This window comes from Anomaloglossus baeobatrachus, chromosome 1 (genome assembly GCF_048569485.1).
Source record: "Anomaloglossus baeobatrachus isolate aAnoBae1 chromosome 1, aAnoBae1.hap1, whole genome shotgun sequence".
Taxonomy (NCBI): domain Eukaryota; kingdom Metazoa; phylum Chordata; class Amphibia; order Anura; family Aromobatidae; genus Anomaloglossus; species Anomaloglossus baeobatrachus.
In genome coordinates this window covers 968,863,842-969,008,020 of record NC_134353.1, presented here as the reverse complement: position 1 = coordinate 969,008,020, position 144,179 = coordinate 968,863,842, and the positions used below count along the sequence as shown (strand labels likewise).

Here is a 144,179-nt window from a genome sequence, read left to right as displayed (position 1 = left end):
GTGAGCACAATGTCCGTCACCCACCGGTCTGTGACCTGTGGCAGCTAAATGTCGCCAAAGGCGGGGGAGTCTGCCATCAACCGCGGATGCGGAGAGAGAGAGCGAGAGCTGAGAGTCCTGAGGAGACCGCCTTGGTAGCGGTTCCTCCGACTGCCTTCCTTGGGCGAGATTGAGCCCGGCCGGAATCTGCGCCCGTCTGAGGCTTTGTAGCCCTTTTGCACGAGGACAATTGGGACCTGCCGGAGCTTGGGAAGGACCGAAACCTCGACTGTACTTTTAGGACAGTATTAACAGGGTAAGCCGCAGTGCAGACATTGCGGGGTTACGGACGCCTCTGCGGTACAGATGTCCCTGCTCAAGGTCAGCTGCGCAAGAACAGCTGAAAAGGTTAGGTTGCCAATACGGCTGTGGATGCCGGAGCAACCGACACGCCGATAGCCTCCTAGACAGATTTCAACCAGAGTCCATCTGTCTGTGAATGGCATCTTTAAGTGATGCCCCATCTCCAGTGCAACTATGTCTCTAGATGCAAGCCTGGCGATTGGAGAATCCACCTTTGGACCCTGGGTCCAGCGCTTGACCACGTCAGGGGGAAAGGGATAACGTGTATCCTAAAAACGTTTGGAGAAGACGCTTATCTGGTAAGCGTGGTATTCCTGGACTGCTTCTCTGAAGTCAGCGTGGCCAGAAAAATACTCAATATCTGCGTGAGATACTGAAAAGGAACTTCTCCTGTTCGTCTCCTATCTCCACTGGGGGAGCTGAGGGAGAAAGATCCAACCTTCCAGTGATGGACGGTATAGGATCCTGCCGTATGGCGTTACCACCCGGTGTATCCGGATTGAGAGCGATGTCAGTATCAAAATCCTGAAGAGCTGCCTTTTGGTCAAGTAGATTGCCCATGGGTGCAAGTCTCTATATTATGACTACTCCGTCCCTGTCCATGGACAGGGTTGACAGGAGGTTTCTTTGGCCACAACTAGTAGAGCCCCGGCAGACGAAGTGCTAGAGACCCCTGCAGACGACGTGCTACAGGGGAGCATACACACAATGGGACGGTGTCATGAACAGCATCCCATGTAGGAAAAACAGCACTGAAATCTGTGTTGCTTTTTTGCCGCTGCCGACTAGCTATCTAGAAGTATATAGCCAAGATTGGTGCCCGTACATTGCAATGTATAGCATACAGGCATAAAGTACAAAAGACCACTGCAGCACAAGCAATGCAAGCAGCATAAAAGCCTGTGCCCTGGCACCCCTGCTCTTCTGCTGCTGTATACTAGTCATCTAGGGGAATATAGCCCAGAAGAGTGACCCTACAGTGCAATGTATAGCATACAAGCACAAGTACACATGAACCCAGCAGCACATGCAATACAAGCAGCATAGAAGCCTGTGCCCTGGCACCTCTGCTCTTCTGCTGCTGTAGACTAGTCATCTAGGGGAATATAGCCCAGAAGAGTGACCATACAGTGCGATGTATAGCATACAAGCACAAATCCAAATGCACACTGCAGCCCATGCAATCCAAGCAGCATAGAAAAAAACCTGTGCCCCAGCACCCTTGGTTTTCTGCTGCTGTAGTCTAGCCATTCCAGGAGAATATAGCTAAGACTAGCGACTGTACAGTGCAATGTATAGCATATCAGCATAAACACAAATGAACACCTCAGTCGTGCAAAACAAGCAGCCTAGAAAGCCTGTGCCTTAGCACACCTGCTTTCCTGCTGCTGATGTGTCGCTTGCAGTTAAAAACAACACATGTACACACTGCAGTTATATTGTGTTCAGCACTATGTGTGCCTCTTACCGCCCGCCTATAAGCGGGTGTATGATCGCCACCGTCCTGCCTTGGTGCTGAAAGTCCGATCTCGGTGCAGTAATGGCTGCCGGCTTCTTCCCCAGCTCGTGTGAGGAGGGGCGGGCCGTGGGCGTGCCCCCAAGGCAGAGCGGGAATCCGGCGTCCGACAGTGTGCAGTGAGAGGGCTGGAGCATGTAAATAAGGCTCCAGCCCTCGGCGCTGCTGATTGCTCAGCGCCTGTCCCCTTCCCTGAGTGACAGGGAGGGGGCGGGAACGAAGCGGCACTAGGCCGCAGAAGCCGGGGACTGGAGTTATAAGCGCCGCCGCCGTAAAAGCGCGGTCGGCGCCCAGTCCCCGGCGAACTACAAGTCCCAGCCGCGCCGCCGCTCCCGGAGCGTCCGGCGCGGTAGTTCCCCAAAACACAAAGTCACTCAGCAAAGCTGCAGAGACTGTAACCCTTTACTGTCCCCGGCGCACTAGCACACCCAGCAAGTCTGGAGTGTGCTGTGCCTGTGTGTACGGGGACACAGAGTACCTGTATGATGCAGGGCCATGTCCCTGAACGGTACTCCAGCTCCGTATCCAGCAGGTTCAAATGGGTCTGTGGATGGAGCCCGGCGTCAGAGCTTTGAGGCCGGCAGGATCCCACTTCCTCAGAGCCCCTCAGGGGGATGTGGAAGGAAAGCAGCATGTGGGCTCCAGCCTCCGTACCAGCAATAGGTACCTCAACCTTACAACACCATCCAGGGGTGAGAAGGGAGCATGCTGGGGACACTATATGTGTCCTCTTTTCTTCCATCCGAAATAGTCAGCAGCTACTGCTGACTAAAATCTGTGGAGCTATGCGTGGATGTCTGACCTCCTTTGCACACAAAGCTAAAACTGGAGAACCCGTGATACCACGGGGGGTATAGCCAGAGGGGGAGGGGCCTTGCACTTTTAATGTAGTGCTTTGTGTGGCCTCCAGAGGGCAGTAGCTATACCCCAATCGTCTGGGTCTCCCAATAGAGCGCTGAAGAAATGTATTATTGAAACAAATAGACAAAGCAGCAAATCACAATGAGGTGATTATTATGGGGGACTTCAATTACCCCGATATAGACTGGGAAACTGAAACCTGTGTATCTCAGAAAGGAAACCGGCTTCTGTCAGTAACTAAGGATAATTATCTGTCCCAACTTGTGCCAGGCCCAACTAGAGGGGCAGCCCTTCTGGACTTAATTTTAAGCAGCAGGCCAGATAGAATAACAGACGTACGGATGGGCACCTAGGGAATAGTGACCACAATATAATACAATTCCACTTGTCCTTCAGTAAGGTGCCTTGGAGGGGGGTTACAAAAACGCTGAATTTCAGGAAAGCAAAGTTTGATCAGCTTAGAGAAGACCTTCGCCAAATTGATTGGGACAATGTCCTCAAAAATGGGAGCACAGAAAATAAGTGGGAAATTTTTAAATCGATATTAAACACCCACTGCGGGCTAGCCATACCATACAGAAATAAGAGGGCTAGGAACAGGAGAAAACCAATGTGGCTAAATAAGGATGTAAAAGGGGCAATGAATAATAAGAAAAAGGCATTTAAAAAGCTAAAACAAGAAGGCAGCGAGGAAGCATTAAAAATATATAGAGAAAAAAATAAAATGTGTAAAAAACAAATATATTTAGCAAAAGTAGAAACTGAGAGACTCATTGCTAAGGAAAGCAAAGCAAATCCCAAACTATTCTTTAATTATATAAACAGAAAAAAGATTAAAATTGATGGTGTTGGCCCTTTAAAGAATAATGAGGGTAAAATCATAGAAAGCGATGTGGGAAAAGCAAATGTTTTAAATACTTTTTTCTCAACTGTGTTCACACAGGAAAAGCATATGCCAGGGGAAATGCAGAGTGATCATGTAAATGCCCCATTAAGTATGACCTGCCTAACCCAGGAAGAAGTGCAGAACCGACTTAGTAACATTAAAATTGACAAATCACCAGGCCCTAATGGCATTCACCCTCGGGTATTAAGGGAGTTAAGTAATGTGATAGACAGGCCTCTATTCCTTTTATTTAAAGACTCTATAGAAACTGGGTCTGTTCCACTGGATTGGCGGCTAGCAAATGTGGTACCAATATTCAAAAAAGGGTACAAAAGGGAACCTGGAAACTATAGGCCGGTAAGCTTAACATCTGTTGTGGGTAAAATGTTTGAAGGATTTTTAAGGGATACTATTATGGAATGTCTCAATGTTAATAACTGTTTAACTCCATATCAACATGGATTTATGAAGGATCGCTCCGGTCAAACTAACCTGATCAGCTTCTATGAGGATGTAAGCTCTCACATGGACCGAGGAGAATCATTGGATGTCATTTATCTCGACTTCGGTAAAGCATTTGACACTGTCCCACATAAAAGACTGCTAAGTAAAATGAGAAAGCTTGGGCTCGGGGAAATGTGTGTAGATGGGTAGGTAGCTGGCTTAGTAATAGAAAACAAAGAGTGGTTTTTAATGGCGCATACTCAGATTGGGCCAGGGTTACTAGTGGGGTGCCACAGGGGTCTGTATTGGGCCCCCTACTATTTAATATATTTATTAATGATCTGGTGGATGGTTTACAGAGTAAAATATCAGTATTTGCAGATGATACAAAACTATGTAAGGTAGTTAACACAAAGGAGGACAGTTTGCAACTACAGATGGATTTGAGTAAATTGGAGAATTGGGCTGAAAAATGGCAAATGAGGTTTAACACAGATAAGTGTAAGGTTATGCACATGGGAAGGAGAAACAGATGCTACGATTACTTACTAAATGGGAAACCGCTGGGGAAATCAGACATGGAAAAAGACTTAGGCATCTTAGTGAATAAGAATCTAAATTGGAGTGCCCAGTGTCAGGCAGCAGCCACCAAAGCAAATAGGGTGATGGGATGCATTAGAAGAGGTCTGGGGGCACGAGATGAAAACATCATTCTCCCTCTGTACAAATCACTAGTCAGACCACACTTGGAGTATTGTGTGCAATTTTGGGCGCCGGTGCTGAAGAAAGACATTACTGAACTTGAAAGGGTTCAGAGGCGGGCTACTAAAATAATAAATGGAGTGGGTGCATTACAATACACGGAAAGGTTATCAAAATTAGGTCTATTTACTCTAGAAAAGAGAAGACTTAGGGGAGACCTAATAAATATGTACAAATATATCAGAGGGCCATATAGAGATCTCTCCCATGATCTGTTTGTACCAAGGACTATGACAAGAACAAGGGGGCATTCTTTTCGATTGGAGGAAAGAAAATTCCTACATCAGCATAGAAGAGGGTTCTTCACGGTAAGAGCAGTGAGGCTCTGGAACTCTCTTCCTGAGGAAGTGGTGATGGCCACTCACTAAATGAATGTAAGAGAGGAATGGATGCATTTCTTGTTAGCAAAAGTATAGAAGGTTATAAATAGCATAATCTTACAGGTAGATAGAAGAGCGACCAAGATTATTAGAGGAATGGGGGGGCTGCAATACCAAGACAGGTTATTAAACTTGGGGTTAGTTAGTTAGGAAAAACAAAGGCTTAGGGGGATCTAATCACAATGTATAAACATATGAGGGGACAGTACAGAGACCTTTCCAAAGATCTCTTTACACCTAGGCCTGCGACTGGAACACGGGGGCATCCGCTACGTCTTGAGGAAAGAATGTTTAATCATAATCACAGATGAGGATTCTTTACTGTACGAGCAGTGAGACTATGGAACTCTCTGCCGCATGATGTTGTAATGAGGGATTCACTAGTAAAATTTAAGCAGAGCCTGGACGCATTTCTTGAAAAATATAATATTACCAGTTATGTATATTAGATTTTATGACAGGGTGTTGATCCAGGGAACTAGTCTGATTGCCGGATGTGGACGAAGGAAGGAAATTTTTTCCTCATTGGAGCTTATTTGACACATTGGGGTTTTTTTGCCTTCCTCTGGATCAACATGTTAGGCTACGGGTTGAACTAGATGGACTTAGAGTCTCCCTTCAACCTTAAAAACTATGAAACTATGAAACTATGGATGATTTATGGAATTCTGTGTTTTATATATAATGTATTGAATAATCTGCTTTCTTTTTATAGAAAGAATGATTGCAGTGCAGATTTCTGTGGTTCAAGCAAAGGTTATAAAAGCCATTGAAAGGGTTTTCCATTATTAAGTTACAGATAAAAACAATATTTCTGGTGTTCCCGATTAGGTACAATCTATACAATGTGACTTTCATGCCTAAATGTAGAGCTCCGGGGCCACACACTTTTTGAATCTAATTATGTTTTGGATAATAGATTCATAAAGGGGGGAAAGATGATGTGGAAAATCACACGTATTATTTAAGGTTTTAATTTGTTCATCGATTGGGTTTTTCTATTAAGTGTTCTTTATATTTTTATCTGTAAGGAGGATACAGCAGACAGACATATATCTCATGATTGCTCTGATGTAACAAGAATTGTCAGGTTTTGAACATGTCTCAGATGAGGCCATTGCTAATGCAGATTTTGAGTTTTTCCGTAGATGGATCCAGATACCAAGATGCTGGTTGATTCTGCACTGGATGTGCTGAGGTTACACAACATGAGGTAATAAAAATCAAACCACTCCTCTCTCATCGGAATAGGAGAACGAGATGAAGATTTGCGATCACTGTGGTTCGTAGAGCGGAAAGGGGTAAGATAGTCAAATGTGCATATAGGCAGCAGATCTTTTCTAGTGTGACGTGATAAATCTGTAAAGACCGTAGAGTGTGTATGAGCCCAGGTGGAGGCGCTCTCCTGTTATCAAAGGAGCTGGTGACTGATGGAGCAGGCAACAAAGAAGCAGTGAATGGGCCTAGAGTTGAGAGTCCTTATACAAAGCAGACCAGTACCTCGGTGGCTCCTGTCACGTCGTCCGTGACATTGGTCACTCCTTGTGTTCTTAAATCCTTACAGGAACAAGCGATTCAGCAAGGAACGGCGTGTGAGACGCAGGGAGCCAGTGACTGAGGAAGGTCTGTGGATAAAGGGCGGTAAGCTTTCTCTGCCGTGAGCGTTCTACTCAATAATGGCCCAGGTAACCCATGTGACAAAGGTGTTGGGATGGACAAGATATGGGCGGCACCACTGCTCAGTACCCAGGTGGCCAGACACATCCAGTTTTGTAAGACGTGTGCCTATTAAGGTAGAAAAAACTGTAAAGACCTCGTAGCAACACCCCCCTCATCCGCTCTACTGCTCCGGTGATTGCAGATTAGTCATATACATCTACCATGAGTAGGTTTATATGAGTTTTGTGCATGTTGAGTGAATTTATTTTCAGGTCTGCTCTGAAACATATCCAGTATGGAAAACGTTACTGCTAAAAAACTCATGATGCTGGTGGTATGTAAAGATGGAGTTCCTAAAAAAGTGGTAAAAGAACATATTCTATAGCAGAGGTCATTATAGAGATCTTACAGTAACCTGGGGATGCCCTTGATGAACCCATCTGCCATTGTGAAGAGGGGAGAAATGCGTTGCGCTTCTTTCATGCTAAATGTCTGACAAATATGCGTTTATTTTATTAGCCTGAGTGTGAATTGGACAGTGGAGGGTCTGTGATTGGACGAGATCTCCTCATGACTTTACCTGGCCTTATTATTATTATATTTATACAGTGGGTACATGTTACACATGTGAGATATTTAATTTATTTTAGAGTTTGGTCCTTGAATTTGCTGTATCATATTGATTTAAGCTACAAACAGCTATGTAAAATACAGAGTGTGAATATTTAATCTTTGGGAATGAATTGGATATATATAATTGCATATTGACGCCTCTTTATCCCCGGTATCTCACGGTTTCTATATTCCCTCACTGACATTAGCAGCACGTATTAGCTTAGCAGTGTAGGGATAGAGAGGGTGAGCCGTCGGGGAGCGGGGGCGCCAATTCGCCTTATAGGGTGCCGACCTCCGCTGCGAGGTAGGGAGAGTTTAGGGCTATTGCCCCAATCCCTGCCCCCTCCTTTATTGGAATATTTAATTGTGTCTTTAGTCAAATGGGTGTATGTTGTTTGGAATTTTAATGATTATAACATAAACATGTAACGATCCCCAAGATAATGGTGAACGCTGCAAATCATGTAACAAATGTTCGTTTTCCTTAATAATTAGATCTTTATATAAGGTATTTTTGGTTTAGTACCTACAATGTGATTATATTTCTCACAGATACTGCAGATACAGTGTGATATCCTGACCAGTGATGTACGAGCCGTATACAACTGCCTATATAGTGTGTTAAATATGTGTATCCTCCAATTCCAGATCCTAAATCAGTGTTAGGAGCACATGGTCTCCAGCCAGGAGACTGGGTGATCCTAAAAAGACAAGTCAGAATGAGCCATGAGTCAGAATCAGGTGGACCGATCCAGCTTATCCCAACCACAGCGACTTCCATGAAGCTTGAGGGAAAACCCATCTGGAGACAGCAGCCGTTGTAAAGAGTCATCATACCAGCAGAATGGGGGTCACAACACACATAGTGCTGGAGTATCTCACATAGAACCTTATGGAGAATTTCTAGATTGGGGATGATACATGGGAAATAACCATAAGGGAACAATGGGTACAGGAACATTACGCAAATAAGGGCTCATGGTGGGAAAAACATTATCTGACCTGAACCAATCAATTATTTTAAGGGTTTAAGTGACTTAAGGATAACATACACTAAAGGTACTGTCACACATAACGAGATCGCTAGCGAGATCGCAGCTGAGTCACCGTTTTGGTGACGCAGTAGCGATCCCGTTAGCGATCTCGTTATGTGTGACACTTACCAGCGATCAGGCCCCTGCTGTGAGATCTCTAGTCGTTGCTGAATGGTCCAGGTCATTTTCTTCAAAGGCGACGTCCTGCTGGGCAGGACACATCGCTGTGTTTGACACTGTGTGACAGGTCACAGTGACTGCTGAGATCGTTATACAGGTCGCTACTGCCACCTGTATTGTTCCTGCATCGCTGGTAAGATCTGACTGTGTGACATCTCACCTGCGACCTCCCAGCGACTTACCTGCGATCCCTATCAGGTCGCATCGTTTTCGGGATCGCTAGTAAGTCGTTGTGTGTGACTGGGCCTTTATAGGTAACTGGTATTGTTTTATTTGTTGGTATTTGAAGCCGTAAAAGTGCTACTCTGTGTTACTGAAGGTAATCGGATCCATGTGTAAGGAAAATCTTGTTAAAGGCCTCCTGGTGGTAGATTATAGACCCGAGACAAGAAGAGATCCATTAGAGTTGTGATACAATCAGGTGTATTCGGGTAGAAAAGTCTCGAAAACGCAGACAGCACTCGGATATTGACTGAGAATCAGCCTTTCAGAAATAGTAATGCTAAAAGCTGCAGCATAACAGTAAGAAGCTTATTCTTACAATTGCCTTACTCTTTCTAATCGATTAATCTCAAATTCTGAGTAAGCTCTTCAGCATTAAATAAATCTGTTCTAGTTACCTGTGCCTCTGTGAACTGTGTGTGCTGGATGTGATCAACTCTCTGATCAGCAGTCTGTACCAGCGGGGGCAAAGGCTTAGTATTGCTTGTATAGCGGATAGAAAAATGAAAAAAGGTTGCAGTTAAAGCATTAGAGCTGATGTTTTAGAGGATTATGGTAGGGTCAGAAGGTTAATAAAGTATTTAGGGGGCACTGTTGAGGAGAGCCATAAAATGAAATACTTAATTAACTTCTTGACAAGGGATTGTGGGAAATATATCGATTTGCCTTACATAATTCAGGTTTCAGATCATATACATGACACAGATATAAAGATGGCCACCATTTCCTGTTATCCACACCTTGCTTGGAATGCAAGGTATGTCCAGATGAAAGAAGACCACCATATAAGGGAAGATCCCTGGTCAAGCTGGAAGACATCCCAGACCAAACCATCAGCATGGATGCACCAGATGACGTCCCTCCCATCGTCATGGTTTCATCCACTGGAGTCAGACCTGCCCATCAACAGCAACACGGATCTCCCCATTCGCTAGCCCATGAACTGTCCCACTAAATGGGCATATCTGAACTTGTGTACGCCCCTAGCCTATATCAAGAGGATGCATGAGTCTCCTCTGTCTGTTTTGTGCCATTTTCTACTGTGACCAAGAAGAGACTTCATATCCGACTGTGTCTGGTGTGAATTCTTTTATGCATGCACTTGGCCCATATCAATTCGACCAGGCAGTAGGCAACTAGTGATCTCTGGTTAAGAGTTCACCTTAACAATACAACAGGCAAGGGTGACATATCATCCATCGGGACCTCTGACCCATGTGTTAATGGCATTAGGGCTGACTTGTCCCAGTTAATATAGAGGCTGGAGAATTCTCCAAATCTATTTATAGCTTCAATGACGACTGGCAAAGTGGCACGTGCCCTATCCATGAAGACGACCATATCATCTGCGTATAGGCCAATAGTGTCTGTGCGATCTGCTATGGTAATTCCCGTGATAGATGGATGAGTACGGATCCGAATTGCCAAGGCCTCGATAACTAAGGCAAATAGGGCAGGAGACAAAGGGCACCCCTGACGTGTACCTCGTCCCAAAGAAAAAGGTGCAGATGATACGTTATTGACTATGAGTCTAGCTGTAGGGGATCTATATAACATGTGAATCCAGTTACTGAACTTTGGGCCAAAAGCAAACCTCTGGAGACAAGCCGATAAAAAAGGCCATTCCACCGAGTCAAATGCCTTGGCCGCATCCAGCGAAGCCAAGGCCCACTCGTTATCTGGAACCAATGTACTGTACTGCACTATAGACTGGACCCGTCTAATATTTATAGAGGTATTTTTCCCTGGCATAAAGCCGGTCTGATCCGGATGTACTATGTCCAGTATGACAGAGTTGAGCCGGGATGGCAATATTTTGGTTAAGATCTTATAATCAACATTAACTAATGATATAGGTCGATAGGATCCACACTCCAAAGGGTCCTTTCCCTCTTTCTTCAAAACAATAATATCTGCCTCATAGAAGGAAGCAGGCAACAAGCCACCATCAGAGAAATGCGAGAAAACTTCCAGAAGAACCGGGGCCAGGGTCTCAGAATACTTGACATAGAATTCTATAGGAAAGCCATCCGGGCCCGGGGCCTTCCCCCTTGCCATCTCAGATATGGCCGTAGTTATCTCTTCTATTGTAATATCTGCATCTAGGAGCTCGCACTGTGCCTGACTCAAAGTGGGGAACTCTAAATCTGCAAGATAGTCTAAGCAGTCCTGGGTTCCATGAACGCTTCTGGAGCTATAAAGTGTTTTATAAAAGGTGCAGAAACGTTGTAAAATGTCTGCTGGGGATGTGACAATCGTACCATCAGCTTCTCGTATACCCAGGACTGTATTAGAAGCGTTTTGCTGTCTAACCATATATGCCAACAATTTACTTGACTGGTTCCCCAACTCAAAATATGACTACCGAGTAAAAGACAGTTTATGCTTAGACTTGGTCTCTGAGTGTTGCACATACGATCTATATGAATGTAACCATTCCGTCCTATTCCCCTCTGTCGGGTTTGATATATACCTTGCCTCTAGGGTCCTAAGTCGCCCCTCAATTTCTTCATCTTCTTGTTTAGTCAACCGTTTTATATATGTAATAGTCGAGGACAGACACCCACGAAGATAAGCTTTGAGGGTATCCCACACCAAGTTATTTCGGGGTTTAGGGTGGGCTGCCAAGAATTCCTCTAGTTGAAGCAGGGTTCTGTCACTTTGATCAATTAATTTGAGCCAAAAGGGATTTAGCCGCCAGGAAGGTCTATTAATAGTCTGGTCAAATTTAAGAGTCAGGGTCACCGGACAATGGTCTGAAATACCCCTTACCCCATGGACCACATTATCCACCCAGGTTGCTACGTTGCTCGACCCAAAAATATAGTCCAGACGGGACAACGTGCGTCTCGTGGAAGAATGGCAGGTGAACTCCCGTGTATTAGGATGTCGCAGCCTCCAGAGGTCCACCCACCCTCCTCCCTCTATGCACTGTCTTAGGTCAGTCAAAGTCGAGGTCGCGGGCCGCGCTACCCCATCTAGCCTAAACCTATCCAAGTCCTCGTCGACCACTAAGTTAAAGTCCCCCATTCATAGGATATACGCATCCGGATAATTAAGGGCGAAGCTCAGCGCTTGTTTGAGAACTGAAGTACGGGCAGGTGGGGGATTATAAATACATAATAGAACATAGTCCCTGGAATCTATAGATGCAAATACAAATACAAATCTCCCTTCTGGGTCTCTTCTAACCACCTTGGCGTCCCACCGAACAGATCTATGTACCAAAAGGGAAACTCCCCTAGAATAGCTGGTGTGAAATGTATGTGCCACCCATTGTACCCATGGTTTCTTCACCACCTTAGCCGTGTCCCTTGTGAGGTGGGTTTCGACCGTCACCAGCTGAGCCCCACAACGCCTGATTTGGGAAAAAGATCTTAACCCGCTTTTTGGGTGACCCAAGGCCACGGACGTTCCATGTTGTAAAAACTAATTCTGGCCCCATGTTATACGTCTTGCCTCTATATGACCAGGATCACAGATACAAGTATGTAGATCTTGTATGCCGCAGAAAGGACTCCTCCCCCAGCATTCAGCCTCTTTTTCAGATTTCTCTCGGCCACATCTTATCCTATAATAAAATATATTTAGCACACCAGCAGCATTATGGATATCCCTGTAAAAAAGCGGGGTTAATAACCATATAACTGTTAACCAAAAAAACCAGCAACAAGCTCCGGAACCTCTTCTCGGAGTCCTATTAAGCATCCCAATTACCAATGGGGATACCGTCACTGAACACAGTGTCCTAGTATAGGTGGTGTGGGAGCGCAAGATTCAGGGCTCCCATTCTGCCAGCATCCAGACCCCAACGCATTTCTCCAGCCTCGAGACACAAAAAAGTCCAGAATAGCTTAAGAGAAACGACAGTAGAGAGAGGGAGTCACAGTAAGGAGGGAGTCCCAAAGGAAAAAACCTCCGCCATTTGAGCACAATCTCAACGCCCTTTGTTCCCCGACCCCGGGTGGAGCCGGAGCCAGTCCTCTGCTTCCGAGGCAGTGGAGAAAAATAATGAGGATCCTTCATGTACTATGCGGAGCCGTGCAGGGTATAGCATGGAATATGCAATGTGTCTGTCCCTGAGCTTCTTTTTCACCTCCAGGAAATGAGCTCTTTGTTTCTGGAGGTCCACAGAGAAGTCCGGGAAGATTGAAAGAATGGTGTTGTTGTATTTGAGTGGGCCCTTCAGTCTAGCCAAACGGAGAGTTGTATCCCTGTCCTTACAATTGAGAAGTCGTGCTAAGAATGGCCTCGGTGGCGCACCCGGAGGTAAGGGCCTGGTCGGGACCCTATGTGCTCTCAACCGCGAAGGTGGATGAAAACTCGTCCCCAAGAGTAGATTTGAGCCACTCCTCCAGGAAGTGTTCCGGTTGTTGACCCTCAGATTTCTCAGGCAGCCCAATTATTCTGATGTTATTGCGGCGCATACGATTTTCCAAGTCATCCGCTTTCTGGCGCCACGAATTCATGGACCCAGCCACCTTTGTCAGTTTAGTGGCCAGTGGTGTAATTTTATCCTCTAGCTCAGATACCCTTGTCTCGACTTCAGTAGTACGTGTTTTCAGGGTCTGCAGATCCTGACGTAAGAGGCCCATCTCCGTGCGTACCTCCTCAATCTTCCCCGAAAGAGAGGTTTTACACGTGGATATCGCCTGCAACAATTGTTCATATACATGTCTTAGGGTCAGATCATCTTGGCCTCCTTTATCCTCTGCTGTTGGTTTCTGATCCCCATGGTTCTCTGAACCCTTGTGAGAAGTAGCCCTCATAGCTCTGGGAGTGTCTGAGGGGTTCCCTCTAGCAAATTCCTTGAGTTTGTCAGCGGCTCCTGAGTTCTTGGGGGGGGGTTCATGATGCCTCTCCAGGTATATATGTAATCAGGGAGAGGGTGTTTGTGGCCTCCTGCCCACCTCCCAGTAGCTGGATGACAACTATGGAGTTGGGTATCAGCGATGAGGGTACCCAATCCAAGCCCCTGTATTATATGTGGTTAGCAGTTTGTAGCTGGGTTATACTGTGGGGGATGGGAGGGGGGAGAGGAATTCTTAGAGGTGTACTGTGTGTCTGGGGAAGAACCGTGGGTCCCTTTTTTCAGGGCACACACCACAGATCCTCCAGCACATATGGGGTTAAAGTCCCTTCACCGCTGCTAGGCTGTGTAAAGCTGCCTCATGCTGACTGCCAGCCTGCAGCCTGTAATGCAAATATTCTCCAGCACTCACCCACCCACTGCTCTCCTGAGCACAGCTGATTGCTCCAGTCGGATCCTTTTTATCTCTGCGGGGAGTAGGTCTCCAATTGTCAGATCTGCAGGACGCTGCACACACTCTGCAGAGCCAGCAGCATGCAGGCAAAATGGCCACTGTGTCTCCCTCTCCAGACTCACAGATCTTCACCACCACTGCCAGAAGCCTGGGGAAAGTTCCAGTGGAGTTGCTGGGCTGTAGGTGAGGTTCTCCTTGCAGGAGAAAGAGCTGGCTGTCGTTTGGGGACTGATTGCCAGGTATATTGCAGGATTTTAAGTCCAGATCACGGGAGCCCCTCTAGCCTGCGACCGTTCTGCTTGGCTACATAGCCACACCCCTTGAACCTGCTTTTTGTTCAGTAATGGAGTCTTTCGTAGTGAGCGTGCATGCAGGAGCGTGCATACAGGCCAAGGAGGGGGAGTGCATCACTTATTGTTTTCGGTCAAACAATTGTACTTGCTGATTTCAGGTCTTTCTGTAAATCTCCACAGTTGTCCTTGGCTCTTGGACAACTCTTCTGATAATTAATTGCACTCCTCAGTAATCTTGCACGGAGCACCTGGTCATGGCCGGTTTACGATGAAAGGCTGATCTTTCCACTTCAGACAGAACTCACTGGAACCTTCAGTAGTTTACAAAATATTCTGAAACCAATGCACTCAGTATGGTTTGCAACAGTAAGGTTGTGAAGGTTTTGAGACAGCTCACTGGTTTTACCCATCATGAGATGTTTCTTGTGCGGCTCTTGGTAAGGAGACACCTTTTTATCAGCGATCAATTGAAATAGGTGATATTATTTTTCACTAAGTGGCAGGATGGCTTCTAATTACTGATACAGTTCAGCTGTCAGGACTTTCCAAGGCTTTGTGCACCTCTTTTTTTTCACGTGTTCAATACTTTTTCCCTATCTAATTTCTCATTATTACACATAACTATGGACATCTATGGTTTAATTTCTTGCCTGTGTGGATTGGATAAGTTGTTACCGACATCTTGTGAGAAATTCAGTCAGTTAGTGAACTGTTCAATACTTATTTCAACCACTGTTTATGTAATTGCACATGATGGGATTCAGTGTTCTATACATCAGCCCGTAACTACAGAAACAGGAAACAAGATAGTAAAAACGATCCATCATATTTTTCACCTCGTGCTGTCACCGGCCGCTGCTCCTCCATCATCACCTCCTCGTACCGCTCCTTGTGTCCTTCCAGATACTCCCACTCCTCCATGGAGAGAAAGACAGCGACGTCCTGACACCTTATAGGAACCTGACAACAACGACACCGACATCACCCAGAATCCTTCAGTGCCTCCTGTATAATGTCCCAGCAGTCACCTCTCCCCTCATCACCCAGAATCCTCCAGTGCATCCTGTATAATGTCCCAGCAGTCACCTCTCCCCTCATCACCCAGAATCCTCCAGTGCTTCCTGTATAATGTCCCAGCAGTCACCTCTCCCCTCATCACCCAGAATCCTCCAGTGCCTCCTGTATAATGTCCCAGCAGTCACCTCTCCCCTCATCACCCAGAATCCTCCAGTGCTTCCTGTATAATGTCCCAGCAGTCACCTCTCCCCTCATCACCCAGAATCCTCCAGTGCCTCCTGTAAAATGTCCCAGCAGTCACCTCTCCCCTCATCACCCAGAATCCTCCAGTGCTTCCTGTATAATGTCCCAGCAGTCACCTCTCCCCTCATCACCCAGAATCCTCCAGTGCTTCCTGTATAATGTCCCAGCAGTCACCTCTCCCCTCATCACCCAGAATCCTCCAGTGCTTCCTGTATAATGTCCCAGCAGTCACCTCTCTCCTCATCACCCAGAATTCTCCAGTGCTTCCTGTATAATGTCCCAGCAGTCACCTCTCCCCTCATCACCCAGAATCCTCCAGTGCTCCCTGTATAATGTCCCAGCAGTCACCTCTCCTCTCATCACCCAGAATCCTCCAGTGCCTCCTGTATAATGTCCCAGCAGTCACCTCTCCCCTCATCACCCAGAATCCTCCAGTGCTCCCTGTATAATGTCCCAGCAGTCACCTCTCCCCTCATCACCCAGAATCCTCCAGTGCTTCCTGTATAATGTCCCAGCAGTCACCTCTCCCCTCATCACCCAGAATCCTCCAGTGCTTCCTGTATAATGTCCCAGCAGTCACCTCTCCCCTCATCACCCAGAATCCTCCAGTGCTTTCTGTATAATATCCCAGCAGTCACCTCTCCCCTCATCACCCAGAATCCTCCAGTGCTCCCTGTATAATGTCCCAGCAGTCACCTCTCCCCTCATCACCCAGAATCCTCCAGTGCTCCCTGTATAATGTCCCAGCAGTCACCTCTCCCCTCATCACCCAGAATCCTCCAGTGCTTCCTGTATAATGTCCCAGCAGTCACCTCTCCCCTCATCACCCAGAATCCTCCAGTGCTTCCTGTATAATGTCCCAGCAGTCACCTCTCCCCTCATCACCCAGAATCCTCCAGTGCCTCCTGTATAATATCCCAGCAGTCACCTCTCCTCTCATTACCTAGAATCCTCCAGTGCTTCCTGTATAATGTCCCAGCAGTCACCTCTCCTCTCATCACCCAGAATCCTCCAGTGCCTCCTGTATAATGTCCCAGCAGTCACCTCTCCTCTCATCACCCAGAATCCTCCAGTACCTCCTGTATAATGTCCCAGCAGTCACCTCTCCCCTCATCACCCAGAATCCTCCAGTGCGTCCTGTATAATGTCCCAGAAGTCACCTCTCCCCTCATCACCCAGAATCCTCCAGTGCTTCCTGTATAATGTCCCAGCAGTCACCTCTCCCCTCATCACCCAGAATCCTCCAGTGCTTCCTGTATAATGTCCCAGCAGTCACCTCTCCTCTCATCACCCAGAATCCTCCAGTGCCTCCTGTATAATGTCCCAGCAGTCATCTCTCCCCTCATCACCCAGAATCCTCCAGTGCTTCCTGTATAATGTCCCAGCAGTCACCTCTCCCCTCATCACCCAGAATCCTCCAGTGCTTCCTGTATAATGTCCCAGCAGTCACCTCTCCGGACATCACCCAGAATCCTCCAGTGCTTCCTGTATAATGTCCCAGCAGTCACCTCTCCCCTCATCACCCAGAATCCTCCAGTGCTTCCTGTATAATGTCCCAGCAGTCACCTCTCCCCTCATCACCCAGAATCCTCCAGTGCCTCCTGTATAATATCCCAGCAGTCACCTCTCCTCTCATCACCCAGAATCCTCCAGTGCTTCCTGTATAATGTCCCAGCAGTCACCTCTCCTCTCATCACCCAGAATCCTCCAGTGCCTCCTGTATAATGTCCCAGCAGTCACCTCTCCTCTCATCACCCAGAATCCTCCAGTGCCTCCTGTATAATGTCCCAGCAGTCACCTCTCCTCTCATCACCCAGAATCCTCCAGTACCTCCTGTATAATGTTCCAGCAGTCACCTCTCCTCTCATCACCCAGAATCCTCCAGTACCTCCTGTGTAATGTCCCAGCAGTCACCTCTCCCCTCATCACCCAGAATCCTCCAGTGCGTCCTGTATAATGTCCCAGAAGTCACCTCTCCTCTCATCACCCAGAATCCTCCAGTGCGTCCTGTATAATGTCCCAGAAGTCACCTCTCCCCTCATCACCCAGAATCCTCCAGTGCTTCCTGTATAATGTCCCAGCAGTCACCTCTCCCCTCATCACCCAGAATCCTCCAGTGCTTCCTGTATAATGTCCCAGCAGTCACCTCTCCCCTCATCACCCAGAATCCTCCAGTGCTTCCTGTATAATGTCCCAGCAGTCACCTCTCCCCTCATCACCCAGAATCCTCCAGTGCTCCCTGTATAATGTCCCAGCAGTCACCTCTCCTCTCATCACCCAGAATCCTCCAGTGCTTCCTGTATAATGTCCCAGCAGTCATCTCTCCCCTCATCACCCAGAATCCTCCAGTGCTTCCTGTATAATGTCCCAGCAGTCACCTCTCCGGTCAGCAGCTCAATCATCTTGTTGCTGAGCTCTAGGATCCTCTTCTTGCTCCTCTCATGTATCGGGGGAGGGGCTGTGATGGGGTCCAGGCTCCGGCTCCGCACTCCTGACTCCTGGAGATGGATGATGGGAGTAACATTGTCCCCCAGTGTCTTCCTCACTATTGTGTAATCCTGTGTATGGAGACAAGTGGCAAAATACTGAATCCCAGGTATACACTGTGTGCAGAATTATTAGGAAAGTTGTATTTTAGAGAATTTTTTTTATTATTGATGGACAACTATGTTCTCAATCAGCCCAAAAAACTCATAAATATCAAAGCTTAATATATTTGGCAGTTGGAGGGGTTTTTAGATTTGGTATCTTAGGAGGATCTGTTTGTGCAGGTGACTATTACTGTGCAGAATTATTAGGCAACTTAATAAAAACCAAATCTATTCCCATCTCACTTGTTTATTTTCACCAGGTAAACCAATATAACTGCACAAAATTTAGAAATAAACATATCTGACATGCAAAAACAAAACCCCAAAAAATGAGTGCCCAATATGAGTGCCCTTTCTTTATGATGACACTCAGCAGCCGACCATCCATAGATTGTTTACGCTCCACATTGCGTGCAGCAGCCACCACAGCCTCCAGACACTGCTCCCAGAGGTGGACTGTTTTCCCTCCCTGTAGATCTCACATTTTATGAGGGACCACAGGTTCTCTATGGGGTTCAGATCAGGTGAACAAGGGGGCCATGTCATTATTTTCTCATCTTTTAGACCTTTACTGGCCAGCCACGCTGTGGAGTAGTTGGATGCATGTGATGGAGCATTGTCCTGCATGAAAATCATGTTTTTCGTGAACGATAGCGACTTCTTCCTGTACCACTGCTTGAAGAAGTTGTCTTCCAGAAACTGGCAGTAGGTCTGGGAGTTGAGCTTCCTCCATCCTCAACCCGAAAAGGTCCCACAAGTTGATCTTTGATGATCCCAGCCCATACCAGTGCCCACCTCCACCTTGCTGGTGTCTGAGTCGGAGTGGAGCTCTCTGCCCTTTACTGATCCAGCCTCGGGCCCATCCATCTGCCCATCAAGAGTCACTCTCATTTCATCAGTCCATAAAACCTGTGAAAAATCAGTCTTCAGATATTTCTTGGCCCAGTCTTGACGTTTTATCTTATGTTTCTTGGTCAGAGGGGGTGGTTTTTCAGCCTTCCTTACCTTGGCCTGTCCCTGAGTATGGCACACCTTTTGCTTTTTGATACTCCAGTAACGTTGCAGCTCTGAAATATGGCCAAACTGGTGGCAAATGGCATCTTGGCAGCTTCACGCTTGATTTTCCTCAATTCATGGGCGGTTATTTTGCACCTTTTTTGCCCAACACGTTTCTTGCGACCCTGTTGGCTATTTGCCATGAAACGCTTGATTGTTCGGTGATCATGCTTCAAAAGTTTGGCAATTTCAAGACTGCTGCATCCCTCTGCAAGACAGCTCACAATTTCGGACTTTTCAGAGCCCGTCAAATCTCTCTTCTGACCCATTTTGCCAAAGGAAAGGAAGTTGCCTAATAATGAAGCACCCCTTATATAGGGTGTTGATGTCATTACACCGCACCCCTCCTCATTACAGAGATGCACATCACCTGGTTTACTTCATTGGTAGTTGGCTCTCAAGCCTATACAGCTTGGAGTAGGACGATATGTATAAAAAGCATCATGTGACCAAAAAAGAGAATTTTGTTACTTACCGTAAATTCGTTTTCTTATAGTTCCGTATTGGGAGACCCAGACCATGGGTGTTTAGCTTCTGCCTCCGGAGGACACACAAAGTACTACACTTAAAAGTGCAGCTCCTCCCTCTGAGCTTATACACCCCCTGGTAGCCAGTCCTAGCCAGTTTAGTGCAAAAGCTGAAGGAGAATAGCCACCCACAAGTAGAACCGAGTAAGAACCGGAACAACCGGAGACTCTGTCCACGACAACAGCCGGTGATAACACACGGAACAAGAACATTGCCAACAGGCAACAGGGAGGGAGCTGGGTCTCCCAATACGGAACTATAAGAAAAAGAATTTACGGTAAGTAACAAAATTCTCTTTTTCTTTATCGTTCCTTTGGGAGACCCAGACCATGGGACGTTCCAAAGCTGTCCCTGGGTGGGAATAAACAGAAAAAACTAAGAAGTAGGCGGAGCCTAACTTCACAAGTGGGCGACAGCCGCCTGAAGGATGCATCTTCCGAAGCATGAGCATGCACTTGGTAGTGCTTCGAAAAGGTATGCAGGCTAGTCCAAGTGGCAGCCTGACAGACTTGTTGAGCCGTAGCCTGGTGCCTAAAAGCCCAAGAGGCACCGACAGCTCTGGTCGAGTGTGCTTTGATCCCCGGCGGGGGAGGCACCTGAGTACTCTGGTAGGCGTCCGAAATGGTCAATCTAATCCAACGGGCCAAGGTCGGCTTAGAAGCAGAGAGACCCTTGCGCCGCCCTGTGGTTAGCACAAAAAGAGAGGTGCACCGCCTAAGCGCAGCGGTGCGAGCCACATAAATCCGGAGAGCACGCACCAGATCTAGAGTATGCAGCGCTTTCTCAAAGCGATGAACAGGGGCCGGACAAAAGGAAGGCAAGGAAATATCCTGGTTAAGGTGGAAGGGAGAGACCACCTTAGGAAGAAAGTCCGGGGTCGGACGGAGAACTACCTTGTCTTGGTGAAAAACCAAAAAAGGTGACTCTGAGGAGAGCGCAGCCAAATCAGAGACTCTCCTGAGAGAAATTATGGCAACTAGAAAGGCCACCTTTTGAGAAACACGATACAAAGAAACCTCCCTAAGGGGCTCAAAGGGGGGTTTCTGCAATACCGTGAGGACCAAGTTAAGGTCCCAGGGATCCAAGGGCCGCCGATAAGGCGGAATGATGTGAGACGCACCTTGCATGAAGGTGCGGATTTGAGCCAGCCGGGCGATACGCCGCTGGAACAGCACTGATAGAGCTGAGACTTGTCCCTTGAGAGAGTTAAGGGACAGTCCTAGCTGCAGACCGGACTGTAAAAAAAGACAGAAGGGTCGGCAACGAGAATGGCCAAGGAGAATGGCCGGAAGAGCGACACCAGGACAGAAAAATTTTCCAAGTCCTGTGATAGATCTTGGCGGAGGAAGACTTACGGGCCCGGGTCATAGTGGAGATGACTTCAGGAGGAATACCAGAAGCCGTCAAAATCCAGGACTCAAGAGCCATGCCGTCAATTTGAGTGCCGCAGAATTCGGGCGGAAAAAACGGACCTTGCGAGAGCAGGTCTGGACGGTCCGGAAGATGCCACGGCATCTCCACGGACAGTTGGAGCAGGTCCGGATACCAAGCTCGCCTGGGCCAGTCCGGTGCAATGAGGATGAGTCGACGGCCCTCCATTCTGATCTTGAGCAGGACTCTGGGCAAGAGAGCTAGAGGGGGAAACACGTAGGACAGACGAAACTGGGACCAGTCTTGAACCAGAGCGTCCGCGGCGAAGGCCTGAGGATCGTGGTAGCGAGCCACGTAAACCGGAACCTTGTTGTTGTGACTGGATGCCATTAGGTCCACGTCCGGAGTGCCCCATTTGCGGCAGATTGACTGAAACACTGCCGGGTGCAGGGACCACTCGCCACCGTCCACGGATTGACGGCTGAGATAATCTGCCTCCCAGTTTTCTACGCCAGGGATGTGGACTGCGGATATGGTGGACTTGGAGTCCTCCGCCCATTGAAGGATGCGTTGGACCTCCAACATTGCCAGGCGGCTGCGAGTCCCGCCCTGGTGATTGATGTAGGCAACCGCTGTCGCGTTGTCTGACTGGACTCGGATGTGCCTGCCCGCCAGCAGATGGTGAAAAGCTAGGAGAGCCAGAAGCACGGCTCTGGTTTCCAGCACATTGATCGAGAGGGCTGACTCGGATGGAGTCCAAGTGCCCTGTGCTCTGTGGTGGAGACATACCGCTCCCCAGCCGGATAGGCTGGCATCCGTGGTGAGAATCACCCAGGATGGAGCCAGGAAGGAGCGCCCTTGGGACAGGGAGAGGGGTCAAAGCCACCATTGAAGAGAGCTCCTGGTCTGTAGCGACAGAGCCACTAACCTCTGTAAGGAGGAAGGCCGCTTGTCCCAACAGCGGAGGATGTCCAGCTGCAGAGGACGCAGATGGAACTGGGCAAAGGGACCCGTCTCCATGGAAGCCACCATTTGACCCAGCACCTGCATCAGGCGCCTGAGGGAATAACGGCGGGGCCTCAGGAGAGAGCGCACCGCTAGCCGGAGAGACTGCTGTTTGATTAAGGGCAACTTCACAAGTGCCGGCAAAGTCTCGAACTGCATCCCTAGGTACGCGAGACTCTGAGTCGGAGTCAGAGTGGATTTGTGAAGATTGACAATCCACCCGAATTGGGCTAGGGTGGCGAGAGTGAGCGAAACACTCCGCTGACAGTCTGCGCTGGATGTACCCTTGACCAGAAGGTCGTCCAGGTAAGGGAGCACTGCCAACCCCTGGAGGTGCAGGACCGCAATCACTGCCGCCATGACCTTGGTGAATACCCGAGGGGCCGTGGCTAACCCGAAGGGGAGAGACACGAATTGGAAATGATCCTCTCCTATCGCAAAACATAACCAACGCTGATGTGACACTGCGATTGGCACATGTAGATAGACATCTCTGATGTCGATGGACGCCAGGAACTCCCCTTGGGTCATAGAGGAAATGACTGATCGCAGAGACTCCATGCGAAAATGCCGCACCCGGACATGCTTGTTGAGAAGCTTGAGATCCAGGATGGGACGGAAGGAACCGTCCTTCTTGGGGACTAGGAAGAGATTTGAGTAAAAACCTCTGAACCGTTCCTGAGCAGGAACTGGGACAATCACTCCGTTTGCCTGCAAGGACGCCACGGCCTGCGAGAAGGCGGCGGCCTTGGAGCAGGGGGGAGTTGAGAGAAAAAATCTGTTTGGAGGGCTGGAAGAGAATTCTATCCTGTAGCCGTGAGATAAGATGTCTCTCACCCACTGATCGGAGACTTGCTTTAACCAAGCGTCGCCAAAGTGGGAGAGCCTGCCACCGACTAAGGACATGGCTGGAGCGGGCCGAGAGTCATGAGGAAGCTGCCTTAGTGGCAGAACCTCCTGCGGTCTTCTGCGGACGCACTTTTGGGCGCCAGTTGGATTTCTGATCCTTGGCTGAGTTAGCGGACGAGGCGGAAGGCTTAGAGGATGACCAGTTGGAGGAACGAAACGAACGAAACCTCGATTGATTCCTACCCTGGGCGGGTTTCCTGGTCTTGGTTTGTGGCATGGAAGTACTCTTCCCGCCAGTAGCTTCTTTAATGATTTCATCCAGCTGTTCACCAAACAGCCGTGAACCAGCAAAAGGGAGCCCAGCAAGAAACTTCTTGGAAGAAGCATCTGCCTTCCACTCTCGAAGCCACAAAATCCTGCGGATAACAAGAGAATTAGCTGAAGCCACCGCAGTGCGGTGAGCAGCCTCTAGCATGGCAGACATGGCATAGGATGAAAAGGCTGAAGCCTGAGCAGTTAAGGTAACCATCTCAGGCATAGATTCCTTGGTGAGGGAATGCATCTCCTCTAGAGAAGCAGAGATGGCTTTGAGAGCCCACACTGCTGCAAATGTCGGGGAAAACGCGGCCCCCGCCGCTTCATATACAGATTTGGCCAGAAGGTCAACCTGGCGGTCAGTGGCATCCTTAAGGGAAGTGCCATCAGCCACCGACACAACGGTCCGGGCTGAGAGCCTAGACACCGGGGGGTCTACCTTTGGGGAGTGAGACCACTCCTTGACCACCTCAGGTGGAAATGGAAACCGGTCATCAGAACCACGCTTTGGAAAGCGTTTGTCAGGGCAGGCCCTGGGTTTGGTCACAGCGGTCTGAAAACTGGAGTGGTTAAAGAACACACTCTTCACTCTCTTAGGCGAGGTAAACTGGTGCTTTTCTGCCAGAGAGGGTTGCTCCTCTGACACTGGCGGATTGAGATCCAGCACAGAATTAATAGAAGCAATCAAATCACTAAGGTCTGAGTCACCCTCAGAGAAATCGAAGGGATACATAGCCTCCGAGCCCCCAGTGAGGGCATCCTCCTCATCTTGAGAGTCAGCTCTTGAGACAGAGCCGTGGGATGGGGAGGGGGAGGAAACCCTGCGCCTTCTCTTCGAAGGACGGGGTCTGGGATCAGATGATGAATCCTCCGTGAGCTCCGATGGACGGAGGTCAGAGGATAGGAGTCCTCTGTCAAGAGTATTAGAGGCACCCTGTGAGGGGGGCTGATGCATATTCATCAAAGTCCTGGACAAAAGCCCCATGGACTCAGCAAATGACTGGGATATGGACCTAGAAAAGGACTCTACCCAGGCCGGGGGTTCAGTCACAGGTGCAGCAGCAGCAGCCTGAGAGACCACTGGGGGTGAGACTGCAGGCTGTGGCACCGCCAAGTTAGAGCAGACATCACAATGTGGATAGGTGCTCGGCTCAGGCAGCAGGAGCTTACATGCAGTGCATGCAGAATAAAGCTTTGGAGTCTTGCTCCTTGTGTGAGACATGCTGCTGGAGTGGGGGCTTTGCAGAGCATGAACCCCAGGGAGAATATACAGAGGTCCACAACCGGAGACCGGCTGTGGCTTACCAGACCGCTGAGTGCGGTGTTGTGTGCTCTCCAGATCCCGAAGCCCGGTCCCCCAGTGCGCAGCACCTCAGCAGAGATGCAGAATGCAGGATGTCCCAGAGCAGAGTGAACTCTGCCTGAGAAGAGGGCGTTCCTATAAAATAGCGGGAACTGGAGGGCTATAGAGACCTGCAGGGAAGGAGGGACGCCCCAGCAGTGGGGAGTATCCCTCCCCTGTGTAGAACGGCCGCCGGGAGGAGCCGAACCTGTCCCTCTGCATGAGTGACATGCGAGGGCAGGAAAACAAAACTAGGCATCCGGAGAAGCCGGGGCCTAAATTTAATCGGCGAAGCCGACAAGCAGGCACCATCGGCGCGGTTCTCTGGCAAAAGCTGGAGAACCTGCCGGAAAAGTTAAAACAATCACATACAGCATACTCTCCCCTTACAATAAAGAACCGGGACCCCCAACATAAACGTCTCAGGTACTTAGCTGCTGAGACGCAGGGCCATGTCCCTGGGGATGAGTGCTCCGGTCCAACAGAATCCTCAAGGGGCTGTGGATGGAGACCGGACTCCTGCCAGGCATGGAGACCGTGCTGGCTCCCACTTCAAGCCAGAGCCCAGAAGGGATGGTGAAGGAGCGCGGCATGTAAGGCTTCAGCCTTGTAAATCAACCTTAACAACACCGCCGACACAGTGGGGTGAGAAGGGACATGCCGGGAGTCCAGATTGGACCCGCTTTTCTTCAAACTCTTTCCAAAAGTCAACCAAATCAGATGAGAATGCATGTGTGGATGTATGCCTCCTGACACAAAGCAATAAACTGGCTAGGACTGGCTACCAGGGGGTGTATAAGCTCAGAGGGAGGAGCTACACTTTTAAGTGTAGTACTTTGTGTGTCCTCCGGAGGCAGAAGCTAAACACCCATGGTCTGGGTCTCCCAAAGCAACGATAAAGAAATACTCATTTGCCTAATAATTCTGCACGCAGTGTATAATGAAATCCTGACAGGAATGTGGAGGAGTTACCTCTCCGCTCAGCAGGGAGATGACCTCCAGGAAGAGGGTTAATAATCTTCTGCTGATCTCATTCTCATCCATCCTCGGGGGTCATTCAGGAGAAGGAGGAAAACTGGATCCGCTGGAGGGATCTCGTGCTGCCGGGGTCTCTGTGATAAAGGAGAAGGTGGAAATTACAGGGGAGGATATAATGTGTGAGATACAGAACTGCAATTACTGAGCATCGGGAGGATTAGGGTCTGCGAGCCGTCACCACATGGAGGATTCAAAACACGGACAATTATATCAGAGACACAACATAGCAATAGCAGACAAATAACAGGATAAGCTATAACTATCTGATAGAGTTGAAAAAATGTCCTAAGACAAAGGTAAGCGCTTGACTCAGACTTACTTTAAATCCTGCAGCTGGTTTATAGGCAAAAAAAAAACCACAAATTGCCTGGATACAAACAATAAAAATAAATTGAGATTTTTCTATATATAGAAAATCTCAAAAAACCAGCGCTGAATAGTAAGATTAATTGATATTTTAATACTAACAGTAAAATAAAGGTAATCTCTACAAAGGACAAACAAAAGACAAGGTGAATATACAAACACTAAGAAGCAAAATCAAGATTGTTAATTACAAATTATAAAATAAATACTCGTGGGGCCCCGGCCGGTGGCGATCACAATTATTAAAAATTGATAAAAGTTATTGATGAAGGTAGTTGTCCAAATAAGAAAAAAGGGTTCCTCAGGAAAAAATATTTTTACAAAGATTTTTCCTAGGGGGTGCCACATCCGTGCCAGTCCATATATAATGACAATATTCCTTCTAGCAAATATTTGTACCAGGATGGATACTTTAATGCTAGTTAGATGAATACTAAGAGCCACACTGCACACTTCCACAGTCCCTGAATAGGGTTTAAATAAGCCGCGCTCCTACCGAGGAGTCTAGCGGACAGAGGGATCAGTGCACCGGGGGCTTATTACAGGTCCCCGGTGTATGTTACCTGACACCACCGCTGATGTTAAGGGCTCCGTGGTATGTGGTCCTTGCGTGGATTGAATCTCTCTCCTGCTGGAGAGGAAGGATTAGTGCTAGATCACAGTTTACAAGTATCCTTAGATCCGAATTGTAGGGTGCCGATGCGACGCGCGTTTAGGGGGCGTCACCGGTCCCCCTTCCTTGAGGAAGGGGGACCGGTGACGCCCCCGAAACGCGCGTCGGATTTTGCTCAGTCTATTAGTCTATCATTGTGGAGTGGACGTAATTGTCTGCTCGTTCCTACCGACTACGGAATTTGCCGGTTCACTGACAGGTGGACGTTCAAGCAGGTGCACGGAGGACTTTACATTTCAGGACAGTGCAATCCTGCCGTAGTAACTTTTAATCGACACCCTACAATTCGGATCTAAGGATACTTGTAAACTGTGATCTAGCACTAATCCTTCCTCTCCAGCAGCAGAGAGATTCAATCCACGCAAGGACCACATACCACGGAGCCCTTAACATCAGCGGTGGTGTCAGGTAACATACACCGGGGACCTGTAATAAGCCCCCGGTGCACTGACCCCTCTGTCCGCTAGACTCCTCGGTAGGAGCGCGGCTTATTTAAACCCTATTCAGGGACTGTGGAAGTGTGCAGTGTGGCTCTTAGTATTCATCTAACTAGCATTAAAGTATCCATCCTGGTACAAATATTTGCTAGAAGGAATATTGTCATTATATATGGACTGGCACGGACGTGGCACCCCCTAGGAAAAATCTTTGTAAAAATATTTTTTCCTGAGGAACCCTTTTTTCTTATTTGGACAACTACCTCCATCAATAACTTTTATCAATTTTTAATAATTGTGATCGCCACCGGCCGGGGCCCCACGAGTATTTATTTTATAATTTGTAATTAACAATCTTGATTTTGCTTCTTAGTGTTTGTATATTCACCTTGTCTTTTGTTTGTCCTTTGTAGAAATTACCTTTATTTTACTGTTAGTATTAAAATATCAATTAATCTTACTATTCAGCGCTGGTTTTTTGAGATTTTCTATATATAGAAAAATCTCAATTTATTTTTATTACTATCTGATAGATGTGGGTGCGAGCGCAGGCCGGTGAAGCTCGGCGGCTGTTTTCATTACCGCTATATAAGGGAATGGACGGCGCTGCGCACACGAGCAGGAATGTCTCTGTTCATGCTCCTCCTGGATGCTACGATCTGCTCATTATGAATGTTGGAGTCTCCTCTCTCATAAAAGGTAAAAAAAAAAGAAAGACTATATCTATCTAATATATATATACCGTATATACGGCATTGACAATGTAAAGGCTTTTTAGTTATTAGATCGAACTCTGTTAAAAACAAACACAGAAACCCTTGTAGACTTGTTCCTTCCTCCGCGCGCCACTAGTTTTAGAGCAATCATAGAAATGAATGGAGAATGGAAATCACGTTGTTACCTCGTTTTATATCAGTGTCAAAATAGTCTAACCATTGTCACGCCCTTGGGTCGGTCTCCCCGGGGCAGGGAAAGTGACATTCTCCCCGCACCGCCATTCCTGCCTCTGCAGCGCAGCGTGTCACTCACCCTGTCCGCTGTGCTGAGCATTCCCCCGTCTCCTTCTCATCCCGGAACCGTCGTTCCTTCGGCAGGTCCTCTGGGAGCGCACTTATGCGACGCATGACGCACTCTGCTGTAATTTAAAGGAACAGTACATCTGTTCCTTGTTGTGCTATTTCTGATTGCAGGATTGCTTCCGGCGTATAAGGCACCTGCACCCTATGGCTGGTGCCTGGGCAATGTGCTCATTCCTATAGAACGTTGCTAGGGTTCAGGCCCTGTCTGCTGTGCTCTGCGCTCACTGACTGTGCTGCGTTCTGCTCTGCAAAGATACTAACTTCTTTCTCTCCACAGAACCTCCAGCAGCCGGTCCATTATACCTGGTCTCACCTTATGGTCTGGATCCCTACACTGATGTCTGAACCTTCAGATCCTTCTGGAACTCTCCTGATTCCAATAACGGTCGGATCCGCTTCTCCAGGACAAGTGCAGAGTGTACAGGATCCGCTTGTCTTGCATAGTACAGTACAGAGCATTACAGATTCTGCTCTCCTATTTGAGCTGTCAATCTCCTGACTAAGCCGGGACTCCTACGGACTGTCTGACTCTTTGAGCTGTGACCGCGATAATCCCTGTATAGGGGTTCCCTCACTAGTTGCTCCTCTGGGGGTGCTCTGTGCCGGGACCCTTTGGTAAGCGGCTGTCGGATCCTCCGGGGCTGTGTCGGAATAATCTCTGTATAGGGGGTCCCTCGCTGGTTGCTCCTCTGGTGGTGCTCAGTGCCGTGACTCTTTGGGCCGTCTCCCCACCTGCTCTATAAACCAATCCCTTAATAAACCTTCTATTTTCTCCAAGTTCTCTCTGGTCTCTCACTATATCGGGTGTTCTGTTACCCCCGGTGGTCCAGCGAGTCCACTGTACATCTCCATGCCTCAGCGGCGTAACAAGGTGGTCCAGCGAGTCCACTGTACACATCTCCATGCTCTCAGCGGCGTAACAACCATATATATTTCCTATTACATGAATAGAGACCAGACCAGATATTTGCTAATACAGACTGACCACCCCTCATAATTTGGGGGAGTCAACATCAGAAAAAAAGAACGGCTATATCGAATGCTACAGATTTACTGGACACCTGTACTGGGACTTTACAGGTCACACAAACTGCTCTCTGAGGAGGATCACCGGTAACCTGCGGACCCTGGAACAACTATGAATGGATGGAAGTATAAGGACCTGGACATTTCTAAATATATAGAAAAATCTACATTCAATAAAAAAGGTGTATTCAGACTGGTTGTGACCCCTCAATAAGAGGGTGAAGGCTACATTCAGGGACCCCCAGAGTCTGAAGATGGAAAATATAGATTGAAAACACCATATACTAGTCAAAGAGGCTTACGTCTGCAACACCCCCCATATACCTGTGCACTAGATGCGGGGACGGGCTGATGGAGCGGGAGCCTTAGGGGATTATATATGGTAGATTGCAGAGTTCACACAGCACAAGCAAATGCTGCAATGAAGCCCCGGAGGCAGCAAAGAAGATTGCCTGAAGAAATAGCACCTGCACCGGACACAGATCCCCTCCATCATACACCGTATATACCCCCCATATACCTGTGCACTAGATGCGGGGACGGGCTGATGGAGCGGGAGCCTTAGTGGATTATATATGGTAGATTGTAGAGTTCACACAGCACAAGCATAATGCTGCAATGAAGCCCCGGAGGCAGCAATCTGCAGACACTAAAGACAGGAGATTGCCCGAAGAAAGAGCGCCTGCACCTGGACACAGATCCCCTCCATCATACACCATATATACCCCCCATATACCTGTGCACTAGATGCGGGGACGGGCTGATGGAGCGGGAGCCTTAGTGGATTATATATGGTAGATTGTAGAGTTCACACAGCACAAGCATAATGCTGCAATGAAGCCCCGGAGGCAGCAATCTGCAGACATTAAAGACAGGAAGATTGCCTGAAGAAAGAGCGCCTGCACCGGACACAGATCCCCACCATCATACACCGTATACACCCCCCATATACCTGTGCACTAGATGCGGGGACGGGCTGATGGAGCGGGAGCCTTAGTGGATTATATATGGTAGATTGTAGAGTTCACACAGCACAAGCATAATGCTGCAATGAAGCCCCGGAGGCAGCAATCTGCAGACACTAAAGACAGGAAGATTGCCCGAAGAAAGAGCGCGCCTGCACCGGACACAGATCCCCTCCATCATACACCGTATACACACACCATATACCTGTGCACTAGATGCGGGGACGGCTGATGGAGCGGGAGCCTTAGGGGATTATATATGGTAGATTGTAGAGTTCACACAGCACAAGCATAATGCTGCAATGAAGCCCCGGAGGCAGCAATCTGCAGACACTAAAAGACAGGAAGATTGCCCGAAGAAAGAGCGCCCTGCACCGGACACAGATCCCCTCCATCATACACCATATATACCCCCCATATACCTGTGCACTAGATGCGGGGACGGGCTGATGGAGCGGGAGCCTTAGGGGATTATATATGGTAGATTGTAGAGTTCACACAGCACAAGCATAATGCTGCAATGAAGCCCCGGAGGCAGCAATCTGCAGACACTAAAGACAGGAAGCAGTGCCTGAAGAAAGAGCGCCTGGCACCGGACACAGATCCCCTCCATCATACACCGTATACATACGGGGGCACATTTATCAGTCCCCTCACCCCTCGTTCTCGCCCTTCGTCTTAATGTAAGAAAAACCCCTCAATGGTCACAGTAATTAACTAGAATCTGTCGATAGAGTGATAATAAATAATAGATCTATGAAAATGACAGATGACTCACAGCAGCGGGGGCTGGGTCTCTGATGGTCGGAGCATAGTTCTTATCAAATAAAGGATCTGCAGGAAATCGGTCTGTCTGGTGGAGGCAGAAGAGGAGGCGAGGCAGGCCGACCGACAGGCGCTCGCGGCGGCGCACGCCAGCGGCACCGGCCGTCCATCCCTCCGACGGCACGTCGAAGGACTGCACGAGACGGCAGGAAGTCCGACAGCCAGCCGGCCTCTGCCTTCTCTTCTCCTCCTCCTTCCTTCCCTCGCTCGTCCTTCTCGGCTGCCGCCTTCCTTCCCCTCTTCCTTCTCTCCTCTCTTCTCCGCACGACTAGGAACGGGTCGTGCTCATCGTTCTCGCTCGGACGGCTCGCTCCTCCTCCGCAGCTGCGGGGGCCGCGGCGGCCGCCGCGCAAGGCACGGAACAGAAGATGGGCGGCGCGTGCTGCCGCCAGCCGGCACGGACTCGCTCGAGCTGCGGGATGCGCTCGGTCCTTCCCTCGCTGCGACTCCTTCCCTCCTGCATCTTTCTTCTCCTCCTCCTCCTTCCTTCCCCTCCTCATCTTTCTTCTCTTCTTCGTCTCCTTTCTTCCCTTCCTCCTCTTCTCTCTTCTTCCTCTTCCTTCCTTCCCTCATCTTTCTTCTTCTTCCTCCTCCTTCTCTTCCTCCTCCTCTCCTTCCTCTCCTCTTCCTTCCTTCCCTTCCTCCTCTCCTTCTCTTCTTCCTCCTCCTTCCTTCCCTCCTCATCTTTCTTCTCTTCTTGCTCCTCCTTCTCTTCTTCCTTCCCTCCTCCTCTTCCTCTTCTTCCTTCCTTCCCTCCTCCTCTTCTTCTCTTCTTCCTCCTCCTTCTCTTCTTCCTCCTCTTCCTTCTCTTCTTTCCTCCTTCCTTCCCTCATCTTTCTTCCTCTTCTGCCTCCTCCTACTCTTCTTCCTCTCTTCCTTCCTTCCTCCTACTCTTCCTTCTCTTCTTCCTCCTCCTTCCTTCCTCATCTTTCTTCTCTTCCTCCTCCTCCTACTCTTCTTCCTCCTCTTCCTTCCTTCCCTCCTCATCTTCTTCTCTTCTTCTCTCTCGTCTCTTCCTTCCTTCCTCCACCTCTTCCTTCTCTTCTTCCTCCTCCTTCCTTCCCTCATCTTTCTTCTCTTCTTCCTCCTCCTACTCTTCTTCCTCTCCTTCCTTCCTCCACCTCTTCCTGTCTTCTCTACTCTTCTCTTCTTCCTCCTCCTTCCCTCTCCTCTTCCTTCTCTTCTTCCTCCTCATCTTTTCTCTTCCCTCCTCCTCTTCTTCCCTCCTCTTACTTCTCTCTTCCTCCTCCTTCCTTCCCTCCTCATCTTTCTTCTCTTCCTCCTCCTTCCCTCCTCATCTTTCTTCTCTCTTCCTCCTCCTTCTTCCTCCTCTCTTCCTTCTCTTCTTCCTCCTCCTTCCTCCTCCCTCCTCTTCTTCTCTTCTTCCTCCTACTTCCTTCCCTCCTCCCTCCTTTCTTCTCTTCTTCCTCCTCCTTCCTTCCCTCCTCCTCTTCCTTCTCTTCTTCCTCCTCCTTCCTTCCTCATCTTTCTTCTCTTCTTCCTCTTCCTTCCCTCCCTCCTCATCTTTCTTCTCTTCTTCCTCCTCCTTCCTTCCTCCTCTTCCTTCTCTTCTTCCTCTTCCTTCCCTCATCTTTCTTCTCTTCTTCCTCCTCCTTCTCTTCTTCTCCTCTTCCTTCCCTCCTCCTCTTCCTTCTCTTCTTCCTCTCCTTCCCTCCTCGTCTTTCTTCTCTTCTCCTCCTCCTTCTCTTCTTCCTCCTCTTCCTTCCTCCTCCTCTTCCTTCTCTTCTTCCTTCCTTCCCTCCTCCTCTTCCTTCTCTTCTTCCTCCTCCTTCTCTTCTCCTCCTCTTCCTTCCTTCCCTCCTCTTCCTTCTCTTCTTCCTCCTCCTTCTCTTTCTTCCTCCTCTTCCTTCTCTTCTTCCTCCTCCTTCCTTCCCTCATCTTTCTTCTCTTCTTCCTCCTCCTACTCTTCTTCCTCCTTCCTTCCCTCCTCCTCTTCCTTCTCTTCTTCCTCCTCCTTCCTTCCCTCCTCATCTTTTTTCTCTTCTCCTCCTACTCTTCTTCCTCCTCTTCCTTCCTTCCCTCCTCCTCCTCTTCCTTCTCTTCTTCCTCCTCCTTCCTTCCCTCCTCATCTTTCTTCTCTTTTTCCTCCTCCTTCCTTCCCTCCTCCTTTCTTCTCTTCTTCCTCCTCCTTCCTTCCCTCCTCCTCTTCCTTCTCTTCTTCCTCCTCCTTCCTTCCCTCCTCATCTTTTTTCTCTTCCTCCTCCTACTCTTCTTCCTCCTCTTCCTTCCTTCCCTCCTCCTCCTCTTCCTTCTCTTCTTCCTCCTTCCTTCCCTACTCCTTTCTTCTCTTCTTCCTCCTCCTTCCTTCCCTCCTCCTCTTCCTTCTCTTCTTCCTCTTCCTTCCTTCCTCATCTTTCTTCTCTTCTTCCTCCTCCTTCTCTTCTTCCTCCTCTTCCTTCCCTCCTACTCTTCCTTCTCTTCTTCCTTCCTTCCCTCCTCCTCTTCCTTCTCTTCTTCCTCCTCCTTCTCTTCTTCATCCTCTTCCTTCCTTCCCTCCTCTTCCTTCTCTTCTTCCTCCTCCTTCTCTTCTTCCTCCTCGTCCTTCTCTTCTTCCTCCTCCTTCCTTCCCTCATCTGTCTTCTCTTCTTCCTCCTCCTACTCTTCTTCCTCCTCTTCCTTCCTTCCCTCCTCCTCTTCCTTCTCTTCTTCCTCCTCCTTCCTTCCCTCCTCATCTTTCTTCTCTTCTTCCTCCTCCTTCTCTTCTTCATCCTCCTTCTCTTCTCCTCTTCCTTCTCTTCTTCCTCTTCCTTCTCATCTTCCTCCTCCTCCTTCCTTCCCTCCTCATCTTTCTTCTCTTCTTCCTCCTACTCTTCTTCCTCCTCCTTCCTTTCCTCCTCATCTTCCTTCTCTTCTTCCTCTTCCTTCTCATCTTCTTCCTCCTCCTTCCTTCCCTCCTCATCTTTCTTCTCTTCTTCCTCCTACTCTTCTTCCTCCTCTTCCTTCCTTCCCTCCTCATCTTCCTCCCTTCCCTCCTTCTCTTCTTCCTCCTCCTCTTCCTTCATTCCTTCCCTCCTCCTCCTCTTCTTCCTCCTCCTCTTCCTTCCACCTCCCCTTCCTTTCCTCCTCCTTCTCTTCTTCCTCCTCCTCTTTCCCTCCTCCTCTTCCTCCTACTCCCCCTCATCTTCCTTCCTTCTCTTCCTCCTCCTCCCCCTCCTCTTTTTCCTCCTCCTCCCCTCCTCCTCTTCATTTCTTCCCTCCTCCCCCTCCTCCTCTTCATTCCTTCCCTCCTCCCGCTCCCCTTCCTCCTCCTCTTCATTCCTTCCCTTCCTTCCCTCCCCCTCCTCTTCCTTCCCTCCTAATTCCTTCCCTCCCCCTGCTTTTCCTTCCCTCCTCTTCCTCCTCCTCTTCATTCCTTCCCTCCTCTTCCTCCTCCTCCTCGTCCTTTTTTCCTTCCCTTCGTCTCCTCTTAATATTTTGTTGCACACCCTTTTGAGGCAATCCCTGCAGTCGATTCCTGTAACTGTCCATGAGACTTCTGCACTCCTCCACAGGTATTTTGGCCGCTGCTCGAGAGCAAACGTCTCCTTGTGTCTGGTGTTCGTCACATTTTCCAGACGTTCCAGCTCTTTCCAAAGATGCTCAATAGGATTTAGGTCCGGGGTCATAGAAGCCACCTCAGAATAGTCCAGTGTTTTCGTCTTAGCCATTCTTGGGTGTTTTTAGCTGTGTGTTTTGGGCCATTATCCTGATGCAAGACCCATGACCTGCGACTGAGCCCAAGCTTTCTGACACTGGGCAGCACATTTCTCTCTAGAATCCCTTGATAGTCTTGAGATTTCATTGTACCCTGCACAGATTCAAGACCCCCTGTGCCAGATGCAGCAAAGCAGCCCCAGAACATAACAGAGCCTCCTCCATGCTTCACAGTAGGGACAGTGTTCTTTTCTTGATAGGCTTCATTTTTCTGACTGTGAACATTGAGCTGATGTGCCTTGCCAGTTCAATTTTTGTCTCATCTGTGAATAGGACATTCTCACAGAAGCTTTGTGGCTTGTCAACATGTAGTTTGGCAAATTCCAGTCTGGCTTTTTTATGATATTTTTTCCAACAATGGTGTCCTCCTTGGTCATCTCCCATGCAGTCCACTTTGGCTCAAACAACGCTGGATGGTGCGATCTGACATTGATGTTCCTTGAGCTTGAAGTTCACCTTTAATCTCTTTAGAAGTTTTTCTGGGCTCTTGTTACCATTCGTATTATCCATCTCTTTGATTTGTCATCAATTTTCCTCCTGCGACCACGTCCAGGGAGCTTGGCTGCAGTCCCGTGGATCTTAAATTTCTGAATCATATGTGCAACTGTAGTCACAGGAACATCAGGCTGCTGGAGATGGTCTTATAACCTTTACCATGCTTGTCTATAGTTTTCTTTCTAATCTCCTGAGACAACTCTTTCCTTTGCTTTCTCTGCTCCATGTTGAGTGTGGTACACACCATGTCTCCAAACAGCACAGTGAGTATCTGTAGCCCTATATACAGGCCACTGACTGATTACAAGATTGTAGACACCTGTGATGCTAATTAGTGGACACACCTTGATGTAACATGTCCCTTTTGTCACATTATTTTCAGGGGCGCCATCATTTCTGTCCAGGCCTGTTTCATGAGTGGAAGCAGAAAAGCAGCAATGTCTGACGCCATCTGTTCATTTTCATAGGCTTTTTATTTTTACTTTTGTCAGATTCAGGTTATTTCTGTGACATGGGCATGGGCGGGCTCTGGCAGGAGTGGTCTGGCCCGGGGGACAGGGGCAGGCTGGTCTGGGGGGACAGGGGCAGGCTGGCCTGGGGGGGCAGGGGTGGGCTCTGGCAGAGGTGGTCTGGACTGGGTGGGGCAGGGGGCGGGCTGGCAGGGGTGGCTCTCGCCCGGGGGGAAGGGCAGAAGTGGTCTGGTTGGGGGGGAGGCAGGGGCAGGCTGGCCTGGGGGGGGCAGGGGTGGTCTCTGGCCCGGGGGGGGGGGCAGGGACCTGTGGATCTATAGGTAGATCGTTTAGGTTTATGGCATTAATCTCTCAGATTGGAGGCAATCATTCACAGTAATGTTCTCCTGCCACACCGGCTACTAATGGTCAGCCAACATTTCCTCAATTACCCATCATGCCCCCGGCCCCTCCGCTGTAACCACCTCACCTGTATCTGCTGCTGGCTGATAACAGAGAATAGGAGCTGAGCACATAGAAGAAATCTGCTGCACTGTGAGAGGTGAAGGACCTGTGGTGACGTCATCGCCCCATGTGATCAGTGGGCGGATCTCAGGGTAGCAGTGAATGACTGTGATGACGTCATCGTCACGTGGTGTGTATAATCACTGAACTACTCCTGACCTGTCTCTTATGCTCCGCCCCTTGTGCAGTGATCACATGGCGCTGACGTCATCACAGGTCCTGAAGTGTCAACATAAGTAGGGCAATCTGTGTTTTGTACAGCAGAGCTGTGTTCTCTGTTATCAGCCGCTAAGTGGCGCTCACTGACTGTGAGGAGTGCGCTCTGCCCTGGGCTCACTGCGCAGCCGGCGGAGTTACTCAGCGGTCACGTGACTGAGGGTCCGGGGTAAGAGCAGACTGGCGGGCCCGGGCGGCTCCGCGCTCAGTGACTGGCTGCGGTGGTGACGTCACATTGTCAGTGCGATCATGTTACACACATCGTGCTGAGATCGGAAGGATCATTCTGGACGATTTCTGATGAATCTTCTGTGTTACCTCCGAGGGCAGAATATGCGGCTGCAGGCGGAGTCTGGGGGTGTCGGGGTCCCCTTATGTCTCTGTCTCTGGGTGACGTGCTGCCCCATCACTGAGGCCCCCGCGGACCCCACCAGTGCTGTGCAGGGGCCGGCCCCCGAGAATCCTAGCACCTCCCCACCAGTGCTGTGCAGGGGCCGGCCCCCGAGAATCCTAGCACCTCCCCACCAGTGCTGTTCAGGGGCCGGCCCCCGAGAATCCTAGCACCTCCCCACCAGTGCTGTGCAGGGGCCGGCCCCCGAGAATCCTAGCACCTCCCCACCAGTGCTGTGCAGGGGCCGGCCCCCGAGAATCCTAGCACCTCCCCACCAGTGCTGTGCAGGGGCCGGCCCCCGAGAATCCTAGCACCTCCCCACCAGTGCTGTGCAGGGGCCGGCCCCCGAGAATCCTAGCACCTCCCCACCAGTGCTGTGCAGGGGCCTGCCCCCGAGAATCCTAGCACCTCCCCACCAGTGCTGTGCAGGGGCCGGCCCCCGAGAATCCTAGCACCTCCCCACCAGTGCTGTGCAGGGGCCGGCCCCCGAGAATCCTAGCACCTCCCCACCAGTGCTGTGCAGGGGCCGGCCCCCGAGAATCCTAGCACCTCCCCACCAGTGCTGTGTAGGGGCCGGCCCCCGAGAATCCTAGCACCTCCCCACCAGTGCTGTGCAGGGGCCTGCCCCCGAGAATCCTAGCACCTCCCCACCAGTGCTGTGCAGGGGCCGGCCCCCGAGAATCCTAGCACCTCCCCACCAGTGCTGTGCAGGGGCCGGCCCCCGAGAATCCTAGCACCTCCCCACCAGTGCTGTGCAGGGGCCGGCCCCCGAGAATCCTAGCACCTCCCCACCAGTGCTGTGCAGGGGCCGGCCCCCGAGAATCCTAGCACCTCCCCACCAGTGCTGTGCAGGGGCCTGCCCCCGAGAATCCTAGCACCTCCCCACCAGTGCTGTGCAGGGGTCGGCCCCCGAGAATCCTAGCACCTCCCCACCAGTGCTGTGCAGGGGCCTGCCCCCGCGGACCCCGCCAGCTCCTCACCAGTGCTGTGCAGGGGCCGGCCCCCGAGAATCCTAGCACCTCCCCACCAGTGCTGTACAGGGGCCGGCCCCCGACAATCCTAGCACCTCCCCACCAGTGCTGTGCAGGGGCCGGCCCCCGAGAATCCTAGCACCTCCCCACCAGTGCTGTGCAGGGGCCTGCCCCCGAGAATCCTAGCACCTCCCCACCAGTGCTGTGCAGGGGCCGGCCCCCGAGAATCCTAGCACCTCCCCACCAGTGCTGTTCAGGGGCCGGCCCCCGAGAATCCTAGCACCTCCCCACCAGTGCTGTGCAGGGGCCGGCCCCCGAGAATCCTAGCACCTCCCCACCAGTGCTGTGCAGGGGCCGGCCCCCGAGAATCCTAGCACCTCCCCACCAGTGCTGTGCAGGGGCCGACCCCCGAGAATCCTAGCACCTCCCCACCAGTGCTGTACAGGGCCCGACCTGCGGATCCCACCAGCTCCCCCACCAATGCTTTACAGGGGCCGGCCCCTGAGAATCCCACCAGCTCCCCACCAGTGCTGTACACGGCCCAGCCCCCGAGAATCCCACCAGCTCCCCACCAGTGCTGTACAGGGCCCGACCCTCGCGGATCCCACCAGCTCCCCACCAGTGCTGTGCAGGGCCCGACCCCGCGGATCCCACCAGTGCTTTACAGGGCCCGACCCCGCGGATCCCACCAGCTCCCCACCAGTGCTTTACAGGGCCCGACCCCGCGGATCCCATCATCTCCCCACCAGTGCTGTACAGGGCCCGACCCCGCGGATCCCACCAGCTCCCCACCAGTGCTTTACAGGGCCCGACCCCGCAGATCCCACCAGCTCTCCACCAGTGCTTTAGAAGGCCCGACCCCGCGGATCCCACCAGCTCTCCACCAGTGCGGTACAGGGCCCGACCCCGCGGATCCCACCGGCTCCTCACCAGTGCTGTACAGGGCCTGACCCCCGCGGATCCCACCACCTCCTCACCAGTGCTGTACAGGGCTCAACCCCGCGGATCCCACCAGCTCCCCACCAGTGCTGTACAGGGCCCGACCCCGCGGATCCCACCAGCTCCCCACCAGTGCTTTACAGGCCCGACCCCGCAGATCCCACCACCTCCCCACCAGTGCTTTACAGGGCCCGACCCCGCGGATCCCACCAGTGCTTTACAGGGCCTGACCCCGCGGATCCCACCAGCTCCCCACCAGTGCTTTACAGGGCCTGACCCCGCAGATTCCACCAGCTCTCCACCAGTGCTTTACAAGGCCCGACCCCACAGATCCCACCAGCTCTCCACCAGTGCTGTACAGGGCCCGACCCCGCGGATCCCACCAGTGCTGTACAGGGCCCGACCCCCGCGAATCCCACCACCTCCTCACCAGTGCTGTACAGGGCTCGACCCGGCGGATCCCACCAGCTCCCCACCAGTGCTGTACAGGGCCCAACCCTGCGGATCCCACCAGCTCCCCACCAGTGCTTTACAGGGCCCGACCCCGCGGATCCCACCAGCTCCCCACCAGTGCTTTACAGGGCCCGACCCCGCTGATCCCACCAGCTCTCCAACAGTGCTGTACAGGGCCTGACCCCGCGGATCCCACCAGCTCCCCACCAGTGCTTTACAGGGCCTGACCCCGCGGATCCCACGAGCTCCCCACCAGTGCTTTACAGGGCCTGACCCCGCAGATCCCACCAGCTCTCCACCAGTGCTTTACAAGGCCCGACCCCGCGGATCCCACTAGCTCTCCACCAGTGCTGTACAGGGCCTGACCACGCGGATCCCACTAGCTCTCCACCAGTGCTGTACAGGGCCCGACCCCCGCGGATCCCACCAGCTCCCCACCAGTGCTTTACAGGGCCCGACCCCGCTGATGCCACCAGCTCTCCAACAGTGCTTTACAGGGTCCGACCCCGCGGATCCCACCGGCTCTCCACCAGTGCTGTACAGGGCCCGACCCCTGGGATCCCACCAGCGCTGTACAGGGCCTGGCCCCGCGAATCCCACCAGCTCATCACCAGCGCTGTGCAGGGGCCGGCCCCCGAGAATCCTAGCACCTCCCCACCAGTGCTGTGCAGGGGCCTGCCCCCGAGAATCCTAGCACCTCCCCACCAGTGCTGTGCAGGGGCCGGCCCCCGAGAATCCTAGCACCTCCCCACCAGTGCTGTTCAGGGGCCGGCCCCCGAGAATCCTAGCACCTCCCCACCAGTGCTGTGCAGGGGCCGGCCCCCAAGAATCCTAGCACCTCCCCACCAGTGCTGTGCAGGGGCCGGCCCCCGAGAATCCTAGCACCTCCCCACCAGTGCTGTGCAGGGGCCGGCCCCCGAGAATCCTAGCACCTCCCCACCAGTGCTGTGCAGGGGCCGACCCCCGAGAATCCTAGCACCTCCCCACCAGTGCTGTACAGGGCCCGACCCGCGGATCCCACCAGCTCCCCCACCAATGCTTTACAGGGGCCGGCCCCTGAGAATCCCACCAGCTCCCCACCAGTGCTGTACACGGCCCAGCCCCCGAGAATCCCACCAGCTCCCCACCAGTGCTGTACAGGGCCCGACCCTCGCGGATCCCACCAGCTCCCCACCAGTGCTGTGCAGGGCCCGACCCCGCGGATCCCACCAGTGCTTTACAGGGCCCGACCCCGCGGATCCCACCAGCTCCCCACCAGTGCTTTACAGGGCCCGACCCCGCGGATCCCATCATCTCCCCACCAGTGCTGTACAGGGCCCGACCCCGCAGATCCCACCAGCTCCCCACCAGTGCTTTACAGGGCCCGACCCCGCGGATCCCACCAGTGCTTTACAGGGCCTGACCCCGCGGATCCCACCAGCTCCCCACCAGTGCTTTACAGGGCCTGACCCCGCAGATTCCACCAGCTCTCCACCAGTGCTTTACAAGGCCCGACCCCACAGATCCCACCAGCTCTCCACCAGTGCTGTACAGGGCCCGACCCCGCGGATCCCACCAGTGCTGTACAGGGCCCGACCCCCGCGAATCCCACCACCTCCTCACCAGTGCTGTACAGGGCTCGACCCGGCGGATCCCACCAGCTCCCCACCAGTGCTGTACAGGGCCCAACCCTGCGGATCCCACCAGCTCCCCACCAGTGCTTTACAGGGCCCGACCCCGCGGATCCCACCAGCTCCCCACCAGTGCTTTACAGGGCCCGACCCCGCTGATCCCACCAGCTCTCCAACAGTGCTGTACAGGGCCTGACCCCGCGGATCCCACCAGCTCCCCACCAGTGCTTTACAGGGCCTGACCCCGCGGATCCCACGAGCTCCCCACCAGTGCTTTACAGGGCCTGACCCCGCAGATCCCACCAGCTCTCCACCAGTGCTTTACAAGGCCCGACCCCGCGGATCCCACTAGCTCTCCACCAGTGCTGTACAGGGCCTGACCACGCGGATCCCACTAGCTCTCCACCAGTGCTGTACAGGGCCCGACCCCCGCGGATCCCACCAGCTCCCCACCAGTGCTTTACAGGGCCCGACCCCGCTGATGCCACCAGCTCTCCAACAGTGCTTTACAGGGTCCGACCCCGCGGATCCCACCGGCTCTCCACCAGTGCTGTACAGGGCCCGACCCCTGGGATCCCACCAGCGCTGTACAGGGCCTGGCCCCGCGAATCCCACCAGCTCATCACCAGCGCTGTGCAGGGGCCGGCCCCCGAGAATCCTAGCACCTCCCCACCAGTGCTGTGCAGGGGCCTGCCCCCGAGAATCCTAGCACCTCCCCACCAGTGCTGTGCAGGGGCCGGCCCCCGAGAATCCTAGCACCTCCCCACCAGTGCTGTTCAGGGGCCGGCCCCCGAGAATCCTAGCACCTCCCCACCAGTGCTGTGCAGGGGCCGGCCCCCAAGAATCCTAGCACCTCCCCACCAGTGCTGTGCAGGGGCCGGCCCCCGAGAATCCTAGCACCTCCCCACCAGTGCTGTGCAGGGGCCGGCCCCCGAGAATCCTAGCACCTCCCCACCAGTGCTGTGCAGGGGCCGACCCCCGAGAATCCTAGCACCTCCCCACCAGTGCTGTACAGGGCCCGACCCGCGGATCCCACCAGCTCCCCCACCAATGCTTTACAGGGGCCGGCCCCTGAGAATCCCACCAGCTCCCCACCAGTGCTGTACACGGCCCAGCCCCCGAGAATCCCACCAGCTCCCCACCAGTGCTGTACAGGGCCCGACCCTCGCGGATCCCACCAGCTCCCCACCAGTGCTGTGCAGGGCCCGACCCCGCGGATCCCACCAGTGCTTTACAGGGCCCGACCCCGCGGATCCCACCAGCTCCCCACCAGTGCTTTACAGGGCCCGACCCCGCGGATCCCATCATCTCCCCACCAGTGCTGTACAGGGCCCGACCCCGCAGATCCCACCAGCTCTCCACCAGTGCTTTACAGGGCCCGACCCCGCAGATCCCACCAGCTCTCCACCAGTGCTTTAGAAGGCCCGACCCCGCGGATCCCACCAGCTCTCCACCAGTGCGGTACAGGGCCCGACCCCGCGGATCCCACCGGCTCCTCACCAGTGCTGTACAGGGCCTGACCCCCGCGGATCCCACCACCTCCTCACCAGTGCTGTACAGGGCTCGACCCCGCGGATCCCACCAGCTCCCCACCAGTGCTTTACAGGCCCGACCCCGCAGATCCCACCACCTCCCCACCAGTGCTTTACAGGGCCCGACCCCGCGGATCCCACCAGCTCCCCACCAGTGCTTTACAGGGCCTGACCCCGCGGATCCCACCAGCTCCCCACCAGTGCTTTACAGGGCCTGACCCCGCAGATTCCACCAGCTCTCCACCAGTGCTTTACAAGGCCCGACCCCACAGATCCCACCAGCTCTCCACCAGTGCTGTACAGGGCCCGACCCCGCGGATCCCACCAGTGCTGTACAGGGCCCGACCCCCGCGAATCCCACCACCTCCTCACCAGTGCTGTACAGGGCTCGACCCGGCGGATCCCACCAGCTCCCCACCAGTGCTGTACAGGGCCCAACCCTGCGGATCCCACCAGCTCCCCACCAGTGCTTTACAGGGCCCGACCCCGCGGATCCCACCAGCTCCCCACCAGTGCTTTACAGGGCCCGACCCCGCTGATCCCACCAGCTCTCCAACAGTGCTGTACAGGGCCTGACCCCGCGGATCCCACCAGCTCCCCACCAGTGCTTTACAGGGCCTGACCCCGCGGATCCCACGAGCTCCCCACCAGTGCTTTACAGGGCCTGACCCCGCAGATCCCACCAGCTCTCCACCAGTGCTTTACAAGGCCCGACCCCGCGGATCCCACTAGCTCTCCACCAGTGCTGTACAGGGCCTGACCACGCGGATCCCACTAGCTCTCCACCAGTGCTGTACAGGGCCCGACCCCCGCGGATCCCACCAGCTCCCCACCAGTGCTTTACAGGGCCCGACCCCGCTGATGCCACCAGCTCTCCAACAGTGCTTTACAGGGTCCGACCCCGCGGATCCCACCGGCTCTCCACCAGTGCTGTACAGGGCCCGACCCCTGGGATCCCACCAGCGCTGTACAGGGCCTGGCCCCGCGAATCCCACCAGCTCATCACCAGCGCTGTACAGGACCCGACCCCGCGGACCCCACCAGTGCTGTACAGGGTCCGACCCCCGAGAATCCCACCAGCGCTGTACAGGGCCCGACCCCCGCAGATCCCACCAGCTCCCCACCAGCGCTCTACAAGTCCCAACCCCCGCGGATCCCACCAGCGCTGTACAGGGCCCGACCCCCACGGATCCCACCAGTGCTGTACAGGGCCTGACCCCCGCGGATCCCACCAGCGCTGTACAGGGCCCGACCCCCGCAGATCCCACCAGTGCTGTACAGGGCCCGACCCCCGCGGATCCCACCAGCTCCCCACCAGTGCTGTACAGGATTCCACCAGCTCCCCACCAGTGCTATGCAGGGGCCGGCCCCCGAGAATCCGATCACCTCCCCACCAGTGCTGTGCAGGGGCCAGAGCACGTTCACCAGCAATAACCTCATCTATACACTGCTGCCCCAGACTGACTGCAGCATGTGGGGGTCATCACAGGGCCTGGCCCCTACGGTTCCCACCAGCTCCCCAGTGCATTGCAGGGGCCGGAGCACATTCACTGTCACCGGCATCAAGACCATCTTTACACCGCTGCCCCAGACTGACCACAGTATGTGAGGTCATCACAAAGCCCGGGCCATGAGAATCCGATGACCCCCCCACCAGTGCTGTGCAGCGGCCGGCTCCCGAGAATCCGATCACCCCCCCCCCCCACCCAGTGCTGTGAAGGGGCCGGACCCCGAGAATCTGATCACCCCACCAGTGCTGTACAGGGGCCGGAGCATGATCACCACCAATAACCTCATCTATACACCGCTGCCCCAGACTGACCGCAGCATGTGGAGTCATCACAGGGACCGGCCCCTGCGGATCCCACCAGCTCCCCAGTGCTGTGCAGGGGCTGGAGCGCGTTCAGCACCAATAACCTCATCTATACACCAGTGTCCCACACTGACCGCAGTATGTGAGGTCATCAAGGACCCGACCCCCATGGATCCCACCAGATCCCCAGTGCTGTGCAGGGGCCGGCCCCCGAGAATCCTATCACCTCCCCAACAGCGCTGTACAGGGGCCAGAGCACATTCACCGGCAATAACCTCATCTATACACCTCTGCCCCAGACTGACCGCAGCATGCGGGGGTCATCATAGGGCCCTGCCCCCGTGGATCCCACCAGCTCCCCAATGCATTGCAGGGGCCAGGGCGCGTTCACTGTCACTGGTACTAACCACCTGTACACCACTATCCCAGACTGAGCGCAGCAGATAAGTGGCTACAGCTATCATAGCGGGATGCAGTCCCTGCGGCTTTGTTACTGTTCCTGAACCGGCCTCATACTTCCCTTTGTGACCTCTGATGACACTAAATGGTTGCGACCTCAATACGAGGGAAGTGAGTGAAGCCGAACACGTCATGTCAGAACGTGGCCAAGTCTGCACATCCCTTATTCATTGACCGCCAGCTCCTGGTACCAGAGGACCCACAAGGCTGCGGTTATCCCGGTTGCTTGTGCACCTTTTTCTACCACACTTTTTACTTCCACTCAACTCTCCATTAATATGCTTGGATACAGCACTCTGTGAACAGCAATGCCCTTTTGTGGCTTACCCTCCTTGTGGAGTGTGTCAGTGACTGCCTTCTGGACATCTGTCAAGTCAGCAGTCTTCCCCATGATTGTATAGCCTACTGAACCAGACTAAGAGGCCATTTTAAATGCTTAGGAAGCCTTTGCAGGTGTTTTGTGGTAATTATTCTAATGTTCTGAGATAATGACTTTTGAGTTTTCATTGGTTGTAAGCCATAATCATCAACATTAACAGAACTAAACACGTGAAATAGATCCCTCTGTGTGTAATGACTCTATATAATATATAAGAATAGATCCCTCTGTGTGTAATGACTATATCATATATAATAAACACGTGAAATAGATCCCTGTGTGTAATGACTATATCATATATAATAAACACGTGAAATAGATCCCTCTGTGTGTAATTACTCTATATAATATATAGGAATAGATCCCTCTGTGTGTAATGACTCTATATAATACATAATAACACATGAAATAGATCCCTCTGTGTGTAATGACTCTATATAATATATAGGAATAGATCCCTTTGTGTGTAATGACTCTATATAATATATAGTAATAGATCCCTCTGTGTGTAATGACTCTATATAATATATAGTAATAGATCCCTCTGTGTGTAATTACTCTATATAATATATAGGAATAGATCCCTCTGTGTGTAATGACTCTATATAATACATAATAACACATGAAATAGATCCCTCTGTGTGTAATGACTCTATATAATATATAGGAATAGATCCCTTTGTGTGTAATGACTCTATATAATATATAGGAATAGATCCTTCTGTGTGTAATGACTCTATATAATATATAGGAATAGATCCCTCTGTGTGTAAGGACTCTGTATAATATATACAGTTAGGTCCAGAAATATTTGGACAGTGACACAAGTTTTGTTATTTTAGCTGTTTACAAAAACATGTTCAGAAATACAATTCTATATATAATATGGGCTGAAAGTGCACACTCCCAGCTGCAATATGAGAGTTTTCACATCCAAATCGGAGAAAGGGTTTAGGAATCATAGCTCTGTAATGTATAGCCTCCTCTTTTTCAAGGGACCAAAAGTAATTGGACAAGGGACTCTAAGGGCTGCAATTAACTCTGAAGGCGTCTCCCTCGTTAACCTGTAATCAATGAAGTAGTTAAAAGGTCTGGGGTTGATTACAGGTGTGTGGTTTTGCATTTGGAAGCTGTTGCTGTGACCAGACAACATGTGGTCTAAGGAACTCTCAATTGAGGTGAAGCAGAACATCCTGAGGCTGAAAAAAAAGAAAAAATCCATCAGAGAGATAGCAGACATGCTTGGAGTAGCAAAATCAACAGTCGGGTACATTCTGAGAAAAAAGGAATTGACTGGTGAGCTTGGGAACTCAAAAAGGCCTGGGCGTCCACGGATGACAACAGTGGTGGATGATCGCCGCATACTTTCTTTGGTGAAGAAGAACCCGTTCACAACATCAACTGAAGTCCAGAACACTCTCAGTGAAGTAGGTGTATCTGTCTCTAAGTCAACAGTAAAGAGAAGACTCCATGAAAGTAAATACAAAGGGTTCACATCTAGATGCAAACCATTCATCAATTCCAAAAATAGACAGGCCAGAGTTACATTTGCTGAAAAATACCTCATGAAGCCAGCTCAGTTCTGGAAAAGTATTCTATGGACAGATGAGACCAAGATCAACCTGTACCAGAATGATGGGAAGAAAAAAGTGTGGAGAAGAAAGGGAACGGCACATGATCCAAGGCACACCACATCCTCTGTAAAACATGGTGGAGGCAACGTGATGGCATGGGCATGCATGGCTTTCAATGGCACTGGGTCACTTGTGTTTATTGATGACATAACAGCAGACAAGAGTAGCCGGATGAATTCTGAAGTGTACCGGGATATACTTTCAGCCCAGATTCAGCCAAATGTCGCAAAGTTGATCGGACGGCGCTTCATAGTACAGATGGACAATGACCCCAAGCATACAGCCAAAGCTACCCAGGAGTTCATGAGTGCAAAAAAGTGGAACATTCTGCAATGGCCAAGTCAATCACCAGATCTTAACCCAATTGAGCATGCATTTCACTTGCTCAAATCCAGACTTAAGACGGAAAGACCCACAAACAAGCAAGACCTGAAGGCTGCGGCTGTAAAGGCCTGGCAAAGCATTAAGAAGGAGGAAACCCAGCGTTTGGTGATGTCCATGGGTTCCAGACTTAAGGCAGTGATTGCCTCCAAAGGATTCGCAACAAAATATTGAAAATACAAATATTTTGTTTGGGTTTGGTTTATTTGTCCAATTACTTTTGACCTCCTAAAATGTGGAGTGTTTGTAAAGAAATGTGACAATTCCTACAATTTCTATCAGATATTTCTGTTCAAACCTTCAAATTAAACGTTACAATCTGCACTTGAATTCTGTTGTAGAGGTTTCATTTCAAATCCAATGTGGTGGCATGCAGAGCCCAACTCGCCAAAATTGTGTCACTGGCCAAAGATTTCTGGACCTAACTGTAAGAATAGATCCCTCTGTGTGTAATGACTATATAACATATAGGAATAGATTAGATCCCTTTGTGTGTAATGACTCTATATAGTATATAGGAATAGATCCCTCTGTGTGTAATGACTCTATATAATATATACGAATAGATCCCTCTGTGTGTAATGACTCTATATAATATATAGGAATAGATCCCTCTGTGTGTAATGATTCTATATAACATATACGAATAGATCCCTTTGTGTGTAATGACTGTATATAACATTTAGGAATAGATCCCTCTGTGTGTAACGACTCTATATAATATATAGGAATAGATCCCTCTGTGTGTAATGACTCTATATAATATATAGGAATAGATCCCTTTGTGTGTAATGACTGTATATAACATAGGAATAGATCCCTCTGTGTGTAACGACTCTATATAATATATAGGAATAGATCCCTCTGTGTGTAATGACTATATAATATATAGGAATAGATCCCTTTGTGTGTAATGACTGTATATAACATATAGGAATAGATCCCTCTGTGTGTAACAACTCTATATAATATATAGGAATAGATCCCTCTGTGTGTAATGACTCTATATAATATATAGGAATAGATCCCTTTGTGTGTAATGACTGTATATAACATATAGGAATAGATCCCTCTGTGTGTAACGACTCTATATAATATATAGGAATAGATCCCTCTGTGTCTAATGACTCTATATAATATATAGGAATAGATCCCTCTGTGTGTAATGACTCTATATAATATATAGGAATAGATCCCTTTGTGTGTAATGACTGTATATAACATATAGGAATAGATCCCTCTGTGTGTAACAACTCTATATAATATATAGGAATAGATCCCTCTGTGTGTAATGATTCTATATAATAGATGTTTCCCTTTCTGTATTGAATTACGGAAATAAATAAACTTTTTGATGATATTCTAATTTATTGAGATGCATTTGTACTTCTTAAAACAAATCTAAACTTTCAATGCACAACAAAATGATCCTTTGGAATGAGTTGATCTTGTTGAAGCTGCTTCACATCTCTCTCCTATTTATCACATGCGCTGTGTTGTGCACACGCTATAGTCGGCAATAAGAGATCGTCTGCAAGAGGGACATGCTGGAACTCTGATTGGCAAAGTGAGGAAACTGGTTATTGCCACCAGAACCCATAAAATTGATTCCATCTTGAAGAGACGTGCTGCAACAGGGGCAATTGTTGATAAAGCTGCACTTATTTCATGATTGAACTATTATTTAAGTGGAAACCCTTTCTTATAGACATGGAGAACCCTCAGGTAAAAACTAAATGAAGGTCAATGGACACAAGTGGCTGAATTGAAGGAATTGCTTCATCACCCATTTACAGTGACTAAAAAATTACAAGTTAAGGCTTTAACTCCCGACATTTTCATAAAGGAGTGGAAGAACTTGCCATTTTGCCTGTCCCAAAGAGGAGGTTTAATTGCAGATGACATTGCTGCTTTAATGAAATACAGAAAGACACTGCTATTAGAAAATAAAATTCTTCTAGCAGTTGTGTATGTGGACCCAAGTCATCGTATATTGCTGGACGATCAACAGTTTACTAAAGGAAAAGAAACTCTGACTGAGGTAGCGATTAGGATGAACAGCTACAGGACTGGTAAGGGCAAGAGGACTTGGATCCTGGCAGTGCTACTGCTACCGTATCTTCAGCCTCATCAGATGAGGATGTGGATCCTGCCAGTGCTACTGATACCGTATCTTCAGTTTCATCAAATGAGGACTTGGATTCTGCCAGTACTACTGCTACCGTATCTTCAGCTTCATCAGATGAGGACTTGGTTCCTACCAGTGCTACTGCTACCATATCTTCAGCTTCATCACATGAGGACTTGGTTCCTGCCAGTGCTACTGCTACCGTATCTTCAGCTTTATCAGATGAGGACTTGGTTCCTGCCAGTGCTACTGCTACCATATCTTCTGCTTTATCAGATGAGGACTTGGTTCCTGCCAGTACTACTGCTGCCATATCTTCAGCTTCATCACATGAGGACTTGGTTCCTGCCAGTGCTACTGCTCCTGTATCTTCAGCTTCATCACATGAGGACTTGGTTCCTGCCAGTGCTACTGCCGTATATTCAGCTTCATCAGATGATTACTTGGATTATGACAGTGCTACTGCTGCCATATCTTCATCCTCATCAGATGGAAAGTTTAATTTTGAAAAGTATTTGGACGACATGGAGCAGCAAAGCATTGCCGCAGGGAAAAATATCCCACTCCCATAGCAAACAGATTGACCAGATTTCAGCAAACGTTTTCACTTGCTCTCAAAGTAGAGTTCAACTGTTCATCGAAACTGTGCAGGAGGCAATTCCTTTATACCCTGAGATTGTTAGAGATGTTGCCCGTGTGGTCACCGCTTTGCCTCCAACCCAAGTCACTATAAAGAGGTTGTTCTCTGGCCTTAAAACAATGAGGTCAGATTTGAGGTCCTGTATGAAGAAGGATCTGATGGAGGCCAGACTATTCCTCAGAACAAATTCACAGACTTCAACAAAAATGTACAGAATAACATTTGTGCAAACTGTTTTTTCCACTTATTGCACAGTGTATTGCAGATTTAGGCTATGTGCGCACTTACCGGATTTTGCCGCGGATTTTTCGCGGATTTGCTGCATGTTTCGCTGCAGAAAATGTTCATAACATCTCTGCAGTGAATCACCAGCAAAACCTATGGAGAAAAAAAATCCTGTGCGCACTGGGCGGAATTTGACAGCTGCATGTTTTGCTGCGGGAATCCCGCAGCAAAAACAAGTGCATGTCACTTCTTTTCCGCACGTCGCTGCGGGATTTCACTCCATTGACTCCAATGTTAATCATGAAATCCCGCAGGGAGTAACGCAGGCAGCAAATTCTGTGCGGTTCACTGCGTTTTCCTGCGTTATTCCCTGCGGTATTTCGCGGTTTACCTCCGGTAATGTACATCGCCTGTCTGCGGTTTTGCAGGGAAGTGATGTCATTACAGGAAGAGGAAGCCGTGCAGAGAGTAAACAAACACACAGATCACACACACACACAGACACAGACACATCACAGACATAGAACACAGACACATAGAACACACATAGAAAGAAAACGGAAATATAGAAAACAAAGAACGTGGGCTCCGCTGTATATTTACCGTCCAGCCAAGGTAAGCACACAGCGGCGGCCCGGTATTCTCAGGCTGGGGAGGGAGAGGGGCAGGGTTAATGTCCCCCGCCTCACTCCCCCTCCGGCAGCTGAGAATATCAGCCGCAGCTGCCCCGGGACTGTCGCATGCATTATGCGGCAGCACCGGGAGTGTCCTCGGCTCTTCCTGCCGCCGTGTAGCAGTGGCGGTCAGGGTAATAAGGGGTTAATGGTGGGGGACCACCGCCATTAACCCCAGGCTTGATCATGGCAGCGTCTATGTGACAGCTGACATGATCAACCCGTAAGTAAAGTGAAAAAAACACAGACACCGAAAAATCCTTTATTTTAAATAAAACCAACAAGCCTCGTTCACCATTTTATTTACCCCTCCCGCACCAAAGCTCCGGCGTAATCCACACAGCTCCGGCATAATCCACAGGTCCTGCGCTGCTGACATCCAGCCGCGACTGTCACAGACACAGCGCTGAATGAATACAGCAGAGGTAATTACCGGTCATTTCCCACGGCCGGTAATGTGAACTCACTGCCGACCGTGGGAAATGCAGCGATCTGTCCTCTATCTATCTATCTATCCCTCTATCTGTCTATCTATCTATCCCTCTATCTGTCACGCTCCCCGGGTCCTCGGCTCCCCTCCCCGGGTCCTCAGCCCCGCTCCCCGGCTCACCTGCCACGCTCCCCTCGTCCCAGCCTCCGGTGCCCGTCCTCCATAGGTCCTCTGGTCGCCGATCCCGGCGTCCGACATCTTCCCAGGCCCTGGCCGGCTCTCCTGCGTCCTCCTCGCAGCCTCCTTCCCTGGCTTCTGGCACCCGGGCCGCGCGCATGCGCATTAGGGCACGCGCGCGGTCACTGACCCTTTCTTAAAGGGCCAGCGTCCAGTAACAGGAAATGAGGTTAGTCAGGTTCAGGGTATAAAGGGGGTTCTTGTCCAAGGGGGCGGGGCCTGATCTTCGTGTTCCCTGAGCTAGGAGTCAGGTCTCCTGGTGTTTATGTGCCTGTACTCACCTATCTCTCTTTGTAGAGCCGTACCTGCCTCGCCATCCAGTCTGCCGTATCCCGAACCCCGCACGCTGTCCGTCTGCCATCCGACAGCACCTGCCATCTCGGATCCCTGCGGTGACCCGTCATCTTGCTCCAGAGGTTCCGGACTCCGCCTGATATCATCTCGGCCTCCGAACCTGAGCTACGTCACCAAGACTACCTTCTGTGACTCCGTGGTCCCAGGGACTCCTCCGCTGTCTTCACTTGCACGGACTATCCTGCTGCCCTTCAGTGCTTCAGCTGCCGGACTCCCTACCTCCATCTTAGAGTTCGGTCCAGTGGATCCACCTCCTGGGTCTGCCCGACCGCCCGGCCGTGACAGTAAGATCAGGCCATGGATCCCGCTGCTGCACTAATGGCCCTGCAAGAGGAACTCCAACGCCAGCGTGAAGTCCAGACCCGCATGCTGCAATTCATGACCTCCGTGGACACCCGCCTGTACACATTACAAGCATCAATGACGCCTGCGGCACCCAGGTCCCCCGCCAGGCAAGCCATGGCTCCCGTACCAGTGGCAGCCTCTTCAGATGCTTCCCGACTCCGTTTGGCGTCACCTCCTCGGTATGCTGGAGATCCCAAGACCTGCAGGGGCTTCATAAACCAATGTTCCCTTCACTTCACGCAGCTGCCACATCTGTTCGCCTCCGACCAAGCCAAGGTCGCCTTTATAATGTCCCACCTAGAGGGCGAGGCGCTGGCGTGGATGAACCCCTTGTGGGAGAAGGAGGACCCCATGACCAAGGATCTTCAACAGTTCCTACAGGCCTTCCGCAGTACCTTTGACGAGCCAGGACGCGCCTCTGCCTCTGCTTCATCACTCCTCCGCCTACGTCAAGGGACACTGACGGTGGGTCAATACGCCATCCGTTTCCGCACTTTGGCTTCAGAACTCGGGTGGAATAATGAGGCCCTAACAGCCGCCTTCTGGGAAGGACTCTCGAGTCGCATCAAGGATGAGTTGGCGGGTCGGGACGTGCCCTCCACCCTAGATGCACTGATCGCCCTAGCAACTCGTGTGGACATACGTTTTCAGGAGCGCTCCAAAGAGCTATCTCGGGAGAGACGCCCGGTACGGCATTCTCCTCCTCCGCAGAAGTCCTCCGTTCCTCAGTCATCAACAGCTGAGATTCCCGTCCACGAGCCCATGCAGATCGACCGAGTGCGGCAGTCTGAACGACGTCGAGCAGAGCGGCTCGCCCAGGGCCTCTGCTTTTACTGTGGTGAGGACACCCACCTGCTACGCTCCTGTCCAGAGAGGCCGGGAAACTCCAAAGCCTAGGGTTGGTAGGAGAGGCCACCCTAGGTGCTGGGACCCTCTCTGACCCAGTTACATGGACAGTGCAAGTGACCACGGGAGAGACGCGGTTCACGGCTGATGCCTACCTCGATTCCGGGGCAGCAGGCAATTTCATCCAGCAGGCCACGGTGGACAAGTACCGGGTGCCTGTCATGCCACTCGACAAACCCCTAGTGATTGCCTCGGTGGATGGGAGGCCTCTCTCTGATACCATCTCCTTGATCACCAGGCCTGTCGAACTACGCATCGGTGCTCTTCACACCGAGAACATCGCTCTCTACGTTCTCCCACACATGTCCCACCAGATCCTGTTGGGACTCCCATGGTTGCGGACACATGAACCATCGGTTAGCTGGGGTACTGGCGAAGTCACCCGTTGGGGCTCTTCGTGTCATGAGAGGTGCCTAAAGTCCATACCACCCCTCCGACGACCTCCGGTTCCTGAGACCCTAACGGGGCTGCCTTCGGCCTATTGGTCCTTTGCCGATGTCTTTGACAAAAAGGAATCCGAGGTACTGCCGCCACATCGTCCATACGATTGTGCCATTGACCTGCTTCCAGGGACAACCCCACCTAGAGGACGGATATATCCTTTATCTCCAGCCGAAACCAGGGCCATGTCAGATTACATCTCAGAGAGCCTAGCAAGAGGGTTCATTCGGAGATCCTCCTCTCCTGCTGGAGCAGGTTTCTTCTTTGTCAAGAAGAAAGAGGGCGACTTACGCCCATGCATAGACTACCGGGGTCTCAACCAAATCACCGTGAAAAACAAATACCCCCTGCCGCTCATTCCCGAATTATTTGACCGGCTTAGAGGAGCTCGTGTGTTCACCAAGCTGGATCTTCGGGGTGCTTACAATCTGGTACGCATCCGCTCTGGTGACGAATGGAAAACCGCGTTTAATACGCGCGATGGACATTATGAGTACTGCGTGATGCCCTTCGGTCTGTGTAACGCTCCTGCCGTCTTCCAAGAACTGGTGAACGACGTGTTTCGGGACCTTCTCTACATCTGTGTGGTTGTTTATCTAGATGACATCCTTGTCTTCTCTCCGGACCTCCAAACCCACAGAGAAAACGTACAGCTGGTCTTACAACGACTGAGAGAGAATCGCCTGTACGCAAAGTATGAGAAGTGTGTCTTTGAGCAGTCTTCCCTCCCCTTTCTGGGGTACATCATCTCTGATACTGGACTGCAGATGGACCCCAAGAAGGTCTCCGCCATCATCAACTGGCCTCCGCCTTCTGGACTGAAGGCAATCCAACGCTTCCTGGGATTCGCCAACTACTACCGCCAGTTTATCCCGCACTTCTCTGCCTTGACCGCTCCTCTCTCCGCTTTGACCAAAAAGGAGGCTAATCCTAAGGACTGGTCACCTGCGGCAGACGCCGCATTTTGTTCTTTGAAGCGAGCATTCGCCTCCGCCCCTGTACTCCACCGACCGGAGTTAAACCGCCAGTTCACCTTGGAGGTGGATGCCTCCTCCTCAGGAGCCGGAGCAGTGCTCATGCAAAAATCCTCCTCCGGGAAGATGGTGACCTGCGGTTTCTTCTCTAAGAGCTTCTCAGCACCCGAACGTAATTACACCATCGGTGACCGAGAACTACTGGCGGTCAAACTGGCTCTGGAGGAGTGGCGCTACCTCCTGGAAGGAGCAGTGTACCCCGTGATTATCTACACGGACCACAAAAACCTGGAATACCTGCGGTCCGCTCAGCGACTGAACCCACGGCAAGCCAGGTGGTCCTTATTCTTTGCCAGGTTTGACTTCCAGCTCCACTTCCGACCAGCGGACAAGAATGTACGCGCTGATGCCTTGTCTAGGTCTCTCATGCCCATGGAACAGGAGGAAGAGACCATCCAGCCTATCATCTCTCCTAGCAAGATTGTTCCGGTGGCTCCTGTCACTCTGGCCCAGATACCACCTGGGAAGACCTATGTCTCGGAGACCGACAGGCTAACGGTCTTACACTGGGGTCATACCTCAAAAACAGCCGGCCATGCAGGCCAGAAGAGAACATGGGGTGCAATTGTACGCCATTACTGGTGGCCATCTCTTCGCACGGACGTCGCCGCCTTTGTCTCTGCCTGCTCCTCTTGTGCCAGAAACAAGACGCCCAAACACCTCCCACATGGCCGCCTTCTGCCTCTGCCGATACCTTCGATTCCGTGGCAACACATAGCAATGGACTTTATTACGGACTTGCCATTGTCATCCGGGCACACAGTCATATGGGTCGTGGTGGACCGGTTCTCAAAAATGGCCCATTTCGTTCCTATGGCTGGACTGCCCTCTGCTCAGGAACTCGCGGACGCTTTTATACAACACATCTTCCGCTTGCATGGCTTTCCATTACACATCGTATCAGACAGAGGAACTCAGTTCACCTCCCGCTTCTGGAGGGCTCTCTGTAACCATCTGGGAGTGACTCTGGACTTTTCATCTGCATACCATCCTCAGTCTAATGGCCAAGTAGAGAGGGTCAATCAAATCTTGACCTCATTTCTACGTCACTATGTTAACGCCCATCACGACGACTGGTCCGCTCTTCTACCTTGGGCTGAATTCTCCCACAACCACCACATCAGTGAGTCGTCCTCCAGCTCTCCCTTCCATGTTGTTTACGGACTTCAGCCTTCCATCCCATTGCCTGTATCCCCCTCTTCGGATGTCCCTGCTGCAGATACAGTAGCCCGTGACTTTGCCACCATTTGGGACTCTGTCAAGGTGTCTCTAGGACGTGCTTCCCTGCGGATGAAGAGACACGCAGACAAGAAACGCCTGGATCCTCCGTGTTTCTCTCCTGGAGACCTCGTCTGGCTTTCTTCCCAGTACGTCCGCCTGAAGATACCTTCATACAAGCTGGGTCCTCGCTACATTGGGCCGTTTAAAGTCCTCACCAGGATCAATGAGGTCTCCTACAAGCTGCAGCTCCCGGCCACGATGAGGATACCCAACTCGTTCCACGTCTCCCTGCTCAAGCCGGTGGTCCTTGGTCCCTTCTCCGCTGCTGCCAGTCCAGCTCCTCCACCTATTGCCGATGATGACATCTATGCGGTAAGGGATATCGTGGCCATGAAGACCGTACGAGGTCGGCAGTTCTTCCTGGTGGACTGGGAAGGGTATGGTCCTGAGGATAGGTCCTGGGAGCCCAGGGAGAACGTAGGCACTCCTCTTATCCGTGCCTTCTTGTCCCGGTTGCGGGGAGGGGGGCGTGGGGGGGGGGGGTACTGTCACGCTCCCCGGGTCCTCGGCTCCCCTCCCCGGGTCCTCAGCCCCGCTCCCCGGCTCACCTGCCACGCTCCCCTCGTCCCAGCCTCCGGTGCCCGTCCTCCATAGGTCCTCTGGTCGCCGATCCCGGCGTCCGACATCTTCCCAGGCCCTGGCCGGCTCTCCTGCGTCCTCCTCGCAGCCTCCTTCCCTGGCTTCTGGCACCCGGGCCGCGCGCATGCGCATTAGGGCACGCGCGCGGTCACTGACCCTTTCTTAAAGGGCCAGCGTCCAGTAACAGGAAATGAGGTTAGTCAGGTTCAGGGTATAAAGGGGGTTCTTGTCCAAGGGGGCGGGGCCTGATCTTCGTGTTCCCTGAGCTAGGAGTCAGGTCTCCTGGTGTTTATGTGCCTGTACTCACCTATCTCTCTTTGTAGAGCCGTACCTGCCTCGCCATCCAGTCTGCCGTATCCCGAACCCCGCACGCTGTCCGTCTGCCATCCGACAGCACCTGCCATCTCGGATCCCTGCGGTGACCCGTCATCTTGCTCCAGAGGTTCCGGACTCCGCCTGATATCATCTCGGCCTCCGAACCTGAGCTACGTCACCAAGACTACCTTCTGTGACTCCGTGGTCCCAGGGACTCCTCCGCTGTCTTCACTTGCACGGACTATCCTGCTGCCCTTCAGTGCTTCAGCTGCCGGACTCCCTACCTCCATCTTAGAGTTCGGTCCAGTGGATCCACCTCCTGGGTCTGCCCGACCGCCCGGCCGTGACACTATCTATCTATCTATCTATCCCTCTATCTGTCCCTCTATCTGTCTATCTATCTATCCCTCTATCTATTCTTCTGTCTATCTATCTACTATCTCAGAATTAAATGACTTTTTTTTTTTTTTTTTAATGTGCTTTATTGCATTGAATGCAATAAAGCACATCCCAACCCGCACGCGGCAAAACCGCGGCAATACCGCGAATAATACCGCGGTAAAACCGCGGCAAACCGCATGCGGTTTTCGGGTGCGGTTTCCCGCGTTTTTTTACCGCGGGTGCGGTAATCTTTGAGAGCATGCGGAATTTTCTCAAGAAAATTCCATTTCCCAGTGCGCACATAGCCTTACAGTGTTTTGTATTCTACACTTGTATTGAATAAATATATTTTATGTTCTATCTAACCAGCTCGATTATTGCATCATTATAAAGATTAAAAGCCGGGTGTTACTATTAATCACAACAGGAGTCATGAATGAGGGAGTCGGAATCAGGGCAGTTGAGGAGTCTGCCGGAGTTTGGATACTGACTCCATAGCTCTGGTTTCCGGTCCATTATCTGCAATAAACGTCCACATTGTTAGACCCTTGGGGTCTGATTCAAGATTTTGCTTTATTTTTTTTTAACCCTTTTTTCTTTTTTGTCTTGTAGTTTTCTGAGATGTTTTTCATACCAAATCCCTCCAAACAGCGCACATGGAGCATAGGTTTTACGAAAAATCAAAAATTATTTTGCCTTTTTAGAACTTGTTCTGCAAAAATATCTGAAAATGTGCACCAAAAATTCCAAATATTAATAAAATTCACTCCAGGGAGGCGAATGGAGCTCATCTGCGGAATATTTTGGGGACTTTATAGAAAACTGCAATAGATGAATCAGCCAAAACCATCTGAAAACACAAAACCTCCACCTAAAATAGCAAACATGTAAAATAGACTATAAAAAAGAGCAAATTAAAAAACAAAAATTAAAAGATTAAAAACAAAAACAACCCCCGAAGCACAAGCTAGATAAACAAACAATAACTAATCGGACCCATAGTGTACAAATGACCCAAACAGAACAAAAACAAAGGGCCGAGTCACCACTGCATTTCTCTTTTGTCTATTTTTTGCCTGTTTTTCATTTGCACCTTATTTGGAATTTGAGTTTTTTCAGTCTATTTTATATGTTTGCCATTGTGGGCAGAGTTTGGTGTTTCCACATATTTGGCTGACTCATATATTGTGACTTTTGCACAAATGTCCTCCTCCTAAAGTAATTTTATGTCCGTCTAAATGTTAAGCATCCATTAAAAAAAAAATAAATCACAAAACATCCAAGTGAGGAGACAAGTGTGTCCTGCCTACAGTCAAGACAAAAAAAGTTGGATATTGACTAAAAGGGCCACTTATTATAGTGGTTATGGTGGTCTCCTAAAAAGAGCCACCCCTTGGCTGGGTCCTTCCCGGAGGGATATCTGGCTGGTTTCTGTGTTGAGACTCCTAACAGAGGCTCCACGGACTTTTTTGACCTGCCTACAGTCAGGCATAGTGGTGGGAGGGTCATGATTTGGGGCTGCACAAGTGCTCCCGGTTGTGCGGGCTACAGGTCATTTAGGGAATTATGAATGCCAACATGTCCAGTGACATACTCAAGCAGAGCAGGATCCCCCCTTTCATATTCCAAGATAATAACCCCAAACCCCACCAAGACCACCAATGCCTCACTACAGAACCTGAGGGTAAAGGTGCAGGTCCAGATCAGATACCATACACACAGACCAAATCTATTCAGAAGTAGATTTGTTGCTGATAAATACATTTATTAAATTTTATTGTGGCATATCCTTATAAACCAACGTTTCAGCATAATGCTTTTTTCAAGGTTTATCTAGGGATATAGTCACACAAGCTCAGGTGAAATTAATGAGGAGAGATTCTTGTACTAGGGAAAATCCCTGGTGTATGACTGCAGAGAAAAGCAGATGTTTAGTATGCGTATATACATCGAGTCTAATATCAAATATTTAATATAAGACCAATAGAAGACCCAACACAGATATATGACTGAATGAGAAGGCAGCATATAAAAAACAAAAAGCGTGTAAAACGCACTGCATGTGCTGTGTCCATACCTGTAATGAATCACGCGGATCACGTCGCGTCCTGAAGCCATGTAATCACGTCAGAAAAGGAGGCTTTTTAAACCTGGCGCCGCTCCTACGTCATACTCGGAAACCCAAAAATAGCCGAAGTAACGAAACTGAAGTTGCGTCACGGTTTGATCGCACATGCGTCTCGTTTTACATAGCAATTGAGAGCCAAAAGAACATGACAACAGCGAACAATAGCCAAAGATGAAAGCCGAAGTAACGAAACTGAAGTTGCGTCACGGTTTGATCGAACATGCGTCTCGTTTTACATAGCAATTGAGAGCCAAAAGAACATGACAACAGCGAATAATAGACAAAGATGAAAGCCGAAGTAACGAAACTGAAGTTGTGTCACGGTTTGATCGCACATGCGTCTCGTTTTACATAGCAATTGAGAGCCAAAAGAACATGACAACAGCGAACAATAGCCAAAGATGAAAGCCGAAGTAACGAAACTGAAGTTGTGTTACGGTTTGATCGTACATGCGTCTCGTTTTACATAGCAATTGAGAGCCAAAAGAACATGACAACAGCGAACAATAGACAAAGATGAAAGCCGAAGTAACGAAACTGAAGTTGCGTCACGGTTTGATCGCACATGCGTCTCGTTTTACATAGCAATTGAGAGCCAAAAGAACATGACAACAGCGAACAATAGCCAAAGATGAAAGCCGAAGTAACGAAACTGAAGTTGTGTTACGGTTTGATCGCACATGCGTCTCGTTTTACATAGCAATTGAGAGCCAAAAGAACATGACAACAGCGAACAATAGCCAAAGATGAAAGCCGAAGTAACGAAACTGAAGTTGTGTTACGGTTTGATCGCACATGCGTCTCGTTTTACATAGCAATTGAGAGCCAAAAGAACATGACAACAGCGAACAATAGCCAAAGATGAAAGCCGAAGTAACGAAACTGAAGTTGTGTTACGGTTTGATCGCACATGCTTCTCGTTTTACATAGCAATCGCAAACTAAAAGGACATGACAACAGCGAACAACAACATCATAATACGCTATACACAGCGATAAGAACTGTGCGCAAATGCGGGATAGTGGCCTCACTACATGGTATTACAAAAAAACATTAGTTTAAAGCACTAATTGTATTTAGGCAAAAAAAGAATATATCCTTGCCAAATCATTGGACCTATGACCCGAAAATAGGGCGAAAGAAAGGGGAAAAAAGGGGGAAAAATTATTTGAAAAAATTAGTAATGTATCATAAAATATACCATAGGTAATACTCACACCTGATTAAACTGCAGTCATACTAATAAGAATGAGTACAAAAAGAGAATATACGAAAAAGCAATATACAAAAGAACATAAATGTACATATACATATACAAGCATGATACAGACAAATATATATACATCCATACGCATATGCACATATACATATAAATCCGCATCAAATAGCCGAAAAGGACTAATTTACACACCATGTGGCGTCCCTACAGATGATCAGAGAAGTATTAATTAACCATTTCTAAATATTTCCATTCGTAGGTGTTTGGGATCTCACCCCATTACTCATAGAATATCTCGTATTCCCTATTCATACCCCGTGGCTCTAATGTTTGTAGAGTATGGATCCAGAAAGCCTCCCGGCATTTCAGTATCTTTATTCTATTGCCACCCCTCCGTGTCAAATCAATCTGCTCCAATACCTGGAATCGTAACTGTGCAATCGAATGTCCTGACCCAAAAAATGAAATGGAATAGGCAATAGAGTCTTTTTGCATCTAATCGTTGATTTATGTTGTGAAATACGGTCTCGGATATTTGGGTCGTCTCCCCAACATATCCGAGACCGCAAGGGCATTTAATTAAATAAACTACAAATGAGGAGACATGGAAAATAATCTTTAATAGGAAATCTCTTTCCGGACCTGGGATGAGTAAAAAATGTGCCCTTCGTTACATTTGAGCACTGTAAACATCCCAAACAGGGAAAAGTACCCTTCCTTATAGGGGCGAAAGTTGTCTGAATAGATAGTCCGCTCACAGGTCCTATGTCAGCCCTCACAAGTGAATCCCTCAAATTTCTTGATCTCTTATTGCACAGAATAGGTGGAAGACTAAATTCCGGAATTTCGGGGTACGCATCTCCTAAAAGTCGCCAATGCTTCAATATGCATTGGTTGAATAATGTCATGAAGGGGTGGTATGTTCTAATGAATGGCACACGTTTATTCTTAGGTAAACATGGTACAGAAAAATCAGAATCGATTTTAAAAGTTTATCAGGGTATCCTCTGGCCGTAAATTTTCTACCCATCTCTTCCAAACATAATTTACGTGTGTCACCACTACTTACAATACGATCGATTCAACAAAACTGTGATTTGGGTAAAGATCTTTTAATATGTTTCGGGTGGCAACTAGAGAAGTGTAGCAAACTATTGCGATCTTTAGGTTTCATATATAAATCAAAGTTAAGTTGGCCCTCCACAGAAACCGAAACCTGTGTATCTAGAAAATCGATCGGAATGTAATGTAAAAGTGAGACCTGGAACACTAGTGTTGATGCCCTGAAAAAAACTGATCCAAAGTGATTTCATCCCCGTGCCAAATCAAAAGACATCATCAATGAATCTTTTCCAAACTAAAATGTGTCCAGATAACCCGTGGGTATATGCATATTGCTTCTCAAAGGATGCCATAAAAATATTGGCATACGGGGGGGCCACGTTAAATCCCATTGCTGTACCTCGCTTTTTAAAATAAAATTGATCACCAAAAAGAAAAAAGTTTTTAGATAATACCATATCTAAGAGATCCATACAAAACTGATCTTATCTGCACTAAATTGGGTATTTTCCCGCAAGAATTCAAGAACTGGTAAAGGTGCAGGATTGGCTGAGCATGTCTAGACCTTGACTGATGGACTAGTGAATTGCGCTCCTGGTAACCTAATAAATAAGACACCACACACTGCGTGACATGGATTAAAATTTTGGCCACAGCAGCCCTTTATTTTAATAAGAAAAAACATCAATAAGAAAAAACAAGATTATCGGCCCAGAGATGTGGTTGTTATAAATCCCAGCCCCATATCCCCCTCCGCCGTGTACACCTAGCTCAAGGGGGAATCTGGGTATACCCCTTGATCATTTTCCTTGTGTCCGCTGAGCTCCTCCCCAGGGACCCATCTATTCCACTGTCCACTGAGCTCCTCCCCAGGGACCCATATTCCACTGTCCGCTGAGCTCTGGCCCAGGGACCCCATTAAAAACATAATTCTCCAACCAACAAAGAGGGGGTTTAAACAACCACATCCCGCCAAGACTCGCTCTTGTGACACCTTACAAGAGTGAGTTCCTCCACAACTTAATGGCTCGTTCTACTCCTTCTTGTATTCCCAACATCCATATATCAATGCCAATGTCATTAAGATGTACCTTATCATCTCTCCAAAAATGTTCCTTTGTATTTTCCAGCATCTGGTGACGTATGGCCACCCCTCCGTTTTCCAACACAAATTTTGTTATTTTTTTATTAACCTTTATCCTTGTATTATTGATGTGAGCCACTGATCGCGCTGTTCTCCACATTTGTCTAGCTACTATATCCGACCAGACCACCACTGTTTCTGGGTAAGACCTCCATAAATTCAACATATCAAGCTTTATGTTCCTAACTAAATGTCTTGATGTTCTTATTGCTAAATCATTACCACCTAAATGGATAAGTAAGACGTCCGGGGGGCGGTAGAACTCCACATGATACTGGATTTCTTTTAACAGCTGATGCCACTGCATTCCCCTCTTTCCTATCCATGTCACCCGTGCCAAGGAACTGGGCAACCCCAACTGTTTGCCATTAGGCCTGACTGCTGCACGTAAGGCCCCCCAAAAAACAAATGAATGTCCCATGATCCAAACCAGGCATTGCTGTTCAGCTAAAACAAAAAACAAAAACACAATTATCACACAATTGTCTAAATGAAGACACAACTACTATAAGATTACCACAATGTACACATATATATACATGTACGCCATTTATAATAAATGTAATCGAATGTAACTCTTAAATCTGCTCGATTCCCATCTCCCGATTTTTTTAACTATGTCAGGCTCTAAGCCCCATCTAGCAGCTTCTGTGGCTGCTCCTATCCTAAATGAGTGTGAAGTGAATGCATTTGGAGACTCTCCCAATATTGTCAGGCATTTTTTAAGAACTGCTGTGAATTGAAATTGTGACAATGACTTACAATCCTCATGAATTAGTAATGAACCTTGGATATTTGGCCTTCTTGAGACATAGTTTCTAAAACAGATGACCGGGCAGGCCCTGGACCCGCTTAAAGGAAACAATGTGATCCATTTTCCTCTACCCTGTTGATCAGTTTTTGACTTTGCCAGAAAACATTCTAATCTGTCTGTGTACTGATGCACGTCCTCGTCTTGTAGACCCCCACTTCTGGTGGAGCTACTCGCCACCAACTCGCTGATTCTAAAAGCGCCAAAAAAGGCCAGTGTGAATGCACAACTAAAGAGAAACACTTCAAAGGGACTGCTCCAGACTCGGCCTCGTACACTCAGCATCTGCTGCAATAACTGGAAAGAAATCGGACGCCGTTTATCTCTGGTCTTCTTACAACTTTTCCTGTAACCCTTTAGGGCCTGCTTAACTAAAAAATGCTTTGTGTAATCAGTGAAGTCGTGCAACTTAAACCAAAAAGCTAATCCAGACATTTTACTATCAATACTGGACAATGAAGTACCGTCCACAAAGGCCCTGCTAATGTAAAATAACAACAAGGAAACATTGTCATGTACACTGGCATCATGTACCACTAGAGCACACAAGTCTTCCCATTCCCTCCATGCTGACTGGTACCTCTGCCATGTGCTTACACCCACAGACCGTTCTATCAGAGCGTATGCGGTGTCACTGGCAGTGACCACAGAAAATCCGGACACTTCTTGCCTTGTACCTCTGCCATCGGGGCTAACGAACGGAATCTGTCCCACTGAAAACGAGACAGAGCATCAGCCACAGAATTGCAAACACCGGGGACATGCACAGCTGTAATCTGACAATTTGACTTTACACAGCGCAGCACTAGATGACGCAGCAACGTAACAACAGGCAGGGAAGAAGCTGATTGTTTGTTGATGACTTCTACAACTCCCAAGTTATCACAATGAAATCTCACTTTTCGGTTTTGGAAAATATTGTACCAAATTTCACAAGCAACCACTATGGGGAACAATTCAAGGAGTACTAAGTTTCGTGTTAACCCATTGTTTCTCCAACTCTCTGGCCACCTATCTGCACACCACTGTCCCGAACAATATGCACCAAAACCAGTTGACCCCGCTGCATCAGTGTGGATGTCTAGATCAAAATTTGAAACCGGTGGTCTGATCCACAATGACCTCCCATTAAACTCTATTAAGAACTGTTCCCATACCGCCAGATCGTCCTTTAATGTTCTAGCCAGCCGCACAAAGTGATGTGGAAAGGTTATGCCTGAGGTAGCTGCAGCTAGGCGCCTACAAAAAACTCTACCCATTGGAATAATGCGACACGCAAAGTTCATTTTCCCTAACAGCGATTGTAGATCCTTTAATCTGATCTTACGGTGGGATCTAGCTTCTCTGACTGCCTCCAGCAGATCACTGACCTTGTCATCCGGTAATCTGCACTCCATTGCTTCACTGTCAATCAAAATTCCTAAAAACTTGATAAGTGTAGACGGGCCTTCTGTTTTATCTGATGCTAACGGTACTCCAAAACACTTAAAAACCGACTGAATCGCTGCCAATAATGAAGCACAAACAAATGACTTTGGTGGACCAATACATAGGAAATCATCTAGATAATGCAGGACAGAACGCACGCCGGCTTCCTTCTTTACTACCCACTCCAAAAATGTGCTAAATGATTCAAACAAGGAGCATGAGATGGAGCAGCCCATGGGGAAACACAAGTCTACATAAAACCTGCCACTGACAACCCAAGAGATGGAAGCTTTCTGGATGGACTGGTAAGAGTCTAAAGGCAGCTTCAATGTCTGTTTTTGCCATTAAAGCTCCTCTGCCGTACTTCTGAACCCATGCAATCGCTGTATCAAATGAAGTATACGAGACTGTGCAAAGTTCCTGATCGATTCCATCATTAACTGAGCTTCCATGAGGGAAGGACAGATGATGGATCAGCCTAAACTTATTGGGTTCCTTCTTTGGGACCACCCCCAATGGAGAGACCCTTAAGTTTTCTATTGGCATTTTGGGGAATGGGCCTGCCATGCGGCCCAGGTCAATTTCTTTGTTTAGTTTTGTGGAGACAATGTGAGAATATGTGTAAGCTGAAGCAAGGTTACGAGAACAGGTTAATGGGCCTGAAGTAGATGGGATCTTAAAACCTTCTGAGAAACCCTCCCCCAGCAATTGTGCTGCTTTTCTATCTGGGTACCTGCTTAGATAGCCCGCCATCTCCCCGAGTCTAATTGGGGTTTCCCCCTTTTTGGTTAATCTCTGCTGTTGGGGTGTTATTTCGTTTAAAGCATTTGGATAGGCTATGGTTTCCACTACAGAAGCTGCATTCATGTTTGTACCTGCATGTGTTTCCGAATCTGCACTGGCTATCATTGAACTGCCAGCAGCAACCTTTTCTGTTTGCTGCCGACAATCCGATTGCTGATGATCTGCCGACATAGCCCTGAAAGGGCTGATTAACCCCACGTGGCGCTGTCATGAGACGCATCCATAAACTAATATCTTTGTGATCCCAACGAATCCCTTGGACCACCTCCGATGTCCGGCGACCATTCCCGCACCATGCAGCAATAGGAGAAGAAGTTATGGGTAAGCTAGACTGACTCAAAGCCTCCTTAACCCCGGACACTAATTGCTGTACTACTGAATTAAGATCCCATCCTACATTGCCGGGAACTGTACCCCAAACTGCGCCCACTGGATTCATTACAGGTGTTGTTACACTAGATATAGGACAAGAAAAAGTGTTCTCACCAATACCTGGCTGCGTCCTAGGTTGACCAGCCGTCCGTGACGTATTAGTTATAGTCTCTACAGCCCCTCCATTATTGAAGTGCTGCGTGCTGCTGCCCTCTAGTGGGCAGTCGTTATCTGTGTCATAGTCATTGTCTGGAATCTCTTCTGAGTCTTGTAGCTGTAGATTTCTTGCCGGACTCATATCCTGAGCCGGCCGAAGAAGTCTTTGTCTGGTTAAAGTACTTTTGCGCAGTTGTCTTTTTGGATTCCTGCCACTCCTCGTGTAATGAGAACCCGGATCCGGAAATGTTGTGTGTCCTAAGCCCATCCCCCCGTGTTGGTTTATTTCCTGGGGTAAGGCCGTATGATGTCCTCTAGAATGATACAAAGTTTGTTGAGGAAGTTCTAAGGATTCATGGTGGGCTGTGGTCACGTCAGTTGTAGCTTGTGTGGCTGCTTCTCTGGCTGGCACCTCAGTAGAGCTGGACTTTCTCCTTGCACTTCTTGGTGTCTCTCTGGTTAGATGGTCGGGCTCTTTTCTCTGTCCTTTGTTATTCTTGTACTGTAGTTTCCTTCCTGGTTTGTAAGCAGGATCAGAGGCCGTGCTACGCTTTGCTCTTTTCCTAGAAGTAACGGAAGGACTTATGATCCTATTGTGAGTCCTATTGGCCATTTCAGAAGTTAGTCTCTCAGGAGGTCTTGATCTTCTTAGAGTTTGATGTTCAGAAAGTTCAGAAGGGACAGATGCTGTATCCCGGGCATTCTTCAGCAATTCGTCTAGCTGGGCCTGAATCCCTTCGGGCCTACATGTCAAAGCCGCGGCCTGAACGCTCTTCAGCAAGGCATCCATACTGCTTGTTCAGTCTTTAAGTCCAGGACAAAGGAATGACACCTTAACATGGGACCTATTTCTTATATGGCCCCTGCCCCCATCTCTCCTCCTGCTCGCCCACCACCACATTCCTTAGGTAAAAAACCCCCATCCCTTACTCCTTAACCCTTTCCTGGATCTATCACTGCCTCAGTCATGTACGTTACGGCTATCTGCCTTCACTCTGCTAAACCCTATGGAGCATCTGTACGGCCTCCTCACATGGGAGGTGGAGGAGCGCGAGGTCTGTAACATCCACCAGCTTACTGATGTCATGGAGGATGAAGAGGATCCAGAAGCGCCTGTGAAGATCTAGTGACCTCCAGGTCCAAGAGAGGTAAATAATGGTGGCCATACAAAATATTCACACCATGGGCACAATTTGGCCATTTTCGCTTTTGTTGCCAGTGGTTTAGACATTAATAGCTGTGCTGAGTTATTTACACATACAAGCTGCACACTGACACTGCAGATTGTATCACAGGGTCAGATCTGCAGTGTTGTCCCAGGAACAGATGTATTAAAAAATATTTACATAAATGTGTGGGGTGTACTCACTTATGTGATGTACTGTATCTTGATTAAGTTACACTCGTATGACACAGTTATCACGGTAGAGAAAAAGACACGTTCATCAGGTTTTCCCGAGGAATGGTAATCGATCCTGAGAATGGCACCACGTATGACCCAGTCTGCACTCGAGAGCGAGGTTTTCCCTCCTGTTCCCAATTGTCGTTCAATAAGATCTTAATTCAGAAAAAGAATTTATCTTTTTGTAAAAAAGCCTCTAACTCTTGTGTAAATCCATCGCTGGTTCCCACTTGGACCAGTTCTTCAGTGAGACGACGTTTCCACAGATTTCTAGTTCTTATGGTGAGGTCTCGTCTGCTCTGGAGATTGAACCGTTGTGTCTCCCTGCGGAGCGTGGGTTTTACATGATGCAGCTTTGACCGTACTTTTTGTATGAGCCATTTATGTTTTTGTACAAGTCAATCTTATCACCACTTCCCAAGAGAAAATAAATGTAATTCGTTCAATCTTTCCTAATTACTAAGATCCTCAGCGCCTCTTATTAGTTTGTGGCTCCTTCTTGGCACCTTTTCTAGCTCTAGAGCGGCCTCCTTTCTGTGAAGTTGCTCCCAGAACTGAACTGCATGCTCCAGCTGAGTTTGCACTAATGCTCTGTATAGCGGTTGTATTACGTTCATGTCCCGCGGGTCTATACCTGTCATATTATATGACATCCTGCAAGATGATCAACCATATCCATGACCGCAGACAGGAGATGATGTGTCCGTGGTATGTTTTTCATTATGATTAGAGTCAACACCAGTGCATGGTCGAGTGAAGGGAATCACGTCATATTATGATGCACTATCCTACCCCACTTTATTTTTCTGGAAGTAAAAGGCTGCGTATATCAGCTCACACCTCGCCATTACCACACAGGTTGTTATTGGTTGGTTTTCATAGTCTCCACCGGCCATTCTTTGCACAAACAATTAGGAACCACTGGTGGTCAACTGAGGGACCATGTCTGTTTTTTTTCTGACATATATAAATTGACAAGCAGAATTCCAGCCCTCCTCATGTACAACAACAAATTATTTATTTTTTATCTAATTTAGAAATTAATGGCATCTACACATCTCAGAACAGTTGTGCCCAACCATGTCCACTATTGTGCCCGAGCCGTGTCCACCATTGTGCCCGAGCCATGTCCACCATTGTGCCCGAGCCATATTCACCATTGTGCCCGAGCCATGTCCACCATTGCGCCCGAGCCATGTCCACCATTGTGCCAGAGACGGTCCACCATTGTGACCGAGCAATGTCCACCATTGTGCCCGAGCCATATTCACCATTGTGCCCGAGCCATGTCCACCAATGCGCCCGAGCCATGTCCACCATTGTGCCAGAGCCGTGTCCACCATTGTGACCGAGCAATGTCCACCATTGTGCCCGAGCCATATTCACCATTGTGCCCGAGCCATGTCCACCATTGCGCCCGAGCCATGTCCACCATTGTGCCAGAGCTGTGTCCACCATTGTGACTGAGCAATGTCCACCATTGTGCCCGAGCCATGTCCACCATTGTGCCTGAGCTGTGTCCACCATTGTGACCGAGCAATGTCCACCATTGTGCCCGAGCCATATTCACCATTGTGCCTGAGCCATGTCCACCATTGTGCCCGAGCCATGTCAACCATTGTGCCCGATCCATGTCCACCATTGTGCTTGAGCCGTGTCCACCATTGTGACCGAGCAATGTCCACCATTGTGCCCGAGCCATATTCACCATTGTGCCCGAGCCATGTCCACCATTGTGCCTGAGCCGTGTCTACCATTGTGACCGAGCAATGTCCACCATTGTGCCCGAGCCATATTCACCATTGTGCCAGAGCCATGTCCACCATTGTGCCTGAGCCGTGTCTACCATTGTGACCGAGCAATGTCCACCATTGTGCCCGAGCCATATTCACCATTGTGCCCGAGCCATGTCCACCATTGTGCCAGAGCCGTGTCCACCATTGTGACCGAGCAATGTCCACCATTGTGCCCGAGCCATATTCATCATTGTGCCCAAGCCTTGTCCACCATTATGCCCGAGCCATGTCCACCATTGTGCCAGAGCCGTGTCCACCATTGTGACCGAGCAATGTCCACCATTGTGCCCGAGCCATGTCCACCATTGTGCCTGAGCCATGTCCACCATTGTGCCCGAGCCATGTCCACCATTGTGCTTGAGCCGTGTCCACCATTGTGACCGAGCAATGTCCACCATTGTGCCCGAGCCATATTCACCATTGTGCCCGAGCCATGTCCACCATTGTGCCTGAGCCGTGTCTACCATTGTGACCGAGCAATGTCCACCATTGTGTCCGAGCCATATTCACCATTGTGCCCGAGCCATGTCCACCATTGCGCCCGAGCCACGTCCACCATTGTGCCAGAGCCGTGTCCACCATTGTGACCGAGCAATGTCCACCATTGTGCCCGAGCCATATTCATCATTGTGCCCAAGCCATGTCCACCATTACGCCTGAGCCATGTCCACCATTACGCCCGAGCCATGTCCACCATTGTGCCAGAGCCGTGTCCACCATTGTGACCGAGCAATGTCCACCATTGTGCCCGAGCCATGTCCACCATTGTGCCTGAGCCGTGTCCACCATTGTGACCGAGCAATGTCCACCATTTTGCCCGAGCCATGTCCACCATTGTACCTGAGCCGTGTCTACCATTGTGACCAAGCAATGTCCACCATTGTGCCCGAGCCATGTCCACCATTGTGCCTGAGCCGTGTCCACCATTGTGCCCGAGCCATGTCCACCATTGTGACCGAGCAATGTCCACCATTGTGCCCGAGCCATGTCCACCATTGTGACCTAGCAATGTCCACCATTGTGCCCAAGCCGTGTCCACCATTGTGCCCGAGCCGTGTCCACCATTGTGACCTAGCAATGTTCACCATTGTGACCGAGCAGTGTCCACCATTCTACAGCGTCCCCACTTCCCTTCACATCAGTCTGTAAGTGTCGGGGAAGTTAGAAGACAGTCTCTGGAGTATTGTGAGAGTAGCAATGTCACCTTCTTGTATGAGTTTGGATTCTTGGTGCTTCACAGTTTGCGGTCTTTGCCGGATTTTAATTTTATCTATTTTGTATTGGTGAAAGATCTTGAATGCAGGCAGCCGGCTCACCCCCCCAAACGTTAAACTTTTCTTCTGCGGAGCCAAGCTGTTGTAATGGAGGCAGTATGAGCCTTTCCATTGTCTTGCTAAAATATACAAACAATTGAGGAGGTGCTCTGGCACAAAACGTCCATACAGACAGAAATTGTTAAAGATTAAAAGAACATCTTTAATTCCTAGTAGATAAAATACATGGTGAGGATAAAATTTCCTATGATTGACGCGTTTCAGACGCTGGGTCTTTAGTCATAATCATAAGGAGAAACCACACTAGTGCGATATAAATAGTCTTGTGAAAGCTAAAAAAAGAGGAAATGACATGGTCAAAACAATTAATTATGCAAAATAGAGGGCATTAAATATACAAAAGAGTGTATGACCTTGAACTCAATAAATATACTAAAGATCAGTCCGTTTGTTTAAACCTGCAGGTTGTCTAGTATTCATATGTAATATCATAAAGGCTTCTTGTTGGTGTAACATTTGAATGCGATTTTCACCCGTGTTATTGGTTATAATGTGTTTCAGGGCATGCACTTTAAGATTGCTCAGATCACCACAATGGGCATGTACAAAATGGGATGAAGCACCAGAAAGATTCATAGAAGTGGGGTCACGTATGTCATAAATATGTTCGGAAATACGGACACGCAAGGGGCGGCCAGTACAACCGACATACTGGAGCTGGCATTGGCCAGTACAACCGACATACTGGAGCTGGCATTGGCCAGTACAACCGACATACTGGAGCTGGCATTGGCCAGTACAACCGACATACTGGAGCTGGCATTGGCCAGTACAACCGACATACTGAAGCTGGCATTCCTGACAAGTGATGACATAAATGACAAAAGAATCATTACAATTCAAAAAAACATCATTCTTTAGAATTTTGCTAGTGGCAGAGGACAGAATGTGGACAGAGGCCTTCCCTGAAATAGAAAAGCAACTACTCTGTCCAGACAATGTCTAACACCTCTATATAACCCTCAGCATTGATGACTCCTCTGACATGTAAGTGGCACCTGTTATTGGCACTAATGCCCCCATATGTCAGAAATGCAGGAACTGTTTCATTATGACTATGGGATAAAAGGAACCGGGGCTATTAATCTGTCCCTCAAGCTAAGGGACCCTATTCTATCCCTAATCTTAGGGATACTCCTGATGGTGGAGAGGCCTGAGTCTCATTCCCGACTCTGCTCTTGACCAGTCCTGATCTGATTCCCCCTCTTCCCAGGAAGGGACGGGACAAGAGGGTGATCAAACCACAGATAAAAACAGACAAGGGAAAAAACAAAACTCTGTCAAACAGCGCGTACACACATACACAGGTTAAGACAATAAAAGATTCAGGAGGAAAATGAGCAGGAAGAAAGCTACAAAACAACAGGGGTGAACTCCAGTATTGCACCAAGCAATAAGCACAACTTTCACCAGACAGACTGGAACACCACACCTCACAGACCAACAAAGACAAACTATAGCTGACATGGGTGGAAAGATTCAACCAGCATGCATAAATAGGAGGGGAGCAGATGTGATAGGCTTCCCCACAACAAGTGATGAAAAAAAGCAAGCAGACCAGCAGAGATTAACTTTTGCTAGCCTGCCTATGAATCAGCCCACTACAGGCCAACACCCGAGTCTGCCTGTGTTGATACCAGACACCAGGGAAACAATCGGGCGGAGTGTCAGTATCTGCAATCTGAACAGAGTCCGATGCTGCCATGACAGTAGGCGAAGTTTGTGCAAAACTCCATGTGGAAAAACTTCCTAATAGCAAGTAGGATAGTCCCTGTCCTCTATAACAAGCTGTATGATTCCGGTCCTCTATAACAAACTAGATGTTTCAGGTCCTCAATAACAAGCTGGATGGTCACTCTGCTCAGTAGCAAGCTGGATGGTCACTCTCCTTGATAACAAGCTGGATGGTCCTTTTCCTCAGTAACAAGCTGGATGGTCACTCTCCTTGATAACAAGCTGGATGGTCCTTTTCCTCAGTAACAAGCTGGATGGTCACTCTCCTTGATAACAAGCTGGATGATCCTTCTCAATAACAGGCTGCATGGTCCCTGTACTCTTTGAACAAACTGAATGGTCACGGTCTTCTGGAGTCTGCAGGACATGGTTTCCATTTTGCCACAGTCCATTATAGTTTATCTCTGGACCAGAAAAGACAGCAGCTGTTCAGAGACCGTGATTTCTTCTTTAATCCCATGGAGTGAGTGAATCAATCCTTTAATGCAGTGCGGCATCAGGGACTAGAGATCATGAGCCTCTAATATGGACCATCGTGCACAAGGATTTCTACAAAATCTCTGAATCTTGTGATATTATTTGCAGCAGATGGGGGATGTTCAAGATGTTTGCAATCTTATTTTAAGGAACATTTTATGAAATTGGTCTATAATTTTAATACACAGTTGTTAAACCTGTCATAACCTTCTAATTGCGTTGATGCCATCAATTTTAAATAAGTTATTTTTTTTCAGATGGAATGGAAAAATGTCCAACATTCAACTTCTGGTCTGTTTTATGTGATTATAATGTTACGCTGGGGCAAGGCAACGCCCGGCGTGCTGCGCAACACGAAGGTAAGACTAAAGCAAATGTAAAGGAAGGCTCAGGAAATAGGGAGAGGAGTCACCAGCTCACACACACCTGCGGCTGATCCCTGCGCTGCCTAATGTCCTGAGCCGGGTCCTTTCCCCGAAGCGCCGTCATGTGCCTAGGCTATTGCTGACCCTCAACTTACCCTGACTAGGATGTAGGCTAGCAAGACACTAGTCCCACTACTAAGATAAAACAACATTGGAAAGATAAGACAAACACGTTTTTCAGCAGGAAACTTCACAGCTGCAACTGAAGCAACACCTCAGCTTCTCTAGAGACAGGCACCTTCAAAGTGGTCGGTATAGAAGATCTATCACCGGCATGGAGTAAAGCTAGGAGTGGGTATGTATAACAGAAGGGTGTGATGCAAGATACTACAACTGTTATTAAGGCTGTGAGTAACCTCAGCCAGAATGGATAGAGTCTTTAACCCTATCATCATCAATGAAAGTAAATCTACTGCAATACAAGTTGTAGCCTGCGAACACAACACACTCGTCACATATAATACGGCTATAAGAGATTTCCAAATTATTGCATTCTTGTTTTCTTTACATTTTACACAGTGGCTAAACTTTTTTCATTTTGGGTTGTACTTAAAGGTGCAAATTTGTATTCTCTTATCTAATAGTAATAATAGTGATATTAACCCCTTAACAACCCATGACGTACTGGGTACTTAATGGATCGTGTCACTATCATCATCAAGGCGATCCGCACAGATATCAGCTGATTTCAACAGCTGACGTGTGCCTGCAAGTTACGAGTGGAATCGCTTTCCACCTGCAACTTTTAACCCTTACATCGCGCTGCCAAAATCTGGCAGCAAGATGTATATGCGCGCTGCCATTACTTTTACTTACCGCCGCCCCCACCGGAAATCACGTGCTTGATTACGTGACTTCTGGTGGTTGTCATGGTAGCACAGGGTCATGTGATGATGCCTGAAGCATAATGCCAGCAATGAGAGTAAAGCAGCATATATGCTGTTTACAGCTCTGTAGCTAAGATCTACAGATATGGCCTAGCGATCGGATTGTTGATCCATATAGCCCCCTAGGGGGACTAGTAAAATAAAAAGTAAACAAAGTTTTTAAAAATATAAAAAAAACCTAAAAGTTCAAATCACACCCCTTTCGCCCCATTGAAAATTAAAGGGTTAAAAAAATAAAAAATATACACATATTTGACATCGCCGTGTTCAGAAATGCCCGATCTATCAAAATATAAAATCAATTAATCTGAGTGGTAAACGGTGTAGAGGCAAAAAATTTCCAAACGCCAAAATTACATTTTTTGGTCGCCGCAAGTTTCGCGCAAAATGCAATAACAGCCGATCAAAACATAGCATCTGCACAAAACTGGTACCGTTAGAAACGTCAGCTCGAGACGCAAAAAATAAGCTGTCACTGAGCCATAGATCCCGAAAAAGGAGAATGCTACGGGTTTCGGAAAATGGCGCAAAACATGCACCACTTTTTTTGGACAAGGTTGTGAATTTTTCTTAACCCCTTAGATACAAGTAAACCTATACATGTTTGGTGTCTACAAACTTGCACTGACCTCAGGCCTCACACCGACACATCAGTTTTACCATATAGTGAACACAGTGAATAAAATATCTCAAAAACTATTGTGCAATCACACTTTTTTGCAGTTTTTCTACACTTGGAATATTTTTGCTGTTTTCCAGTACAAAATATGGTAAAACGTATGGTTTCATTTAAAAGTAAAACTCGTCCCGCAAAAATCAAGCTTTCATATGGCAAGATTGACGGAAAAATAAAAAAAGTTACGGCTCTCGGAAGAAGGGGAGCAAATAAACCCAGAAAAACGGAAAACGCCTGGGGGCTGAAGGGCTTAAACAGACACTTTTCATCCATGTTCACCAATAAACTATCTGTACCAGGGAACCATAAATCAAAGTTCACCACCTGATAAAACTAAAATAACACAACTAGAAGTACGGCTGTGCAATCTGCTTCTTGAACGTCTATGCTTGGTTTTCATCTCTTTCCCTTTAGGACCCTGCAGAGTTTCTCAGCCTTTCATCAACACTTCCCTTGGTGTCTTTATATACCTTCACTTCCTATTCTTGGTGCTGGTGATAGCTTTTATACCCTTAACAAGTCTTACGTGCAAGCGATCGGCTTGTATACATCTGGAGATACTTTGATATGGTTGCAGTTCCTCTCCCTGAGTCATCTGGAGATGTTTGTTCCCTTTCCGCTGTTCATTATCCCTGTGTCTTCTTTAGAGCTTAGTGCTGTTGACTAAATGCTCATCTTATTAGCTCCCTACCTAGGGGCTACTTCAGGGTCAGCCAAGGTAAGGTATCTGGCTCACTGCATAGGTGCAGAAGCTATCTAGGGTGGTGAGGGAAGTCAGGGCCCAGCGGTAGGTTTGGTTTGGGGTCACCATCTCCCCCCTTCCCTTTCACTTGGTTATTCCCAGTACCTAGCTTGACACCCACTTGTGATATTTCTAAAGTGGACCCTGCTTGTAAATACAGCCTGTCTGCCTAGTGCTTTCCCTGGCAGATTATTACTTTTGGTTTATCTTTCACTCTGCACCTTCGCCTGGATTCTTAAGGAGGTAAGTGTAACCCTTGAGGTCCACATGGTTATCTTAGGGGTGCTTCACACACAGCGAGATCGCTACTGAGATCGCTGCTGAGTCACGTTTTTTGTGACCTCATTAGCGATCTCGCTGTGTGTGACACTGAGCAGCGATCTGGCCCCTGCTGTGAGATCGCTGCTGATTACACACAGCCCTGGTTCGTTTTTTTATTGTTGCTCTCCCGCTGATAAGCACACATCGCTGTGTGTGACAGCGAGAGAGCAACAATCCTGAATGTGCAGGGAGCAGGAGCTGGCGTCTGACAGCCTGCGGTAAGCTGTAACCAAGGTAAACATCGGGAAACCAAGGTGGTTACCCGATATTTACCTTCATTACCAGCCTCCGCAGCTCTCACGCTGCCAGTGCCGGCTCCTGCTCCCTGCACACGCTAAGCTAAGTGGTGTGCGCTGGTAACTAAGGTAAACATCAGGTAACCATACCCGATGTTTACCTTAGTTACCAGTGTCCGCAGCTTCCAGACGCCGGCTCCGTGCAAGCGCAGCGTCGCTTGCACGTCGCTGCTGGCTGGGGGCTGGTCACTGGTCGCTGGTGAGATCTGCCTGTTTGACAGCTCACCAGCGACCATGTAGCGATGCTGCAGCGATCCTGACCAGGTCAGATCGCTGGTGGGATCGCTGCTGCGTCGCTAAAGTGTGACGGTACCCTTATTCATCCAGTTAGGGTTGTTTCAGTTGGGCCTAGAGGCCTTTTGAGACTGCAGCTAGGACCTGTAGTCTGTACAAGAACTGGGCAGGTCAGGTGCAGTAGTTTTAAGTTAGACCTTATTTTACATTTTCTCCATGTGTGCACGGCAGTGCGCATAACACAGGGCTTTTTTATTTCCTCCTCAGGGATTCTACTAATTTGTTTTCCCTGGTTTACAATATCAGTTGACCTGATATTTATGTTCTTGTTTCCACATGTTATTTTTTATCTGTGATTCCTCAGTATTACATTGTCATTACTTTTACACCTATGTTATGTATGGATATAGCACACAAAGGAGAGGACCATAATTTCTCTAAAGTGCACGTGCAGCAAAGGAGTTCAAGGGTCTTTTCCCACATAAGCACGGATCCCCCAGGTCAGGAACGCAGGATCACCACCAACGCGCGTTTCACGAAGGTACTGTTGCTTTCTCAAGGAGGAAGATCTTAAATTATGGTCCTCTCCTTTGTGTGATATATCCATACCCTCCCTGTGCCCACATTGTGGGTGTGGATGTGATAATTTCTCCTTATTGTCACTTTACTTCCACTTATTGCAGACTGTGGAGGGATAATTCATATCCACTATTCCTATTGGGAATTCACTTTCCCACTAGACATCATGTATCCCCCTTACCTTTGACTCAGGGGCGACATGGTGTTATGGGATTGGGCCTATATGTCTTCCTAGGTGCACATAGGTAAAGATAGTTGATTTCGGGGAGATCAACATCCAACACCGCGGAGACACCATCACATGTTTCTCAATGCAGTGACACTAGGCATTGCTCCCTCTAGACAGTTTCCTACTCCACAATGATGAGGGGCAAATACCCCGAAACAGCTGTCTGTGGATGGATACCATGTTTTGGTATAGGCGGTTTCCTTGACTGGAGGACTGCCCTTCCCGTGGTTTTTCCTTCCCGGTGAAAGACCTGGCTAGTTTCCTGCCAGCGTTGAGAAACATGTGATGGTGTCTCCGCGGCATTCTTGTTTTTCCTAGGTGCACATGCACGTTAGGTATCTACAGTCCCTTTTACGAGTGCTATTTAAAACTACACCCCCCCTCTATGTCTACAATATAACATTCCGATATGAGATATTATTTATCCATTAAATCATTCGTATCATTATTGAACGTGGAGAGGTTGGTTGTATTATTATGATTTATTATTTGGGGACTATTTCCCACTGCATGTCATGTACCCCCCTTGTCTCTTGTGGTGGTTTTGAATTGTCTGACTTTACATGTACTTGTGATTTTCTAATAAAGTTTTCTATATTTTTGCACATATACTCTTGTTTCTCTTGCCTTTTGATGTAATTTTGAGTAGTGCAAACACTACTTGTTCAACCTTATTTGAATTGAACCTGTGTTCACCCTAAATGGCTCATATACTGAGAAGTTCTATTACATTTTAATGGGTCTAAATACAAATGTATATTTATTGACATTTTGTGCATCCTGTCTTTCCCTTGCTTTGGTTCATCTTGTTATATTAGTGTAGTGGGATGAATAACCCCTGGCCTTGAGCCATTGCCCTTTTGTTCTATCTATTTTAAGGGCATACATATTCAAAGTTAAAAAAAATGTTAATTTTTTTAAACTTGTATATATTTTAATATATAAATCCTACATTTTATAAAACAATGTTTCATGGGACTTATAAAAAAATATATATCAAGATTAAAAGGAAATGGAACACGTTACAAAAACCTGCTAACAAAGGGGGTGCATTAATCTAGGACGTAGCAGTGTACGGTCACTGTGAACCATGGCTGGGAGACATTGTGGTTATACCGCCTTTTGATGTAGTGCAGACTATAAGAGCCTTGTCGGGAGGGGGAGCGTGTTTGTGTGGTGGGGGGTAGTAATAGTAGCATGATGTACCCAGAAAAGCAACAAAGGGGAAGCAGCCAACTTTACTTGGTCACCAGGTTTTATATGTCCATTTCTGGAAAAACCTTCCCAACCGCGATGTCCACATACGAATGCGTAAAGGCAGAAATAAACTTAAATTGACTTGGCAACAATTAATTGAAAACATTTCATAAGAGTTTTTCGTTGATTTTAATGACTTATGTTTTTTATAATGTTTGATGTTCACGTAGTGATGATGACAACATACAATACAAAGCCTCCATCGCATTTCACAATTGCTGATTCTCAGCGCTGGATATGAAAGTCTTAATACAGTAATAAGAAACAAGGTTCATGGTGACAATCTTCAATGCTTTGAAAGCAAATAAGATTTTCTGTTCTTCTCTGTATTCACAATACTTTTTCTCTACGAATCTCAATCATAGATGATTTCCCAAGAAGCTGCAAAAACCCTAGTACATGCCCTTATTATCTCCCGCCTGGATTATTGCAACCTCCTGCTCTGTGGCCTCCCTTCTAACAGTCTCGCACCTCTACAATCTATTCTAAACTATGCTGCCCGACTAATCCACCTGTCCCCCCGCTACTTCCCGACCTCTCCTCTCTGCCAATCCCTTCACTGGCTTTCCATTGCCCAATGACTCTAGTTCAAAACACTAACCATGACCTACAAAGCCATCCACAACCTGTCTCCTCCCTACATCTCTGACCTAGTCTCCCGGTAGTTACCTGCACGTAACCTTCGATCCTCACAACATCTCCTCCTCTACTCCCCTCTCATCTCCTCTTCCCACAATTGTGTACAAGATTTCTCCCGTGCCTCCCCCATAATCTGGAATGCTCTGCCACAACACATCAGACTCTCGCCTACCTTGACAAGGTTCAAAAGGAACCTGAAGACATTGCCAATGTATGTAAAGCGCTGTGGAATTAATAGCGCTATATAAATGAATAAATAAATATATATATATGTATGTATGTATAAGACCCACCTCTTCTGACAAGCCTACATCCTGCCGTAACCCTCAGTCTGATACAGCGCCGCACAATTAGCTCTACACTACCTACTGTATCCTCACATATCCCTTGTAGACTGTGAGCCCTCGCGGAAAGGGACCTCTATCCTCCTGTACCAGTCTGTGCCTTGTATTGTTTTTGAATATTGTAATTGTCCCTATTATGTATACCCTTTTCACATGTAAAGCGCCAGAGAATTGATGGCGCTATAATAATAAATAATAATAAGCAAATAGATTTAGATTTTTTGCAAGATCCAGATAAATACTTTCCAAAAGACATTATTAAGAGCATTTAGTGGAATTGTCGACTGGGTATATCTGATACTCTAACATTGTTTGGCAGGGGGAGGGGGGTTCACTTAGAGAATCTTGCATACTTGAAACAAGAACATGGTTTATTTTCAATGATAATTATTTAATGCGTTTCAAACTTTGATTTCTTTTTAAAATAGCTTTCACATACAAAACATCAAAATGGCGTCACTCCCTTGTGACTTCCCTTATGATTTACAAGATCTGCTTTCTGAGTAAAACATTTCCCACATTGTGAACATAAAAACGGTTTCTGTTCTGTGTGAATTCTTTGATGTTTAACAAGATCTGATTTATAGGTAAAGCACTTTGCACATTCTGAACAGGAATACGGCTTCTCTCCTGTGTGACTTCTCTCATGTGTAAGAAGATTTGATTTATTCACAAAGCATTTCCCACATAGTGAACATGGAAAAGGTTTCTCTCCTGTGTGACTTCGATGATGATCCTTAAGTTTGGTTTTTGTCATAAAACATTTCCCACATTCAGAACATGAATATGGTTTCTCCCCTGTGTGACTTTTCTGATGTTTAACAAGACTGGATTTATCTGTAAATTTTTTTTTGCATTCTGAACAGGAGTATGGTTTTTCTCCTGTGTGAATTCTCTGATGTTTTGCAAGATCTGATTGATGTGTAAAACATTTTCCACATTCTGAACATGAAAATGGCTTTTCTCCTGTGTGAATTCTCTGATGTTTAACAAGATCCGATTTACCTGTAAAGCACTTTCCACATTCTGAACACATATAGAGTTTATCTCCTGTGTGAATTCTCTGATGTTTAACACAATCTGATTGATAGATAAAACATTTCCCACATTCAGAACATGAATATGATTTCTCGGCTGTGTGACTTCGCTCATGCCTAACAAGACTTGCTTTACATGTGAAGCACTTCTTACATAGTGAACATGAAAATGGCTTCTCTCCTGTGTGAATTCTTTCATGTATAACGAGACCTGATTTATCTGTAAATGACTTCCCACAAAGAACACATGAAAATGGTTTTTCCCCAGTGTGACTTCTTTCATGTCTAACAAGACTTGATTTATCTATAAATGACTTCTCACATAGCACACATGAAAACGGCTTCTCTCCATTGTGACTTTGTTCATGTCTAACAAAATCTATTTTCCAAGCAAAGCGTTTTTCACATTTTGAGCAAGAATACGGCTTCTCTCCTGTGTGAATTCTTTGATGTTTAAGAAAATGTGATTTATCTGTAAAATCTTTCCCACATTCTGAACATGTATATGGTTTCTCCCCAGTGTGAATTCTCTGATGCTTAACAAGACTTGATTTATCTATAAAAGACTTCCCACAAAGTAAACATGAGTATGGCTTCTCTCCTGTGTGACTTCGCTGATGTCTAACAAAATTTACTTTCCAAATAAAGCATTTCCCACATTCAGAACATGAAAAAGTCTTCTCTCCGGTGTGTGTTTGTTGATGTTTAACAAGATGTGATTTATCTGCAAAACATTTCCCACATTCTGAACATGAATAAGGTTTCTCTCCTGTGTGACTTCTCCGATGTTTAACAAGACCTGATTGGTTCATAAATGACTTTCCACATAACGAGCATGAAAACGGCTTCTCTCCTGTGTGAATTCTTTTATGTACAACAAGACCAGATTTACCTCTAAATCCTTTGCCACATTCTGAACAGGAGTACGGCTTCTCCCCTGTGTGAATTTGTGTGTGTACAAAAAGACTTGAGCTTCTTGTAAAGCATTTTCCACATTCACCACATTGAAACCTTTTTTCCCCTTTCTGATCTGTACTTGTGGTAGCAATCTGAAACTGGTCAGAATAAACCTCATGATTAGGGGGTCTATATGTTAAATCTGGACTGTGAAGTTCTGAATTTATTTGATGGGTGGTTGTCTTTTCTTCTAAAGACTGCAGCTTGAGATCTTCATCGTCTACTTTAGAATTTAATAATAACATGAAGTTTTCCTCAAAATTCCTAACGTGATTTTCTGTTAAAATTAAAAAGGGATAGTGTAAGTTTTTCAGTATCCATAACATTCCTATTAGGCTGATTATTACAGTTACAGATACTTGACCTAAAGTGGAAGTAGATCCTACAGTAAGGAGAGGTATACAATATTCCTATAGAATCCAATCACTGTTTTGGCTATTTAAAAAAAAAAAACAAAAACAGAAAAAACAAAAAAAAAACACAAACATTTTAAAAAAACTAAAAAAAAAAACAAACAGTGGTGTTATGTATATTAAATCACTATTTGGTACTTTACAATGTATCAGTGCCAAAAAAATTAGAGGAAAAAAAAGAAAATTGAAAGCACAACCTTCTCCAACACTGACATAATGATAGAATTGTTGTACAGTATCACCTATGGAATGAAAGGATTGTACGTTCAAGCCTCATACAGCTTTCAATAAAGAAAGAAAAAAAAAACTAAAAAAAACAAACAAACCATAAAATCCCAATAAAAATGTTTATTGTGAAGGGGGAAAAAATGTCCCCCAAAAAAGACACATCCATAATGACCCATACTATAAAACTATAGCATTACATATTTATTCATCATGCCTAAAAAATAAAATAAAAATTGATAAAAAAAGTTGATTGTATTCCAAAATGCTGGACTACAAATCGTTTGCAAATGGCCACATACCCATCAATCTGGGTAGGGTTATCAACTAATGCTTTTCTAAGATCATTGCTGATTTCTTTCCCCCTTGGTATTGTATTATCAGGTACCTAAATACTTAAAACCAGCAAACTGCGAAAACTTCTGCTTTTATAGAGGGGATCACATTTGCTGATGGACAATCGTACGCGTTTGATTGGCAGCACATGAATGCTATTTACCCTTCTAATTCCTAAGGAAGTAGTAAGGGTGTATTACACAGTTTCAGCATTTCTGCCCAGTCGCTGGTAGATAATGACACCTTGTAATGAATCATGTATTGTTCAACTGAAGACGTATTTACCTAATTTTAAGACCTTCTTTAATTATTATATCGTGATATGCAAAACCACAGAATTCAAAGACCGTGTAATTAGTTTTTCTGATGACTGCTATGTCCATCACAAATACACACCTGCGGTAACATTCACTGGAATTTCCTCCTTCCCATCAGTCATATACGACTGACTTTGCGTCATCCCCTCTTCTTCATCCTCCACTTTAAGATTAGAGAGATAATTTCCCTAATGGAAAAAAAACACCAAAATCTATGACATCTATGACTGTCAGATCAGAAAGGTCCCCATTCCCCTATATTATCCGGTCCAGGGCTCAGCGCCATCTACCTGATGAGTCTCCGGGACATTGTGCTTCTCCTCTGGACAGTCCTGGGGACACAGAGGACGGGGACATCTCTCTGGGGGATTTCTTTCCATGAGTTCATCTGTAGGAAACACACAGTGATGGAATAGATTGTGTCGTGATGATGAGATGATGAGAGTAGTAGTAGGTGACCACAGAACAGACATGACAGTCTCCCCTCCTCACCCTGCGGATCATCCCATAAATCCATCGTCTCCTCTGCTTCATCTATAACCTCAACCTTTATATCCATCAGATCTTCAGCCTAAAAAGACAAGAAAATGTAAATCGAGCTCCGGTCCAATTACTTTATGGTCAGATGTTGTGGAGACGTCAGCGCCATCTACCTGATCTGTCTCCGGGACATTGTGCTTCTCCTCTGGACAGTCCTGGGGACACAGAGGACGGGGACATCTCTCTGGGGGATTTCTCCTCCTAGGTCCATCTGTGGAGACACAAACATACAGTGACGGACTACACGACCTCTGTATATCTATATACCAGACATCTGCTCTCCCATCCCTCTGATGAAGACTGCAGCCCCAGTGTCTCCTATGTGATGTATTCACAGCAGTTTCAATGTCTCCTATATGATGTACGCTGGAGATGAAAATTACAGAACATTATCTGATAACTTGATTTTTTCAGAAATAATGTGATCTACATTGATGACCATGCTCCGGTTTTGTGTAAGGGGTGCACCGTGCCACTAGAACAGGGTTTTACAAAATATCAAATGTTTATCAACATAAACCCTTTATTTTGCCAAAAACATGATGATGATGATGATGATGATGATGATAATAATTAGAGAGCAGCAATGACTGTAGAGAGAGATGATCAGTAAATGTTCTGCAGGTAACAACAGTCACAATCAGTAGGACGTGCACCGGCCGTCGCTGTGAATTACTCCAGCACATCTGCAGCCACAGGACAGCACTAGTCTCAAACTGCTCAGGGGGGATTTTGGCCCACTCTTCTTCCAGTCTTTTTCACAGTTCTTTGACTGTTGTGGGTCTCTCTGGCCATAACAAGGATGTTCCAGAGGTTTTCTATTGGTTTTAGGTCAGGACTCTGGACTGTGGCCATTTCACTGTTTCCAGGGGCTGCTTTCCCCATTTTACTGTGTGACAAGGGGCATTGTCCTGCATGAGAATTGCTGCTGATTGAGTGATGGACACAAGTAAGGAGCCACGTGTTGTGAAGAAGTTTCTGATCTACACTAGTATTCACTCTGCCATGTATCTGTATGAGAGGTCCAACTCCTGCTGCAGAAAACATTCCCCAAACCATGACCCTTCCTCCACCACCTGTCACTGACTTTTTAACACACTTTGGGTTCAGTCTTTCCCCAGTTTGTCGACGAACATAATGTTTCCCATCAGACCCAAATAAATTAAATTTGCTTTCATCTCTAAAATGACCTGTGGACACTTCTCCTCTGTCCACACAACATGTTCCTCACCAAAGGAGTCTAGCCTGGTGATTGTTTCTAAAGAGAGGTTTAGTCACTGCAGAGTGGGCTTTCAGTCCAAATGCTCTTACACGTTGTGACACTGTATGACGAGACAGATCCTTACTCTGTTCAGTGCTGAACTGGCCGCAATTCCAGCTGCAGTGTGGAAACGATTACCAATGGAGAGTCTCAGCATTGTCCTGTCCTCTCTTGCATTTGTCTTTCAGGGCTGACCAGCCTTCTTGGGGGACTTGAAAGTTTGTGATGTTGTAAAGATCACAGACTTTGAATGACCAACTTTTTTTGCTATGGCTGATAGGGTCACCTCTTTGGCGTTCATCTGGAGAACCTGCTGCCGGAGGGTTTCAGTCACTTTGGAACGGCAAAGTCAGTGCAGACTGGAAAGTCAAGCGCCAGTTACATAGGGTTTGTCAGATAATTAAGGGAATTAGCACCAGGTGAAGATTAACACCAATAAATTGCAGGGATCTTAAAGTGTCCTCTGATTGTGATCCGTGTTCTCTGATTGTGATCCGTGTTCTCTAAAGGGTGCTTTACACACTGTGACATCACTAGCAATTGCTAGTGATGTCACGAGCGTTAGCACCCGCCCCCGTCGTTCGTGCGATATATGGTGATTGCTGCCGTAGCGAACATTATCGCTACGGCAGCGTCACACGCACATACCTGTTCTGCGACGTCGCTGTGCCCGCCGAACAATCCCTCCTTCAAGGGGGAGGTGCGTTCGTCGTCACAACGACGTCACAAAACGGCCGTCCAATAGCAGAGGAGGGGCGGAGATGAGCGGCCGGAACATGCCGCCCACCTCCTTCCTTCTACATTGCCGGTGGAGGTAGGTAAGGAGATGTTCCTCGTTCCTGCGGTGTCACACATAGCGATGTGTGCTGCCGCAGGAACGAGGAACAACATCGCTACTCACCAGACGATTTTTGGTAAATGAATGACCTCTCATATACCAACGATTTTTGCCTTTTTTGCGATCATTTAAGGTCGCTCCTGCCTGTCACACGCTGCAATGTCACTAACGGCGCCGGATGTGCGTCACAAACACCGTGACCCCGACGATATATCGTTAGCGATGTTGCAGCGTGTAAAGCGCCCTTAAGGCTCTGTGCCCACGTGTGTGCGCTCTGCACCGCAGCGTAAAGTCACTGCATGTGCGCTTCAGAGCGCAGCTGAAAAGCTCCTTTCTGAAACTTTGGTGACTGCAGAATTCGTGCACTCTGCATGCTGCCTCTCCCTATAGACAGAATGGAGACAGCATGCAGAGCGCACAAAAGAAGTGACATGTCGCTTTTAAGAACGCAGCGATTTGGCAGCATGTAAATCGCTGCGTTCTAAAACGCAACATGGGCATGGATTATGCACAATCTTCATAGATTATGCTGGGGACGCAGGACGCATACAGTTACGCTGCAGTGCAATACGCAGCGTAACTGCATGCAAATACGCTACGTGGGCACAGCCTAATTGTGATCCGTGTCTTTTACATTTCTCTCATTTACATTTTTCTTATTTGCTTTACAATAAATTCAATTTATGAAATAAGAGGAAAATCCTGCAGTTTCCTCATTTTAGAATATAATCACATAGGACGACACAAGGACCGCAACATTTAAGAAATTGTGTGTTGTTCTTTAATTTTCATCTCCACAGTATATACAGTGTTGCCTGTGTGAGGTATATACAGCAGTGTCAATGTATACTATGTGATGTATATACACAAGAATTAGATGTCTCCTATGTGATGTATGTATAGCAGGCTCAGTATGTCCTATTGATGAATAGATAGCTGTCTCGGTGTATACAATGTGATGCATATACAGCAGTCTCAGTGCATACTATGTGATGTTTATATACAGCAGTCTTACTGTATACAATATGATGTATATACAGCAGTCTCAACGTATACTATGTGATGTATATACAGCAGTCTCAGCGCATACTATGTGATGTATATACAGCAGTCTGTTTCTCCTATGTGATGTATATACAGCAGTCTCTGTCTCCTACGTAATGTATATACAGCAGTCTCTGTTTTTCATAGGTAATGTGTATATAGTAATTAGTTCAATTATTCCAATTTTTTGATTTTTTATTTTGTATAAATCAAGATTACATACCACCAACGTGCAGATATATCCATAAGTACTAGACCAGTGGTCGCATATATAAAATACACAGACAATATGTACAATAACCATATACAGTTGTCAAAAAAAGTGAAGGTTCACAGAAAATGGGGATAGAGTCAGAGCCCAACTTATCCTTGGGACCATACAAACTAGTTCAGGCAGCGCCACATAGTATGGAAGTAAGGAAGATTTCAATCCTTATAAGTCCAAGGAAGTATATGGGGGAACTCTCCAGCAATTTCCTTTGTATTAATAGAGGTGAGCCTTCAATTTCATAGATTGGATAATCTCCACCTCAAACAGGTTATCTCCACCTCAACGCGTTTCCCCATACAGCACAAACGTATGGTTCATCAGGAGGCTACAAGATAAACACACTAAATCAGCAACCAAGACTTACAATAAGACAGACAGTTTTAAAACATAAACACCACATGTGGTATGGAGCATTTGATAGAGTATAATAAAGTACTTGCCCAACGAGATATAGTTGTTAGATATGCAGGTTCATGGCGCCATCAGCAGGGATCCATAGTAGACAGACAATGCTGAAGATGTAACACTACCATAGTCCAGGGCGAGGCGTCATGAAGCTGCATATCCGGATGGATTTAAATAGCCAGGAGCAGCTGGGTGTAATTAATTAATTATGCAAAAATAAACCACTAAGCAGGTGCAGATTGCCTAATGTAGTGCGGGCGTAGTGAATAGACATAGTCTGATACAGGGCCGTCCCACGTCGCCATTAGCATGATAGGGAAACTTGTCCCAAGTTTCCTAGGTAACAAGCAAACCCATACGAAGGCTCAGCGGTGCCACAGCAAGCCGGTCAGTGCGCACGCCCGGGATCTCCCGGGCAACGCACATAAACATCCGGCAGCCCTGGCAGCACGCACATATCGCGTACGTCCAGAGGGAGGCCCAGCGGCGCCACACGCAACCGGTCAGTGCGCATGCCCGGGATCTCCCCGGCGACGCGCATAAACAACTACCGGCCGTGTGACGCCACAACGCCTCCCATCGCGCATGCACAGACAAATGTCCGGCAGAGCGCATAGACAGAGCCGGCGGCGCCTAGATACATAACGCACAGGTCCGGGACCCCTAGGTAACGCGCATATAGATCTTGGTGATGCGATAACACCACCCCAACACTAGTACCACATGCGTGGGACCCCTCATGTCAGAGCACCATCTTTAGATAAAGATAAAAATACCCTTCTGGACAAATTCTTGCCATTAATCATTGCAAAAATAGAAAATATGAATTAATCCTGTCAGCCAATCGCTGTAATAATACTAAAATCAGACCCTTTAATATATTTATTTCTGGTAGTGGTAATTATTCACCACACATGAATACATGTGTTTACAGACAGGTGCAGTGACAGTTGGAGTCCCCGCTCACAACACTCGGCACAGATATTGAATAGATAGAATTCATAACACATAATTCATAACACATCAGTGTACATAACTTTACATATCACCTATTTCCAATAGAAAATTAAACCCTACCCCCGGCTAAGACCATAATTATATATATATATCCAGGCATATCCTAACCCCACACGCATCACCATAAAGGAGAAGGGAGGGGGGGGGGCGTCTGGAATTATTACATATCTCAGAGCAAGCAATGTACATATATAATAACCATCAATATGATTTTTTCTCAAACTGAGAAAATCTTCCAAAGTAGGGCATAAGGACTATCAAACAATTTAGGATTCCATACACACTAAGTAGGGAGGAAGCAAGAAAAGGAAAGTTGTTCATTAAGCCCTCTCGGAGCCAATGAACCCATTTTGAAAATCCATGCCAATTCTCTTTGCAATACAATCCTATCGAAATTTCTGGAATTTGTCCAGAAGGGTATTTTTATCTTTATCTAAAGATGGTGCTCTGACATGAGGGGTCCCACGCATGTGGTACTAGTGTTGGGGTGGTGTTATCGCATCACCAAGATCTATATGCGCGTTACCTAGGGGTCCCGGACCTGTGCGTTATGTATCTAGGCGCCGCCGGCTCTGTCTATGCGCTCTGCCGGACATTTGTCTGTGCATGCGCGATGGGAGGCGTTGTGGCGTCACACGGCCGGTAGTTGTTTATGCGCGTCGCCGGGGAGATCCCGGGCATGCGCACTGACCGGTTGCGTGTGGCGCCGCTGGGCCTCCCTCTGGACGTACGCGATATGTGCGTGCTGCCAGGGCTGCCGGATGTTTATGTGCGTTGCCCGGGAGATCCCGGGCGTGCGCACTGACCGGCTTGCTGTGGCACCGCTGAGCCTCCGTATGGGTTTGCTTGTTACCTAGGAAACTTGGGACAAGTTTCCCTATCATGCTAATGGCGACGTGGGACGGCCCTGTATCAGACTATGTCTATTCACTACGCCCGCACCACACTAGGCAATCTGCACCTGCTTAGTGGTTTATTTTTGCATAATTAATTGATTACACCCAGCTGCTCCTGGCTATTTAAATCCATCCGGATATGCAGCTTCATGACGCCTCGCCCTGGACTATGGTAGTGTTACATCTTCAGCATTGTCTGTCTACTATGGATCCCTGCTGATGGCGCCATGAACCTGCATATCTAACAACTATATCTCGTTGGGCAAGTACTTTATTATACTCTATCAAATGCTCCATACCACATGTGGTGTTTATGTTTTAAAAATGTCTGTCTTATTGTAAGTCTTGGTTGCTGATTTAGTGTGTTTATCTTGTAGCCTCCTGATGAACCATACGTTTGTGCTGTATGGGGAAACGCGTTGAGGTGGAGATAACCTGTTTGAGGTGGAGATTATCCAATCTATGAAATTGAAGGCTCACCTCTATTAATACAAAGGAAATTGCTGGAGAGTTCCCCCATATACTTCCTTGGACTTATAAGGATTGAAATCTTCCTTACTTCCATACTATGTGGCGCTGCCTGAACTAGTTTGTATGGTCCCAAGGATAAGTTGGGCTCTGACTCTATCCCCATTTTCTGTGAACCTTCACTTTTTTTGACAACTGTATATGGTTATTGTACATATTGTCTGTGTATTTTATATATGCGACCACTGGTCTAGTACTTATGGATATATCTGCACGTTGGTGGTATGTAATCTTGATTTATACAAAATAAAAAATCAAAAAATTGGAATAATTGAACTAATTACTATTTAATAATATTCCTGGGACGGTTTGTCCAATTAGTGTACTGGTAATGTGTATATAGCAGTCTCAGTGTATCCTCTAGAATATCCTATGTGATGTATATACAGCAGTCTCACTGTATACTATGTGATGTATGCTGCATTCCTCTCACTGCTAAGTTCTGTAAATGTAATGTGAGCAGTGATACATTTCCCACTGTGTGGAGACAAGCAGTGTAATATACAACTGTGTTCGAAACAAATTACTACTGTGAGTTGCTTACAAAACTTATCATTGCAAAAATTTGCCTGCACTCCAGCCCAAGACAAACATGGAAAAGCAGTTGTGAGCTTTACCTTGCCGTTGGTTTCCCGGCTTACATGCATTGGCCAATTCATAAACTAAAAAATCTCATTTTTTCATATAGCAGAAATGCAGTACCAGAGATCCCTTATACATTGATGGCATGTAGTGTGCAGCTTTATGCATCTTGTATTTATCTATTTTATACCGACTCCACCAAAATGGACCCCACAGCTCTGCTCAAAGAAATAAACATACGTTTGTTTCATACCTTGTGATGACCGCTGCTCCTCCATCATCACCTCCTCGTACCGCTCCTTGTGTCCTTCCAGATACTCCCACTCCTCCATGGAGAGAAAGACAGCGACGTCCTGACACCTTATAGGAACCTGACAACAATGACACCGACATCACCCAGAATCCTCCAGTGCCTCCTGTATAATGTCCCAGCAGTCACCTCTCCCCTCATCACCCAGAATCCTCCAGTGCTTCCTGTATAATGTCCCAGCAGTCACCTCTCCTCTCATCACCCAGAATCCTCCAGTGCCTCCTGTATAATGTCCCAGCAGTCACCTCTCCCCTCATCACCCAGAATCCTCCAGTGCCTCCTGTATAATGTCCCAGCAGTCACCTCTCACCTCATCACCCAGAATCCTCCAGTGCCTCCTGTATAATGTCCCAGCAGTCACCTCTCCCCTCATCACCCAGAATCCTCCAGTGCTTCCTGTATAATGTCCCAGCAGTCACCTCTCCCCTCATCACCCAGAATCCTCCAGTGCCTCCTGTATAATGTCCCAGCAGTCACCTCTCCCCTCATCACCCAGAATCCTCCAGTGCCTCCTGTATAATGTCCCAGCAGTCACCTCTCCCCTCATCACCCAGAATCCTCCAGTGCTTCCTGTATAACGTCCCAGCAGTCACCTCTCCCCTCATCACCCAGAATCCTCCAGTGCCTCCTGTATAATGTCCCAGCAGTCACCTCTCCCCTCATCACCCAGAATCCTCCAGTGCTTCCTGTATAATGTCCCAGCAGTCACCTCTCCGCTCATCACCCAGAATCCTCCAGTGCCTCCTGTATAATGTCCCAGCAGTCACCTCTCCCCTCATCACCCAGAATCCTCCAGTGCTTCCTGTATAATGTCCCAGCAGTCACCTCTCCCCTCATCACCCAGAATCCTCCAGTGCCTCCTGTATAATGTCCCAGCAGTCACCTCTCCCCTCATCACCCAGAATCCTCCAGTGCTTCCTGTATAATGTCCCAGCAGTCACCTCTCCCCTCATCACCCAGAATCCTCCAGTGCTTCCTGTATAATGTCCCAGCAGTCACATCTCCCCTCATCACCCAGAATCCTCCAGTGCTTCCTGTATAATGTCCCAGCAGTCACCTCTCCCCTCATCAGCCAGAATCCTCCAGTGCTTCCTGTAAAATGTCCCAGCAGTCACCTCTCCCCTTCATCACCCAGAATCCTCCAATGCTTCCTGTATAATGTCCCAGCAGTCACCTCTCCCCTCATCACCCAGAATCCTCCAGTGCTTCCTGTATAATGTCCCAGCAGTCACCTCTCCCCTCATCACCCAGAATCCTCCAGTGCTTCCTGTATAATGTCCCAGCAGTCACCTCTCCCCTTCATCACCCAGAATCCTCCAATGCTTCCTGTATAATGTCCCAGCAGTCACCTCTCCCCTCATCACCCATAATCCTCCAGTGCTTCCTGTATAATGTCCCAGCAGTCACCTGTCCCCTCATCACCCAGAATCCTCCAGTGCCTCCTGTATAATGTCCCAGCAGTCACCTCTCCCCTCATCACCCAGAATCCTCCAGTGCTTCCTGTATAATGTCCCAGCAGTCACCTCTCCCCTTCATCACCCAGAATCCTCCAGTGCTTCCTGTATAATGTCCCAGCAGTCACCTGTCCCCTCATCACCCAGAATCCTCCAGTGCTTCCTGTATAATGTCCCAGCAGTCACCTCTCCCCTCATCACCCAGAATCCTCCAGTGCCTCCTGTATAATGTCCCAGCAGTCACCTCTCCGCTCATCACCCAGAATCCTCCAGTGCTCCCTGTATAATGTCCCAGCAGTCACCTCTCCCCTCATCACCCAGAATCCTCCAGTGCTTCCTGTATAATGTCCCAGCAATCACCTCTCCGGTCATCACCCAGAATCCTCCAGTGCTTCCTGTATAATGTCCCAGCAGTCACCTCTCCCCTCATCACCCAGTATCCTCCAGTGCTTCCTGTATAATGTCCCAGCAGTCACCTCTCTCCTCATCACCCAGAATCCTCCAGTGCTTCCTGTATAATGTCCCAGCAGTCACCTCTCCCCTCATCACCCAGAATCCTCCAGTGCTTCCTGTATAATGTCCCAGCAGTCACCTCTCCCCTCATCACCCAGAATCCTCCAGTGCTTCCTGTATAATGTCCCAGCAGTCACCTCTCCGCTCATCACCCAGAATCCTCCAGTGCCTCCTGCATAATGTCCCAGCAGTCACCTCTCCCCTCATCACCCAGAATCCTCCAGTGCTTCCTGTATAATGTCCCAGCAGTCACCTCTCCGGTCAGAAGCTCAATCATCTTGTTGCTGAGCTCTAGGATCTTCTTCTTGCTCCTCTCATGTATCGGGAGAGATGCTGTGATGGGGTCTGGGCTCAGGCTCCGCCCTCCTGACTCCTGGAGATGGATGATGGGAGTCACACAGTCCCCCGGTGTCTTCCTCACTATTGTGTAATCCTGTGTATGAAGACAAGTGACAAAACACTGAATCCCAGATATATAATGAAATCCTGATAGGAATGTGGAGGAGTTACCTCTCCGCTCAGCAGGGAGATGACCTCCAGGGAGAGGGTTAATAATCTTCTGCTGATCTCATTCCCGTCCTCGTCCATCCCCGGGGATCATTCAGGAGAAGGATGAAAACCGGATCAGCTGGAGGGATCTCGTCCTGCCGGGGTCTATGATAAAAGAGAAGATGGAAATCAGATGGGACGATATAATGTGAGATAGAGAACTGCAATTATTAAGCATCGAGAGGATTGCCTATACCATCGTAATAAGAGAGCTAACCTCAATAACAGACAATCAAATATAAATTAGTTTGCATTCAGATTAAAGCAGAACGATCTCACAATCTTTTTATATAAACAATGTATAAACCGATTTTAGACAATGTGCATGATGACTTGTTAGGGTTCAAGTAAGGCTCCGATCACATCCACAAGACATCACCAACCACGAGCGATGGATCCTGTATCTAAGGCCCCGATCACATCTACAAGACGTCACCAACCACGAGCAATGGATCCTGTAACTAAGGCCCCGATCACATCTACAAGACATCACCAACCACGAGCGATGGATCCTGTAACTAAGGCTCCGATCACATCTACAAGACGTCACCAACCACGAGCGATGGATCCTGTAACTAAGGCCCCGATCACATCTACAAGACGTCACCAACCACGAGCGATGGATCCTGTAACTAAGGCTCCGATCACATCTACAAGACGTCACCAACCACGAGCGATGGATCCTGTAACTAAGGCTCCGATCACATCTACAAGACATCACCAACCACGAGCGATGGATCCTGTAACTAAGACCCCAATCACATCTACAAGACGTCACCAACCACGAGCGATGGATCCTGTAACTAAGGCTCCGATCACATCTACAAGACGTCACCAACCACGACCGATGGATCCTGTAACTAAGGCCCCGATCACATCTACAAGACATCACCAATCATGACCGATGGATCTTGTAACTAAGGCCCCGATCACATCTACAAGACGTCACCAACCACGACCGATGGATCTTGTAACTAAGGCCCCGATCACATCTACAAGACGTCACCAACCACGAGCGATGGATCCTGTAACTAAGGCTCCGATCACATCTACAAGACGTCACCAACCACGAGCGATGGATCCTGTAACTAAGGCCCCGATCACATCTACAAGACGTCACCAACCACGAGCGATGGATCCTGTAACTAAGGCTCCGATCACATCTACAAGATGTCACCAACCACGAGCGATGGCTCCTGTAACTAAGGCCCCGATCACATCTACAAGACGTCACCAACCACGACCGATGGATCCTGTAACTAAGGCTCCGATCACATCTACAAGACATCACCAACCACGAGCGATGGATCCTGTAACTAAGGCTCCGATCACATCTACAAGACATCACCAACCACGAGCGATGGATCCTGTAACTAAGGCTCCGATCACATCTACAAGAAGTCACCAACCACGAGCGATGGATCCTGTAACTAATGCCCCGATCACATCTACAAGACGTCACCAACCATGACCGATGGATCTTGTAACTAAGGCCCCGATCACATCTACAAGACGTCACCAACCACGAGCGATGGATCCTGTAACTAAGGCTCCGATCACATCTACAAGACGTCACCAACCACGACCGATGGATCCTGTAACTAAGGGGCACTTTGCACACTACGACATCGCAGGTGCGATATCGGTGGGGTCAAATCGAAAGTGACGCACATCCTGAATCGCAGTTGATATCGTAGTGTGTAAATTCTTTTTGATACGATTAACGAGCGCAAAAGCATTGTTATCGTATCATCGGTGTAGGGTCCGACATTTCTATAATTTGGCAGCAGTGACAGGTACGATGTTGTTCCTCGTTCCTGCGGCAGCACACATCGCTGTGTGAGAAGCCGCAGGAGCGAAGAACATCTCCTACTTGCGTCACCGCGTCTAACGCCGACTCTGTGGAAGGAAGGAGGTGGGCGGGATGTTTATGCCCCGCTCATCTCCGCCCCTCCGCTTCTATTGGCTACCTGCCGTGTGACGTCGCTATGACGCCGCACGACCCGCCCCCTTAATAAGGAGGCGGATCCCCGGCCAGAGCGACGTCGCAGGGCAGGTAAGTGTGTGTGAAGCTGCCGTAGCGATAATGTTTGCTACGGCAGCTATCACAAGATATCGCTGCTGCGACGGGGGCGGGGACTATCGCGCTCGACATCGCAGCATCGGTTTGCGATGTCGCAGCGTGCAAAGTACCCCTAAGGCTCCGATCACATCTACAAAACGTCACCAACCACGACCGAAGGATCCTGTAACTAAGGCCCCGATCACATCTTCAAGACGTCACCAACCACGACCGATGGATCCTGTAACTAAGGCTCCGATCACATCTACAAGACGTCACCAATCACGACCAATGGATCCTGTAACTAAGGGGTACTTTGCACGTTGCGACATTGCTAGCATTGGCTAGCGATGCCGAGCGCAATAGTACCCGCCCCCGTCGCACATGCCATATCTTGTGATTGCTGCCGTAGCGAACATTATTGCTACGGCAGCTTTACACGCACTTACCTGCCCTGCAACATCACTCTGGCCGGCGACCCGCCTCCTTCCTAAGAGGGAGGGTCGTGCGGCATCACAGCGACATCACACGGCAGGAGGCCAATAGAAGCAGAGGGGCTGAGATGAGCGGGACGTAAAACATGCCGCCCACCTCCTTCCTTCCGCATAGCCGGTTGGACGCAGGTAAGGAGATGTTCCTCGTTCCTGCGGCTTCACACACAGCGATGTGTGCTGCCGCAGGAACGAGGAACAACATCGTATCTCCTATTGGTGCGACATTATGAAAATGTTTGAATGTGTTCATTATGAAAATGTTCGACACTACACAGATTTTACACTACACAGATTTTCGACGCTTTTGCGATTGTTTATCGGCGCATCTAGGCTTTACACGTTGCGACGTCGTTACTGGCGCCGGATGTGCGTCACTTTCAATTTGACCCAGACGATATCGCAGTAGCGATGTCGCAGCGTGCAAAGTACCCCTTAAGCGCAGATCACATCCACAAGATGATACCAACCACGAGCGATGGATCCTGTAACTAAGACCCCGATCACATCTACAAGACGTCACCAACCACGAGCGATGGATCCTGTAACTAAGGCCCCGATCACATCTACAAGACGTCACCAACCACGAGCGATGGATCCTGTAACTAAGGCTCCGATCACATCTACAAGACGTCACCAACCACGAGCGATGGATCCTGTAACTAAGGCTCCGATCACATCTACAAGACGTCACCAACCACGAGCGATGGATCCTGTAACTAAGGCCCCGATCACATCTACAAGACATCACCAACCACGAGCGATGGATCCTGTAACTAAGGCTCCGATCACATCTACAAGACATCACCGACCACGACCGATGGATCCTGTAACTAAGGCTCCGATCACATCTACAAGACGTCACCAACCACGAGCGATGGATCCTGTAACTAAGGCCCCGATCACATCTACAAGACGTCACCAACCACGAGCGATGGATCCTGTAACTAAGGCTCCGATCACATCTACAAGACGTCACCAACCACAAGCGATGGATCCTGTAACTAAGGCTCCGATCACATCTACAAGACGTCACCAACCACGAGCGATGGATCCTGTAACTAAGGCCCCGATCACATCTACAAGACGTCACCAACCACGAGCGATGGATCCTGTAACTAAGGCTCCGATCACATCTACAAGACGTCACCAACCACGACCGATGGATCCTGTAACTAAGGCCCCGATCACATCTACAAGACGTCACCAACCACGAGCGATGGATCCTGTAACTAAGGCTCCAATCACATCTACAAGACATCACCAACCACGAGCGATGGATCCTGTAACTAAGGCTCCGATCACATCTACAAGACGTCACCAACCACGAGCGATGGATCCTGTAACTAAGGCTCCGATCACATCTACAAGACGTCACAAACCACGACCGATGCATCCTGTAACTAAAGGGTGCTTTACACGCTGCGACATCGCTAGAGATTGCTAGCGATGTCGCATGCGTTGCACCCGCCCCCGTCGTCGGAATGATATCTGGTGATCGCTGCCGTAGTGAACATTATCGATACGGCAGCGTCACACGCACATACCTGGTCAGCAACGTCGCTGTGACGGCCGAACAATCCCTCCCTAAAGGGGGAGGTGCGTTCGGCGTCACCGCAACGTCACTAAGCGGCCGGCCAATTGAAGCGGAGGGGCGGAGATGAGCGGGACGTAACATCCCGCCCACCTTCTCCCTTCCGTATTGCCAGTGGACGCAAGGTAAGGAGATGTTCGTTGCTCCTGCGGTGTCACACATACTGATGTGTGGTGCCGCAGGAACGACAAACAACATTGTACCTGCAGCAGTAATGATATTAAGAAAATGAGCGACGTGTCAACGAGCAACGGTTTTTCACGTTTTTGTTCTCGTTGATCGTCGCTCATTTGTGTTACACGCTGCGATGTCGGTAACGGCGCCGGATGTACGTCACTAACGACGTGACCCTGACGATATTTCATTACCGATATCGCAGCGTGTAGGCTCTGATCACATCTACAAGAAGCCACCAACCATGAACGATGGATTCTGTAACTAAAATGACATTTTTGTGTACTCACTGTAAAATGTCTTTCTTGGAGCCTTTCATTGGGGGACACAGATTTTTAATAGACAGATATATCTCAGAGAACGACAAATACTATACGGGACCTCCGCTGGGAATAGATGCTGCAGGCTGTGTTCACATTGCATTTGAAGTACACTTTATCAAGCACATCTATATATAAAAAAAAAAGTTCTCAAAATTTTTTTGGCCTCATTCGTGCTGTAGTTTGATATAGGCATCTGTCATAAGGCCACAAGTCATCAAACACGGCCCAAACTACCAGCATCACAAATCTATGATGCAGATTGTTTGGGTCTCAGACAGAGGATTACGACCATAGTACAATGAGGCCGGGTCTACTTGGGGAAAAAATGACCCACATTCATCAAGGAGAACGGCATAGTGACATAGATTACGCTGACAACTCACATTTTAGCCATTAGAAATAGTCGATTATTCCTCCAAAATACGTAATTACTTACCGGTAATGTGTTTTTTCTGAACCCATGACAGCACCACGATGTAAGGGTGCTGTCATGGGTGCTGGAAAAATATTTCCTGCCTTTGAAAAGGTAAAAACTGCTACATCTATGCTGCCGAGTGCCATAGGGAAGTCACGGCATTGTGTCTAATACTGTTCTGAGGATCCTGAAACTAAATAGTAAAACATTAAAAGGGACACTCATCGTGCACACGCAAAACAAACAAGTAAAATCTGTCCGGTTATCATACCGATACCTATTCTGCTGCTTCTATCACACACTCACACAGTTAGAAGTCAGGGGACTAGCTTATTTTTTGTAAGCTTCCGAACCCATTCCATACAGGCTTTATAACTTCTACACAACACCACACATGTCCAAAAGCCACACAAAAGTACATTTAACTACTGATCATGTTCATACAGGGCCTCTTAATTGTAATAATGTAACAAGGCTCCAAGGAAGACATTTTACGGTGAGTACACAAAAATGTCCTTTCCTTTCTCGCCTTTTCATTGGGGGACACAGACAGTGGGACGTCCCAAAGCAGTCCCTGGGTGGGGGCTGAACTATTAACAGTGTATAACATCAGACTAAGAGCTGACTAACGACTGCAGTGAACATATATCAACACTGTCAAAATCCGAGCAGTGGCCACTTATAAATGGGCCACTGCCGCCTGAAGGACTTGTCTTCCAACAGCAGAATCCGCGGAGGCATGCGTATGCACTCTGTAGAATTTTGTAAACGTGTGCACACTGGACCAGGTAGCGGCCTTGCAAAGTTGGGCCGCCGAAGCCTGATTGCGGATAGCCCAGGAAGCACCCACTGCTCTCGTAGAGTGGGCCCGCACAGATTGAGGGGGAACAGAACCTCGTGCTTTGTATGCCTCAAAGATGGCAGTCCTGATCCATCGAGAAATCGTGGATTTAGAAGCCTGGCTGCCCTTTTTGTGACCTTCTCAAAGTACGAAGAGAGCATCGGACTTGCGCAACGGTGCTGTTCTGGAGATGTAGATCCGCAGAGCCCTAACAAGATCTAGAGTGTGAAGGGCTTTTTCAAAGGAGTGGACCGGGGCCGGGCAGAATGACGGCAACACAATGTCTTCGTTCAAGTGGAAAGAAGATACGACCTTCGGAAGAAAGGCGGGGGAAGGCCGAAGGACCACCTTATCGTGATGGAATATCAGGTAAGGTGAGCGTCAGGAAAGGGCCGCCAGTTCGGACACTCGTCTGATAGAGGTAATGGCGACTAAAAAGGCAACCTTCCAAGAGAGACGTTGAAGAGAGATTTCTCTTAAAGGTTCGAAAGGAGGAAGCTGAAGAGCTCCGAGAACCAGATTCAGATCCCAGGGATCTAAGGGGTGGCGATAAGGAGGGACCTGAGGGCGAGAAGCCAGCTGCTTCTGGAAAAAAAAATGACAAGGCAGAAACTTGACCTTTAAGGGTACTGAGGGCTAGTCCCGAGTCCAGACCATCTTGCAGAAAGGCAAGCACATCAGGGATTGAAAAAACAAGGGGCGACCGGTGATGACGGTCACACCAGGAAAGATAGGTCTCCCAGGTCCTGTGATAGATAATGGCGGAAAAGGGCTTCCGAGCATTAAGCATGGTGTGAACTACCTTAGAAGAAAGACCTGACTTGGCTAGAATCAAGGATTCAAGCGCCACGCCGTCAAATGCAGCTTTGCTGTATTCTGGTGGAATATTGGACCTTGCGACAGAAGATCCGGGCGGTCGGGGAGACGCCAGGGAGTGTCGCTGAGAAGTTGGCGAAGCTCTGGGTACCAGGCTCTCCTGGTCCAGTCCGGGGCCACGAGGATCACGGGAATTCCCTCCGCCTTGAATTTCTTGATTACTCTCGGAATGAGAGGAAACGGAGGGAAGATGTAGGGCAGGCGAAACTGTGACCACGGGAAGACTAGAGCGTCGGAGCCGAGTGCTAGCGGGTCTCTCGACCGGGATATGAAGGGATGTACCTTGGTGTTCATCCGAGACGCAATGAGGTGCACATCTGGGAGTCCCCAACGAAGAGTGATCTGATGGAACACTTCGTCATGGAGGGACCATTCCCCTGCCGCTAGACCCTGTCTGCTGAGAAAGTCTGCGGCCCAGTTGTCTACTCCCGGAATATGGACAGCTAAAATAATGGGAATGTGCATCTCTGCCCAAAGAAGAATCCTGGATACTTCTTTCATCGCTGCCCTGCTGCGAGTTCCTCCCTGACGGTTGATGTAAGCCACAGCCGTGGCATTGTCTGACTGGATCCGAACAGGGAGACCCAATAGCAAGGGCTGAAAGTTCTGAAAGGCCAAAAATATGGCTCTGATCTCTAGAACGTTGATGTGAAGGGAGCGTTCGGAGGGAGACCAGCGTGGTGGAGAAACACCGCTCCCCAGCCTATGAGGCTGGCATCTGTCGTGACTACTTGCCAGTGGACAGGACAGAAGGACTTCCCTTGAGATAGGGATGAGACTTGAGTCCACCAGACGAGGGAGTGGAGCGCAGTCCGAGATAAGCGGAATGACCGGTCTAGAGAAGCTGGATTCTAGTCCCAGAAGGATAGAAGATCCAGTTGTAGAGGGCGCAGATGGAATTGGGCAAAGGACACGGCTTCCATGACTGCCACCATCTTGCCTAACACTCTCATCCCATTCCGAAGGGATGTGTGACGGCGGGAGTGGAGGGATTGGGCGGCCCGGATGAGGGAAGACCTCTTGTCTTCTGGAAGAAAAAACCCGGGACTGAGCCGTGTCTATCAGCATACCTAAAAAGGTGATGCGCTGACGAGGAATGAGGGATGACTTGTTGAAGTTGATAAGCCACCCTAGCCTTGACAGCGTGTCTAAGCATATCTGCACGCTTTCTGAGCAAACTTGAGGAGAGCTCCCCTTGACAAGTAGGTCGTCCAAATAGGGAACGACCAGAACGCCTCTGGGGTGAAAAATGGACATGACGGCCGCCATGACCTTTGTGAAGACCCGAGGCGGAGTGGCCAGTCCAAAGGGGAGGGCCCGGAATTGGTAATGACTGTGTCCTACGGCAAAACGAAGGAACCGTTGATGGCATACACATATGGGAATGTGTAAATAAGCATCTTGAACATCTATGGAGGCTAGGAATTCTTCCGGTTCCATGGCGGCTAGTACTGCTCTCAATGACTCCATTCGGAAGGTCCGAATGCGTACGGATCTGTTCAGTCTTTTGAGATCCAGGATAGGGCGGACAGAACCATCTTTTTTGGAAACGACAAAAAGGTTTAAATAGAAACCTTTGCCGCGCTGTTCCAGGGGCACTGGAATGATAACGTTTGCTTTTTGTAACGAGGCTATGGCCTGAAATAAGGCCTGGCTTTGCGTTTCGGACTTTGGGAGACGAGAACGCAGAAACCTGCAGGCCGGCAGGGAATGGAAATCGATCTTGTAACCTGATGTGACGATTTCTCGAACCCAAGCATCGTGAGTGTGGTCTAGCCAGATATCCCGAAAAAGCAGAAGCCGCCCTCCAACAGGAGTCGGATCTGAGGGATACCTGGAGTCATGCTGAGGGGGCCTGTGCAGGGCGAGGTCCCTTAAGTTTAGGTTGTTTGGAGTGGGAACGCCAAGAAGAGCCCCTTGAGGGTCCGGATCCTCAATCTGAGCGTTGGGACGATCCTTGTACTGAAGATTTTTGGGAGACGGGCCGAAAGGACTGCCTGCGCCAAGAAGATTTTTTAAAATTCCTGGATACAGGCTGCTTTTGTGGAAGAATGGTACTTTTTCCACCCGTCGTCTCAGATATGAGTTTGTCCAGGGAGTCTCCAAACAGGCGAAGACCATGGAAGGGGAGTGTGGGCAGGGATTTCTTGGAGGCACTGTCCGCGTTCCATATCTTTAGCCACAGGACTCTGCGGGCAAAAACAGCATTGGCTGCCGTTAGGGCTGACAAACTAGCTGCATCTAGGGAGCCGTGAAGAAAATAATTAGAGGCTAGGGAGATCAAATCAAGGATCTCAAAAGCCTCCGGAGGAATATTACAAGAGTGAAGCATCCTGCGTAGGTTCTTGCTGCACACACCCATAGCTCTCGCGACCCATGCCAAGGCAAACAGGGGGCGAAGAGAGGAGCCTGAAGCCTGGAAAATAGACTTGACCGCCGCATCAACTGCGCGGTCGGACGAGTCTTTGAGAGACGTGCTGTCTGAAACGGACATAACCGTGTGTTTAGCCAGCCTGGATACTGGCGGGTCCACAACGGGGGGTACTGTCCAGGTTTTAACCATTTCAAATGGAAAAGGATAAGCGAATGGAGAGAAAGGTTTTTTTATTAAACCTTCTATCAGGGTGATCCCACCGTTTAGACACGATTTGACGAAAAACCGGATCCTGGGCAAAGGATTTAGGAGGCTTCTTGGCCCGCTTGATTGCCGACTGAGAAGTCGGGTCTGGAGGCTGATCAGAAATCGATAAAGAGTGATTGACAGCCGAAATTAGTGTGTCTTCTATATGCCTAGACTCGGAAGGGACATCTGAATCAGAGTCAGAGTCTTTGGAATCGTGACTACTAAAAGTCGCAGAGCCCGGGTCAGACTGACCATCGTCCGAGTCGGAAGAGGCGTAGAGGTCGCAATGGCGCCTGTTGGAAGCAGCCTTTTTACGTTCTGGGGAAGAAGGACCAAACGAAGCAGGCGGGCTCCCTCTGAAGGAGCTGAGCCGGGGGAAGGCTGCCTGAGGTTTCGGATATCTGAGTGACAAGGTCATCTATCCTTTTAGACATTAGAAGAGCCCATGCAGGAAGAACGTCATCAGACGGGGGAGCTGCCTGGCCGGTGGCCGGGGCAGAATCCAAAACCTGCGCGGCCTCCTGGTCCGGCAACTGGGTCTGTTGTGACACGGTAGTAGGGGCATCGCAGCCCCGGCATAGTGGATAGCTTCGGCCATTAGAAAACGAGCGTCCACAGGTGGTACAGGCATAGTACAGGTCCATAGAGGACGCCTGGGAAGCTTTATCACCCTTGCGGTTACGCATGTCAGCAACAGAGTCCTACAGCCCTATAGGGATAGAGTTATGCCGCTGTTATATGAGTGAGGAGCCACTAGCAGTATTATAAAGTGACTGATATGCACAGCCGGTATATACCGATAGCAAAATGGCATATACTGTCAAACAGACGGCATATACCTGCAGGCAGAGCCAGTATATACCGCTAACAGCTGATATACACTGCTAGCCAGCAGACACACACCGCTAGAAAGACAGCGATATACCGCTGAGCAGAGCGGTATATAGTGCTGCAGAAGTGCAGAGCCAAGGAAGCGATCTCACCCGTTTCTGCTCCCCACGTGGAAAATGGCATCCAGTGTTGCTGGCAGCATGGAGGAGAGAGACGGCCCCCGGAGAGTGATTGGTCTCAGGGCTGGGACTAAGTGTGACGGCCAATCGGAAAGGAGCTGCTCCTGACTGAGGGAGCGGCTTCCAGAGCAGTGAGAGGGGGCGTTGCTAAAATGCAGGCCGACGCCGAGGGCTAAATTAATGAGGCTCCCCGGGATCACGGCCTGCATCGCCCCACCGGCACCTTTCCAGGCAGCGGTTTGGATGCAGGGGACAGATGACTCGTCGTCTCCCTACCTGCTCCTGGCTCCGTCTGAAGACGCGTCGGTCCGGGGATGCGGGGATCTCAGGGACGCATCTTCGGCTCAAGGCTGAAGCAGGTCCTCGGCTCTGCTAGCCCTCTGGAGCTACCTTGGTGTGAGGTGCTTCCAGGGAGCCTGGAGGGGTACGCAGACCTGACCACTTGGGCGCGAGGGAACACTGACGGCTTGTTCACGACAGGTTTCCTCTGCCCGTACGCGGGGGGAACGAGGGTGGCAGGGCACCCTGGTATTGCCCCATATCAAAAATAAAATGAATAAGAAAAAACAAAATAAAAAATAAAAACAAAATAAGCTGGCCTGAGGCGCCTGGTAGGCCAAGGCCAGACATGTCAGCCTCCCTGCTGACACTAGAAAAAACTGAGCTAGTTTCCTGCCTAGCTAGGGTATATGCTGTGGGGGGAGGAGCTAACACTTTTTCAATCTAGTGTCACGCCTCCCCTGGAGACACCATAATACCCACTGTCTGTGTCCCCCAATGAAAAGGCGAGAAAGGAATGGGTGCGTGAGAGAAAGCCGTCAACTGTGGAAGAAGCTGCTGCTCTAGCTGATGAGGTGCTCACTATCAAGCCTCAATGGAAGAAGCTGCTAGCAGAGGGAGCAAAAATAACCAGCTCCCCAACACCAGAGGTTCCTTGTCCTTCAGTGCCCAATGCTCCTCGACCTCCTAGATCACCACCTCATGTGGATACCCGTGTGTATGTGCCTCCAGTTGTTTCTACCACATTTTCTGGAATGCGACGAGGAGAGAAAGTAGAAGAGCAAAGATGTTATAATAGTGGGCATCTGCGGGCCACATGCCCATCTACCCAGCAGAGTCATCCTCCAAATCGACAACCACCTCCAGCACCTGCACCTCCCTATCAGTCACCAAGGTCTCCTACCTACTTCTCCAGAAGGCAAACTGGAAGGAGTGAGACGTAGCGCAGATGTTATGGATGTGGGCAGCCTGGTCATCTGCAAGCTCACTGTCCAGGTGTTCGGAGGCAGAACAGCTGCTGACCACCTTTGCCTGTCCATTAGCTACAGACCCACTCAGTAGGAGAAGAGCTGGATTCAGGCCCTGATGATTTGCTAAGTGACTCTGATATGTTGACTTCCCTACCAGGAGTCTATGGGGTGCGAGCCACAGTCACCCGTTCTTATGATCTTCACCATAAACATCTACAGGAGGTCGTGCTAGATGGCCAAAAAGTTGTTGGCTTTTGTGACACTGGGGCTTTTCTCACAATCGCAGATCCCCGAGTAATTCAACCAGAAGCAATGCAAAAGGGACGAGAAATTGCCATTGAATTGGCAGGAGGTACCCAGAGATATATTCCAAGAGCGAGTGTAACCCTGGATTATGGCTTTGGGGCAAAACAATGCATAATCGGTGTGATGAGCGGCCTTCCTGCAGACATTCTCCTAGGCAATGATGTGGGAGAAATACAATGCCAATTTGTGGGTGCAGGAAGCAGCGTTTAAGTGAAGGAGGATACGATGGAGCTTGGCTCTTCAACCCTATAACTTTACAATACAATATAGAAGGGGCAGCCAACACCAAAATGCAGACGGATTGTCCAGGCAAGAAGAGCCCTGAGTCAGGTCCACCATGTTTACGTGTACTTGACAAGCGACCTGTTGAGCTCACTGGTCCGTACACAAATTGAGGGGGGAAGGGGTTGTAACAGTGTGTCCATCCCCCGCCTGTGCTCATGGTGTAATAGTTTGTCTCTCCTTGACTGTCCTGTATGTACTTCTGGTGGGAGATTGTTTGTTCTTCTCAGCATGGGACTCCTCCAATCCACAACTTGGTAAACAGAATAGGGCCAGGACGTCTAGAATCCTTTTATGTATCAAATGTCCAGGCAGAGTTGGACTCTTCTACCCACCTAAGTGGCTGATCCCAGGATAAGAGAACAATGAGACCCATTTTAGTTAGTTAGTTAGTTAGTTGGATCTTGGCTGGAGAAGGACTAGGATCTATAGCTGAGGCTGGATCCTAGAGCCTGTGTATGGACTGTTACAGACTGGAGATCAGTGGCCACGTGGGATTGTGTTTTGTTGTTCACTCATAACGACCATTGCCATATTTTCCCTGGCGTTGGAATACCGGGAGGCGCCCCTGGATCTTTTGTTTTGTTGTGGACTTCTTGCAGAATTTAAGGATTTATATTTGTTTGGTGCTTTATCTTTGTGGTTCTAATAAAGCCCTTTGGATTGTTCCTTGGCCTAGCGTCCCTTACTGCTCTGTCGCATACCCTGTCATACAAGGGTCTCCCCCCCATTATTGACCTTGTACGAGAGGCTTCTGATAAGTAATTGGATTTGTGAATTTTTTGTTTCTATGGTAACGAATGTTACATCACGTGAAAGCCTTATGTGTCTAATATATGTTTACAACATTTTTTGTTTGTTGCTTATGGCAACAGTGTTCTACGCACGCGGGAAAACAACATGGCGGAGTCTACTGCGATATTCACAGCAACTGAGAGCAGAGGAGGGATAAAATTCTTGTTTCTACAAGGAAAGTCTGTGGTGGATATTCATGGTGATATGTCGCAGACATTGGGGGATCAATGCCCTTCATATTCCACAGGTAAGAACTGGGTTGCCAAATGTAAACCGGGACACTTCAGCCATAATGATGAGGAACGTCCCGGACAAGCAAAAGTGGTTGTTGTTCCGGAGATGGTCGATGCTGCGCACAACCTCATACTGGAGAATCCACCAATTTCAGCTAAAGCAATAGCAGACTATAACGCTCAACGCAGAACGGCGAGCGTGGATGTGTGAACCCACTAGACTGCAGCTCTGCTGCGGCAGCTGACCACAAGCAGGACACGGGAGAGCGTAAATAGCCCCAGGGGGCCTAAATGCACAATCTCCCAGACAGTGGTTACGACTCACCGTGTCACAAGAAAAGAGCAAAGTCTCAGGTTAGTGTATGACGACAGTGGCACTGCACAATGTGCGAAGACACGGCAAATGTGAAGGAAGTGGAAGTGGCTCCTCCGGATGTGGCACCGCTGCTACAACAAGGCTCTGTGGACGAGGAACCAAGAGTGGAGCTGGAGACCAGGAAGGAAGCACAGCTTTCGGGTCCCTTTGGCAACACAGAAGCAGCAGCTCAAGAGGCTCATGACCCTGACACAGCATGAGCATGACACAGACATCATGGGGATTTCCTGTGATCGTGTTTTCTTCATTATCCATGAACATTTGGACATGAGGAAGCTTCTGCAAAGTGGGTCCCCGACAACAGATCAGAGAAGCAGTGACTGAAAACTTCCCCCCATTTGTCAGCGTTTCCGGATTGATAAGAACGTCCTGGAGCGACCGGTTACTATGGATGAGACCTGGACTTATTTGTATGACCCTGAAAACAAGGAGCAGTCACAAGAGTGGAGGTACAGGGGCTCTCCTTATCCAAAGATGTTCAGGGTGCAAAAATCACCACTAAGGTGATGGCGTCTGTGTTCTGGGATAAGGAGGGTGTGCTGCTAGTGAACTACCTTCAAAAGGGTTCCACCATCAATGCAAGGTATTACATTGAACCTTTGGACCAATTGAAGGCAGCTCTGTAGGCCAAAAGGTGCGGCAAGCTGTCCAAAGGACTCTTGTTCCTGCAAGACAACGCCTCCGCTCACACTGCACAAGCGACCACAACAAAACTGGCAGAGCCGGGCTTCCAGCTGGTGACCACCCACCTTATTCACCAGATCTAGCGCCTTCCGACTATCATCTGTTTCCAAACCTGAAGAAACACCTCAAGGTACCAAATCTCACACCATTTCTGATGCCATGGCTGCTACGGATGCCTGGTTTGAGGCACAACCGAAATCCTTCTTTTTGCTATGCTTACAGAACTTGGAATACCGATGTAAGAAGTGTGTTGTCATCAGTGAAGAGTATGTGGAAGAAATGGAAAGTTTCAACATCCTGTCTTGTTTCTTTCTGGGTAAAGCCAAAGACTTATCAGCAGCACCTCTTAGTAACATATGCCAACAACACATTCAGTGATGACTCTGCGCGGCTCCCACATCTCTTTTCTTCTATATCCCAACACTCTGATCTCCATCGTTCATAATCCCCAAACAGATGTAGGTGACCCCCTCTTGCTGCCCCCAGTCCATCTATATGCAGATGATCGCTACCTCCCTGCAATAACCTCCCGCATTCTGTGAAATCACGCAAAACATTCTAAATAAACAACTTCCAGAAGGTCAATATGTTTCTAATTATTTTATAAAGTAGTAAATGTCACCAAGAAGCCGGAATGAGCAAACTCGTATCTCGACAGTATTGGGCCCCTTCTATTTTACATAAATGATACCTCAAGATACCGGATAAATGTCGGCTCTGTGTGGAGGTAAGGGGGGAATGTCACATATTTGGGGCAATTATTCAACGCTGACTTTTGGGAGACAGATCTTCAGATTATTCTTGAAGAAAAGTGGTCTCAAGTCTACAAGAATTTGGCTTCTCTCCTCATTTCTATGTTAGCTACGACCTAATCCAGAGAGGAAAACAAATCTCTGCTGCATCATCTCTTCCAGGATGCAAATACGAGCATTCCACGAAACTGGAAGTCTCCAGATCCCCACAGCATTGCGTGGTTCTCCTGGGATGATCATAACCACACGTCAAAATCCACAAGATGATCTGAAAAGCCACAAGCTGAAGGTTTTACAATTGCCCTCACAGTCCCCTGACCTGAACATCGTTGAAAATCTGTGGCTAGACCTCAAAAGAGCAGAGTATGCAAGACGAGCCAGGAATCTCACAGAACTGGAAGACGAACCAGGAATCTCACAGAACTGGAAGACGTCTCCAAGGAAGAGAAGTGAATGCAAGATGAGCCAAGAATCTCACAGAACTGGAAGACGTCTCCAAGGAAGAGCAGTGCATGCAAGACGAGCCAGGAATCTCACAGAACTGGAAGACGAACCAGGAATCTCACAGAACTGAAAGATGAGCCAGGAACCTCACAGCACTGGAAGATGTCTCCAAGGAAGAGCAGTGGATGCAAGACGAGCCAGGAATCTCACAGAACTGGAAGACGAACCAGGAATCTCACAGAACTGAAAGATGAGCCAGGAACCTCACAGCACTGGAAGACGTCTCCAAGGAAGAGAAGTGAATGCACACATATAAAAAGAAATCATGCATATAAAAAGAGCGCGCGCATATACAAAGAGAGCGCGCATATACAAAGAGTACGCATCTAAAAAGAGAGCACGCATCTAAAAAGAGAGTGCGCATATAAAAAAGAGAGTGCGTATATAAAAAAGAGAGTGCGCATATACAAAGAGAGCGCGCATATACAAAGAGCGCGCATATACAAAGAGAGCGCGCATATAAAGAGAGCGCGCATATACAAAGAGAGTGCGCATATACAAAGAGAGTGCGCATATACAAAGAGAGTGCGCATATACAAAGAGAGTGCGCATATACAAAGAGACCGCGCATATACAAAGAGACCGCGCATATACAAAGAGACCGCGCATATACAAAAAGAGTGCGCATATACAAAGAGAGTGCGCATACAGCCTTAAGAGACTTCCTGATGTCTCCACCCGAGCGAATCATGAGCCTGGTCACACCCTGCAGACCCCTGTGTCCTCCCAGAGCTCCCCTTACTGCAATGTAAAAAGTATGCTGCAAAAGTAAAAAAACAGAAAGTTACAAAACTCTAACGACATCCACCAATGAAGATAGCGCCTGCGGGGGAGGAAAGCGGGGCACACAGGAGAGACAAAAGTCACAGAAGAGCCGAGAGTAGCAAAACCGGCCCGCAGCCACAGGAGCCCCCGCGCAGAGGGGGGGGGAACGGCCCGGCCCGCAGCCACAGGAGCCCCCGCGCAGAGGGGGGGGGGGGGGGGGAACGGCCCGCAGCCACAGGAGCCCCCGCGCAGAGGGGGGGGAACGACCCGCAGCCACAGGAGCCCCCGCGCAGAGGGGGGGGAACGACCCGCAGCCACAGGAGCCCCCGCGCAGAGGTGGGGGGAACGGCCCGGCCCGCAGCCACAGGAGCCCCCGCGCAGAGGGGGGGGGGGGAACGGCCCGCAGCCACAGGAGCCCCCGCGCAGAGGGGGGGGGGGGGAACGGCCCGCAGCCACAGGAGCCCCCGCGCAGAGGTGGGGGGAACGGCCCGGCCCGCAGCCACAGGAGCCCCCGCGCAGAGGGGGGGGGGGAACGGCCCGCAGCCACAGGAGCCCCCGCGCAGAGGGGGGGGGGAACGGCCCGCAGCCACAGGAGCCCCCGCGCAGAGGGGGGGGAACGGCCCGGCCCGCAGCCACAGGAGCCCCCGCGCAGAGGGGGGGGGAACGGCCCGGCCCGCAGCCACAGGAGCCCCCGCGCAGAGGGGGGGGGGGAACGGCCCGCAGCCACAGGAGCCCCCGCGCAGAGGGGGGGAACGGCCCGCAGCCACAGGAGCCCCCGCGCAGAGGGGGGGGAACGGCCCGGCCCGCAGCCACAGGAGCCCCCGCGCAGAGGGGGGGGGAACGGCCCGCAGCCACAGGAGCCCCCGCGCAGAGGGGGGGAACGGCCCGCAGCCACAGGAGCCCCCGCGCAGAGGGGGGGGAACGGCCCGGCCCGCAGCCACAGGAGCCCCCGCGCAGAGGGGGGGGGAACGGCCCGCAGCCACAGGAGCCCCCGCGCAGAGGGGGGGGGGAACGGCCCGCAGCCACAGGAGCCCCCGCGCAGAGGGGGGGGGGAACGGCCCGGCCCGCAGCCACAGGAGCCCCCGCGCAGAGGGGGGGGGGGGGAACGGCCCGCAGCCACAGGAGCCCCCGCGCAGAGGGGGGGGGGAACGGCCCGCAGCCACAGGAGCCCCCGCGCAGAGGGGGGGGGAACGGCCCGCAGCCACAGGAGCCCCCGCGCAGAGGGGGGGGAACGGCCCGGCCCGCAGCCACAGGAGCCCCCGCGCAGAGGGGGGGGGGGGAACGGCCCGCAGCCACAGGAGCCCCCGCGCAGAGGGGGGGAACGGCCCGCAGCCACAGGAGCCCCCGCGCAGAGGGGGGGAACGGCCCGGCCCGCAGCCACAGGAGCCCCCGCGCAGAGGGGGGGGGGAACGGCCCGCAGCCACAGGAGCCCCCGCGCAGAGGGGGGGGGGAACGGCCCGGCCCGCAGCCACAGGAGCCCCCGCGCAGAGGGGGGGGGGAACGGCCCGCAGCCACAGGAGCCCCCGCGCAGAGGGGGGGGGAACGGCCCGGCCCGCAGCCACAGGAGCCCCCGCGCAGAGGGGGGGGGAACGGCCCGGCCCGCAGCCACAGGAGCCCCCGCGCAGAGGGGGGGGGGGGAACGGCCCGGCCCGCAGCCACAGGAGCCCCCGCGCAGAGGGGGGGGGGAACGGCCCGGCCCGCAGCCACAGGAGCCCCCGCGCAGAGGGGGGGGGGGGGAACGGCCCGCAGCCACAGGAGCCCCCGCGCAGAGGGGGGGGGAACGGCCCGCAGCCACAGGAGCCCCCGCGCAGAGGGGGGGGGAACGGCCCGCAGCCACAGGAGCCCCCGCGCAGAGGGGGGGAACGGCCCGGCCCGCAGCCACAGGAGCCCCCGCGCAGAGGGGGGGGGGGAAACGGCCCGCAGCCACAGGAGCCCCCGCGCAGAGGGGGGGAACGGCCCGCAGCCACAGGAGCCCCCGCGCAGAGGGGGGGGAACGGCCCGGCCCGCAGCCACAGGAGCCCCCGCGCAGAGGGGGGGGGGAACGGCCCGCAGCCACAGGAGCCCCCGCGCAGAGGGGGGGGGAACGGCCCGGCCCGCAGCCACAGGAGCCCCCGCGCAGAGGGGGGGGGGAACGGCCCGCAGCCACAGGAGCCCCCGCGCAGAGGGGGGGGAACGGCCCGGCCCGCAGCCACAGGAGCCCCCGCGCAGAGGGGGGGGAACGGCCCGGCCCGCAGCCACAGGAGCCCCCGCGCAGAGGGGGGGGGGAACGGCCCGGCCCGCAGCCACAGGAGCCCCCGCGCAGAGGGGGGGGGAACGGCCCGGCCCGCAGCCACAGGAGCCCCCGCGCAGAGGGGGGGGGGAACGGCCCGCAGCCACAGGAGCCCCCGCGCAGAGGGTGTCACCTCACCTGAATGGCGAGTAATCTGCCACTGGCTGATAACAGAGAACAGGAGCTGCAAACAACCAAGACGATTGCACTTCGGGAGCTGAAGGACCTGCGGTGACGTCACTGTCATGTGACCAGAGGGCGGAGCTTAGGAGAGATGACGTATGGCCCTTTAGAGACGTTCTATCATGTGATCAGGGGGCGGAGCTCAGTAGTAAAAGGTGAAGGGCCTGTGATGACGTTCCCCATGTAAATCAGGGTCGAGCTGCTAAGTGGGGAAGAGGTAAAGGACCTGTGATGACGTCACAGTCATGTGATCAGAGATCGATGCTAAAAAGAGACCAGGTAAACGACCTGTGATAATGTTATTATCATGTGACCAGAAAGCGGAGCTCAGGAGACTTAGTAAAGGACCTGCCATGACGTCAGGAACATGTGATCAGGCGGCGGGGCTCAGGAGATAGTAAAGGACCTGTCATGACGTCAGGAACATGTGATCAGGCGGCGGGGCTCAGGAGACTTAGTAAAGGACCTGTCATGACGTCAGGAACATGTGATCAGGCGGCGGGGCTCAGGAGAGACGAGGGGATCCATCATCCTGCAGCTTTGTCGCTTCTTGCAGTGATCGCATGACGTCACCACAGGTCATTCAGCTCCGAGCGCAGCACATCCGCTCTGGTTATAGGGACTACGCCCGAGAACTACTACCGCGCATGCGCCGCCATCTCCTCCTCTCCTGCCACGCCTCCTCCCTTGCCACGCCTCCTTTTTTCCTGTCACGCCTCCTTTTTTCCTGTCACGCCTTTTCCCCTGTGAATCCCCCGCCTGCCGTTCACTCGCCGGGAAACCCGCCAATATGCAACGCTACAGTGCCACGGTGATAACCCTTACACCCCAGCCGTATACAGGTAGCTGTATAAGGAGACATTGGGGCGCCTACGTGGAGGGTCACATGTATGGTGGACACTGCATACATGAGGGGGGCTGTACACGTGAGAGGACTGTACACATGAGGGGACTGCATACACGGGGGTGGGGCTGTACACATGGCCGCCGGCTTTTGAGAGCGATCAGCTGATCTCCCAGCGGCCGGCTATTGAGAGCGATCAGCTGATCTCCCAGCGGCCGGCTTTTGAGAGCGATCAGCTGATCTCCCAGCGGCCGGCTATTGAGAGAGCCATCAGCTGATCTCCCAGCGGCCGGCTATTGAGAGAGCCATCAGCTGATCTCCCAGCGGCCGGCTATTGAGAGCGATCAGCTGATCTCCCAGCGGCCGGCTATTGAGAGAGCGATCAGCTGATCTCCCAGCGGCCGGCTATTGAGAGCGATCAGCTGATCTCCCAGCGGCCGGCTTCTGAGAGCGATCAGCTGATCTCCCAGCGGCCGGCTATTGAGAGCGATCAGCTGATCTCCCAGCGGCCGGCTATTGAGAGCGATCAGCTGATCTCCCAGCGGCCGGCTTTTGAGAGCGATCAGCTGATCTCCCAGCGGCCGGCTATTGAGAGAGCGATCAGCTGATCTCCCAGCGGCCGGCTATTGAGAGAGCGATCAGCTGATCTCCCAGCGGCCGGCTATTGAGAGAGCGATCAGCTGATCTCCCAGCGGCCGGCTATTGAGAGAGCGATCAGCTGATCTCCCAGCGGCGGCTATTGAGAGAGCGATCAGCTGATCTCCCAGCGGCCGGCTATTGAGAGAGCCATCAGCTGATCTCCCAGCGGCCGGCTATTGAGAGAGCCATCAGCTGATCTCCCAGCGGCTGGCTATTGAGAGAGCGATCAGCTGATCTCCCAGCGGCCGGCTATTGAGAGAGCCATCAGCTGATCTCCCAGCGGCCGGCTATTGAGAGAGCCATCAGCTGATCTCCCAGCGGCCGGCTATTGAGAGAGCCATCAGCTGATCTCCCAGCGGCCGGCTATTGAGAGAGCCATCAGCTGATCTCCCAGCGGCCGGCTTTTGAGAGCGATCAGCTGATCTCCCAGCGGCCGGCTTTTGAGAGCGATCAGCTGATCTCCCAGCGGCCGGCTATTGAGAGAGCCATCAGCTGATCTCCCAGCGGCCGGCTATTGAGAGAGCCATCAGCTGATCTCCCAGCGGCCGGCTTTTGAGAGCGATCAGCTGATCTCCCAGCGGCCGGCTTTTGAGAGCGATCAGCTGATCTCCCAGCGGCTGGCTTTTGAGAGCGATCAGCTGATCTCCCAGCGGCCGGCTTTTGAGAGCGATCAGCTGATCTCCCAGCGGCCGGCTTTTGAGAGCGATCAGCTGATCTCCCAGCGGCCGGCTTTTGAGAGCCATCAGCTGATCTCCCAGCGGCCGGCTATTGAGAGAGCCATCAGCTGATCTCCCAGCGGCCGGCTATTGAGAGAGCCATCAGCTGATCTCCCAGCGGCCGGCTATTGAGAGAGCCATCAGCTGATCTCCCAGCGGCCGGCTATTGAGAGAGCCATCAGCTGATCTCCCAGCGGCTGGCTATTGAGAGAGCGATCAGCTGATCTCCCAGCGGCCGGCTATTGAGAGAGCCATCAGCTGATCTCCCAGCGGCCGGCTATTGAGAGAGCGATCAGCTGATCTCCCAGCGGCCGGCTATTGAGAGAGCCATCAGCTGATCTCCCAGCGGCCGGCTATTGAGAGAGCCATCAGCTGATCTCCCAGCGGCCGGCTATTGAGAGAGCCATCAGCTGATCTCCCAGCGGCCGGCTATTGAGAGAGCCATCAGCTGATCTCCCAGCGGCTGGCTATTGAGAGAGCGATCAGCTGATCTCCCAGCGGCCGGCTATTGAGAGAGCCATCAGCTGATCTCCCAGCGGCCGGCTATTGAGAGAGCCATCAGCTGATCTCCCAGCGGCCGGCTATTGAGAGAGCCATCAGCTGATCTCCCAGCGGCCGGCTATTGAGAGAGCCATCAGCTGATCTCCCAGCGGCCGGCTTTTGAGAGCGATCAGCTGATCTCCCAGCGGCCGGCTTTTGAGAGCGATCAGCTGATCTCCCAGCGGCCGGCTATTGAGAGAGCGATCGTTCACAGTAGCCAGGAGATCAGCTGATCGTTCGGCCGCTGAGCGAGACATTGATTTGAATGATTAAACACAAGATTTGAGCGTGCGCAGTGAATACAAAAGGATTCCGCTGCTGAAAAAACGCTACATGCTGCGTTCTAGCCGCCCGACGGTCAGTCATTCCACGCTTGATCAGTCGGTAAGCAGATGCAATGCAGCGTCATCAGTCACAATCCGCCGCTCATGCAAGTCTATGGGAACAACGGAATCCGCCAAACGGATTGCGTTGTTTATCAGAGCGGCGGATTGTGACCAGGGGTGTGGAGTCGGAGCTCATTTTGGTGGAGTCGGTATAAAATGCACCAATTCCGACTCCTAAAATCTGTAATAAATTGGGTCCAGCGTGCAATGCAGAGTGTGATGAAAATGTTTTCATAGGAATTTGGGAAAGTTATGAAAGGTCCTATAAGTGGCTGTTCTATTCCTGATCTAAGGCTACATTCACACACAGCGTTTTTGCTGCGTTTTTTTGACTATTTGTTTTTCAGCTACAAAAGCAGATCAGCTTTTTAAAAAACCACATCACCTGAAAGGTTTCTGAGCTCATAAATAATGCTTTCAATAGCAAAAGCAGATTAGAAAAACACCACAAACTGACTGCTCATTCTGTGTGCGGATCCTCACAACACGCGGTGTCTGAATGTCCTATCTTGTCACCCATTGCCTTTGCTGGATCCCGGAGTCACCGCATTTCACTGAATTATTTTGCCATCAATGTTCGATATGTTTGTGACAAGAAAGAAATTGTTACCAAGACACCGGCAGTAACAGATAGTAAAGCTCATCACAGCGGCCAGTTTCTCCAGGCCTTAGTGGAAAAAGTTCTGCAAGATTAGGAACGCAAAAAAGAACAGGTTCTTGCTATTGTAACGGACGATGCTTCACACATGATAAGTGCAATTACACTGATGAATGAGAGTAATGAACAGTTAGAAGAAAATGTAGGCTTCAGTGTGTGTGAGATGGAGCCACAGCGCTGGTCATGTAACTGAGGAACAAACAGATATTACAACAGAAGAACAGCAAAATGATACTTTAGGATTAGAGGATCTTGTTGAAGCGGCTTCAAAACACTTCATATTCATCACATGCGCTGTGTTGTGCACATGATGAAGCTGGCAATAAGAGAGAGTCTGCAAGAGGGATCCCGGTTTCACACATCTGTCTTTTCGCCGGTTTGGCGGATGCGGTGCACTCCAGTACAGTGTGTACAGTTGCAGCACGACAAACGACGGTCACATGCTTTCATGTGACCCGGAGGTTGCGGCGCTGCCACTGTACTGTATCGTACTGTACTGGCATGTGCTGCATCCGCTAAACCGGCGAAAAACCGGATGTTTGAAACTGGGTGGACATGCTGGAAATCTGATTGGAAAAGTGAGGAAGTTGGTTATTGCCGCCAGAACCCCTAAAATTGATTCCATCTTGAAGAGACGTGCTGGGAAAGGGGCAATTGTTGATCAAGCCACTCGGTGAGGCAGCATTTATTTAATGATTGAGCGATTGCTTGAACTAAAATAATTTCTTATAGATATGGTGAACTGTCAAGTAACCTTAAATGAAGGTCAATGGACACAGGTGGCTGAATTGAAGGAATTGCTTAATCACCCATTTACCGTGACTAAAAAATTACAAGCTGAGGATTTAACACTTCATACGGGAGTGTAAGAACTTGCTATTTTTCCTGTCCCAAAGAGGAGGTTTAATCGCAGATGGCATTTCTGCTTCAATGAAACGGAGAGAGAGAGACAGCTATTGGAAAATAAAATTCTTCTGGCAGCTGTTTCTGGACCTGGACCTAAGTCATCGTATACTGCTTGATGATCAACAGCTTACTAAAGGAAAAGAAGCTTTGAGTGAGGTAGCAGTTAGGATGAGCGGCTACAGGACTGCCAGGCGCAAGGGGACTTGGGGCCTGACAGTGCTACTGCTGCCATATCTTCCATCCTCATCAGATGAGGAGTTTAACTTTGACAAGTATTTGGATGACATGGAGCAGGCAAAGCGTTGCCGCAAGGAAAAAGATTTCACTCCGTCTCCTATAGCGGCAGATTGACCAGATGTCACTGCGTCTCCTATAGCAGCAGATTGACCAGATTTCAGCAACATTTTTCACTTGCTCTCAAAGAAATAGAAAAAATCAACCGTTCATCAAAACTGAGTGTGCATGAGGCCATTCCTCTATACCCGGAGATTGTTAGAGATGTTCCCATGTGGTTACGGCTTTGCCTCCAGCCCAAGTTACTGTAGAGAGGTTGTTCTCCAGTCTTAACATTATTAGGGCAGATTTGAGGTCATCTGCGAAGGACGATCTGATGGAGGCAATTCTATTTCTTACATCAAATTCATACACTGCACAAATGTTATTTACTATGTTTTTGTTGAAAACTGTTTTTTGCCACTTACATAATGTTTTATATAACACTATGTAATACTCTCTGTAAGTGGCAAAAAACAGTTTTCAACAAAAACATACTAAATAATAACATTTAGTACATTGCTTATATTTAAGTGAAAAATTTATTGTAGTGCAATGTGAACATCAGACATTTAATCATTTTTATGATACAATAATCAAGATATTTAGATAGAACATAAAATATATTTATTGGATACAACTTTAGAACACAAAAAACTAATAAATTGTAAATATGTAATACAATATGTAAATTTATATATAAAATTACATATTGTATTACATATTTACAATTTATTAGTTTTTTGTGTTCTAAAGTTGTATCCAATAAATATATTTTATGTTCTATCTAAATATCTTGATTATTGTATCATAAAAATGATTAAATGTCTGATGTTCACATGTTCATGTACTATAATAAATTTTTCACTTAACTATAAGCAATATATGTCTGAGTCGGTGCAAGGGAAATTGAGGAGTCGGAGTCGAAGGTTTGGCTTACGGACTTCACAGCCCTGATTGTGACTTATCCTAAACAACGGAAATGTGAACATAGCCTTAGCTGCATGGTTTGTGCTCTTTTTCTGCGCACTTTTTCGCTGCATTTTCAAGATATCCCTGAAAATGATCTCTGACAAACCATGAAAAGCATGTGAAAAAAACGGCAGAGAACAGAGCGCCATAGCAATACATGAGCTTTCTTCGGCGCTCCATTGGGAGACCCAGACGATTGGGTGTATAGCACTGCCTCCGGAGGCCACACAAAGCAATTACACTAAAAAGTGTAAGGCCCCTCCCCTTCTGGCTATACACCCCCAGTGGGATCACTGGCTCACCAGTTTTCTGCTTTGTGCGAAGGAGGTCAGACATCCACGCATAGCTCCACTGTTTAGTCAGCAGTAGCTGCTGACTATGTCGGATGGAAGAAAAGAGGGCCCATATGGGGCCCCCAGCATGCTCCCTTCTTACCCCACTTGTGGTTTGTAAGGTTGAGGTACCCATTGCGGGTACAGAGGCTGGAGCCCACATGCTGTTTTCCTTCCCCATCCCCCTGAGGGGCTCTGAGGAAGTGGGATCTTACCGGCCCCCAAGCCCTGAGGCCGGGCTCCATCCACAGACCCAGTGAACCTGCTGGATACGGAGCTGGGTACCGTTCAGGGACAAGGCCCTGCAACTTTCAGGTACTCTGTGTCCCCGTACAGACAGGCACGCACACGCCAGACTTGCTGGGTGTGTTAGTGCGCCGGGGACAGTAGCGCTGCACGCTGGGGTTTGAGTCACAGCAGCTTAGCTGTGTGACTTCATGTGCTGGGAACTACCGCGCCGGCCACTCTCGGAGCGGCGGCGCGGCTGGGACTTGTAGTGCGCCGGGGACTTAGCGCCGACCGCGCTTTTACGGCGGCGGCGCTTATAAATTTAGTCCCCGGCTTTTGCGGCCTAGCTCCGCTTCGTTCCCGCCCCCTCCCTGTCACTCAGGGAATGGGACAGACGCTGTGCAATTGTCAGCGCCGAGGGCTGGAGCCTTATTTACATGCTCCAGCCCTCTCACTAGGCACAGTGGGACGCAGGTTTCCCGCTTTTGGTCTGAGCACGCCCAGGGCCCGCCCCCCCCCTCCACAGGACGCCGGCAGCCATTCCTGCATGCAGTCTGGCTGGAGGACGGACACAGGCTCTGGGAGACCCAGACTAGGGATTTCTGGCGACCACACACCCGCGTTTAGCGGGCGGTAAGCAGCACATTAGTGCTGGCCCCACTAGTGCCACAGTGTTGTATTGGTGTACTTTTTCCTGTACCAGATATATATATATATATACTGCACTGTACGGTCGCTTCTTGGCTGTATACCCCTATATTGCTCTGAGGAGACAGCAACATGTCATCCACAAAACGCAAGGGTGCCAAGGCACGGGCTGTATACACTGCTTGTACAGCATGTGGGGCTAATCTACCAGCAGGCTCCAACGACTCTCATTGTGTGCAATGTTCAGTCCCAGTGGCACTTCGGCAGCCAGAGTCTATGGTGGTGGTAGCCCAGGCAGAGACGCCTGTGAACCCTGCCCCGGTGACGGGGACAGAATTTGCAGTCTTTGCTGACAAAATGTCTGTGACCATGACAAAAATCCTGGAGACCTTGCAGTCCAGGCCAGTTGCTCAGACCATGGACACTGCTGTGTCTATGTTCCCCGGTCCCCCTCAGTTGGAACTAATCCGTACTTCAAGGGGGTCCCAGGCATCACAGGCTGAGGGCTCTGACTCTGACGACAGTCCCAGGCCGCCTAAGCGAACTCGCTGGGAGAGACCCTCCACGTCATCACGCGGGTCAGGGTCTCAGCGAGAAGGGTCTCTATATGATGAGACAGAGGTGGGTGATCAGGAGTCTGGTCCTGACACCGCACTCAATTTGGATACGCCAGATGGTGACGCCATGGTAAATGACCTTATAGCGGCCATCAATAGGCTGTTGGATATTTCTCCCCCAGCCCCTTCTGCAGAGGAGGCAGCTGCCCAGCAGGAGAAATTCCATTTTCTGTATCCCAAGCGTAAATTTAGTACTTTTCTGGACCACTCTGACTTCAGAGAATCAATCCAGAAACACCATGCTTATCCGGACAAGCGTTTTTCCAAACGTCTGAAGGATACACGTTATCCCTTTCCCCCTGACGTGGTCAAGCGCTGGACCCAGTGTCCGAAAGTGGACCCTCCAATATCCAGGCTTGCAGCTAGATCCATAGTTGCAGTGGAGGATGGGGCTTCACTTAAAGATGCCAATGACAGACAGATGGACCTTTGGTTGAAATCTGTCTATGAAGCTATTGGCGCGTCGTTTGCTCCAGCATTCGCGGCCGTGTGGGCGCTCCAAGCTATTTCAGCTGGTCTGGCACAGGTGGACTCTTTCTTAAGTCCAGCAGTGCCGCAAGTGGCGTCCTTAACTACGCAAATGTCTGCGTTTGCGACCTACGCTATCAATGCGGTACTGGACTCTACGAGCCGTACCTCAATGGCATCCGCCAACTCTGTAGTTTTGCGCAGAGCCTTGTGGTTAAAAGAATGGAAAGCAGATTCTGCTTCTAAAAAATGTTTAACCAGCTTGCCATTATCTGGAGACAGACTGTTTGGTGAGCAATTGGCGGAAATCATTAAACAGTCCAAAGGTAAGGACTCTTCCTTACCCCAGCCCAGATCAAACAAACCTCAACAGAGGAAGTGGCAGTCAAAGTTTCGGTCCTTTCGAGGCTCGGGCAAGCCCCAATTCTCCTCGTCCAAAGGGACTCAGAAAGAGCAAAGGAGCTCTGATTCCTGGCGGACTCACTCACGCCCCAAGAAAGCAACCGGAGGTACCGCTTCCAAGGCGGCTACCTCATGACTTTTGGCCGCCTCCCTCCGCATCCTCGGTCGGTGGCAGGCTCTCCCGCTTTTGCGACATTTGGCTGCCACAGGTCAAAGACCGGTGGGTAACAGACATTTTGTCTCACGGGTACAGGATAGAGTTCAGTTCTCGGCCTCCGCCTCGGTTCTTCAGAACTTCCCCACACCCCGACCGAGCAGATGCCCTTCTGCAGGCGGTGCATTCTCTAAGAGCAGAAGGAGTGGTGGTCCCTGTTCCTCTTCGGGAACGAGGACAAGGTTTTTACTCCAATCTCTTTGTGGTGCCAAAAAAGGACGGCTCATTCCGTCCTGTTCTGGACCTAAAACTGCTCAACAAGCATGTGAACGCCAGGCGGTTCCGGATGGAATCCCTCCGCTCAGTCATTGCCTCAATGTCTCAAGGAGATTTCCTAGCATCAATAGACATCAAAGATGCTTATCTCCACGTGCCGATTGCTACAGAGCACCAACGCTTTCTACGCTTCGTGATAGGAGACGACCATCTTCAGTTCGTAGCTCTGCCATTTGGTCTGGCGACAGCCCCACGGGTGTTCACCAAGGTCATGGCGGCAGTGGTAGCAGTCTTGCACTCTCAGGGACACTCTGTGATCCCTTACTTGGACGATCTACTTGTCAAGGCACCCTCTCAGGAGACATGCCAACTCAGCCTGGATGTTGCACTGGAGACTCTCCAGACGTTCGGGTGGATCATCAACTTCTCAAAGTCAACTCTGTTACCGACCCAATCACTGACGTATCTTGGCATGGAGTTTCATACTCTCTCAGCGATAGTGAAGCTTCCGCTGGACAAGCAGCGGTCACTACAGACTGGGGTGCAGGCTCTCCTTCAAAGTCAGTCGCACTCCTTAAGACGCCTCATGCACTTCCTCGGGAAGATGGTGGCGGCAATGGAGGCGGTTCCGTTTGCGCAGTTTCATCTGCGCCCTCTTCAATGGGACATTCTCCGCCAATGGGACGGGAAGTCAACATCCCTGGACAGGAAAGTCTCCCTTTCCCAGACGGCCAAGGACTCTCTGCAGTGGTGGCTTCTTCCCACCTCATTATCACAGGGAAGATCCTTCCTACCACCGTCCTGGGCGGTGGTCACGACAGACGCGAGTCTGTCAGGGTGGGGAGCAGTTTTTCTCCACCACAGGGCTCAGGGTACGTGGACCCAGCAGGAGTCCACCCTTCAGATCAATGTTCTGGAAATCAGAGCAGTGTATCTTGCCCTACTAGCCTTCCAGCAGTGGCTGGAAGGAAGGCAGATCCGAATTCAGTCGGACAACTCCACAGCGGTGGCATACATCAACCACCAAGGGGGGACACGCAGTCGACAAGCCTTCCAGGAAGTCCGGCGGATTCTGATGTGGGTGGAAGCCACGGCCTCCACCATATCCGCAGTTCACATCCCCGGCGTAGAAAACTGGGAAGCAGACTTCCTCAGTCGCCAGGGCATGGACGCAGGGGAATGGTCCCTTCACCCGGACGTGTTTCAGGAAATCTGTCGCCGCTGGGGAAGGCCGGACGTCGACCTAATGGCGTCCCGGCACAACAACAAGGTCCCAACCTTCATGGCACGGTCTCGCGATCACAGAGCTCTGGCGGCAGACGCCTTAGTGCAAGATTGGTCGCAGTTCCGGCTCCCCTATGTGTTTCCACCTCTGGCACTCTTGCCCAGAGTGCTACGCTAGATCAGATCCGACTGCAGCCGCGTCATACTCGTCGCCCCAGACTGGCCAAGGAGGGCGTGGTATCCGGATCTGTGGCATCTCACGGTCGGCCAACCGTGGGCACTACCAGACCGACCAGACTTGCTGTCCCAAGGGCCGTTTTTCCATCGGAATTCTGCGGCCCTGAACCTGACTGTGTGGCCATTGAGTCCTGGATCCTAGCGTCTTCAGGATTATCCCAAGGGGTCGTTGCCACCATGAGACAGGCTAGGAAGCCCACGTCCGCTAAGATCTACCACAGAACGTGGAGGATATTCTTATCCTGGTGCTCTGCTCAGGGAGTGTCTCCCTGGCCATTTGCATTGCCTACATTTCTTTCTTTCCTGCAATCTGGGTTAGAAAAAGGTTTGTCGCTCGGCTCCCTTAAAGGGCAAGTCTCGGCGCTATCCGTCTTTTTTCAGAAGCGTCTAGTACGACTTTCTAAGGTACGCACGTTCCTGCAGGGGGTTTGTCATATCGTACCCCCGTACAAGCGGCCGTTAGATCCATGGGATCTGAACAGGGTACTAGTTGCCCTCCAGAAGCCGCCCTTCGAGCCTCTGAGGGAGGTTTCACTTTCTAGACTATCACAGAAAGTGGCTTTTCTGGTAGCGATCACATCTCTTCGGAGAGTGTCTGAGCTAGCAGCGCTGTCATCCAAGGCTCCCTTCCTGGTCTTCCACCAGGACAAGGTAGTGCTGCGACCCATTCAGGAGTTTCTCCCGAAGGTGGTATCCTCTTTTCATCTTAATCAGGATATCTCTTTGCCTTCTTTTTGTCCTCATGCAGTTCATCGGTATGAGAAGGATTTACATTTGTTAGATCTGGTGAGAGCACTCAGAATCTACATTTCCCGCACGGCGCCCCTGCGCCGTTCGGATGCACTCTTTGTCCTTGTCGCTGGTAAGCGCAAAGGGTCGCAGGCTTCTAAGGCCACCCTGGCTCGATGGATCAAAGAACCAATTCTTGAAGCCTACCGTTCTGCTGGGCTTCCGTTTCCATCAGGGCTGAAGGCCCATTCTACCAGAGCCGTGGGTGCGTCCTGGGCATTACGACACCAGGCTACGGCTCAACAGGTGTGCCAGGCAGCTACCTGGTCGAGTCTGCACACTTTCACCAAACATTATCAGGTGCATACCTATGCTTCGGCGGACGCCAGCCTAGGTAGAAGAGTCCTGCAGGCGGCAGTTGCCTCCCCGTAGGGGAGGGCTGTCTTCGCAGCTCTAACATGAGGTATTCTGTACCCACCCAGGGACAGCTTTTGGACGTCCCAATCGTCTGGGTCTCCCAATGGAGCGCCGAAGAAGAAGGGAATTTTGTTACTTACCGTAAATTCCTTTTCTTCTAGCTCCTATTGGGAGACCCAGCACCCGCCCTGTTGTCCTTCGGGATTTTTGGTTGTTTTTCGGGTACACATGTTGTTCATGTTGAATGGTTTTCAGTTCTCCGACGTTACTTCGGAGTGAATTTGTTTAAACCAGTTATTGGCTTTCCTCCTTCTTGCTTTTGCACTAAAACTGGTGAGCCAGTGATCCCACTGGGGGTGTATAGCCAGAAGGGGAGGGGCCTTACACTTTTTAGTGTAATTGCTTTGTGTGGCCTCCGGAGGCAGTGCTATACACCCAATCGTCTGGGTCTCCCAATAGGAGCTAGAAGAAAAGGAATTTACGGTAAGTAACAAAATTCCCTTCATTCTGCAGTGCTCAGCTCATGCCCTAAAGATTTTTAAGTGCTAGGGTTTAAAAGGCCATAGGAAGCAATATTAAAAAAAAAACACCCATGCACTGAGCGCTTTTGCGAGCGCTAATCACCAACTGCAAAATCGCAGCAATTAGCGCAAGTGTGACAGAGGCCTTAGGCTGCCATCACAACAGCGCTTGTCATAGGCGCTTTTACAGTTTTTCAATTGCTTGAAAATCACACGATTTAGCACTGGAAAAGCGCTGGTGCGAAAGCCCCCTAAGGCTATGTGCCCACGCTGCGGAAAATTAGCGGAATTTGCCACGATTTTTTCACGGAAATTCCGCATATTTTTTAAAAATTTGCAGTACAGCAAGTCCCCAGCCATTTCTGTGTCATTTTGGAACTGCTGTGCCCATGCTTCGTTTTTTTTCCGCAGCAGAAATAATGCGGATTTCACTGCGGAAAAATCCGCAAGATCTTATACTTACCTGCCTTTATAGAAAACGCCGTGAGGAGCGCAGTGGAGCAGGAAGTGGGCGGGGCCTGCACGAGCTCCGGTCATGTGACAGCCGGAGCTAGTTCAGGCCCGCCCACCTTCTCTGGCAATGTGGAAACAGACACGGCCAGAGAGTGAAGTTCTGCGTGATGGAGGTAAGTATGAACTCCCCGATCACTCAGCACTTGTTCTGCATTGAGGATGCAGTGCCGAAGCCATGGTAATGTATCCTCAATGCAGAATGACTGCAGCATATCCACAGGACATTCTGCAAGAAAACCGCAGCATGTAAACAGACAAAGTTGTGCTGCAGTTTTCTGGGAGCTCCTGCGAATATATCCGCACGACACTTTCCCCTTGGGCACATAGCCTTAGGGTGCGTGCCCACGATCAGTGTTTGCAGCATTTTGGATGCAGTGTATTTTCGTTGCATCCAACAAGCTGCAATGTACAATACTAGCACAGTGGATCGGATTTATAGAAACCCAATATGCGTGTGCCGCCCGCACCAAAAACTGACCTGCGGTGCGGCTTTCCGAGGCTGCAGCATATCAATTATTATTATATTTGATAGGAAGAACACAGCAAGGAGACCACAGCGCTCCAAACACTCATCGTGGGCACGGGCAGCTGCATTCTCCTGTGGCGGAGACTTGCGGCCCCACAGGTCAGGACGCGCTGTGTCTAGGATGCAGCAGGTCCTGACCAGGGACACATACCCTTGGGGACCATATTAAATGCTTAGGAAGCCTTTGCAGGTGTTTTGGGTTAATTTTTCTAGTTTTCTGAGATGACTTTTGGGTTTTCCTTTGCTGTAAACTGTAATCATCAACAGTAACATAAACACTTGAAATAGATCCCTCTGAGTGTAATGACACTATATAATATATAGGAATAGATCCCTCTGTGTGTAATGACTCTATATAGTATATAGGAATAGATCCCTCTGTGTGTAATGACTCTATATAATATATAGAAATAGATCCCTCTGAGTGTAATGACACTATATAATATATAGGAATAGATCCCTCTGTGTGTAATGACTCTATATAATAACACGTGAAATACCGTAGATCCCTCTGTGTGTAATTACTCTATATAATATATAGGGATAGATCCCTCTGTGTGTAATGACTATATAATATATAGGAATAGATCCCTCTGTGTGTAATGACTCTATATAATAACACGTGAAATACCGTAGATCCCTCTGTGTGTAATTACTCTATATAATATATAGGGATAGATCCCTCTGTGTGTAATGACTATATAATATATAGGGATAGATCCCTCTGTGTGTAATGACTCTATATAATAACACGTGAAATACCGTAGATCCCTCTGTGTGTAATTACTCTATATAATATATAGGGATAGATCCCTCTGTGTGTAATGACTATATAATATATAGGAATAGATCCCACTGTGTGTAATGACTCAATATAATATATAGGAATAGTTCTCTCTGTGTGTAATGACTATATAATATATAGGAATAGATCCCTCTGTGTGTAATTACACTATATGATATATAGGGATAGATCCCTCTGTGTATAATGACTATAATATATAGGAATAAATCCCTCTGTGTGTAATGACTCTATATAATATATAGGAATAGATCCCTCTGTGTGTAATGACTCTATATAATATACAGTGCTGGCCAAAAGTATTGGCACCCCTGCAATTCTGTCAGATAACACTCAGTTTCTTCTTGAAAATGATTGCAATCACATTCTTTGGTATCATTATATTCATTTATTTTGAAGTATTGGCACTCGTAGCCTAAAGGGGGCTTTACACGCTACGATATCGTTAATGTTTTGTCGTCGGGGTCAAGTTGTTAGTGACGCACATCCGGCGTCATTAACGATATCGCAGCGTGTGACACTGACCAGCGACCTCAAAAATGGTGAAAATCGTTCACCATGGAGAGGTCGTCCCAAACTCAAAAATCGGTAATGGTTGTTTATTGTTAAAAAATATACTCTTACATATATTTTTCTTCAAATACGTAAAGCCGCATGAAAGAAAAGACCTCAAAAATGTAAAAAATAAATGTATTTTATCTATTTAAAAAAAGGTTGCCAAGGTTCAGTTACAGAAAGGAAAAAAATAATATACTTTGATAGCTTATGTAAAAAGAGTTCATTTAGTCCATATTGAACAATGGGAAGTCTTTACCCATCTCTCTTTGGCTCCTGAACGGCAATGCTGGGGATGTCATCTCTTAGCCTGGACAACGTGTCATATCTTGCAGCACTGGAGTCTTCTCACGGCAGGCAGTGTGGAGAGCGCCCCGTAGCCCCCTCCATCGTGTATTATATACCAGCTGTTCAAACCATATAGGGCATTCTAGTGGAACACAGTTGAATATAGTTCATATTACGTAAGCTTCTGGAAGCCTCGGGAAGCTTCTGGAATGGATTTATATATATCCTTCCGTGCTCAGCATATATATTCAATAGGGATATTTTAATACTTATAAACTTTATTAATAACCTATGCCCTCCAACAGAACTGTGAACTTATATGTCTTACTATAACATATCTGATAACTAGATGTATTAATTTTAATGCTTTTTAACAAACCCCCCTTGAAGCGGGTGGAGTAACCCCGAAAATTAATTAATACATCATTAAAATAACAAATCTTCTTTCCTTATTTGGCGATAATGGATTAATATCAATAATAATGATGAATAATAATTAATTTACATTATTCATGTTGTAAGTTCAATAATATAATAATGTTGATTCCTGTTATGACAGGCTGTGACTGTTCAATCATATAAAAATGTATATAACTATACTTCGCTAAACCTAAAAAGAAATGCAAAAACCAAATCCGGTCACCATATGATGTCCTCTGAGTTGATGTCTTCTTATCTCCGATGTAATCCGGCATAAACACAGTCTCTTAGAAATAAATCCTTTGATAAAAATGAATGGTTACCAATTTAATACAGTCCCATATTGCTTATCATTGTTAGATCACAGTCCATAAACTTTATTTTTTTATTGCAAAGTCCATAGCCAATGTTGATAAACCACAGTTCATGAATGTAGAAGAATAGCCAAAAGTCTTTGATGTCTGTGCAGTGTGATTTACACTAGTCACCTTTCATGCTGCCTGTTGTCAAATAACCCAGGAACAGATGTTAAGACGTTCTTGGTCAGCACGACAGGGGTTAACTTTAACACGTCATTGCTCTTCTTAGTAACTTTAGGGAGGTCTTAATGCACAGACCATGTGTCATTGTCCATCCTGAAATCATAGGACTATTGTGTTTCTGAGATGCAAGCACGGTAAGTGTATTTTGTATGTTTCACAGTCTTATTTGAGACGTTACCTTTTGGACCTTTTTGCAGAATCCCTTTTAACTTTAGGAAAAATATAAAGTCTTTTTATCTTCTCTAATCTTGATTGAAGACTGATTCATTCCCTAATCTAGATACCAAATATGGCAATAACTATCACTAATAAATGTCACAGCGTACCATAACTCTAATACTATAATACCATGTCATTATTATTATTATCGTAAAAGTATTAATATAATTGATACTCAGAATGATAAAATATTGCATAATGGTATAGACAATAGTATTTTCTTATAATGACCTTTTTTGTCATTGGTGCATTACCCTTCCAAACCCATAGGTGGCAATATGTTGAATGTAACCAAAATATAATATAAAATATGAAATAATATAATATGTACCTATAACATGTATCATATTATAAATATGAAAGGCAACAATGTGGCTTATTAGTTAGATCATTTGTAAATTATAAACCAAAGCAAATAACCTTTTAGAAAAGACTGGATGATATCATCAAAACACAATAATACCCATTATAAATTATTATTGATTAAAAATATAATATATATTATTTGTAAATATAGGAAGGTAAACCTAGATGTACCTTAATCTTCCATCTTTATTACTCTAATTTAATTTATTTGATTTGTCTATTATTTATTAAATAACCTACTATAAAGAAATGTGTAACTATAAGTAGTATTTCATCCATATTAATATAAAAAATAATGTATTACTAGGAAATAAACAATTGTATATATTGATGAAAAAAGTATCTTTTCTTCCAAAAAATGGAACTTTTCCCTTTTAATATCATTCATATTTAATAAAGTAATATTCTTATATTAGATATTACTGAACTAAATATTGAAGTGTTTTCTCAATTGAGATATTTAAAATCTACAGAAAAAATAAAAATTGTAGAATTAAGATTTTGATTAAAATGTGAATATTAAATAATAATTAATATAAAAATAGGAATAAAAAGAAAAATGAAAATCAGAATAAAAATAAAACTTGAAATAAAAATAAGGCCTTCTAAGTATATAACACCTATGTCTTTAATAATACATAACCTTAATGTTACCAGATAACCTTAATATTACCAGTATCTTATAAAATTACCAAACCTATCAGTAACCAATAATTAAGTCATGTAACCTTGCAAATAATACACTTCTCTTAGTATATAAATGCATTATGATATACTTCAAATATATATTTTTTTTCCAATTCTTCCTTTGTACTTGAAATATTAATTATTAAAGTATCCTGTAAACACATATATTTATCAAATATAAATGTGTGTGATTGAGACCAAACCTCCCCCTTTCAATATCATGAAATATGATATTATAAAAATTAATATGTTTAGATTAAATTAAATTAAAATTTGTGTGGTATATCTTCAAGACCATATTATCAATATCACTTCCATATTTGAAAAGAAAAAATGATTACCAATCTGTGTATCAGTAAAAGAAGTGACTAACACAAAAAGATATAAGAAAATCAAAACGTTATAACCTTATTCTAGAATGTAACTATTCAGAATAAACCCTTAATAAAAAATCCTAATATCTCTATACTAAAGAAATATGTCTAAGAATTAAAATATATATCTTGTATAAATTCCTTATGTACTATAACTTATTTATTCTATATAGTATACATACATATCTTATAACTTCTAAGTTAAAACAAAAATTCCCCCTTTTTTTTTTTTTCTCTCTCTGGATCCAAGTACTTTGACTTTAGCATTTGCAGCTGCTCAAACAATCAATCATTCATTGACACATCTATGCACAAAAGACTGTAACATATACTTTCACATAAAAACATTGACGGACACAAATCCCTGTATTCCCCATTATTCTATGCGCATTTCAAAGATTATGTTACTAATTTGAAGTACTTCTCGAAAAAAACAAATTCCAATGAATTACAGACTGTACATATGACCATGGAACAAACATTTATTTTTAGCTTTAGTATCAAGTCACATGCTTTAGGTCACGTGCAAGGAACACCATTCTAAGACAGCAAGCAGTTTTACAACACTCCAAAGTTCAGATTACATTTCTAATAACTCTAAAGAAAATGCATGTATATTCATAAAAGAAACGTTAAAGCACTAATACTCTGGCAATTGGTACCTGAGAAAATAATAATATTAATCTTGCTTTCGCGATTAATCTTACCCAATAAAATATATGTTACCTGATTGAGGACAAGAACATATGTATAAATAAAAGTTAATACTTCATCAATCTGCTTTACTGATAAATTCTGAGGGAAATAAAAGAATAAAATTATTATCATATTTATGATAAAAATGAAACACTTAGAATCTGTTACTTCCTCTTATTGTTTTATTTTAAATATTATTATTCATATACAGAGATCAAATTATTTAATTTATGACATTAAACTATCATTTGACTAAATGAAAATATGACCTTGATTTACTATCACTACTTCTAATATATATATATATATATATATATATTCACTGTATATGAAAAATTATGATTATCAAATAGCAAAATTAATTTATCCAGAAATCCCCTTTTATCCAGCTAAAGACCAAACCTCAATTTTTGCAAGATTCGATTTATTACAGTAATTTCCAGAAAATGGGAATTGAAGTTATTTTGTAACTCAATTTTTTTCCTTAAATGAGAAAAATTATCTTTCTCTGAAAACCCACACAGCTGTCGCTGCCTATCAAATTCTCTGGACGACTTTTTTTCTTTCACTAGTGACCAGGGGAGAGAATCCGCACAAGACACCTGTTTCTGTCTTTCAGGGCTTTTAAAAATCGCTTGTCTGAGATAATCGGTATCAGATTTTGTGACAATTTTCTCTTTCATTGAAGGTGACAAGGAAAGAGCGGGGGTGTATGACTTATAATTCACATGAAATTTCCTGCGAATTTCATAAATCTTGTCACAAAAATTTTTGGATCTGGGAGACACTGTTGGTTTTTCACGGAAACTCTCCCTTTTTTGTGTTGGTTTTTCAGAATTAATTAATTTCTGTTCTGATTGACTTTGGCGACTTCTAACAAAATCAATAAATGTCGTACATTCGAATAGGGACCTTTTATTTAATGCCACCGCACAGGCTGCATTGTCAAGGAAATTAAATTTCTTGATGAATAAACGTATCATTCCATCCAATCCGACATTTGGAATAACCGCCCTATACAAACGTTCAAAAACGGACATAAATGAGAACGTACTCTCATTCTGTTCAATTTGTAATTCCTTCAACATCTCATAGTTTGGATCAGATTCATTCCTTGTACAGAATATGAGATTTTTTAGCCTTATGATGTCGTTATCATTTGAACAATCAAATGTCTCATTGCCAGAAGACTTTTTTAATGCCAATTGTCTAAAGAAGTGCTGAGGTAACCACATACGGAATAACTGATTCGTCTCACTAATAGTTAGGTTTAACTTCTCGATGGAACTTTCAAATATCTCTGAATTTCTGCAAACATGTATTTTAGGATTATATGCAGGAATTAATTTGCATATGTCCAATAAATTTTTTCTAAGTGTAATCCCTAACTTGGCCTGTTCTATTTTTAGAAACTGATCGTCGCCATTTTCTCTCTCCACGTGTCCTGTCTGCACGTCTCCCACTCTGGCTCCTCCCCCTTCTGGCTTCTCTACGTCATTTCCTGCGTCTTTCTCAGTATCTTGAAAGGCACCTTGATTAGGTAACACGTGTCTGTCGCCATTATCAAAATTCTGATTTACAAAATTACAGTCTAAATCATCTGACTGATCATTTACAACATTACAGTCAGAATTCACAATATCACTGACTGACATTCCAAGTTCTAAGCAGTCTTTGGATTTCTCTGTCACTGACTCTCCTGACAATTCAGGTTGTCTATTTCCACCATTTTTACACTTTCCTACGATTAACTTGTGAAAATCATAGACTAAATGACAGACATTTCTGATTTTCTGTTTCTCTCTATTAAAAGACCTTGCACATTCTATACGTGAATTCTCAAGTTCACACTCCTCATAAAAGCGTAACCAAATCTCTTCTACATTAGAAATATCTGGATAAGTGAACTGAAGTTTACTTTGCTTTACATATGAAGAGATAAAATCCATTTTCTTACCTGAAATGATCAGATGATCTGATGGATGATCCTGTAAGACTTGATTCACTTTGTTCAACAGGTCCAATACTTCTTATGGACTGACTTTATCTTTCTTGCTCAAAAATACGTCAAAAGTTAACTTCTGTAACTTTGTAAAGACTTTCAAGTTCATTAAAAAAAAACATTCATGCAACTTGACTTATACGTATTTCCTAGGTTCTGCGTGATTTTTATAAATTGTCGATTCCTGATCTTTTGCAGGAGATATATGTCTCTGTCTCTCCCCCCGTATGCAAAGTGAAGGAAGAAGCACAAAAAATATAGAAAAAACACGAATGGGTGGCTCACCAAAATGTTAAAAAATATACTCTTACATATATTTTTCTTCAAATACGTAAAGCCGCATGAAAGAAAAGACCTCAAAAATGTAAAAAATAAATGTATTTTATCTATTTAAAAAAAGGTTGCCAAGGTTCAGTTACAGAAAGGAAAAAAATAATATACTTTGATAGCTTATGTAAAAAGAGTTCATTTAGTCCATATTGAACAATGGGAAGTCTTTACCCATCTCTCTTTGGCTCCTGAACGGCAATGCTGGGGATGTCATCTCTTAGCCTGGACAACGTGTCATATCTTGCAGCACTGGAGTCTTCTCACGGCAGGCAGTGTGGAGAGCGCCCCGTAGCCCCCTCCATCGTGTATTATATACCAGCTGTTCAAACCATATAGGGCATTCTAGTGGAACACAGTTGAATATAGTTCATATTACGTAAGCTTCTGGAAGCCTCGGGAAGCTTCTGGAATGGATTTATATATATCCTTCCGTGCTCAGCATATATATTCAATAGGGATATTTTAATACTTATAAACTTTATTAATAACCTATGCCCTCCAACAGAACTGTGAACTTATATGTCTTACTATAACATATCTGATAACTAGATGTATTAATTTTAATGCTTTTTAACATTTATCCAGGTGGTTCATCGCTCATGCGGCAGCACACATCTCTATGTGTGACACTGCAGGAGCGAGGACCGTCTCCTTACCTGCCGCCGGCCCCAATGCGGAAGAAAGGAGGTGGGCGGGATGTTACGTCCTGCTCATCTCCGCCCCTCCGCTTTGATTGGCCGGCCGCTTAGTGACATTGCGGTGACGTCGCTGTGATGCCGCCGACCAGGTAAGTATGTGTGACGCTGCCGTAGCGATAATGTTCGCTACGGCAGCGATCACAAACAATCGCATGCGCGACGGGGGCGGGTACTTACACGCTCGATATCGCTACCATGTAAAGCCCCCTTAATACTTTGTTGCACAACCTTTAGCCAAAATAACTGCGAACAACCGCTTCCGGTAACCATCAATGAGTTTCTTACAATGCTCTCCTGGAATTTTAGACCATTCTTCTTTGGCAAACTGCTCCAGGTCCCTGAGATTTGAAGGGGGCCTTCTCCAAACTGCCATTTTGAGATCTCTCCACAGGTGTTCTATGGGGTTCAGGTCTGGACTCATTGCTGGCCACTTTAGTAGTCTCCAGTGCTTTCTATCAAACCATTTTCTAGTGGTTTTTGAAGTGTGTTTTGGGTCATTGTCCTGCTGGAAGACCCATGACCTCTGAGGAAGACCCAGCTTTCTCACACTGGGCCCTACATTATGCTGCAAAATTTGTTGGTAGTCTTCAGACTTCATAATGCCATGCACACGGTCAAGCAGTCCAGTGCCAGAGGCAGCAAAGCAACCCCAAAACATCAGGGAACCTCCGCCATGTTTGACTGTAGGGACCGTGTTCTTTTCTTTGAATGCCTTTTTTTTTCCCCTGTAAACTGTTGATGGCTTTTCCCAAAAAGCTCTACTTTTGTCTCATCTGACCAGAGAACATTCCTCCAAAACGTTTTAGGCTCTCAGGTAAGTTTTGGCAAACTCCAGCCTGGCTTTTTTATGTCTCGGGGTAAGAATTGGGGTCTTCCTGCGTATCCTAACATACAGTCCCTTTTCATTCAGACGCCGACGGATAGTACGGGTTGACACTGTTGTACCCTCGGACTGCAGGGCAGCTTGAACTTGTTTGGATGTTAGTCGAGGTTCTTTATCCACCATCCGCACAATCTTGCGTTGAAATCTCTTGTCAATGTTTCTTTTCCTTCCACATCTAGGGAGGTTAGCCACAGTGCCATGGGCTTTACAATTCTTGATGACACTGCGCACGGTAGACACAGGAACTTTCAGGTCTTTGGAGATGGACTTGTAGCCTTGAGATTGCTCATGCTTCCTCACAATTTGGAGTCTCAAGTCCTCAGACAGTTCTTTGGTCTTCTTTCTTTTATCCATGCTCAATGTGGTGCACACAAGGACACAGGACAGAGGTTCAGTCAACTTTAATCCATGTCAACTGGCTGCAAGTGTGATTTATTATTGCCAACACCTGTTAGGTGCCACAGGTAAGTTACAGGCGCTGTTATTACACAAATTACAGAAGCATCACATGATTTTTCAAACAGTGCCAATACTTTTGTCCACCCCATTTTTTATGTTTGGTGTGGAATTATATTTAATTTGGCTTTATGACAATTTTTTTTTTCTTTCATTGAAGACAAATTAAATGAAGATAATAATACCAAAGAATTTGTGATTGAGTATTATCTGACAGAATTGCAGGGGTGCCGATACTTTTGGCCAGCACTGTATAATAAACACTTGAAATAGATCCCTCTGTGTGTAATGACTCTAGATAATATATAATAAACAAGTGAAATAGATCCCTCTGTGTGTAATGACTATATAATATATAGCAATACATCCCTCTGTGTGTAATGACTATATAATATATAGAAATAGATCCCTCTGTGTGTAATGACTGTATAATATATAGGAATAGATCCCTCTGTGTGTAATGACTCTATAATATATAGGAATAGATGACTCCATATAATATATAACATGTGAAATAGATTCCTCTGTGTGTAATGACTAATATAAAGGAATAAATCCCTCTGTGTGTAATGACTCTATATAATATATAGGAATAGATCCTGCTGTGTGTAATGACTATATATAATATATAGAAATAGATCCCTCTGTGTGTAATGACCTTATATAATATATAGAAATAGATCCCACTGTGTGTAATGACACTTTATGATATATAGGGATACATCCCTCTGTGTGTAATGACTCTGTATAATATATAGAAATAGATCCCTCTGTGTGTGTGTGTGTGTAATGACTATATATAATATATAGGAATAGATCCCTCTGTGTGTAATGACTCGATATAATATATAGGAATAGATGACTATATAACGTGAAATAGATCCCTCTGTGTGTAATGACTAGATAATATATAGGAATAGATCCCTCTGTGTGTAATGACTAGATAATATATAGGAATAGATCCCTCTGTGTGTAATGACTAGATAATATATAGGAATAGATCCCTCTGTGTGTAATGACTAGATAATATATAGGAATAGATCCCTCTGTGTGTAATGACTAGATAATATATAGGAATAGATCCCTCTGTGTGTAATTACTCTATATAATATATATAAATTATTATTTAGGATTATTATATTATTTATGATTATTATTATATTATTTATTATTATAAAGAAATAGATCACTCTGTGTGTAATGACTCTATATAATGTATAGGAATAGATCCTTCTGTGTGTAGTGACTTTCCTTCACTCCCCACATTCGTTCACTCGCTCATTCTTGTCACTTCCACCTCAAAAACATCTCAAGAATTCGACCTTTTCTTAACGTTGACTCTGCAAAAACTCTTACTGGATTATTGTAACTCTTTACTAATTGGTTTCCCTGTTACTAAACTCTCCCCTCTCCAATCCATTCTGAATTCCGCAGCCAGGATCATTTTCCTCTGCAACCGCTTCACTGATGCCTCTGCTCTTTGCCAGTCATTGCACTGGTTGCCTATCTGCTACAGAATCCAACATAAACTTATCACTCTCACAAAGCTCTCCATGGTTCCACACCACCCTACATCTCCTCCCTCATCTGTCTATCACCCCACCCGTGCCCTCCGCGCTGCTAATGACCTAAGACTGACATCCTCAACAATTCGAACCTCCCACTCCCGTCTTCAAGATTTCTCATGAGCTGCGCCTATGCTCTGGAACACACTAAAAAAGAAAAATCCGATTAATTCCCAACATCCACACCTTTAAGCGGGCCCTAAAAACGCATTTCTTTAGACTAGCCTATCAACTCTCTGCCCTGAATTAATCTAGTCCCTTTCTGCCCTTCAAAAAATTTACTTCCAGTTCTCGTCCCCTGTACCTGTATAAATTCTCACCGACTGGTTCATGCAGCTGGTTTTGATTACCCTATTAAATCGATGGCTGGACCATATATGACAAGCTTTTCCCCCCCATTCACCTTTTGTGCCTCCCCTATTTCCTCATAGACTGTAGCTTACGAGCGCGGCCCTCACTCCTCCTGGTATCTTAATTTTGTTATTTGTATTGTCTCATATTGTCTGTACATGTCCCCTCTTAATTGTAAAGCGCTGCGGAATATGTTGGCGCTATAGAAATAAAACTTATTATTATATTATTATAGTGACTCTATAATGTGTTTCACTTTTTAAATGGAATTACTGAGAAAAAATAACTTTTTGATAATACTGTAATTGATAGAGGTGATGCAAGTGCAACTCTATCAAAGGCATAACCCTCTGTTCCACAATGAAAATATCAGTTCCCCACTTGCTCTGCTTTGCAAACACAAATGTTTCTGTGATCCTGCCAGTAAAGATTCTTTGTTTTGCAGTGTATCGCCCACATATCAGATGCTGAAGATGGAGAAATGATACTGAGCGCTCCTGGGTAAGTTGTTAGCGCACCCTAGCGCCAGCAGCAAAGTTTACCTACCAGTGCACATGCTCACATATTAAGTTATGTCACCCTGTGTGCGCCTCCAGAAGTTTCCCACGTTCACTATGCGCACATAAGCGGAAGCCGGCAGACTTGATAACAACAGTGCATAATTCCTTCTTAGCAGGACACAAAGGTTTGTTCCAGGACTGAAAACTTATGTAAAACTCCCCCGCCCCCTCCCTTCCCACCCCCCGGCCAGGCAATGTGATATTCACCTTCACAAGTGAATTCCCGTCCTGTCTGCAGTTCCGGTCAGCCGCGCTCCAAACTCAGAGGTGTCGGTCGCGTCATCGATCATGTGACCTCATCCATCCACTCATGGGCTTCTGCAGCAGATGGAGCATCACACGCCATCCGCTGCTGAAGCCCGTGAGTAGATGGATGAGGTCACATGCTAGAATTTTAAGTATATGAATACCTCATTAATAATGTGTAGAGAGAAACTGGGGAAGGTTATATAGAAATACTTGAGGAATATACACTCATCTGAGGATGCGGAGAACTGTGTTGTTGGGGAATGTATATACATTAAGCTAGGATTGGGGAGGACTCGGGAAATGTATTGAATATGCTATATCATGATGTGATACATCGTGTATGCGGGAAGTGGGTAGATGATCTAGGGCGGGGCTCTCAAACGTAGGCTGCATGTGGACCCATGCGCTTTTGCACATCAGCTGCAAACCCTTCCGATGGCCGCTGCTAGGCTAGACAGCCAGCCATGCAATTGTAGCCAATCAGCACACTCCACGTCCAGCTGATGTGTAGCGCGCTGAGTGGCTAGAGGCGCTCATTGGAACCTCCGGGCAGTGGCCTGTGTGCCTCTTTCCAATCAGTGCACTCTACGTCAACAGCCGGTGCGATGAGCGTGCTTATTGGCTAAAGGCGCGCATGCCCTGCTCAGCAACAGGAGGTTCCCATGAGTGTCAGGAGGAGCTGTGATTTTTTTTCTATTGGCCGTTATCAGAGTAGAGATATATATAATATATATATATATATATATCTCTCTCACACACAGACACCCACATAGAGCAGAAAGGCTACATCAGGGGGAGCTGAGCTGTTCTTTATTAGACAGTATCAAAGAATATATGTGTGTGTAATAAAAATATATATATATAATATACATACATAGAAAAAAAAATTATGCGGCCCAGCAGCAGTAAACTTTTTCAGTGTGTGGCCCATACGTCTGCCCTAGGGACTGCTGTGATAGGGGCTCTGCAGACTTTACAGCTCTTCTCTCTGTGTTGCAGGCATCCTGGAAGGAGGAGGTGAATCCGAAGATTCTTTTTGCTGCGTTTATCCCCATTTAAACTAACCTCAAGGTCCTCCAAAATGTAGAAAGAATCAAACCCCAGCATCGAGTCTGCACCTTCCTGCGTGAGAACAGCCTCAGGACTGCGAACGCTCGTTTCTTGCCAGTTCTTGGTCAATTCATGATCTAGTAATGATTTAGATGCTAGTGTAATTCATTACCCAATGAGGGGTCTAGATATCGGAATTCCGATCTATAATCAATATTAATAGCTTCAGAAATGCCACACAATAGAAAAAAGCATTTGTGTCCGTGTGGCAAAGAGTACGCCCACATGGGAAGTTTAATAAGACACAGGAAAGCATGTTCTACGTATAACTCCAGCAATACTGGTAAAAAGCCAATTGTGTGCGGGGAAGCAGACTGCAAATTTCAATACATCAACGTCCTGGGACTTAAACAACATTTAACAAAAGAACACGGATTTGTGTTCACTGAAGAAGAAAAGACATTTGTGTCCAGAGGTGAGTTTCAGGAATGGAAAGATGATTTAGAGAGGGATACAAATTATAGCTTTTATAAGAGCAAAACTGCATTGAGAACTGAAGGCACTGTTGAGTATTACTACTGTAACAGATCCGGTCAATGTAAGGTAACAAGCAGTGTGAAATGCCCAGCTAGAATGACAGCCACAACACTCCCTGATGGAACAGTAAATCTCTGCTTCTGTTCTACTCATTATGGACATCCTACTCAATTGTGTGACATTAGGCTTCCAAAGGGTGACCGAGAAGACATTGCTGAAAATATTCAAGAGAGGAAGCCAGGTAATGTGTGCATGGAACTAGACTGTGAATTCAGATACTTGACCGTGCATGAATTTTGTCACCATTTGAGGAAGGTTCACGGATTTGTGTTGACTGAAGAAGAAAAGACATTTGGGTCCAGAGTGGACTTTCAGCAATGGAAAGATAATTTAGAGAGGGATACAAATGCTAGCTTTTATAAGAAAAATACTTCATTCCTGACTGACGGCACTGTTGAGTATTACTACTGTAACAGATCAGGACAGTATAAGGGAGCAAGCAGTGGAATTAGAAAATGTAAGTCGCAGGGTACATGCAAAATAAACACGAACTGCACGGCCAGAATGAAAGCCAAAACCCTCTCTGATGGAGCCGTACACCTGTACGTCTGTTATACTCATTATGGACATGATGCTCAGTTGTGTCACATTAGGATTCCAAAGCGGGACAGAGAAGACATTGCGGAAAATCTTCAAGAGGGGATTCCAGCCAAGAAAATAGTAAAGCGCCTGTTTGCAAGTGAGGTTCTGTCTCTAGAGCGTAAACATCTGGTCACCAATAAAGATATATCTAATATTGCTTCAGCTTATCGCATTGACAGAATACAGCGACATTCTGAAGACCACATAAGTGTAGATTCACACATTCTTGAAGATTTGGAGATGGAGAAGTCGTCTGTTATACTGTATAAACGGCAACAAGAAGGCGCCTTCACTCACCCACCTGACCTGCAGCACAAGCTAAACAAAGAAGACTTTGTTCTCGGAATCATGTCCAATTTCCAAATGAAAATGTTTCAAAAGTTTGGGAATAAAATTGTATGTTTGGACTGTACACATGGGACAAATGGCTATGATTTCCATCTCATAACAATACTTGTAATTGATGATTTTAGTGAAAGCGTTCCTGTAGCCTGGATGATATCCAATAAGGAAACCACTTGTGTACTTACAATATTTTTTTCTCAGGTAAGGAAAATTGCTGGAGCAGTGTCTACTAAAGTAATAATGAGCGACAAAGGACCTCAATATTACAAGAGTTGGGTTAATGCTTTTGACTGCAAAGTTAACGCAAAAAAGTTATTATGCATAAGGCACGTTGTTAAAGATTGGAAAGAAAACCTGAGAAGCATTCATGACAAAAATGTAGCAGATCAAATGTACAAAACACTTACTTTATTACTTGAAGAACAGGATTCCAAAATTTTTGAAAAGCTCCTAAACAAAATGCTCCTTACAATGGATGAGAGTGAGAAAACCACGTCTTTCTTAGAATACTTCCGAAAAGAATGGGTTCCTTGTAAAGAACAATGGGCAAAGTGTTTCCGCCTCCACAGTGGAATAACCACAAACATGTGCTTGGACCGCTGTCACAGGTCTATAAAGTATGAATATCTCGATGGTAAGAAAAACAAAACCGTGGATGAATTGTATGTCGCTTTAAATGAAATGGCTCAAGAGCTAGCGAGAAAAAGACTTGTGAAACTTGAAAAAGGGAAGACAATGTGGAAAGTTACACAATTTCACAACAGGCATCGTAAAGCATTAACGCTTCCCATTTCTCTTGTGAAGCAAATGTCATCGACTAAATGGACCGTTTCCAGTCAGATAACTATTAACGAAACTACAACTGCATCAAATCCTTTAGTGTATGTTGTTGAAAAGAAAGACGCGAACTGTGAAAAGCCCTGCCATCTATATTGTGAGCAGTGCAAGATTTGCCTTCATGACTACAGCTGTAATTGTCCCGACTCTGCGACAAAGTCTATGATATGTAAACACATTCATTTAGTTGTAATACATACTAAGAACTCAGGTAACGATTCAGAGCATGTAATGGATGCAATCATGGCAAATGATGATTTGCAGTGTGACGCTTCAGAATTCTCTGGTAATGAAAGCCCATCTTCTTCACCTGATCATGTGGCTACGTCTCTTGTAGGAACAGCTTCTGTGTTAGAATCTTTGAATATCGGTAAGAGCCATATGAAAGAACAAACTGATGTGCTTCGAATGAAACAAGAGCTTATTAATGCAGCACACATGATCTGTGATGAAGTACAAAATGGCAGTGCTGAGGACATGGATTTGCTTACAGCTGCAAGAAATCAGATCACAGCAGGGATTTCAGTTTTGAACTTGATAAAATCTCGTACCTCAACCCCAGCATCAAAATCCTCAGTCTAATGCTTTCAGAGATCTCTATGGGTCCACAGCATCCGTACCTGCAAACAAAGCAACTGAAAAGCAAAAACGTCATCTGCACCAAAAAAGAAAAATAGGGTGAAAGGCCATATGAGTAAAGCCTGCTTTACACGTTTCAATTTCGCATACGATCTCGTGTGCGATGTGACCCGCCCTCATCGTTTGTGTGGCACGTTCAATTTGTTGACCGTGTCACACAAACGATTAATTCCCATCACACGCACTTACCCTTCCATACAACCTCGATGTGGGCGGCGAACATCCACTTCCTGGAGTGGGAGGGACGTTCGGCGTCACAGCGACGTCACACGGCAGGCGGCCAATAGAAGCGGAGGGGCGGAGATGAGTGGGACGTAAACATCCCGCCCACTTCCTTCCGCATTGCCGGTGGGACGCAGATAAGCTGTGTTCATCGTTCCCGGGGTGTCACACACCGCGATGTGTGCTACCTCGGGAACATTGAACAACCGCACGTTCAATTTTTAGTAATTGAAAGACGTGTATGCGATGAACGGTTTTTCGTTCAATCGCAATCGCACATAGGTTTTACATGCTACAATATTACTTACGATGCCGGATATGCGTCACTTACGACATGACCAAGCCGACACATCGTAAGATTTATTGTAGCGTGTAAAGCCCGCTTAAGCCATCTTTTGAGGAAAAGCAGATCTTTCGACAGAGACTATTGTGAAGAACAAAATACTGATGATCACACATACTGTAAATTGCCAATAGAAAGATCATCAAAAAGTTCTAAATATGGAAACAAAACTATAATAATTCAGATGAGTTACCAGTTTTGGGCTGCTTACACAGGAACGCTTTTAAAGCGCACGCTTCTTGCTGCTGTGTGGGCGCTTTACATAGTGCATCATTGAGCGCTGTGGCCAGAGAAATCCCATTACCCTTTTGTGAAGGGTCATGTGACCTCTCATAGGCTTACATGAGCTGCTTTCCAGTGCTTGGCACTTGAAAATAGATTATGCTCTAGCTGCCTAAAATCTCCAGCACTAGCGATTTTGAGCACATAGGTGTTTTGTTGTAATGGACACCTATGCATTGACCGCTTCTAGGCCTCATGTCCACTGATGGGAACTGCTGTGAGGCAGAGTTATCTCCACGGCTGCAGTTGCAGGCCCATGCGGAATCTATGCCACCTTATCCTTATATAAAGGCTGCAGACTCTGCAGAAGAAATGGGAAGTGCTGCGGAGAAACTTCCTCGGGAATCTGCTGTGCAGTATTTCCGCAATTGCCGGCGGCCCCTTAGGAATGAATGGCCAGAATCAATTGCGGAATCTGCACTGTAGGATCTGTAGTGCGGATTCCGCAATTGATCACGCACAGTGGACACGGGCCCTGACAAGCTTTAATTGCGCCGTAGAAGATCGCAGTGATTAGTGCTTCTAAAAATTCTCATGTGAAAGCAGCCAAAAGTTGTGCAAGCCGTTCTGGAAGTAAAACCAGGCTTGTGAATAATTCTGATACTAATGGTGAACAATTCTTACATGCTTCTGACATCATGGAGGGAAGAAGGAAAGTGCAAGAAGGTGAAATTGATGTAATACCTTCCATAGTTCATTGACATAAGTCTAGAATTGGTGCGGATTTTTTTCTGATGATGCACGGCTTTTAGTGACAGAAGTTGACTGGGCTGTTAATTTACAGGGTTATAGCCTATTCAGGAATGACCGTACAAATAAGCGAGGGGGAGGTGTGTGTCTATATGTAAAATCATCCTTAAAACCCATCCTGCGTGACAACATATGTGAGGGTACTGAGAATGTAGAGTCCCTATGGGTGGAGATAAGGGGGGGGAGAGTGAATAATAAAATACTGATAGGGGTGTGTTATAAGACGCCGAATATTATGGAAGAGGTAGAGAATCTCCTCATAAAGCAAATTGATAAAGCAGCGAGTCTCGGAGAGGTAATTATTATGGGGGACTTTAACTATCCTGATATAAATTGGGGAACAGAAACTTGCAGTTCCAGCAAAGGAAATAGATTTTTGATAACAATGAAAGATAATTACCTTTCACAAATGGTACAGGACCCCACAAGAGGGGGAGCACTACTAGACCTTGTACTAACCAATAGGCCAGACCGCATATCAAATATACAAGATGGGGGTTACTTGGGGAATAGTGATCACAAAATAATAAGTTTTCATGTATTCTTTAGTAAGATGTATAGTAGAGTGGCTACAAGGACACTAAACTTCAGGAAAGCAAATTTTAAACGGTTGAGAGATGATCTTAGTGCAATAAACTGGGATGATGTACTAAGTAATAAAAGTACACAAAGCAAATGGGAGACTTTTATGAGCATCCTGAATAGGGCTTGTGCAGAAAATATACCCTATGGGAACAAACATGCTAGAAATAGGAGGAAACCCCTATGGCTAAATAGAGCTGTAAGGGAAGCAATAAAAGAAAAACAGAAAGCCTTAAAAGAATTAAAGAGGGTAGGTAGTGATGAGGCATTATATAATTATAGAAAATTAAATAAAATATGTAAAAAGCAAATTAAGTTAGCTAAGTATGAGACAGAGAAACTCATTGCGAGAGAAAGTAAAAATAATCCTAAAATATTCTTTAACTACATAAACAGTAAAAAACTGAAAAGCGATAGTGTTGGCCCCCTTAAAAATAGTCTTGGTGAAATGGTGGAAGGGGATGAGGGTAAAGCCAACCTGCTGAATGACTTTTTTTCTACGGTTTTTATACAAGAAAATGCCATGGCAGATGACATGACCAGTGATGCCATAAATTCACCCTTGAATATTACCTGCTTAACCCAGCAGGAAGTACGCCGCCGCCTCGAAATCACTAAGGTTGACAAATCTCCGGGCCCGGATGGCATACACCCCAGAGTACTACAGGAATTGAGTTCTGTGATAGATAGACCATTATTTTTAATCTTCTCAGATTCCTTAATAACAGGGTCGGTACCGCAGGACTGGCGCATAGCAAATGTGGTGCCA

At 48.0% G+C, this 144,179-nt stretch overlaps 2 protein-coding genes across 5 annotated transcripts; one reads left to right on the top strand and one right to left on the bottom strand.

Annotated features, from left to right (window-relative positions):
- Positions 1 to 78,756: 78,756 nt before the first annotated feature.
- On the bottom strand, positions 78,757 to 112,204 carry LOC142257930 (uncharacterized). Its single transcript, XM_075330225.1, has 9 exons — positions 111,868 to 112,204; positions 93,066 to 93,209; positions 92,809 to 92,988; positions 90,532 to 90,649; positions 83,550 to 83,647; positions 83,389 to 83,467; positions 83,187 to 83,284; positions 82,976 to 83,084; positions 78,757 to 81,882 (listed from the first exon to the last, which is right to left on the bottom strand). Exons 2-9 carry the CDS (start codon positions 93,141 to 93,143, stop codon positions 80,057 to 80,059), a joined length of 2,586 nt encoding a protein of 861 aa, XP_075186340.1. The 5' UTR covers positions 93,144 to 93,209; positions 111,868 to 112,204; the 3' UTR covers positions 78,757 to 80,056.
- Positions 112,075 to 143,849, top strand: LOC142257905 (uncharacterized). Of its 4 annotated transcripts, none has more exons than XM_075330198.1 (3): positions 112,075 to 112,191; positions 136,818 to 136,873; positions 138,181 to 143,849. In XM_075330198.1, exon 3 carries the CDS (start codon positions 138,463 to 138,465, stop codon positions 141,172 to 141,174), a length of 2,712 nt encoding a protein of 903 aa, XP_075186313.1. In that variant the 5' UTR covers positions 112,075 to 112,191; positions 136,818 to 136,873; positions 138,181 to 138,462; the 3' UTR covers positions 141,175 to 143,849. The 4 variants fall into 4 exon arrangements, with proteins under 4 accessions (XP_075186313.1, XP_075186328.1, XP_075186305.1 ...); XM_075330213.1 differs by lacking the exon at positions 112,075 to 112,191 and adding an exon at positions 112,414 to 112,490; XM_075330190.1 differs by lacking the exon at positions 112,075 to 112,191 and adding an exon at positions 112,652 to 112,754.
- The last annotated feature ends 330 nt before the right edge of the window (positions 143,850 to 144,179 follow it).

Coding starts and splice junctions, on each gene's coding strand:
- LOC142257930 (XM_075330225.1), bottom strand. CDS start 93,143: ATGGACGAGGACGGGAATGAGATCAGCAGAAGATTATTAACCCTCTCC. Junction 92,989..93,065: donor TCTCCCTGCTGAGCGGAGAG/GTAACTCCTCCA, acceptor CTTCATACACAG/GATTACACAATAGTGAGGAA. Junction 83,285..83,388: donor TTTATGGGATGATCCGCAGG/GTGAGGAGGGGA, acceptor TGTTTCCTACAG/ATGAACTCATGGAAAGAAAT.
- LOC142257905 (XM_075330198.1), top strand. CDS start 138,463: ATGCCACACAATAGAAAAAAGCATTTGTGTCCGTGTGGCAAAGAGTAC.